The sequence below is a fragment of the Enhydra lutris genome, unplaced genomic scaffold, assembly GCF_002288905.1.
Source record: "Enhydra lutris kenyoni isolate GAN:26980312 unplaced genomic scaffold, ASM228890v2 scaffoldscaffold94, whole genome shotgun sequence".
NCBI classification, from domain to species: domain Eukaryota; kingdom Metazoa; phylum Chordata; class Mammalia; order Carnivora; family Mustelidae; genus Enhydra; species Enhydra lutris.
This window is the reverse complement of record NW_019154178.1, coordinates 2,397,719-2,500,280: the sequence shown is the minus strand read 5'-3', so window position 1 is coordinate 2,500,280 and position 102,562 is coordinate 2,397,719. Positions and strand designations below refer to the sequence as shown.

At 61.0% G+C, this 102,562-nt stretch overlaps 4 protein-coding genes across 7 annotated transcripts; 2 read left to right on the top strand and 2 right to left on the bottom strand.

Moving 5' to 3' along the window:
• Nucleotides 1-13,314: 13,314 nt before the first annotated feature.
• Nucleotides 13,315-30,593, bottom strand: LOC111138872 (neurotrophic receptor tyrosine kinase 1). Of its 2 annotated transcripts, XM_022490805.1 has the most exons (17): nt 30,382-30,593; nt 27,247-27,321; nt 26,930-27,001; nt 25,497-25,565; nt 24,789-24,934; nt 24,406-24,548; nt 22,174-22,306; nt 19,911-20,237; nt 19,484-19,501; nt 19,259-19,314; nt 18,914-19,016; nt 18,278-18,424; nt 17,894-18,024; nt 17,560-17,732; nt 15,141-15,381; nt 14,656-14,814; nt 13,315-13,500 (listed from the first exon to the last, which is right to left on the bottom strand). In XM_022490805.1, exons 1-17 carry the CDS (start codon nt 30,591-30,593, stop codon nt 13,315-13,317), a joined length of 2,391 nt encoding a protein of 796 aa, XP_022346513.1. The 2 variants fall into 2 exon arrangements, with proteins under 2 accessions (XP_022346513.1, XP_022346514.1); XM_022490806.1 differs by lacking the exon at nt 19,484-19,501.
• Nucleotides 30,594-32,709: 2,116 nt separating this feature from the next.
• Nucleotides 32,710-47,579, top strand: LOC111138871 (insulin receptor related receptor). Its single transcript, XM_022490804.1, has 22 exons — nt 32,710-32,833; nt 35,932-36,483; nt 37,862-38,165; nt 38,256-38,398; nt 38,604-38,748; nt 40,015-40,229; nt 40,472-40,598; nt 41,920-42,158; nt 42,543-42,710; nt 42,799-42,994; nt 43,091-43,132; nt 43,216-43,436; nt 43,617-43,753; nt 43,838-44,000; nt 44,210-44,315; nt 44,969-45,021; nt 45,205-45,434; nt 45,920-46,030; nt 46,163-46,322; nt 46,604-46,733; nt 46,852-46,986; nt 47,207-47,579. The coding sequence occupies exons 1-22, from the start codon at nt 32,749-32,751 to the stop codon at nt 47,445-47,447; spliced, it is 3,903 nt and encodes a 1,300-aa protein (XP_022346512.1). The 5' UTR covers nt 32,710-32,748; the 3' UTR covers nt 47,448-47,579.
• A 9,805-nt stretch (nt 47,580-57,384) lies between these two features.
• LOC111138963 (SH2 domain containing 2A) lies at nt 57,385-64,991 on the top strand. 3 transcript variants are annotated; one of them, XM_022491003.1, is made up of 9 exons: nt 57,385-57,418; nt 57,974-58,062; nt 58,840-59,024; nt 59,184-59,197; nt 59,565-59,670; nt 59,789-59,957; nt 62,024-62,167; nt 62,381-62,677; nt 64,008-64,991. In XM_022491003.1, exons 1-9 carry the CDS (start codon nt 57,385-57,387, stop codon nt 64,173-64,175), a joined length of 1,206 nt encoding a protein of 401 aa, XP_022346711.1. In that variant the 3' UTR covers nt 64,176-64,991. The 3 variants fall into 3 exon arrangements, with proteins under 3 accessions (XP_022346711.1, XP_022346710.1, XP_022346709.1); XM_022491002.1 differs by lacking the exon at nt 59,184-59,197 and having other exon boundaries at nt 59,581-59,670; XM_022491001.1 differs by lacking the exon at nt 59,184-59,197 and having other exon boundaries at nt 57,974-58,173; nt 59,581-59,670.
• Nucleotides 64,992-69,642: 4,651 nt separating this feature from the next.
• Nucleotides 69,643-91,332, bottom strand: LOC111138928 (papillary renal cell carcinoma (translocation-associated)). The gene is made up of 7 exons (XM_022490928.1): nt 90,647-91,332; nt 81,835-81,882; nt 78,744-79,310; nt 76,257-76,352; nt 74,128-74,271; nt 72,248-72,313; nt 69,643-70,019 (listed from the first exon to the last, which is right to left on the bottom strand). Exons 1-7 carry the CDS (start codon nt 91,112-91,114, stop codon nt 69,933-69,935), a joined length of 1,476 nt encoding a protein of 491 aa, XP_022346636.1. The 5' UTR covers nt 91,115-91,332; the 3' UTR covers nt 69,643-69,932.
• Nucleotides 91,333-102,562: the final 11,230 nt, after the last annotated feature.

Below are 102,562 nucleotides of genomic sequence, written 5' to 3'. Positions count from 1 at the left end.
GACGGCTGGGCTAGGATGGCAGGGATAGGACAGCGGGGCTAGTACGACAGGGCTAGGACGGTGGGGCTAGGACAGCGCGGATAGGACAGGGGGGCTAGGACAGCGAGGCTAGGACAGCTGGGCTAGGACGGCGGGGCTAGGGCAGTGGGGCTCAGACAGCCAGGCCCTCCAGCGTCCAGGGAGTCTCTTTCTCAAGAGTTTTCCAGGCCACTCTAAGGAGATGCTCCGGAGCACAGTGGCGGAGGCCCTGCCTGACTCCCCAGCAGCTGGTGGGGGACAGGCAGACAGCAGCCCAGTGACCTCTATCTCTGCCTAGAGAGCCAGTTTCCTCTTCTGGGAAAGCCTGATAGGAATGGGGTAGGGGAGGGAAGGAACAGAGGCCAACCCTGGGCTTCAGCTCCTGGTGGAGAGAGGGGGCCAGAGAGGCGAGCCTGGCCTCCCCCTGAGCTTCTCCGCGAAGGGAAGGTAGCCCCAACCCCCCAGCCACAGCGGCAAGTAGGCCGGTACCCTTCGGGGTGCTCTGGGAGCGGGAGAGGAGCTGCAAGGGACCAGCCAGGAGAGCCGCCCCTGCGCTGCCTCACACACGCACACACGGGCACTAGAGTGTGGACTGGGTGGGCGGGGGTCAGGGAAGAGCCCCTACCACGCCATGCCCCTGCCCGGCCCAGCTGAGGCCAGGCTGAGAGCTGACCCCTTGCCCAATCCCTCCCGGAGCAGTGGTCTGGCTGAGCCTGGGAACCTCGGGCCGGCACAAGCTGTTCCCATCCCTAGGGACCTGGGTCATAGCCCTGCCCGGGAGAGACGGCTGATAAGAGGTCCGGACAGGAGAGTGAGGCTCCCGCCTTGAAGGCAGGAGACCGGGTGGGGCTGCGGGGTGGTCTTCTGGCCCCCTCCCCGGGGCAGGCCTCCCCCACTCCACCCTTGCCACCTCCTATGACCTCCGCCAGCCCAAGTCTTTCTGCCCATCCGGATGCGGGAGACCTGTGGCCAAATTCTTGTGTCCCCAACTGGCGAAGCCGTGGGTGCCAGGGAGCAGCGTCCCGGCAGTGCTCACCCTCCTGAGGGGTCAAGTCTCCTGCTGGCCACCCCCACCCCAGCAGTGACAGGAGCCCTGATCAGGCCTGTGCTCGGAGGAGACAAGCTGTCCTTCAGCTGATCCTCTGGCGACCCCAGGGGCAGGCACGGTGCTGTGGGCGTCCCCTCTCAGAAAGACCCGCGGGGCACAGAGGACCTACAGCCCGGGAAGGGGCGGAGTGGAGATTCCAACTCCTGTGTGGCCACTCACGCCTCCCCGCAGCCTAGCAGAGGACCTGGAGCCCCGCTCTCCGGCTGCACACCCCCCCCGCCGTTCCCCCGCCCCCACAAGTCGCTCCGGGGGCTCGGGAAGAGGCCTCTTCTGCATGCCACTAACATGGTGTCCCCCCAGAGGGCCACCCCAGTGCCCTTGGCCCCTCCGCTGCCCGCACCCTCACGCAGGAGAACTCGAGGTCCTCAGCCCTTCCCAGGGGCAGGGGGGACGCGGGGCGCGCGGGGGCTCACAGTCACTCACCTGCCTTGGACCCGAGCTGTCGCCGGCCTGGGGTGGGGACCGCCCGGGGCCGGGAGGGGACGGCGGGGCTGCTGGACGGCGGGGAGGCGGGGCGCGCGGCCCGCGGGGCGGGGCGGGGCAGGAAGGGGGCGGGCCCCGCGGGGCAGGAAGTGTGGAGCGGGCGCCGGGGCGGACGCCGGAGCCGGGGGAGCGAGGGAGGGGGGCTGTGGGCTCCCCGGGAGGGAGATGCGGGGGAGGAAGGCGCTGGAGGCTCTAGGGGTCCCGGGGCTGGGGGCGCGGGGGGAGCCCGGGGCTGGGGCGCCGGGGAGGGGGCTAGGGACGGCTGGAGGGAAGGAGGCGTTGGGACGGTGGGGGCGCCGCGAGCCGGAGGGAGCCTGGAGTGGAGCGGGGGGCCCCGGACCGGGACCCTCGTGGTTCCCCAGCAGCCGCAGGGCCCCGGCTTGCTCCGCCTCCCGCGCCTCAGCCTTCCGGGCCGCAAAGTGGGCCCGCGCCGGGAGCCAGAGAGCCCGTCCGCGGCGGGCACCTCCCCCGGCGGCCCGGCGACCGCGGGACCTGAGGCGGGCCGCGGCCCAGGGTCGCCTCCTCCGCTCCCGCCGGAGGAGCCCGGGGGAAGCGCCGCGACCTGGGCCCGACCTCCGCCGGCGCCACCTGGCGGCCACAGCGCGCTCCCGCGCCGCACTCTTCGAAGGCCGGGGACACCTTGGTGACCGGCCGGCTCGCTAGCCCTCTGCGTGGACCGCGTCAGCGAATCCTTAGCGGGAGCTCGGTGCGTCCCAGGAAGAGGCGGCTGTGCCCGCGACCGCGCAGCGTTCGGGCCGTGGTCTGCGCTCCCGCCCCGGGTTGCACCGCCCACCCCCAAAAGCCACCATGGTTCGGAAAGAGCAAGGCCGGACACCCTCCTCGGAGATTTCTCGGATCAGCTTTACTGAGGCATGACTGACAATAAAAAACGTATCCACTTAAAAATGTACTGATCGGGGCGCCTGGGGGGCTCAGTGGGTTAAAGCTTCTACCTTCGGCTCAGGTCATGATCCCAGGGTCCTGGGATCGAGCCCTGCATTGGGCTCTCTGCTCCGCGAGGAGCCTGCTTCCTCCTCTCTCTCTCTGCCTGCCTCTCTGCCTGCTTGTGATCTCTGTCTGTCGAATAAATAAATAAAATCTTTTTTTTTTAATGTACTGTTCGATGACGCTTTTTAATATTTTTAACAATTGGGGCGCCTGGGTGGCTCAGTCGTTAAGCATCTGCCTTCCACTCAGGTCATGGTCTCAGGGTCCTGGGACCGAGCCCCGCTTCCGGCTCCCTGCTCAGCCAAGAGTCTGCTTCTCCCTCTCCCGCTCCCCCTGCTTGTGCTCCCTCTTTCGCTGTGTCTCTCTCTGTCAAATATAATCTTTTTTAAAAATTTTAATTATGCCAAAATCTATGTAACAAAATTTACCACTTTAACCATTTTAACAAGTTATTTTTTTAAAAGATTTCATTTATTTATTTGACAGACAGAGATCACAAGCAGGCAGAGAAGCAGGCAGCGAGAGAGAGGACCAAGCAGGCTCCCCGCGGAGCAGAGAGCCCCATGCGGGACTTGATCCCAGGACCCTGAGATCATGACCTGAGCTGAAGGCAGAGGCTTAACCCACTGAGCCACCCAGGCGCCCCCACTTTAACCATTTTAAAGTGTCCAGTTCCGTCGCGTAAATACCTCCACACTGTGCAACCACCATCCATCTCCATAACGTTTCCATCACCCCAAACTCGAACTCTGTCTCCATGAAACAGCAGCGCCCCACTCCTCCTCCTCCTCCCCGTCCACGTCCCCCCTCCCCCACACTCCTGTCTGTCCTTCTTTCTGTGTCTATGGATTCCACTACTCCCAGTGGCAGAAGTGGAATCCCAGTGTTTGTCTTTTTGGCTGGCGTGTTCACTTGGTTTGACGTCTTAGTTTGAAGAACTTTGACAAATAGGTCACCCTGTGTATCCACCACTTCAAAGTAGCTTTCCGGTTTTTTCAAAGTAGCTTTTCAAAAGGAAGCTCCGCGCGCAAAGCGGGGCTCCAAGTCACCACCCCGAGACCAGGTGTTGCGCGCTCCACGGACCGAGCCGGCTGGATGCCCCAATCAACATAATTTCTACAAAATCTCCCGGTCCCGCCAGGCGCCTGGGCGGCTCAGTCCGGCCTCTGACTCCTGATTTCCACGCAGGCCGGGCCGGCGTGGGGGGCTGGAGCCCGCGTCAGCCGTGAGTCTGCTCCAGATTCTCTCTCCCTCCACCCCCCGCCCCGCGTTCTCGCTCTAAAATAAATATATTTTTAAGATTTTATGTATTCATTTGACAGAGAGAGTGAGAGAGGGAATGAGAGGGGAAAAGGTCAGCGGGAGAAGCAGACTCTGCACGGAGCCGGGAGCCCGACGTGGGGCTCCATCCGGAGACTCCAGGATCATGACCTGAGCCAAAGGCAGTCGCCCAACCAACCGCGCCACGCAAGCGGCCCAAGAAATAAATTTTTTAATAAGATTTTATTTATTTATTTGACAGAGAGAGCTCACAAGTAGGCAGAGAGGCAGGAGAGAGAGAGAGGAGGAAGCAGGCTCTGCGCCGAGCAGAGAGCCCGATGTGGGGCTCGATCCCAGGACCCCGGGATCATGACCTGAGCCGAAGGCAGAGGCTTTAACCCACTGAGCCACCCAGGCGCCCCAGAAATAAATAATTTTTTAAAAAATATTTATTCATTTGACAGACACAGCGAGAGGCAGCACAAGCAGGGGAGAGGCAGAGAGGGAAGCAGGGGAGAGGCAGAGAGGGAAGCAGGGGAGAGGCAGAGGGGGAAGCAGGCTCCCCGCCGAGCAGGGAGCCGGACGCGGGGCTCGATCCCCGGACCCCGGGATCATGGCCCGAGGCGGAGGCAGACGCCCAACGACGGAGCCCCCGGCGCCCCCACAATAAATAAATCTAGTAAGTTTTCTGCGCCTTCGAACTCGCGGTGACCTTCGCACGTCGAGCCGCAGCCCCGCCCCCGGCGCGCGACCGCAGGGACCCGCCCTGCCGCCGCGGAAGAGGGAGCCCCGACGTCCGCGCTGCCGGCCCGTGCGCTGCTCGCTCGCGGCGGGCTTCGCTCCCCGCAGACGCCTGGGGCTGTCGCGCGCCGGGTCACCGAGGTCGGCCGCACCGCCTCCCGCCGGGCCGCGCCTCCGCACGCAGCGCCGGGCCCGCCGGCCGCGCGGGAAGCCGCTCGGAACGTCTGCGCGCGAGTCCGCCCGGACGTGCTTCCTTCGTCCCCAGCGAGCGCCCCGCGTGCGGCTCGAACCCGGGACCCCGCGACGGGCAGTCACGCGCTCCGAGCCCGCCAGACGCCCCTGCCCCGCGGCTCCTTGGGGCGGGGGGTGGGGGAGGCTGTGGGCTTTCCCGGGACGAACCCGAGCGGCGTCCCGGCTTCCGGTCCGGGGTCAAAACCGTGTCTGGCGCACGGACTCTGCCCGAGAGGCTCCTGCCCGCGGGAGACGGGCGAGCGCGGAGCGCGGGGCCGCCGGGAGGGCTCGCGGGCAGGGGCGGCTCCCGAGCGCGAGGAGCGGCGCGGGACGCGTCTGCGGCGGGCGGACCGGAGGCCTCCAGCAGGGGGCAGCAGAGACCGACGCACGGCTCCGTCCGGAGGCCCACGACCATAGAGGAGGAGCACCCCTGAGGCCAGAGGGGCCTTGAAAGGCTTCCGATGCAACGCCTCCTAGGGGCCAAGGGGGGAACCTGCGCTCCGCCCCGACCTGAGCCCGCGTTCTCCTCCCTCCAGGTTTGGTTGGGCGCCCTGGCGCTCTCTCTGGGACCCTGTCCGGCCTCTCCCTCCTTCCCACCCTTGCATATGAACCTTAAACTTGCCTCATCTAGCCTGAGTGTTCCCTTTTTTTTTTCCCCAAAAATTTTAAAAAATTTATTCATTTGGGGGAGACTGAGCGAGAGCATGAGCAGGGGCAGCCGCGGAGGGAGAGGGAGAGGCGGGCTCCCCGCGGAGCAGGGGGCCCAGCGGGCGACTGGCCGCGGGGATTCTGGGATCACGGCCTGAGCTGCAGGCAGACGCTGAACCGAGCCACGCAGGCGGCCCTGGCCCGAAGGTTTCCGGGACGGGGACAGGCCGAGACCGCCTGCGGGATCCGGAGCCCGGCGCAGGGTCGGAGCTCGTGAACGTCCAAGCCCCGGGCCACCTGCGCCTCAGCTTCTGGGCCCAGCCCTGCGGCTGGGATGATGGAGGTCCTTCTCCTGCCTCCCGAGAGGGGACAAGGGGTCCAAGGCCCTCATTCTTTTTTTTTTTTTTTTTTTTTTCTTTTCTTCTTCTTCTTCTTTTTTTTTTTTAGTTAGTCGCTGACCCAACATGGGGCGTGAACTCACAACCGGGAGATCGGGGTGGCCGGCTAGAGCCAGCCCAGCGCCCGCCTCCTTCATTCTTTTGTTCAACAAGCAATGAATGCGCTTGTGCTTGGGCCCAGGATGCAGAGGAAATGACCGTGACGATGATGGCGGCAGCTTTTATTGGACAGGCCCTACTGACATCCCGGCACTGGTCTGAGAACCTTGCATTAGCCAAGAAATGAAGTCCCCCGGTTCTCAAGAGCTCACACGCTAGTTGGCGACGCGATTATTCATTCCTTCGTGGAACAGAGGTTGTGTAGAGCGGCTGCTGTCGCCCGGCATGGGGACCACAGCTGTGAACAAGCAAAACCTCTGTCTGAACGTGGAGGGAAGATGGAGCTTGAGCCTGATTGTGGGGCTGCTGGGGAGGAGACACATCCGTAAAATCGTGATGCATCCCATGACCTCCGTGCTGTCACAAACAGGCAGACGACACAGGAGAGGGGGGTGGGAATGCTGGGGGTCCTGGTTTTAGAAAGGGGGTCAGGGAAGCCCTCACTGAAAAGGGAACCTCCAGGTGAGGACCTAGAGGAGAGGAAGAGGGACCACACAGCTCTCCGTAGGGAGGGCATTCCAGGCCACAAAGGCCCTGAGGCCAGAGCATGTGCCATGTACAGAGACCAGCGAGGAGACTGGGACCGAGTGGTGTCAGGGGAGTGGATGGGTCAAATCCCACGGGGCCCTGTCAGCTGTGCTATGGCCGCTGGAGTTTCTAGGAAATGGGGAGCATCGAGGGGATTTTGAACAGAAGTGGGTCACGATCCTGTTCAAGCCTGAAAAGAGTAACCATGCATTGTAGGGAGCACAGTGGAAGCAGGGAGAGCGGGAGGAGGCCACCGCACCGATGGGGGACACAGAGTGTGGGTGCCTCATCCCTCTGGGAGGGGAAGGGGTTGCAGAGGAGCCCTAGAGGCAGCTGTGTCGAGGGAGTCGGAGAGGGCTGGAGAGAGGGTCCTAATGTGGCGGCCAGCGGTGTAGCAGGTTGGACTCTGGGCCCCCTCAGCACACAGCTCATCTCAGCAGGCTGGGTGCCCCACACGGCCCAGATGCACAGACAGACGGAGGGAGGGGCCCCTGGCCCCAAGCAGCCCACGTGGTGGCCAGCACAGGTAGGACGGGGCAGGCAGGGAGAGCCTCAAGGGAAAACCCAGGGGCATCTGGGTGGTTCAGTGGGTTAAGCCTCTGCCTTTGGCTCAGGTCATGGTCTCAGGGTCCTGGGATCGAGCCCCACATCAGACTCTGCTCAGCGGGGAGCCTGCTTCCCCCCTCTCTCTCTCTGCCTGCCTCTCTGCCTACTTGTGATCACTCTCTCTGTGTTGAATAAAAAAATAAGATCTTAAAAAAAAAGAAGGAGAAGAAAAGGAAAGTCCAGGAGGACAGAGCCTCCTTGCTGCTCCTCAAGCCTGTCTCGGTGCTGGGCCGCCATGCTGACGACACTGGCCAGCGCGGCCCACCCACAGGGTTGTGCCCACCGGGCCCTCCCTTACCCTCCTGGGTCTTCGGGTGTGGGCAAGGGACCCAGGAAAAGGAGCTACAAGCCTGGTTGCCCACCTTCTCACCTGGCGTCCCTGTCCCTGCCTCAGGCTCCCAGGTCCCTGCCCCTGGTGGTCCCTGCCCGTCCCCACCACCTCACCCCTCCCAGCCCTGCCCACTCCAGTTCCCGTCTCTCACTGCCCCCCCACTGGAGCTGTAATCACAGCTCAGCCCAGACCCCCTCCTGTGAATAATTGGGGCTGATTTAGGGGCTATCAGGGGAGAGAGGGGGGGCTAATGGAGTTGGTGGGGGGCCGCCCTGGTGATGAGAGAGGTATGAGAGGCAATTAGCGGGGCCGGCAGCCTCAGGATTCACCTAATGCACCGGCCAGCAGTAAGGGTGCGGGAGGGCTTAGGGGGTGGACTTGGACTTGGGGAGGGATCCTGGCCCTCCATCAGGATGCCCACAGGAGGTTGGAGGACAGATAGCAGGAGGAACTTCCACCAAACAAGGACAAGGGAGGGGCACTATGGAGAGGGAGAGAGGCTGACGGCATGAGTCAGGGGCTCCTGGTCCCCCACAGACCCTCACTCTCAGTGCATGTGTGGACACACACACACACACACACACACACACACACACACACACACACACTGCCCCAGCTGAACGCTATCCCTCGCTGGGGACCAGCTCCTGATTAATACCAACATTAGCCCTGAATGCTCGCCCCCCCAACCCCGGCCTTGCTGTCATTAATTACCTCCTCTCCCAGCCCAGCGCAGGGGAAGCCAGTTCCTCTGGGGCAGAAGGAATGAGTCTGACCCCGGCCCAACCAGCCACTCCCACTCCCTCCTCAAGGCTTCCGAGGGTAAAGGGAAGGGGAAGAGAGGCAGGAAGGAGTCCTGAGGAAGGAAGGGAGGGAGGGAGAGTGTCCTGTCCCCAGCACACTGCACCTGCACCGCCTCTCTGAGGCCCTCACCCCTGCGCCAGCCCCCACCCCCAGGTGGTCGGCCCAGGGCTGCAAAACCTGGGCGAGGTGGGCAGCCAGACCCCGGAGCCGCTTCCCCTGCTTCCATCCTTTCTGATTCCAGCTGGAGAACAGGAGCGAGCACAGCTGTGTGCAGAGAACGAAATTCACACACACCTCCTCCCAGAGACTGTCCCACGCGAACCCCAAACCAGACACACTGGGGGTGAGAAGGGGATGACAGGCTCCCCCATGGGGCACCGCCCAGCACCACACCGGCAGCACCCGGTTCCCAGGAGCAGGGGAGGCTGCCCAGATCCAGGCAGCAAGGTGTCCCGGAGCATGCCAGTGTTTGTGGAGGGGGCCTGGCCTCCACCATGGGACCCCGACTGGCCTGTCCTTGAGCTTCAGAGGGGGCCCTGTCTCCTGCTCTCTGGGCGGCCCCCTTAAATCTCTCCAGGTCAACTTCGCCACCCCCCCCATCGCTCTTTCTCTCTCCGCGTCACACGCACATGCAGGAGCACACATTAAAGCAAAGGCAGCGTCCCCCAGTCTGTTCCTTGCCCTCAGTCCTCCCCTCCGCACAGTCCTACACTGTGTCTCTACGAGTCTCCCTCAGGGAAGATGGAGGCACCTCAGCTCCTGCTCAGGATATGGCTGGGGGCTCCATGAGATTTTTCTGAATCCCCCCAACACCCCCGTGAGCCCCGTTATAAGGCCAAGTGAGCCTAGAGACCTGGCAATCGATATCCCGCAAAGTCGAAGATGCTAATAACTTTATCCCCTCTTGTCCTCCGACTCTTGCCTGCATTAGCTCTGACCACAGGCCCGGGCAGCTGGGACCTGCAGTGGGCACGCCTGGAGCCAAGTAACCCCTTCAGATCCAGGTGGGAAGCAAGAGGGTAGACAGCAAGGAGGACTTCCTGACACTCGGGAGCGGGAGGCCACGGGGATGAGACACAGGAAGCCCCTGCAGTATGTTCCTGCCACCCGGATGGATACGTTGGAGGCCTGGCTTGAGTGTGTGAGGATTCGTGACCTCAGAAGCACCCTACTGGGGTACCCAGGTCCCTGTCTAATCCCGGAGGGCTGCCGGAGGAGATGAGCAGGGAAGCGAGGTTTCCCTGGGGAAAATCAGGAACGGGAGCTGACCGGGTGGGTCAGTGGGGGCTGCTCAGGCCTTGACCTCCCTAGCCCTGCAGGCTGCAGGCGGCTCAGAGGGAGGATGAAGCCCCTTCCTTGCCTCCCACCCCCACAACCGGCCAAGTCTGCTCTGCAGCTGGAGGGCTGGTCGGGACCAGGCAAGAGCACCTCTTCTGTGAGCACTGTCCCCACACACGGCTCCTGCCAGCCTGTCCTGCCCCATCCCCAAAGACCAGGGCCAGGCCGGGACAGAGGGCATGCAAAGGAGGAAGACAGAGGAGGAGACAGAGGAACGAGGCCGCCTTGTGCCTGGAACGTCCAGTCCCCGCTGGAAGGGACGCACACACAGGACTTGCTGAAGCCTCCGAATGGCCCTGTGAGGTGGCTGCCACTGCTCCCCAACCCCCAACCCCCCCCCCCCCCATTCTGGAGCCAAGGACAAGGCGCGACAGAGAGGCTGAGTGCCTTGTCCACCATGGAACCTGCCGCTCTGGCTCCAGAGTCTGGAAGCCTCATCTCCAGGGAGCCTGGTCCTGGAGGAAGAGGAAGGGCCCCCGTGTCGCAGGGGACGGGCTTGACTGGCGACAGGGCTCCAGCACAACCCTGCCTGGGCTCTGCTCCCAGCTGACAGGCCCCGTCCCTTTTCCTCCCTGCGATGCAGATGGGGCACAGCATTTCTCTTTGTGACTCTGGGCCCCTCATCCCTCTCTCCCTCTCAGCCTCTCCATGGGCTCCTCCTGCCTCTGTCCCTCCTGGCTCCAGGTCCGTCTCTCCCCACCGCCCCGGGGCCAGAGCGGTCAAACACTCCACTGGGTCAGAGCTGAGGCTCGATGCCACTGGGGGCAGGGGCTGTACGGCTGGGGGTGCTCAGCTGAGAGGTAGGGATTCCTGGGTCCTGCCTCCTCCAGGGACCGCCGTCCCCTCCCTCGCTGGGCAGCCTGTCCACGGCCCCTTCAGGACTTGGACAAGACAGGATCTCTCCAGCTGAGACTCGGACAGCCCAGGGCCTCCGGAGTCTGGGATACTCTCTGGGGTCTCCCTTAACTTGGGGGTTCACAGCGATGCAGGTCAGGACATCCCCCCCCCAAGGCTGCCCAGCCCTCTGCCCACACTGTTCCTGGAAACCGGAACAGAGTCCTGGCTCCTTTGTCTCCTGTCAGGAACCCAGCCCCTGCGGGACACGGCAGGAAGGAGGCAGAGGTTGCTTTCGAAGGCTGAGGGGGTCCAGCGGGCTCAGGCCCCTGGGTTCTTCAGTGAGCCCATCTCCGCACTGGGGTGGCCCTGGGGGAGCCCCACTGGCTTCTCTCTCCAGAGCTGGGAGAAGCTGGCAACAACCACCTTAAGAAGAGAGTTCTGGGCGCTCCCCTCAACGCTGAGCATGTCTGCGGAGTCTGCCACCAGCTCTGAACCCGTCTTCAGCCCACACAGATTTTTCTCAGGGTGGGGCTTACACTGGGTCTAGGGGACCCAGATGTCCACTCCCCACAGCCTCAGGTTGCTGTCCCTGTCCCAGCTCCCTGTGGGGTCCTCAGGGTCCCCTCTCAGCTGGGGCTGAGCCCTGGTGTGCGTGGGGCGGGGGGCAGCTAATGGACTTGGCACAGCCAGGAGGTAATTAGCAGGGAGAGTGGGGTGGAGCGGGGCGCCACTAACCGCAGAGGAACCCGACAGCTACAGCGAGGGGACGGGGGCCGTGTCACGTGAGCGCATGTGCCTGCCCGTGAGACCTGGTCGTCTGCACGCGAGTGAAGGGGGGGCTCTTATGCCATGAAACTGGCCATGTGGGGGCAAGCCAGCCCCCTCCTCACCAAGCAGGACAAGGCCCTGGGCTCAGGTCACCTGAAGGGTCCGAGTGACCGGCTTCAGCTCCTGTTCCCGTCCCCTCCCCCACGCTGTCGCAGACCATTCCCCTCCCCGGCTCGACCTTGTTCCCAGAAGCCCTCACCTTACCTGCCCGGCTTCTCCAACAACACCTCCGGCTGTAGGCTTGAGGTCTTCTAACGCCCTGACGCTCTCCACCTTGGACAGGGTCCACTTGCCCTGGCGGGTGCCTTCTACTGCCTGACCTCCGTCCCCTCTGCTTCAGGGATGGCCCAAATCCTGCTCAGGGAGGGGCCCCCCAGCCTCCACCCAAGGAGCCTCCCAGTCCGCCGCCCCCTCCTCAGCCCTGAGGAGCGGCTCAAGGACGGAGCCCACAGACGGAGCACAGGTGAGAGACTCCGGCGCGGCTCTCCGGGACGCCCTCGGACTCAGCTGCCCGGCAGGCCCGTGTCTGTGTCCACCACTCATCCACCCCGCCTGTCCATCGGTGTCCGTCGTTCTCTCTCCTCTGTCCCCACAGGCCCCCGCACAGTCTGTCTGCGTGTCTCCCAGTCTGTGGGTCCGGCCCGTGTCTGCGTCGTCTCTCTCCTTGCAGCTTTGCCGTCCTACCTGTCAGATCTGGTCGCTGACCCTGTCTCTCCCGCCGCTTTGTCCCCCTCCCCCTTCCTCCACCTGCAGCAAGCCCCCCTCACTGGGAGGGGCCGCACCCGCCTCACCCCTCCCAGGTCAGAAGAGGACGGAGGGCCTCAGGGACCAGACCCCCCACCCCATCAATCAGCCTGCAGCCCTGGGTCAGACCTCCATTAGCACTAACCAGGCTGGACAAGAGGCAGACACCATCGGGCTAGGCCTCGGGGTGATAAGACCCAGATTGAATCACTGGGGCGGGAAGCTGGGCGCCCAGGGACATGAGACAGCCGCGACATCAGCCCCGAGGAGCCATGGGGAGCGCGGGTTATTGCGGGAGCTGAGCGGATGATTGGAAGTGATGGGCCCGGAGTTGGGGGGGCCGCTCCTCCGGGGCTCCTGGTGAAGAAGACGGGGGCGGGGCGGGGAGGACCTCAGCCAGCCTCGGAGCCTGCAGAAGCCTGGGGCCACTCGGTAAGGCCAGTGGTGTTCCAATGGGCAGAGAGGAAGGGAGAGCCCTCCTCCTCCTTGGGCAAAATGGGACAGGGAGAGGCCTGTGTCCTCAGGAAACAGCCGCTTTGCCCAGGCGCCGGCCCCCAGGTGCTGGTCTCAGAGCCCTCAGAGCCAGGAAGAGGGATGAGGGGAAGCAACACGGGTCTTGCCTCCCTCAGTGTTCCTTCACCCTGCTCCTTTCCCGCCCCACCACACTCCTGCACACACACCCGCACACGTGTCACACGCGCGCACGTGCACACATGTGCACTCTCCCTCTCTCCCATCCGTGTTCTACACGCGCCTGCTCTGCTCCGTGGGGACGAACATGAGGCAGACCCTCCCCAGCGATGCCTCCCTCCTGTCCACACGACGGCGAGCTTCTGTCCCTCCCGCTACAGCAAGAGCCTTCCTGAGCACGAAGCGGTGAGACAGCCGATTCGGGCCGGGGGCTCTGGGAGTCGCCCCGAGGCCACCCCACCACCTCCTGGACACAGTGGCCCCGGGCCCAGGAGGGTTTGCCACCGCTGGCGGCGACAGCTATCGGGAGTAGGACCACCGCAGCGGGGAACGAGCGACAGGAGGAACGTCCCCCACCTGAGGCTCAATCCCCCCCAGAGTGACGTCATCACAAGAACTGGGAAGAGACACGGGGCCAAGGGATAATAAATATAATTGCTATGACGGGACCCTGCCCAGAGGAGCAGGAGCAGCCGCCCCAGACCCCACTTGTCCCCTCTGGCATGCTGAGGGCGAATTAGAAGCTTCGAGGTCACCCTGGGGCTGCTGGGAGTAGCAGGGGTCACGGGGGGCAGACCCCAGGCTTTGGGCTGCACAGGCCCCGGGCTGGCCGCCTAGCCCAGGACGTCCAAGTAGACGGGAGGCTCCTGGGCCAAGGCTTGGAGCCGGGCGTGCACGTCCTTGATGCTGTGGCGCTGCTGGGGCTCCCGCTGCCAGCAGCCCCGCATAATGGCGTAGACCTCTGGGGGGCAGGCCCGGGGCCGCTCCAGCTCCCTCCCCTGCGTGATGCATTCAATCGCCTGCGGCCGCCAGAGGGAGAGAGAAAAGGGCGCCGCCGGGCGCTGGAGCAGGGGCCAGAGGCCAGCCACAGCTCCCCCCGCCCCGCCTCTCCCAGAGGCTCTCCAGGAGGGTCCCACAGATGGCTGGGCCTCTTGGCTACAAATAATCTAAAAGGAGGCAGGGAGCCCCAAGATTCCTTTCCACTCGGATGCTGGGCAGGGTTAAGGCTACGTAGGCTGGGAAGGTTGGGCTGGAATCAGACCCTCAGGAGACTTGCCAGCTGATGTGAGGAAGGGGCAGGGCCTCCAGCTCCCAGCTCCGAGAGCCAGAGGTAAGGAGAGCGGGACTGCAGCCAAAGGCCCTGGGGACTGGCTGGATGGCCATTTAAGGTAGAGGGCAACCCCAGTTCCTTTTGGCTTCTGTAGGTACCATTCGGGGGGGACCTAGCACTTCTGAACAGAAACTGCAGCAGGAAAGACCTGAGTCAGACTCCAGGAAGGACTGTTAGAGCAGCTAAGGGAGCCAAAGAAGGAGAGATGGTGGCTGGGTGGTGGGTGACGGGGCCTGGAGTCTCTCCCCGCCTTCTTCCCTCCCTCCCCATTAAAGGACTTGGGTTATGGGCAGCACTAATTCCATTCCCTCTCTCCGTGCTTGAGAAAATTAAAATCTATAACCCTCTCCCCCGCCCCAGCAGCCTCCAGGGAGCGGACTGCATTAGGAGAAATGGAGACTGACAGCTGCGAGCCAAGGAGGGGGTGAGGGGAGCTGCTCTGGGAGACAGAACACCTGGGGCCTGCTCTGGCCAAACCCAGCCAGGAGGGCGGGGGGGGGGCTGTTCTTCCTGCGGTCTGACCTCCAGCCTTCCTGCTGCAGTGTCAGGCCCTCGCGCACCTGCCCCTCGTCCAGGCCTCTCCCTTCCTCCCTGATAATGCCTGCTGCATCTATAAAACGCAGCTGAGGACGGGGGTCTGGGCTCCATCTGTAAAGTGCTCTGAGGCTCCCCCAGGAGCCCGCTGGGCCCGGGGCTAGGAGGCAGGAATCTGAGGGAGCGGGAGCTGGAAGAGGGCAAGGAGAGGAGGGGCGGGGGTGGAGGAGGCCCCGGGCCTGCGGGCGGCAGCGGGATGGGGGCACCGGGACCGGGCAGGCAGGGCCGGGGGGGTGGCGGCGGCGCTGACCTCGGTGTTGGAGAGCTGGTACCAGGGCTGCTTGCCGTAGGTGAAGATCTCCCAGAGCACCACGCCGAAGCTCCACACGTCGCTCTCGGTGGTGAACTTGCGGTAGAGCAGGCTCTCCGGCGGCATCCAGCGGATGGGCAGCATGGTGCGGCCCCCCACCTGCGGAGGACGCTGCGTCACCGCGAGGGCTGCGGTGAGCCCTGCCCCTGCGCCCCTGCCCCGCGCCGCCGCGCCCCCATAGTTACCCACCCACCCCCTCCCGTGGGTCGTTAAAGATGAATGGAAGGGGCTCTGGGGGTCGGGGGCTAAGCGGGACAAAGCGAGGGAGTCCTCTCTGTGCGTCCCCGGAGCGCGGAGACACCCTCCTGTGTGGCCCAGGAGGTAAGACGGGGTTAGAATCCGGAGACAGGCAGCCTGGGCCCCCACGCGCCCAGGAAGAGAAGGGTGAGCCTGCGCCCAAGGCGGGGGACACCAGAGACCCTTACTCGGTAATAGTCCGTGCTGTAGATGTCCCTGCTCATGCCGAAGTCCCCGATCTTGACCACGAGGCCTTGGCCCACCAGACAGTTGCGCGTGGCCAGGTCCCGATGCACGAAGTGCAGACTGGCCAGGTACACCATCCCCGCGGCGACCTGGCTCGCCACAGCCAGCAGCTGCCCCAGGCCCAGGGGCCCTGGAACCACGTCCTCCCCGCCAGCCAGCAACTTGGCATCCGGCCCGTGGGACCTGCCGAAGAGTGAGGGTGGCAGGGGGTGGGCTGGGTGGCGGGGAGAGCCCTCAGGAAGCTGAGGACCCGGAACCGGGGAGCTGGGGTGAGGGGGGGTGCGGAGGACTCCGGAGAATGGAAGAAGGAACAGAGAGGCAGGTGTCCGGAGGGCTTGGGAGGGGGGCCGCCAGGTGCGCCCACCTCCGGAGCCTCCACCGCGGCCCACACTTTCCACATTCACGTCGCCCCCCACCCCCACAAGGCAGCCCTTGTGAACTCGGGAGCCCAGCAGCCAGCCACCCACGGGTCTTCGTCTGTTGCCCACGGACACCTCCCATAGGGCCCTACAGATGCTCACCTTCTACCCCCAGGTCTGCCCCTGCCTCTGTGAAGGGAAGCTTCCCCCCTCAGACTCCGAGCCTGAAACCTGGGGGTCCTCCCGTCTCTCTCAACTTTGCTCTCAATATTCAGCCTCCCGTGGGGTTCTTCTTCCTGCCAAAGGTCTCCAGGACGCCCTCCACCTCCCACAGCCACCACTCAGGATCAATCCCTGGTCACTCAGCTCCATTCCCCAGATAGTCCTTCTTCTGACCCCAGCCCGAGCCAATGGCTTTGTCGGGACTGCCCCTTCCCACAGGCCAACTTACTCCTCATCTGTTTCTTCCTTCTGTCTGGCAGGGGCTTACTAAACACCCCAGTGTGCCCGTCACCACAGCTACCGTGGAGAGTAGGATAGAGATCAACAGGGGCACCTGATCACTCAGGCCAGGGATGGAAGAAATCAGGGGAGACTTGGAGGAGCAGACATTTAAACAGACTCAAACCCTGAAGAAAAGAGGTGAGTAAGCCATTGAAAAGGGTCAGAGACACAGGAGGATGAAGTGGTGGGGGGAGACCTGGCATACCATGCAGTGGGAACTGTAAGAGCAAAGGTCCAGAGGCCGAACAGACAGGCTTCCTAGGGAATGTCTTCCAGACTCATCTAGGAGTCTTCACGGTTCTCTCCTTTGGTTCCCTGTGCTCCCCCAGCATTGAGAGTCACTATTCCCACAGCCTGGGCTCCAGATGGTGGCCCGCCCCTGACCTGCATCCCCAGCACTCAGCACGGAGCCCACACGGTGTCTGGTGAGCCAGGTCTCCTGTCTGGCCCACCGTTGACTCCAGTCTCCTGAGCCCATCCACCTCCACACTCATCACCTTCCTCCTGCTCCCACCCTCCACGGGCCCCTCCTCGCCCACAGGGTAAGCTTCGGCTCTGGGGTCTCTCCCAAGCCTGATGGAGTGGATGACCCTTCACTCCCAAGGGGGTGTTTGGAAACCAAATCACGACCAACAGCTGAACAGACACACAGTGCTTTCTCATCCAGAACCACAGCCCTCCACTGTCCCTCTGACTGGCAGGGAAACTGAGGCCAGAGAGGAAAGCTCTTGGCTCAGCTAGGACATCACAGCTGAGTGCAAGCCCGGCCCTCCCCCTCCCCGCCTCACAGGTCACCGGACGCCATCCTGGGGAAGGGAGCGTGTTCATCCAAGGACTCAACAGAGGACACATGTGACCATCACAGTCAGGGACTGAGAGCAGGGCTCCACCTGGGGACATACTCCCCACTGGGTGCCCCTAGGCAAGCCGCTTACGCCTCATCTGTGAAATGGGCACATTTCTTGAAGCTATTAAAATCATGGCACACATGAGTAAACATATCAGAATAGTTCTGTCCAAAGCCAAAGAAATGAACTTTTAGTGACTTCCTGCAGGTATAAATTCCCACGTACGCTTGGAGACTCTGAAGAGCGCCTCTATCTACACTCTCGCCCAGATACACTTGTGTGCGCGCAGCCACGGCTCGGGGTGGGAGCAGAGCACCTGGAAGGTGGCAGGAGCCCCGGGACCGGCTGTTACTGTTGCTGTAGCTCTCTATGCCGTCAGCCCCACAGGCCTGGCTTCCGCGCCCCCCACCCTGCCCCCGTGCCTGCAAACACACCCATGCAAGCCGCAGGCCTGCCCTGCCGTGTCCTGACTTCTGCCCGTGCCCCCCCCACCGCCCCATCCCGTGCGCCGACGGCCCGCATTCCCATGTCGGCCTCGGAGCTCCTCAGGGACAGGAGCGGGCCTTCCTGCTCTGTTGAGGGTCGCCCCTTGGCTGGACAGACAACTGGGGTGCGCTTGTAGGGAAGGGGCTCGGGACGGGCGCTCCTACCGGAGGAAGCGGTTGAGGTCGCCGTGGCGCATGTACTCAAAGACCATGAGCAGCGGGCGGCCCTCGGTGCAGACCCCGAAGAAGCGCACGATGTGCCGGTGCTGCAGCACGGTCAGCAGCTGCGCCTCCCGCTGGAAGTCCTGCTTCGCGCTCTCCGACACCTCCTTCAGCGCCTGGACGCCGGGGTGCGGGGCTGAGTGCGGGGGGGGGGGCCCTCCCTGCGTACACCCGAGGGGGCCGCAGCCCACGCCCCAGCCTGAGCTCCTGGCCCTGGAACGATGATGCTCCGGGATGTGGGACCCAGGCCCGCGGGAGCTCGGGGACAGGGTCTTACCTTGACGGCCACCAGCATCTTGTCCTGCTCCGGCAACAGGTTGTGGCACTCAGCAAGGAAGACCTTCCCAAAGGCGCCCTCGCCCAGCTCCCACTTGAGCACGATGTCCTGGCGTTTGATGTGATGAACACCTGCGGGGGGCGTGCGGGGTCAGACCGGAGCCCCCCAGGTCCGGAAGGACAGACCAGCAGGGGCTGACGGTGAGGCTTCTTGTATTCCCCAAAGTCCCGTACTGTGGTGTGCACGGGGATGGGGGATGGGAGGGATGCTGGTTCGGCCCAGGGCAGCCAAAGGAGAGGGTACGGGGCTTCTACACACGCGCACGCGCGCACACGCACACGCACACCTAGGCCCCCCTGCCCTTGACCCAGGAGAGCTCCTCACAGGCATCACTGAAGTACTGTGGGTTCTCGATGATGTGTCCTTGGAGCCCTGAACCTTTGCCCTCAGTGGGGGACAAGGAGCTGCCCCCTAAGGTCATAAAGTGCAGAGACATGGCCAGTCCGTCCTCTGGAGCCAGCACGGCGGCGCCTGGGGAAGCGACACAGCCTTATGGAGGGGTCACACTCCAGGTGCACACGCTGGCCCCTGTCGGGGTGCAGGGCACGAGGCAACCCCAGCCCAGACCCTGCAGGGGAAGGGCACGGGGAGAGAGGGAGCCAGCAGGGGAAGGGGAGGCACTCTCTCTGTTTGGCTCCTGTCCAACCCCAGGCCCTGTGGGGCCACCAAAGAACTACCCCCCCCACCCCCGCCGAGCTCAGACCTCCCAGACCCACTTAGTGTTTGACTACAATCCAGCCGCCAATTAGCAGCTGCCTCCTGACACTCCCAGCCGCGGCCCGACAGGCACACGCACCCCCACACATCCCACAGCCCGGCCCTCGTCCACCCTGACACACACCCCCTAGCTCTCCACTGTGTGCAAGCCCCCCACACGGAGGCCAGGGTCAGGGAGAGCCAGTGGCAAACAAAGCCAGCAGGACAGATGCGCACACAGCCCGCTGCCGCACCCCCACTCACGGCCAACCCCGAACTTGTTCCTCTGTCCACATCTGTTGAGCACCAGGAAGAGCGTGGAAAGGAAGAGGCAGGCAAAGACAGCCAGGCCCACGGCCACTGAGACCTGCGGGCAGGGCAGTTAGAGCCGAGCTTCTCCCACTCCCTGGGAGAGCCCCCAGAGCAAACAGCTCCCCATCCTGTGTCGGAGCCCAGAGCCAGGCCCCCAGAACAGCCTCTTCCTCCCCTGGGGCCCCAGGCCTTGGGGCCAGGCCTCCAGACTCCGACAGAAACAGAAACGACTGTCAACAAGCCGCGAGCCCAGCCCCCGACCCCCGGGCTGAGACAGGCCCCCCATCTCATGCTTACCCCGAAAGGGGTTTCATCCTTCTTCTCCACCGGGTCTCCGGAAGTGCTGTTAGTGTCTGTGGGGACACAGGGCATGGAGAGTGCGGCTCAGTACACATGGTGTCTCCTGCAGCAGCTCCCACCCCCACCCCTGCTGAGCCCTCGGGGATCAGGTCCGCTGTGCCCCTGCCCCCGCCTCGGCTTCAGGGACCAGACAGAACCTGCCCTCTTGCCTGGGCTACTCACCCACTGGCGAGAAGGAGACTGCAGTAGGGGAAGGAGAGAAAACGGTCAGATGGCAGCCGGAGAGCAGTGAGGCTTCCCTCTCCCATTCCCCCCACCCCGGACTCATCCCTTCCTGGGGCAGGGGGTGGGGTGGGGGGCTGGGCATCTGGGCCTCAAGGAGAAGAGGCCCAGGGCCCTTCTCCAGCCAGGCACCTATGCGCTGGTGCACGACCCTGTCCTCGGCCAGCCCGGGGAGGGCGGCAGCCCGGGGCTTTGGGGCTCCCGGGGCTCGGCGGAGGCAAGGCAGGGAGGCCAGTGCAGAGCTGGACTCCAGAACCCCAGGCTCTTTTCCGCCCAGGACAAGGCACTCCAGCTGTGGTCAGGACCACAACAGTGAGGGGGCCCCGGGGAGGGTGGTCGTGCGCCGGGCTTGGGATGGCCCTTGCACCGGGAATGGGGTCCTCGGGGTTGAACTCGAAAGGGTTGTCCATGAAGGCGGCCAGGACGGAGGCGGACGCCTGGCCGGACGGGTTGGCGGCCAGCAGCGTGTAGTTGCCGTTGTTGACGTGGGTGGGCTGGTTGAGGCGCAGGCACCCGTGCCGCACGGTCTCGTTGGCCGCGGGCTCCAGGAACTCGGTGAAGATGAAGCTGGTCTCGTTGAGCACGGAGCCGTTGAAGAGCCAGCGCAGGGCGGGCGCCGGCTGCCCGTCCACCGAGAAGGGGATGCACCAGTGGTGTAGCTCCACCGGCCTGTGCAGCTGCACGCTGGCGGGGACTACGGGCCAGAGAGAGGGACAGCCGGAGGTCAGGGAGCCGCCGGAGGGGACCCGGCACCGACCTGACGAGTCAGGGGGCTGGGCGGGCTGGGCACAGCCAGAAATCAGGCGGCGGGCCGAAGAGAAACTGGCCACCGGCCCGAAGAAATGCACAGGGAGGGAGCTCTTGAGGAAAGCCGCCAGGAAGTCTCAAGTAAACGGAGCAGCGGGCGCACACAGCTCGCGGGCTTGGAGAGCTTCTAGGTGGCCGTGAGTGACAGCCCCTAGGAAACGGGGTCCAGGCCCCGGAAACGAAACACGCGGTCTTTTGGATAAGGGTCCAGAAAAATGAAGGGCAGCTAAGCTTAAGTAGATCGGGAGAGGGCCGACACATCAAAGAAGCAAAAACATGTAGTTAAAATGCTTTCAGAAAGGGGCGCCTGGGTGGCTCTGTCCGTTAAGCACCTGCCTTCGGCTCAGGTCACGGTCCCGGGGTCTTGGGATCGAGCCCCACATCAAGCATCAGGCTCCCCGCTCAGTGGGAAACCTGCTTCTCCTTCTCCCTCTGCCTCTCCCCTCTGCTCATTCTCTTTCGCTCTCTGACAAATAAATAAAATCTTAAAAAAAAAAAAAAAACGCTTTTGGGGGAAAAAAAAATATGGGTTTGAAATAGACCCAACCTGGGGAAAGTAAAATCTTCTTTTTTTTTTTTTTTAAAGATTTTATCTATTTGTTTGACAGACAGAAATCACAAACAGGCAGAGAGGCAGGCAGAGAGAGAGGGGGAAACAGGCTCCCCGCTGAGCAGAGAGCCCGATGCGGGGCTCGATCCCAGGACCCTGAGATCGTGACCTGAGCCGAAGGCAGAGGCTTAACCCACTGAGCCACCCAGGCGCCCCAGCAAAAGCTTCTTGATAATAGACACACAGATGTTGCGCAGGGGGCCCTACTCAGCAGGGAAGGACCCAACGAACAAGAGATGCTCCCAGCGCTGGGGTGGCAGGGGGAGCAGGGGGTGACTCTTAGAAATACAATGTTCCACAGAAGAAACTAAGCCCAGAACAGAACTTGCGGGAGGGTCCATTTTTGAACAGGGAAAACTAAGCCATACTGACAGGGAAGCACACGTGTGTACAATTATTTTTTAAAAGCAAGGAAAACAGTTATCCCAAAAGTCAGGATGGTGCAGAGAAAAAGGATGGGAAGAGAAAGGGAGTGTGTATGTTTGAAAGAGCCAAAGAATAATGATTGTTTAAAGTGTCAGTGTTCACATGTCTATGCTAGATTTTACAACTAAAGAAGAAAAGTTGTGTAACGTACATGATTTAAAGTAATTTGTTGAGGCGCATCTGGGTGGCTCCGTGGGTTAAGCCTCTGCCTTCGGCTCAGGTCATGATCCCAGGGTCCCGGGACCAAGCCCCGCATCGGGCTCTCTGCTCAGTGGGGAGCCTGCCTCCCCGCCCCTCCCCAGCCTGCCTCTGCCTACTTGTGATCTCAGTCTGTCAAATAAATAAATAAACTCTTCAAAAAAATAAATAAATAAAGTAATTTGTTGGCAGACTAGGGAAATTAGGCAGCGAGCCTAGAGGAGAGCTCAGGAGGGGAATTTGCTCTTGTAAAGCTCGGAGGGACAGCAAAAGGGCTCCGACGGGTCGGGCAGGGAGTAACGCAGTGAGAACAGCTGGGCAGCCAGAGCTGAGGGCCTCAGGTAGCAGGACTTGGGCAGCGGGCCAGAAAGAAATCCATTCCCATCCCTCTGGCCTTGACGAGTCCCCAGGACTTCCCCCACAGGATTGGGTTTTCATGGGAATCTGGAAACAACTGGGCGGGAGCCGCTCGGGAGATAGATACCTATCCCAGCCCTGTCCTCCAGCCCAGACCCTCAGAGCCTCTTTCCAGGGAAGACGGGGGTGGGGTGGAGGGTTGTGGGGGGTGGAGGCGGTCACTGGGACTCACAAGAGACGTTGACCTGCACGGAGACTTCGGCCCGGCCCATGTCGTTCTCTGCCCAGCACGTCACATTCTTCCTATTGAGGTCGCTGGTGACATTGGCCAGGGTCAGCCCCAGGGACGGCGGGCCCCCAGATTGCTGGGTCAGGAAAGAGAAGGGTAAATGAGGAAGGGTGTCGCAGGCTTAGGTATGGAGGCAGGGGCTAGAGCCGCTGTCCTGGGGGCATCCCTGTGGCTCCAGATGGAAAGAGAGGAGGGGTGGGGGGAACAGGGGAAGGGAAGAGGGAGAGGAGAGAACACAGCAGAGAAAGGTCCCCTCCTTTAGAACGCGTGCGCAGATATCTCCTGGAACATTGATTTAATGATCCGAAAACATCAAGAACATGACCAGTAGCCTCAAAACAGGAGCGGACTACCCTGAACGGGGACCACCCTCCGAGCAGCTGGGCGGATGTCCAGAAGGCCAAGGACCCAGCAGGCACGAGTCATTCTTGCTCTGCACGCGGCGACGGCAATTTCAGCCCCAGGGAGACCAGGGCAGCAGGCAGAAGTGGCCACAGCGCCCCGACCCCCTCTGGCAGATAAACGCAGAGCCTGAAGCTAGAGGCAGTGACTGGGCAGTGACGGGACTCTGAGTCACCGTCGGAACACTGGATCAGGTTCAGGTTCTCTTCCTAGGAAACAGGGGACGCGTGCCAGTTACGTGACCTCGGGACAATTCCTAATCTTGCTGAACCACGGCTTTCTTGCCTTGTAAGCCACGGAGGTAGACAAAATGATCCTTTCAAGTGTTAGAAAGCTACTTCCATTAAAATGATGGAAGGCCATGGAGCGGTGGACCAGCCTCATTTGTCTGGAAATTTCAGAAATGCAGAATCCCTTCGACTAAGTGCCGGGGCAGGTGAAGTTTCCCGGGACCTCCACTGGGGTGGAAGTTTGAAGATCGCGAAGAGCTCCCTCACCCTGACGCAGGCTCTCTGTTCCAGCCTCCTCGGGGGGAAGCCTGGCCCTGCTCCAAGCTTCTGTCTGAGGGCCCCCCTCCCCCAAATCCCTGTGGGTGCTGGGCAGCCCATTGACTCAGCCCTATGAGCTGCTCTGCCACCCTCCGGCCTCCTGAGGGTGCCCACCCCCCCCACCGACTCAACCCAGTTGGGTGTGACTTTTCTATAGGAAGTTGCTAGAAAACAGAAGTGATAGCAAACATGGAAACCTCCCAAAGAGAAAAGCAAAACCCTGGAATTTCCCAAAACAGCTGAGCAAAGGTCTCCCCACTGGTGGTCATGGCCAACCTCTTGCCTCTACCTTGTCACCTTTCCATCACTCACTCTCGTGGCTCTGCTCGGTGGCTCTGCTCAGTGGCTCTGCCCCCCACCCCACCGTGCCTGCATCCCTGGCCCCCAGTGGCTCCTCTTCCTTCAGTACTGTCCCGAGGGCCTCCAGCCATCCTGGGGGTGCAGCCCCTCCCAAAGTGAACCCCTGGCCTGGCTCCTCCAAGGGGCCGGACCCTGTGTACCCACCCACGTGGGACCAGGTCGTTGGGTGGGCACCACCTACTGTCGGCCTCTGGTGACCTTGTCAACGAGGCCGGAGATAGCTGGGGCTACTCGGGGCTGCCCATCGCCCGCTTGAGCACAGAAAGCCTAAGACACGTCTGCAAGACCAACATAGCAGCCGTGGCCAGAGGCAGCGGAGACATCAAAGGTCATCACGTCCACCTCCTCAGCTGACAGGTAAGAAAACCAATGTGTAGACAGATTTTCCGAAAGTCAGTCCAAAAACTCATTAGTGAGAAAGCTGGACCTGGACCGGGACTTTCTTTACTAACAAGCTCATCACACACCCAAGAGGATCTGCTTCCAGCATCTCCAGATGAAGATGGGAAAGACCCTGGGGACGCCTTGGATGCAGGACCACAAGCGCCGTACAGACCCCCGGTCCTGTTCCCTTGTCTAGAAAGCCAGTGATTGGGAGGGATGGTCTGGGGGTCCAGGGACCGTCTCTCCGGCAGCAGGCACCGTGTCCCCTGGGTCCCCACCGGGCCAGTGCCTACCGTGAGGGCAGGTGTTTGCCAGCCCCACAGAACGAGCCTGAGCCCCATGGGTCGAAGCCGCATCTGTCCCTCCCTTACATGCTTCTTCCTCACAGTCTCTCTTTCCCCGTCTTTGTCCCCTGTGTCCTGTCCAAGCGTCTCCCAGGGAGAGGGGGAGTGGAGGGACAGGGTGGTGAAGGGCTTCTCACCGTCACTGTGACCAGCTCCTCCAGCTCGGTCAGGATCCAGCCGGCCCCCTCCAGGTCCCGCCCCTCCACCAGGCACTGCAGCGACACATCGTCCCCCACGTCCACGGAGGTGTTGGGCATCTGGACCTTCAGCACGGGCACGCCTGGCAGCCCGGGATGGCCAAGAGACATTAGATCAGGGAGTGGCCTCTGAGCCCTCCCCCAGGGTGGTGCCTCCTCCTCCACCCGCCTCAGTGGCCCTGAGCCCCTCCTGGTGACGCCCAACGCCCTCCAACCTTCAGCACCCCCAGCTCTCGCCCATGTCTGTTCCCCAGGCTCCTGCTCAGGGCTCCCTCCGCAGGCCTGCGGCTCCTCCCCACCCCTTATGCAGCCCCGGCACCTACCGCAGCTGGCATTGGACAAGAGGGCCAGTGGCCCCTGCCCGGGACACTGCAGCTTCTGTCCACGCACGCCACCCAGCCCCTCCTCCTCCCAGCGCAGCAGCCAGTACACGGCACACGTGCAGTGCAGAGGGTTCCCCAACAGGACCCTGTGGGTACGGGGGACACCAAGAGAGTCAGGGACCGGGCCAGGGTCGGGCCTGAGGAGCCCCAGAGAACGAAGTAGCAGGTAGGAGGGAGTGCGAGCAGACCGCAGGCAGGCAGATCAGGAAGTGAAGGAAGGGGGACAGGGGCGAGGGTCCTCTCGGGCACCCCAGGAACAAGGCGTTATTACAAGAAATAGGATCCAGAAAGCCCAGGAGCCGGCTGGGGGCTACATGGATTCCTTTACCCCAGCAGGCTCCTCAGGAAGACAGGTGTGTGCGTGGGGTGCGGGCGACATGGGCAGCTGCGCGCCCTGGCGTAGGGAATGGTGCCGGCCCCCCACTGCCAGAGCGCATTCAGCCTTAGCCACCCAGCTCTCCCCCCACATCCTGGCCGCCCCCAGGGTGGGAGGCCCCTCCAGTGGGCCTGCAGTCTCAGATGGGGTCACGGGTATGGACAGAGTCCCCAAAGCAACCCCCACCCACCGCCACCACTACAAGCAGAGATCCACATGCCCGCGCGCGCACGCGCACACAGCTCTGGCCCCCCAAGAAGGCCCACACTCACAGCTCCTGCAGGGGGAGGCCCTGGACGGCTTTCCAGGAGAGAGACTCCAAAGCGTTGAAGGAGAGATTCCTGTGGGAGTTGAGATAGAGACGGCTGCCTTGAGCCACCGACCTTGCTCTGACCCAGGGAGAGGGAGGGAGGGAGGAGCCACGGGAAGCTGACATCTCACTACCCCCCACCCAGTCCCCCCAACCCTGGCAACTAGGACCAGGCAAGGAGGCACTGGGGTTGGGACAGGTTAGGCTCTTGGAGTCCCTTTCCTCTCACTGGGACAGCGAGAGTTAACTCCACTTAACCCCCTCCCCAGACCCCAGGGAGGGGGTCTCAGGGAACAGCCTGCTCTCCTCTCCCCCCTACCTTGGCCCCAGCTGGCAAAGTGCTGAGACCCCAGCTGGGGGAAGGGCCTCCATCTGTGCTCCCCTCCCCGCAGAGCCCAGACGGGCCAGAGGAAAAGGGGGATGGTGGCGCAGATCTCAGAGGACTTCCTCAGCTGGCCCAACCTCAGAGACCCCGGGGCCCCCAGGGATCGGAAAGAATGGCCCAGGCCAGCACCAGACGCAGCTGGGTGTGGTAGTACAGCTGTGCGGCCTCGGCCCAGAAACACCCCCTCCAGGAGTCTCAGAGCCCTCATCTGTAAAATGGGCTGCCACTCCCCAGCCGCGTTGGCTGCGAAGACTCAGGGACGTGAGTATGTGACATCTCACGGGTTTGCATTCTTAACCGAAGCCCCACTTTGTCATGAGGGAGGCGCCGAACGTCACCTTTTCTGCTGTGCAACATCACCAGACACAGCCGAGACTTTAGAGGACCCCAGCACCCTGCTGTCTGTCTGTCTGTTTGTCCACCATGGTGAGAAGAAGGAGGAACTGAACTGCTGGCCCCAGAGGCCAGAGAGGGGGCTGCGAGGGACTCCAAGAGTCTCCCTCCCCTGCCCACCGCCGCCCCTGCCCACCATCCACAGAGGAGCAGCTGTGACTCCCGGGGTGGGCAGGGTGACTGCGGCGGATCTGATGGCCCAGCTCCCAGGCTATCCCCGGGGGCCAGGAGGGGGTGGGAGGTGGCATCCCCAGCCAGAAGCTGCAGCACGCTCCTGCCCCGACTCCCTGTGGACAGGTGTGTCTGAACTCTGGGAAGAAAAACGGGGCAGACGCCCATGAGACGCATCCCTGTAGCGTGAAGTGTGGGAGCGAGAGACACCATATGCTGCGGCTGACGGGGCTGGGGCGTGCGGTTTGGGGGTTTAGGGGGGTGGGAGGGTGGGGGGGTGGGGTCCCAGGTCACCAGCATCCCTGAAGATGCGGAGAAGCCCCAGGGGAATGGGTGAGGCCAGGTCCCTGACCAGGTCGGGGCCTTCTTTACAGCAGCTGGGGGGTGGGGCCCAATCCCAGCAGACACCCATCTGGGTTCGCCCCCCCGCAGCGCTGGCCACTCACAGGCGACTGAGCCGAGGAGTGAAACGGAAGGCGTCAGGCGCCACGGAGCGGAGTCCACTCTTCACGATGGTGCTGGGAGGGCGCAGCAGGGTCAGCCCACAGGCCCTCCGCTCCTCGGGGCCCCACCTCTCCGCCCACACCAGCCCCCAGGCCCCAGTGCGAGCTCTGGACCTCCCATCCCCCTACAGGCTCCCCAGCTGCCTTGGGCCCCCGAGACCCCTGAGCTTTCTGGTCTCCTCCAGTCCCTCCGTTGTCAGCCTCCGAGTCACTGGTCCCCCGGCCCTGCGCTGACCCCACCCCGACAGCCAGCCCCTCACAGGTCTCGCAGCTCCCCCAGGCCCCGCAGGTGAACAGCCTCCAGACGCTGCAGATGCACTTGGTTCTCGATGTGGCTGTGGGGAGAGGGGATGGGGGGTCACAGTGGCGCAGGTCCACCCTGAAATTCCCGTGCCCACCTGCCTGCCTCCCTCAGCATCGCAAACGCAGGTGCATGCACTCACACACACACCGGTCACACACGACCCGTGCACATACAGATACATGGACACACGTGTGTATGCGTCCTCACCAGCACGCAGACACACTCCCACCCCTCATGTGTGCACACACGGGCACACACACACACACCACCTCGCGCGTGTCCACAGGAACCCTGGTACATGCATGGACACAGAGGCAGGCCGGTCGGCACGCTCCCACTGTCATGCCCGACACACGTATGCATCGGTCTCTCGTGTACAGCAGTGGTCCCACGTTCACAAACACACAAAACCCCATTCTCAGCTTAGGGTTCTGCTCTCCTGCCCAAGGCTTCTCCTGTTCGTGCTCAGAAATGGGGGTCACGCTGGGACTCCTGCCTCCACAGAGGACCGAGGCTCACTACGGCCCCGCAGCACAGAAATGGGGGTCACACTGGGACTCCTGCCTCCACAGAGGACCGAGTCTCACTACGGCCCCGCAGCACAGAAATGGGGGTCATGCTGGGACTCCTGCCTCCACAGAGGACCGAGGCTCATGAAGGCCCCACAGCACAGAGGGAACCCCGTGGTCATGAGAATCTGTGTGTTCCCAAACGCACACTCCCCATCTGGGCTGACCACACCGCTGCACACTTGCTCCCTCGTTCACCCACGTGCCCGTGCGCGCACGCACACCCCACCCTCAAAAACACAGTCCCTCCCTACGCTCAGGCAGCAGCCACGACTGCCCCCACCCTTCAACAGAGCAAACAAGAGGCTGTCAGTCGGGGACCCCTTGAGCCCCTCCCTGCCCCAAGAGGGACCTGAGAAGGGGGACAAGGGCACTGGGAGGCTGGAGAAGGGACGAGGGTGGTGAAGAGGCACAGACAGGCGGTTCACAGGGCAAGACAATGATGGGAAGGCTTGAGGGGGGCATAAAAACACAGGTGGTGAGCCAGAGACACAGAGAAAGAGACAATGAGCAGGAAGAGACTAGCAGAGAGAGAGAGAGAGACAGGCAAGGGGACAGACAGGTAAGGACAGGGAGACAGAGACACAAAGAGATAAGGACAGAGCACCACAGAAAGCCAGACCGGGGCTGGGACAGAAGGACAGGTGCGCAGGGATGGAGGCTGCTGCCACCCTGGGGCCTGCCCAGCTTCGGATCTGGCACGCCACGGAGTTCCTGAGAACTTGGGTGCCCTGCTGTGGCACGTCAGTGAACCCCCCCCACCCCTTGCACACACAGACATGTACACACACACACTTGCCAGGGGCCTTTGACTCACTGAATCTTCTCAGAACTCTCCCCTCACCCCTCTCCCCTTCCCTGGCTGGACCAGGGGAAGGGGGGGAGCCAAGCTGCGTGACCTCTCCCCCTCCGCCTACTTCCCAGCGGGGGGGGGGGACCCCAGCTGCACCGGCCAGGCAGCCTTCCCCCAGTCCTAGGGAGCCCTCTCCTGTAACTCCGCTCACAGAGTCTAGAGCTGGAGGGACCGGGGAGGGGTGGCGGCAGCCGCCGTGACCAAGCTGTCCAGCAGCACACTCAAAGCTGCCTCATTCGCTTGGATTCATCATCAATCTGTCTTTTCGAGTCCATTATCTCCTCGTTAGCTCTGCGGGTGAGGGAGGAGGAGGGGACGGACGGGCGGAGGCTGGGGGTCAGGCCGCTGCCTCACCCAGCAGGTCCTCTCAGCACCCCACCCTGCATGGCTCCTGGTCCCCAGCCTAGCCTGCCCATGCCCCCACCTCCCGGGGGGCTGGGCCCACTGGGTAAGGGAACAGGGACAAGAGCTATGACGGGGAACATTGTGGAGCCAGGGCCCTGGTGTGAAGGTGCAGGGGACTGAGGGGACAGGGCTGGGGACGGCAGCCCCTCCCACCCTGCAGAGCCCTAGCCCAGACCCAGACAAGGCCATCTCCTCTCCTTCTGGTCTCCCTAGGGCCATTAAAGAGAGAGATGGAGGACCTTCCCGTTAATTACCACGAGATACGGGAGGACCTCACTGCTAATGATCACAGTCCGCTCGAGTAACTTCCAGACAGTGACGGTTCCACCTCGGACGCCTTCCAACCCATCACCGTCACCGCATGAGGCCAGCTCCTTGCCCACCCTCTAAGCCCCAGGCCGCAGAAAAAGGATTTTTCTAGCAGTCCCTCCCCTCTTCTAGAAGTCTTGCTGGTCCCATCAACTACACAGAATACTCAAGCATTTTCCAGGCATCGCCCTGTGATGCTCGAGTACCTCTAGGCCAATTATCACGGAATACTCCCATAGGTTTCCCCAGCTGCTAACAAGTACTCCAGTATTTTGTAACCAATTACTGCAGGTTGTCAGAGTACTACAAAATGCTGGAGATTTCTCCCAGGTTGCGGCCCCGAAAAGAGGAGAGCCTGTCAACATGAGTCCTGGCTCTCTGCCCCAAGTAGGGGGATAAGGGTGGAAAGGGAGACGGGGTGGGGACAGAGAAGCCAGGAGTCTCGTTTTCAATCCCCAAATCAAGGGATAGCGGGGACAAGAGATGGTGGAAACGGGGAGAGGGGAGCTCAGCCACCCCGCTGTGCCTCCTCACCACCTCCTCCCTATTCCAGTTCAATCCCCAGTTCCAGAGGCAAGAGCTGGTGTTGCCTGGTCATGGCCAGGAGCAGGGTAGGGGCTGGCTTCCGCCTGGAAAGGGGCTACGGCGGTAGGGGTGCCAAACGGAGGGGTTCCCCCCAGCTCGGGCTCCTCCTGTCTGCTCTCCAGAGGCTGCTTCAGGACGGCGGGGCTGGCTCAAACCGGGTCCACGGGCAGCTCCCTTGCCTGGCTGTGCCAGGCACCGTCCAGACGGTCACCGCCGTGGCGGTCAGGGAGCCGCGGGGGCAGAGGCAGGCCCAGGTGCAGTCTCCCGCCCCGCCCCGGACCCCGCTGGCCGGAGGAGAGCGCGCGCCCTCGGGGCCCGGCTACGCCCGCCAGCCCCCGCGCCCGCTCCCCCGCGCCCGCCGGACACTCACAGCTCCGTCAGGTTCTCTGGTGCCGGCAGGCGGCGGAGGCTCTGCAGGGCCCCAGGCCGGGAGCAGCGCAGCCCCGAGGGGCCGTGAGGGCAGCAGACATCGGGGCAGGGCGCGGCGCCCGCGGACGCCAGCATCAGCCAGGCCAGCAGGCTGCCCGGCCCCGCCGCCCGGCCGTGTCCGCCCCGCCGCCCTCGCGGTTCGCCCCGCAGCATCGCGCCGGCCCCGCAGCGGTCCGTGCGCTCCCAGCCGCGGCCGCCGGGCCTCCCCCGACACGTGCGCCCGCCGCGCTAAAGACCCGAGCGCCGGGAAGGGGCGGGGCCCGCAGCCCGCCACGCCCCGCCCTGCCCCCTCTGGCTCCACCCCCACCCCGCCGGTCCTCAGCCCCAAGGCGGCCCCCACCCCTTTCGGGGGACCCCGCGCCCCTTCTCCCCCAAGCCCCCTCCCTCGCTCCAGAGGAGACGCCTTAGAGGTGTCTGCTGGGGTGGGCGCGGGGGCGGGAAGGGGATGCGTTATTTCCCGCAGCGAAAAGCAGCTGCCTTTAGGAGGCGCGGAGATGACAGGGCGGGGGCAAGGTCACCATCGGGGTCATCCCCGCCCGCCCCCAGCCCCAGTCTCCCTCCTCGCGGCGCGCGCCCCTCAGGGAGTGTACGAGGTCCCTTGGGGTAATGGGGTGAAACAGTCTCCAAACCCTAGGAGGAGAGGGGAAGGGACCCCAAAAGGACCCAACGCGGACCTGGGGCAAGAAAACACAGCGGGAGAAAGGAGTCGCCCCAAAACAGCGGGAGAAGGGCCAGGCGAGCCGAGGCGCCGGCTCGCCGGAGGGACCACAGGGCGGCGCTAGAGGCCCGCGCGCAGGGGTGTGCGCTCGGCGGGGTGGGGGCGCGCTCTGCGGCCGGCTCCGAGCGGCGCCCCGGGGCCCCGCGACCGCCCCGACCCCGGCCGCTGGGGCCCCGCCGGGCTGGGCTGGCATCGACGGCCGCCCTGGAGAGAGCATCGATTTCTGCGCGGAGAAATGAATAGATGGGTTCTTAGCTCCTCGGACCCCGAGCCGCCGCGGTGGGGCTGGGCACCCGTCGGACCTCGCAGGCCGCGCCCCGGGAAGCCCCGGGATCCCCAGCGCCTCCCACGCCGCGTGCCTCGGCGGCTGCAGGAGCCCGACCGTCTCAGGCCGGGGAGGGGGCGGTAAGGGCGAGCAAAGGGTCCCCGAGCAGGGACCCTCGGGCAGAGAGGGCAGGCGAGGGCCGCCCGGAGCGCCCTCCGAGAGGACGAGAGAGAGAGAGAGAGAGAGAGAGAGAGAGAGGCGCGGGGGTCCCTCCGCCGGGCCCGCTGCCCCGACGCGGACAAACAGACAGACCGGCAGCCTGGTTTGGGAAGGCGACCGGACAGAGGCAGGCCCAGGATCTTGGCTGTGGCCGAGGGACTTGGCTGGGACCGAGCCTCGCGCGAAAGCGGGCGTGGCGGCCCCCGGGTGGCCGCGAGAGGCCCGGAGAGGGGAACCGCCTGCGCGTTCGGGACCGGGTTCGCGGTCCCGCCGGGGTTCAGCAAGCTCGCCCCCCCCGGCGCCTGCCAGGAGCCACCCAGCAGGTGTCAGGGCTCCCGCCACAGAACGTCCCCCCAGCCCAGCCCAGCGCAGCCCCGGCCACGGCCCCCCTCCTCCGCCGGCAGCGCGGCCTCACGTGAGCGAGTCCGCAGGGGCGATAGGGGAGCTCGGTCCCCGGACAACCACCCCCTGTATTTTGGCCTTATTTCCCCCAACAGACCTGTCCCCCCTCAGTTGTCAGGCTAAATATTTTGGCTTGGCGGGAAGGGTGGAGAGAGGAGAGGTCTCCGCAAGCCAATCCGTTTGGCCTTGGGGCGGGGAGGGCGGGGCTGGGCGCGGCCCCGGTGCGCCCGGAGATAGCGCGCGTCTCCGCGGCCACCTGCCGCTCCTGCCGCCCGGGTGCCCCGCGGCCGCGAGGATCCGGGCCGCTCTCCCGGGCGGGTCCGCGCCGCTCTCCGGGGCGAGCTCCCCAGGCTTCGGTTCGACTCTTGCTCCGGGTTGGCAGGCCTCCTGGGCTGCCGTTTGCTCGCACCCTGCGAGCCCTTCTTCCTCTGGAGGCCTCTCCGCATCTGCTCTGTTGCGGTCCTCATCTCTCCGTCTCTTGGTTCAGACTGAGTCTGTCTGTGGCTGGCTGTGGCTGTCTTTGTGTCTCCGTGGCTCTCATTCCGTCTCCTGCTATCTCTGTGTGGGATTCCCCCTCGGTGGGTCCCTACCCTTCCCTCCCCCTTGAAGCCTGCCTGTCTGTGTCCCTTAGGGCCTGCCAGACCCTTTTTCTCCCCAGAGCCATCTGCAGAAGCCGGGACTGGGCACGAGGCAGGGCTGGGACAATGGCAGTACCCAGGCTGGGCCCGTGGGTAGCACACCTGCTCCTGATCCTCCTCTCCTTGGGATCTGGCCTGGACACACTAGAGGGTGAGTCGCCCGACACTGTCTCCTGGACCCCCATCTCCACCCCTCCCACACCCTCGGCAAGCCCGGAGGCCAGACAACTGAGTGTCCAGCTGGAACACAGGTGTTTACCTCCTGCAACATGAAGACTGTGGTTAGCTCTCAGAAGGACTTCCCACCAGCAAGGACAGTTAACTCTCCCACATAAGCATTTCCTCTCAGTTCCCTGGGATGTGAGAAGGACCTTGAAACAGAGAGATGAAGAGATGCCCTCCATTCCCACTTATGAAACCCTGATCCCACTAAGCCTGAATGAGAATGACATGATGGGGGGAGGGTCTTAGGGCTCATTTCCAAGGCCACTGAACTCGACAGGCACCGGGATGGGATGGGTAGCTCAGAACCGGGCACCATGAACTAACTGAACCCATTGTGCAGACAGGGAACTGAGGCTCAGAGGACTGGGAGGGAAAGCTGGCCAGTGCCCAGGGCCTGGTCCCATGGCCCCCACACTCAGGGCCCCCACACTGGGATGGAGGGTGCCTTTCACTAGCCCTTCTGGTCAGAGGCTTCCCATGTGCAGAGTTTGGGAGGGGAAGAAGATATAGACCAGGGGGCCCACAGGGGGGTGCGGGGAGCCTGGTGGGGGCAGCAGGGGGGAACAGAAGCTGAACTGGCAAGATTCCAAAGGGGAAGGATTAAGAGCGCGGCCTTCCCCAACCCCACCATCCCCTTCCAGACTGAGACGGTTCAGGGGTCCAGCTCTGTGTGCCCACCTGGCAGGTCCCGTGACGCCCTCAGACCAAGGGCTTCCAGGAGCAGGTCAGAGACAGGAAAGCTGCAAATGGGTTGGGGTCAGGGGTCCCCCGAACAGTGTTAGTTGGGAAGGCCTTGCAGGCAAGGAAGAGAGAGCCCTTTCCCCTCCCCTCCTCCACTCTGCACCAGGACAGGTTACCACGGATGCCAGCCAGGAGCATGGTTGTCAGGAGGGGAGCACGTCTCTGGGAGGGGGCCCGGAGGGTGGCGTTTGGTTGTTTGGTCACAGGGGACCCAGATGTCCTATTCCCAGTGCAGCTCCGCACAGGGCCATGTCCTGAGCAGAGGCAGGCAGGGGTTAATCTGTGAAGGTCGAGGATTTGTTTTTCCAAATGACTCCCATCAGGGGAGCCCTAGAGAGGCAGGGGCACGAGGGAAAGTGGCATGTGGGCGCCTTGTAGGCCCTGATTGGCCTTTGCCTGGAGGGCTAGAAGTGTTTTCTCATTCTGTCTTTCTGTGGGGGGGTGGGGCGCGTGTGCGTGCGCCCGTGTGTACCTGTGTGTGCTCAGACACACACACAGTGACTGGGCAGAGCCAAGCATGGGGACCCTTAAGGATGACAGGGAGAAGGTGTGATATAAGCCCCAGGGGGCTGCCTCCTCAGTAGGGGCTGGGCAGGGGTGGGGGAATGGGGGTGGGGGTGGTCTGTGGCAGAGTGCCCGAGCCAGGCAGGGAGCGAGGGAGCGAGGGAGCGGAGGCTAGCCGGCAAGCAGGCTTGAGTAGATAAAGGCCGAGCAGATCAAGAATTCAGACTTGCATCTCCTGCTGCGGAAGGAGCCAAGTGAGAGCACACTTTGGGCCCAGGTACCCAGCCCGCCCGCTCTGGGGACTGGTCCTTGGTGCCTCGGGGAGAGAGAGGCAAGTGGGCCTGGGTCAGAAGAAGGCGGACACACCCCCGTCCCCAGGAGAGGAGTGGACTTAGGAACCAAATGTGCATGGATTCAAACTATGGTCCTGGGCGTCTCCAGCCCTGAACTGAGCGCCGTGGAGGGACATGGTGCTGACCAGCAGCGCCCCACCCTCGGGAGATCCCCTCCCTAGAGAGTGACAGAAACATGGATGGCACCTGTGGGTGCCAGGGCCAGTGCTGCCCAGCCTTGGGGGGAAGTGATTGACTCAGGCCAGGATCGGGGGAGGTGGGCTGGACCTGCGGTTCGTGGGACGAGCTCTGAGTGTGTGGCCAGGCCAAGGAACCCCGCCCAGGCTGGCGTAATTCGTGTGGGCCCGTGTGTGTCAATGCCCCGCCATGTCAGCCTGAGGGATTTTAAGTTTGAACTCCCGGCGATGGAGAGTTGGAACGTCCTTTCCAGAGTAAAGCAATGCAGGGACCAGACATGGAGATCCCTCAGGCCAGGGTGTGAAGGGGATGTATGAGGCTCTGGTCTCAGCCTTGGAATTTGCTCGTTGGTCAGACATTGAGCGCCGGTTTCGTGCCAGGCACTATACCAAGCACCACGGAGACAGCAATGAATCATTCCGAGATCCCTGCCCTTCCGGAGCTTACCGTAAACAAAATAAGGAAATTGTATATTAGCCAGTGTAAAGATTTAAGGAGAAAAATAAAGTAGGAAGCAGGGGGGGTATTTAAAAGGAGGGTCAGAGACGGCCTCATTGAGGAGGGGACATTTGAGCAGAGACTTGAAGGAGGTGAGGGACCATCTAGAGGGAACAGTGTTCTAGTCAGGGGGAACAGAAGGTGCAAAGGCCTCAGGGCAGAAGCTTGGCTGACCTGTTTGAGGAACAGTGAAAATGTCAGTGTGGCTGAAGAAGAGAGAGCAGGAGATGGGGTCAGAGAGGCCGCAGAGGCCTTGCCAGCTGGGGTAAAGACTTGAACTTGAAAGAGGTGGAGGAATGGGAGCCAACTTTTTTTTTTTTTTAAGATTTTATTTATTTATTTGACAGAGAGACACAGCGAGAGAGGGAACACAAGCAGGGGGAGTGGGAGGAGAAGCAGGGTTCCCGCAGAGCAGGGAGCCTGATGTGGGACTCGATCCCAAGACCCTGGGATTATGACCTGAGCCGAAGGCAGACTCCTAATGACTGAGCCACCCAGGCGCCCCGGAGCCAACCTTTTTTGAGAAGACCCTTTGGCTCTCCAGGGCAGAACAGACCAGGAGGGCACCCGGGCGGCCGTGGGCCCTTCAAGCTGCCAGGAGCCTCGGAAGCCAGGGAGGAGGCCACAGCAGAGCCCTACTCCCGGGCGATGTCCTGCTCCCGGAGAGGCACCCCTCCCCCAAAGCTTCCCCAGGCAGGATGGGGTGCGGGGCCCGAGCTGCACTGACAGCCTCTGCTGCCTGTGCCCACAGTGTGTCCCAGCCTGGACATCCGCTCGGAGGTGGCCGAGCTGCGCCGGCTGGAAAACTGCAGCGTGGTGGAGGGCCACCTGCAGATCCTGCTCATGTTCACGGCCACCGGCGAGGACTTCCGCGGCCTCAGCTTCCCGCGCCTCACTCAGGTCACGGACTACCTGCTCCTCTTCCGTGTCTATGGCCTGGAGAGCCTGCGGGACCTCTTCCCCAACCTGGCGGTGGTGCGCGGCGCCCGCCTCTTCCTGGGCTACGCACTGGTCATCTACGAGATGCCGCACCTGCGGGACGTGGGGCTGCCGGCGCTGGGGGCCGTGCTGCGCGGGGCCGTGCGGGTGGAGAAGAACCAGGAGCTCTGCCACCTCTCCACCATCGACTGGGGCCTGCTGCAGCCCTCACCAGGCGCCAACCACATTGTGGGCAACAAGCCGCGTGAGGAGTGTGCGGACGTGTGCCCTGGCGTGCTGGGCGCCACCGGCCAGCCCTGCGCCCGGACCGCCTTCGGCGGGCACACCGACTACAGGTGCTGGACCTCCAGCCACTGCCAGAGAGGTGGGCCCCAGCCCAGAACACCGGCGGGGGTGGGCGCACAGGGAGGGCGGGGGTGGGGGGCAGGGGTGGGCGGCCACGGGACGGGTTAGAACAATTCAAGAACTGAGCCGGCACAGGACTGCCGAGGGACCGCTCAGGACGGCAGCCAGGAGTCCGGGAGAGGGGCAGGACAGGTGCGAGGTGGGCATGGGGGAGGGAAGCCACATGGGGCGGCGGCTAAGTACAAGGCCAGACGGCCTGGGCTCCGTCCGATCTCAGCTGTGCAACCTACTGGCCTCGCTCAGGGAGCATGTCTGAGCCTGTCCCTTCATCTATAAGGTAAGCGCGGAGTCGTCAGGGGCAATGAGCTATTCTCTCAGCATTAGACCAGTGCCTGGGCCCTGGTGGGGGTTCTAGGTTCCTGATAAAAGTGGTCCTAGCACAGGTGATCCAGGGCAGGCTGGCAGTATTTGGGGGGAGGGGAGCTGGGTAGGCAGGGAAAGGAGGAGCTCACTGAGGAAGGACAGAACAGTGGGGTCTTCCTTTGCAAGTAAGGGGCCTGGAGAGAAAACAGAAGGAAGGAAACAGAGCAAAGGGGGGGAAGTGATACAAGGAGGGCTGATGGGAGGAGGAAGAAGAAGTTACAGGGGAGAAAAGGAAAAGCTTCCAGAGGCTAGGACAAGACCTGGCATCCCCAACCCTCACCCAAAGCCTCAGCGTCACAGCAGAAGTGTAACCAGATCCCTTCTGTGTCGGCTGGGCCCCACGTCCCCATGCCCCTGTGTTGGCTGTAAACACCGTGGCTGCTTGTCCTCTCTCATGTACAGTATCAACACGCCTTCGCTGTCCCCACCACACACCCGCTCCCAGACAGCAGGCTGCCACCCGCAGACTTTGCCTACCTCGGGCTCCCAGCCCCAACCCCCAACGGCGGCCACTTTGGGCGGCCCCCACCTAGGGCACAGAGCCAGGGAGGGAGGAGGTATGGACAGGTGAGATGATGAGGGGTGCCCCCTCCTCGCACACACTCGCAGGCCCACCGGCCCCAGGCCTCACTGCCCAGGAGAGGGGGCAGGTTCCCCCTGGCACCATGCCCAGTGGCGATCTGAGCACCGGGCCCAGACAGGACAGCAGGCTGGGGAGAAGCAGTTTAGGTAGACAAGGTCATTGCTCTGTCCTGAGCTCTGAACCCCCACCAGGTGCTGTGGGAGATGGGAAGCCGCAGAGAGGGGCCATGGTCCTGGTCCTCAAGAGCCCGATCTGGGGAAAAGCAAGCCAGCAACCGCTGTCATCTGCACTGGAGGAATTTGGATGCTGCCTAAGAGTGTCACCCCAGGGGAGGGGGTGGCACCGGAACGGGGGTGTCGGGGGGAAGCCTAACTCAGCACTCTGTCCACAGTGTGTCCCTGTCCCCATGGGCTGGCCTGCACAGCTGGGGGGGAGTGCTGCCACTCTGAATGCCTGGGGGGCTGCAGCCAGCCAGAGGACCCCCGGGCCTGCCTGGCCTGTCGTCACCTCTACTTCCAGGGTGCCTGTCACCAGGCCTGCCCTCCAGGCACCTACCAGCATGAGTCCTGGCGCTGTGTCACGGCAGAGCGCTGTGCCAGCCTGCGCTCTGTGCCCGGCCGCGCCTCCACCTTCGGCATCCACGAGGGCAGCTGCCTGGCCCAGTGCCCCCCGGGCTTCACCCGCAACAGCAGCAGGTGAGTGTAGGGGATGGGGGCACTCTTGGATCAGTAAGGGGGTCCCCACTGGTCCGGGGCTCACTCCACACCTCCGCTTGCCCCTGCTAGCATATTCTGCCACAAGTGTGAGGGGCTGTGCCCCAAAGAGTGCAAGGTGGGCACCAAGACCATCGACTCCATCCAGGTGGCACAGGACCTGGCGGGCTGCACCCATGTGGAGGGGAGCCTCATCGTCAACCTTCGCCAAGGCTGTCAGTACCTTCCTGGGGGCGCACCTCTGCTCCTGGCCATGCCCCTGACAGTGACCCAGCTAAAGCCCTGCTTTCTATCATCCTGGGTCCCAGTCCTCAGGGCCCCCGCCTTGCTACCCCTGCCATCAGCACCTTCCCCCGCCCCCCCCCCTGCCAGCCATACACCTCCCCCACCCGGCTCCAGCCCTGTCTTCCCCGGTTCCAGATAACCTAGAGCCGGAGCTACAGCAAAGCCTGGGGCTCATCGAGACCATCACTGGCTTCCTCAAAATCAAGCACTCCTTTGCCCTCGTGTCCCTGGGCTTTTTCAGGAACCTCAAACTAATCCGGGGGGACGCCATGGTGGACGGGTAAGGGGTCAGAAACAGCCTCTGACCAGCTCCCTCTATCACATGTCCTCCCTAACACTCTCCAAATGGGGGGAAAGAGCATGGGCTCTGGAGTCAGCTCTGTGGCGTATGTGTGACACTGGGTAGGTCACTTAACTTCTGTGGTCCTCAATTTTCTCATCTGTAAAATGGGTTTAATATAACACTGCTTATTCTTTCTTTTTTTTTTAAGATTATTTATTTATTTATTTGACAGACAGAGACCACAAGTAGGCAGAGAGGCAGGCAGAGAGAGAGGAGGAAGCAGGCTCCCCACTGAGCAGAGAGCCTGACGTGGGGCTCAATCCCAGGACCCTGGGATCATGACCTGAGCCGAAGGCAGAGGCTTAACCCACTGAGCCACGCAGGCGCCCCTGACACTACTTCTTTCTTAGGGTTGTTGTGAATGTTACTTACGTTGTTGTGTGCAAAGCACTTAAAACAGTGCAGGGAACACATATATTCTATATCATTTATGGTGACATCAGACTCCACATAGGTCACCACTGCTTTCTGACGCTCTCAACAGCAGAGCAAGACCACCTGTGTTTGAAACCCATCCCCGCCACCTACCAGTCAAGACCTACCTATAACATAGCTAGGATTTTTCAAAACACAGAGAATGTTTTGTTTTATTTTTATTTATTTATTTGTTTGTTTGTTTATTCACGAGAGACAGAGAGAGAAGCAGAGGGAGAAGCAGGCTTCCTGCCTGGGATGACGACCTGAGCCAGAGGCAGATGCTTAACCAACTGAGTCACCCAGGCGTCCCTGTTTTATTTTATTTTGTTTTGTTTTATTTTATTTATTTACAAGAGAGACAGAGAGAGAGAGAATGTTCACGGGCCGGGAGTGGGGGGCCAGCAGAGGAAGAGAGAGGCTTCACACTCAGAGTAGAGCTCTAGAGGGGTTTTGAAATCACCAGCCTGAGATATGACCTTGAGATCACCACCTGGAGCCAAAATCAAGAGGGCGCTCAACCCACTGAGCCCCCCAGGCGCCCCCAGAGAATTTCTAAATTATCATCCAGCTGAGTGGTTTCTCATGTCTCTCCTAAACTGCCGTGGACCCCCCAGGGGTACCCACACTCCAGCTGGAGAGGCATAGCCCCAGGCTGAGGGCCCCTCCTCCCCTGTGCCCCCAGCTCAGCCCCTCCAGGAGGGGCCCATAAGGCGCTCGGGTTCCCCACCCCTTGCCTCCACCTCCCCTGCAGCGCAAGGTCTCTCCCCAACCCCCACCCCCGCCCAGGAACTACACTCTGTATGTGCTGGACAACCAGAACCTACAACAGCTGGGGTCCTGGGTGGCTGCGGGGCTCACCATTCCCGTGGGCAAGATCTACTTCGCCTTCAACCCTCGCCTCTGCTTGGAGCACATTTACCGCCTGGAGGAGGTGACCGGCACTCGGGGACGGCAAAACAAGGCCGAGATCAACCCCCGCACCAACGGAGACCGCGCCGCCTGTGAGGCCCGACACCGCAACCCCAGAGCGAAGGACCCCCAGAAACCCCCGACGCGCGCACGCGCACTGAAACGCACCAGTGGCCCCGGGGGGACATGGCCCCGGGGGAAGGGGCGTTTGCCCCGGACGACGCGATAGGTTCTCTTCGGGGGCCGCGCTGCGGGTGGCCTCTGCCTGGTCGGGGTGGGAGCTCGGGTGGAGACAGACGCGGCTGACCGCAGGTGTTGGCCCCTCGCCCCCCAGGCCAGACTCGCACCCTGCGCTTCGTGTCCAACGTGACGCAGGCCGACAGCATCTTGCTGCGCTGGGAGCGCTACGAGCCGCTGGAGGCTCGGGACCTGCTCAGCTTCATCGTGTACTACAAGGAGTCGTGAGTGCCGGGGGTGGGGCTAGAGGGGCGGGGCCAGAGGCCCCCCCACCGTGGGCAGGGTCAGACCCGGTCCCGCCCATCTGTTCCCAAACGCAGCCGGGTAAGGGGTGAGGACAGAGCGCCGGGGTGCAGAGAGGCAAGGAGCCAGAACCCCTAAGACTCACTCCCTTGTAGGGCCCACGCCTGGCTCTCCCTTCACCTTATTCACCCCTCCGTGCCTCAGTTTCACCTCAGCAGTGAAATGGAGAGGACAGTCAGGACTTCTGAGAGACCAGGAGAGGCGCCCCGCTGGGAAGGCTCGGATAATTAAACTTCAATTCACTATGTTAATGTTCTGTGCTGACCACAGGCTCCTGCCCCAGCAGCGGTTTGGGGAGCACCCACTAATTTGGCCGGTTTTATGTGGAGCTCTGCCAGCATTTCATTAAAACCTAAGGAAGGAAGGGAGGCGGGACAGCCAAGGACAGGCTGGTTTTGCTTTGGAGAGAGCATACTGACCATAGTAGGAGGGACAGTGGTTAGACCACAGGAAGGATCTCTCCAAAAGCATGGCTAGGAATCAAAACGAGAATTCTTAGAGGAGAGAAGTGGGTTCGGGATGGCAGGCCGGGAGGGCAGCGTGGGGAGTGTTTCCACGTCTACAGTCGACAGAAGATGGGAGCCACCTGGCTTGGAAGCCTTCCTGTGGATTCAGATGGGGAGGTCTTAGTTTCCCACTAGCACATGGCCTGGTGTGGGAGGAAGGAGGACGTGTCAGTGGCGCCAGGCCGGCTCAGATGGCCAAGGCTCTCCTGGGCCTCATTGGGAGGTGAAGGTCTCCAGCATGGGGAGCTGGAGGGTTTGCTAAATACAGACTCCTGGGCCCCATCCCCACAGATTCCAAGTCAGTTAGTCGTGGGGAGAGCCCGAGAATCCGCATTTCTAACAATCTCCCAGGTAATCCTGGTCCAGGACCACACTTCGAGGAATACTAAAGTGGGCTGGCCGTGTGCACGGCACCCCCTGCCTGGCTTGTGTGGCTCACAGTCCACACAGCTGTACCCAGCCGCCTCTGGGCTCAGAAGGTAGAGAACCCTAAGTGTCCTTCAGGAAGCTCCCCTAGCATCATGGCCTCACAGCCTGGCTGTGGCTTTGCTGGCTCAGACTTGCTGTGGGTCCTGGCCCAGTCCCAGCTCTCAGCAGACCCACCCACTGGGTGCTCCCAAGGAGCGCACACTGGAAGAATGACAGTGACCTTCTTATAGTGGTTCAGAGAGGACGGGAGTGCTAGAAACTGGGCTGGGGCTGAGCCGCCCCTCAGCTCTAGGGATGCGGTGTTCAGCCCCTTCCAGAACGCCACAGAGCACATAGGTCCAGACGCCTGCGGGACCCAGAGCTGGAACCTGCTGGATGTGGAGCTGCCCTTAAGCCGCACCCAGGAACCCGGGGTGACTCTCGCACCCCTCAAGCCTTGGACACAGTATGCAGTGTTTGTACGGGCCATCACACTGACCACCGCTGACGACAGCCCCCACCAAGGAGCCCAGAGCCCCATCGTCTACCTCCGAACCCTGCCGGCAGGTATGCGGAAGACTTTGAAGAGGGTGGGAGCTGGATACCTGAGCCCTGTTGGGAACGCGGGAACCCAGGCACTAGAAATAGGGAAGCTGGGTCTTTCAACACCAGGCCCCTAGAGACCTGGAAGCCAGATGTTTGAGTCCTGGAGAGAATGGAGGGCATCGGCCTAAGGTCCTAGGGACACTGTAGGTGGGAGAGGGCAGGGGGAATACTTGAGCCAATTCAAGGGCCTTCGAGGGCCGTGGGAAGGCCAGGATTCTGCGTTCCAGGAAGGGGAGGTTCCTTGGGAGAATGCGAAGGGCTTGGACCCCAGAGAGGGACCATTACCAGACAGTACCAGAAAGGGGGATCCGCAGCGCCTCAGTCGCACCCTACCTGCGTCCCCAGCGCCTACGGTGCCCCAGGACGTCATCTCCACGTCCAACTCCTCGTCCCACCTGCTGGTGCGCTGGAAGCCACCGACTAAGCGCAACGGGAACATCACCTACTACCTGGTGCTGTGGCAGCGTCTGGCGGAGGACGGCGACCTCTACCTCAACGACTACTGCCACCGCGGTGCGCAGGGCAGCGCGGGCCGGAGGGTCGGGGCGGCGGCGCCGCGGTGCTGTCCGTCTGACCGCGCCTCTTCCCCGCGCCGCGCCAGGCTTGCGGCTGCCCAGCAGCCACAACGACCCCCGCTTCGACCGCGAAGACGAGGAGCCGGAAGCCGAGACGGAGCCCGGCTGCTGCCCCTGCCAGCACCCCGCTCCCGGGCAGGTCCTGCCGCCGCTGGAGGCGCAGGAGGCCTCCTTCCAGAAGAAGTTCGAAAACTTTCTGCACAACGCCATCACCATCCCCAAGTGCTTGCCGTGCCGGGGGCGGGGCGGGGCGGGCCTGGAGGGCGGGGCCGGGCGGGGCGGGGCGGGGCCTAACGCGGCCCTCCCGGGTCTCCCCAGATCCCCGTGGAAGGTGACGTCCATCCATAAGAACCCTCACAGGTGAGCCGGGCGGGACTGAAGGGTGGCGGTCCCGGGGCGCGGCCGCGGCTCTGACTCGCGCGCCCCCCCCCCCCCCCGCCCAGGGACTCGGGGAGGCAGCGCCGGGCCGCCGGGGCCCTCCGGCTTGGGGGAAACACCTCGGATTTCGAGATCCAGGAGGACAAAGTGCCCCGGGAGCGCGCAGTGTTGAGTGGCCTGCGCCACTTCACGGAATATCGCATCGACATCCACGCCTGCAACCACGCGGCGCACACCGTGGGCTGCAGCGCCGCCACCTTCGTCTTCGCGCGCACCATGCCCCACAGTAGGTTCTCCCCCCGCCCGCCCCCGCCCCGCAGGACTCTACCCAGGTGGTGCTCCAACGTTCGGCCTCCCCACGACTCCAGTCCCCATAAGCCCTGAGCTTCCTGGACCCTCGAGATTAGCTCCCAGGCACTTGGACGTGAAGCTGAGGGGCGGGGCTGCCTGCTGCCCTCTCCCGCAGGAGAAGCCGATGGCATCCCAGGGAAGGTGGCCTGGGAGGCGGCCAGCAAAAGCAGTGTCCTCCTGCGCTGGCTGGAGCCACCGGACCCCAACGGACTCATCCTCAAATACGAAATCAAGTACCGCCGATTGGGAGAGGTAGGTACCCGCAGGAACCCCCAAACCCGGACCCAGACGGCATGTCCGCCCTCTTCCCAGCCAGCCGCTCTGCCCTGCCCTCAGGAGGCCACCGTGCTGTGTGTGTCCCGCCTGCGGTTCGCCAAGTTCGGGGGCGCCCGACTGGCCCTGCTGCCTCCTGGAAACTACTCCGCCAGAGTTCGGGCAACCTCGCTGGCAGGCAATGGCTCCTGGACAGAAAGCATCTCTTTCTACGTCCCCGGCCCAGGTACAGGTGGCCTCGGTCCCAGACGTGCACCTCCACAGCCCCAGCTGGGTCCCCAGCCACGTCTCCTGTGGTAGAAACCACAGGAACATGGTGGCCACTCCACCGGGTTCCTTCCCCTGTTCTCACTTCCCATGGTGAAAAGAGAAGTGTCCTCTACCCTCTGACTTCTCCATCTTTGACCCTACCATCTGCTGCCCTCTGACCACCAGAGGAGGAAGACTCCGGGGGGCTGCACGTCCTTCTCACTGTCACCCCCGTGGGGCTCATGCTGCTCATCATTCTTGCTGCCCTTGGTTTCTTCTACGGCAGGAAGAGGTGACGATGCCCAGTCCTACCGGTTCCCATCCCCCCTCTCCCAACCCTCCACCCCCCCCACCGCCAGCCCTCATCGCAAGGTCGGTCCCTGAAGGGTGGTATATGAGACAGGAAGAGAACATTCCTTAGAAGCAGTAACTCATCCCCTGAGGGCAGCATGGAGGAGACCACCTTTCAGTCTGAGGGACCAACTTTCCCTGATGTTACCAGTGCAGGTCTTCCCTCCGGGGACTCCCCAGTCTGGGCGCACTGGGAGTGTTGGTTTGGTCACTGTGTTCTCAGCCAAGAAAGCAGGGGAAGAGACAGGAGACCTCACCAAGCGCCCTGGTTGGTTGGTGCCAGATGCCCTGGGCTGAACACAAGAGGGAAATGGAGGCAGAATTTTGATTAGCTGGCTTTTAAGGCTTACCGGAGGAGGCAGGAGCCGCCCGCCTCCTGTCCTCCCTGTCCGCAGTCTGTCAGATCCCAGATCCCAGGCCTAGGACAAAGACCCGCTTGGAAAGGGTCTAGGGCTCCCCAGGGACAGTCTGGCCAGGGACGGGAGGAAGGGACTTCGCTCCTCCTTGCAGTATCCCTCCTTCTTGTTCTCTGACATTGCTCCTTCCTTCCTGAGGACCCTTCCAGCCTGACCCCCCCCCCACTTCCCCTTGCAGAAGCAGCACCCTGTATGCCTCTGTGAATCCGGAGTACTTCAGCGCCTCTGATAGTAGGTCCGGGAGTGGCGGGACAGGTGTGTGGGAAAGGGAGGCAGGAGGAGAGGAGAGGCACGCTCCAGGAAACTTTCTTAGACAAGGCCGCCTTGGGACCCAAGCCTTTCTGAAGAGGAGAGAGGTGGGTGGGGGCGTGGCAGAGGCCGTGTTCCTGCCCCATGACTCCCACCTCCTCTCAGTGTACGTCCCTGATGAGTGGGAGGTGCCTCGGGAGCAGATCTCCATAATCCGGGAACTGGGCCAGGGCTCCTTTGGGATGGTATACGAGGGGCTGGCACAAGGGCTAGAGGCCGGAGAGGAGTCCACACCTGTGGCCCTGAAGACCGTCAATGAGCTGGCCAGTCCACGAGAACGCATCGAGTTCCTCAAGGAAGCCTCTGTCATGAAGGCATTCAAGTGTCACCATGTGGTAAGGAAGGATCGGGGACTCTGCCAGGGTAGGGTCCATAATTACGGTGAAAGTCACATGATAAGAAGGATAGGGTCAAGGATGAGGTCACGGTACCATCAAGGTCAGGGTTGGGACTGAGGTAAAAGTCACGGCTAGGGTTAGAGTCAAACCATGTCATGGTGGGGCCATGGCAGAATCTCGGCTAGAGCTGTGATCCGTCATCGATGGGGGTCAGTATTCAGCATCTAGATCATTATTAGGGTCATGATTGGGATCCAGGTCAGAATGGGGTGAATCATGAAGATTGGAATGACAGGTACGATCAAGGTCATGGGTTAGGGTCAGTGTCACTGGTAGATTAGAATTAGGGTCATGGTCACGGTTGGGTTTAGAGTCAAGGTGTCAAGGTCAGGTGGTGGTCACGGCAGGGCAACATTTTGGCCAGGTGGGTAAAGGGTCAGGGTGGTGGGTGGACCTGCAACCAGGCTCTTTGTCCATCCCAGGTACGTCTCCTGGGTGTGGTGTCCCAGGGCCAGCCAACTCTGGTCATCATGGAGTTAATGACCCGGGGGGACCTCAAGAGCCATCTTCGATCTCTGCGGCCCGAGTCAGAGGTGGAGACCAGGAAGACCCTGGGCCACAGGGCTGGGGAGTTAGAGAAGACTTGGGCACAGTTGTGGGGGGATGGTTGGGCAGGAGTCCAACCTCTAGGTTCCTTCTTCATCAGCCCCCTGTCTTGGCCCTAGAACAACCCGGGGCTCCCACGGCCAGCGCTGGGAGATATGATCCAGATGGCTGGTGAGATTGCAGATGGCATGGCCTACCTCGCTGCCAACAAGTTTGTGCACCGCGATCTGGCGGCCCGGAACTGCATGGTGTCCCAGGACTTCACCGTCAAGATCGGGGGTACAGACGGTGCCGCGTGGGCATGAGGCAGCCTGAGGAATAGAGGGACTCTCCCTAAACTGGGCTGGGAGACTCAGGCCCACCCGACAGCCCTGTCCCTCACAGCAGCCCCGTCCAAGGCCAGAGGTCCTGGGGCGGGATGATCTCTGAGGTTCTTTGAGCCCTCACATTCCAGAATTCTTGGAAGCTATGGAGGGGGAGAAGGCCAGGAGAGGTATCCCTGGGCCAGGGGCTGGCATGTGCTTCTGCTGCCCGCATACCTGTCCACCCTCACTTTCCAGACTTTGGGATGACTCGAGACGTGTACGAAACTGACTATTACCGCAAGGGCGGGAAGGGGCTGCTGCCTGTGCGCTGGATGGCCCCCGAGTCCCTCAAAGATGGAATCTTCACCACGCACTCGGATGTCTGGTGGGGGCTGGCTGGAGCAGAGGGTTTGGGGGATGTGGAGGTGGGGTCCGGGATGAGGCCCGGATGCGCTCAGCAGCGTGCAAGGTGCTGGGCTCAAGCCCTTCTGCGTGTCCTCCAGGTCCTTCGGTGTGGTGCTCTGGGAGATCGTGACCTTGGCCGAACAGCCCTACCAGGGCTTATCCAACGAGCAGGTGCTCAAGTTTGTCATGGATGGTGGGGTCCTGGAGGAGCTGGAGAGCTGTCCCCTTCAGCTGTAAGTCACCCGCCACCCCGCCCCTTCCTCATCCCTGCTCTGTCTACCCACCCTGCCCCCATGACTCTGGCCCGCCTCCTCTGATGCGCTCTTGTCCGCTGGTCCCCAGCTGAGTCTTCCCCACCGCAGCCCTGCTTACTCTCCCGGGTCCTCCCAGAGGCAGCCTCCCACGGCTTCCTTGCAGCAGCCGGTCCCTCTCATGCTGTCCCCGCCCCACCAGGCAGGAGCTGATGCGCCGCTGTTGGCAGCAGAACCCGCGTCTGCGACCCGCCTTCACCCACATCCTGGACAGCATCCGGAGCGAGCTGCGGCCCTCCTTCCGTCTCTTTTCCTTCTACTACAGTCCAGAGTGCCGGGCGGCCCGCGGGGCGCTGCTGCCTGATGTCAAACCTGACTCTCTGCCCACCCCAGAAGGGGCTTCCTCAGGCTGCCGCCCCCAAAATGGGGGTCCGGGGCACTGAGGGGCGCCGTATTCCCCGGATGACTGGCGGAGAGGTAGGGTCCTGACCTTTGTGGCCATGAAGTGTGCAGACATTCACACCCCATCCCATGCTCAGAAAGGCCAGGGGGTGCCCAGGCTGCACCAGGGAGCGGGAGAGGAAAGATGGGGTGGGGGGCTCAGAGCGGACTCGCCCTTAAGGAGTCCAGAGACATCCGAGATTTCTTCGGGAGTCTGAGTTCTCCACGAGAAAGTGAGCAAGGTCCCAGCCCGAGTGGAGGAGAGGCCCCCGCCCTCAGAGAGGGGGCCCTACTCAGACGGGGAAGGGGGGCTCACCCACCCGGAAGGCAGCATCCAGAGAACCCCAGCCTCAGCTTTGGGTCTCCTGTGGACATGTGGCGCAGTCCGCACACTGGAAACCAGCAGAGCAGCCCGCATCAGGCCTCCCTGTCCTTGTCTGGAATGCTGGGGTTGGGGTGTCTCACCGCCCCCCTCTGTCCCACGCATCAGGTGGTGTGGGGAGAACCCAGAGACCTGAGTGAGCAGAGGTCCCAGCCCAGCCGGGTAGCCTACCCGCCCCCTTCCTCTCCTTCCCCGAACCCAGGAACCCCCAAGACTGGTGCTCCTCCTCCCTCCTGCCAAGGCGCATGCCTCGGTGCAGCTTCCCCCCTTCTCACAGGCCCTTCCCCTCCACCTCCCTCCTACCCTTGGGTGATTGGGGCTTCAAGAGCCTTGCTTCCTCGCTGCCCTCGCTCCTGCACCGCACCCCTGCCTCTCACCGGAAGGCTGGAGAAAACACAATAAATGCTGGGGTCTCTTTGTGCCCTGGCCCCAGGCAGCCCATTACCTCTCCGTCTATCTGGTGCTAACACGGGCTGAACTTCCTCCCTCCTCCTTGGGGACTTGACCCTGAGGTGGGGATACAGGATAAGCACGCGGCTGTCCGCAGCTCCGCGAGGACCTGACTTGCCAGCGTCCCCGTGGCGGTGGCGCAGGACGACCTCGCTGTTATCTGCCACTCAGGCAGCCCCCCCCCGCGGCCAAGCCGCCCCCCGCCCTCATCTCTGGGGGGCCCCTCGCGGTTCCGGGGGCGGACAGAGCCAGGGAGGGGCCCTGATGCCCGGTGGGCGCTGGACGCCCCCAGCTGCAGCCGGGCAGGGAGGCGCGTCCGCTGGGAGCCTGCGTGTCCGCTCCCCCCGCGCCGGAACAGAGATGCCCCCAGGCACGCGGCAGGAGCCCAGCGGAGTCCCTTTCCGGGCTCCGATGCCAAGGCCGGCGGGGCATTTGCGGGGAGGAGCGCAGATAAAGGACTGAAGTCTCGGGGAGGAGGCCGGCGGCAGAAGGGCTGGCCGGGCTCCGGTTCTGTACCGGCTTCTCCGCGTCCGGCCTCGGGGCTGCGCTCCCAGGCGGTCACGCGCGGCCGCACACGCGGAGCCTGGGGAGAGTCTGCGGAGACCGTGTCTGGCGGAGCGTTTACAGCTCCTGTGCCCTGCCCTGCCGGGGTCAAGATGGGCGGCAAGGACCCCGGGTCCCCTGGACCCCTGCCCTGACCCTGCCGGTCACTGGTCGCTGAAGCAACAGTGACCCCCAATGGTTGCTCGTGGAACCACAGCGTAGCGAGCCGGGAGGGCGGGAGGGGGGGCTGGCCTCTGACGGCCTCCCGGGGACTAGGAGGGAGGGACGCTCCACACAGGAGCCCCGGGGGGAGACCCACAGCCTCCCACGGAGCACACAGGCCCCGACAGCAGCAGTGGGCTCAAGCCCTCTCCCCGCCACCCATACCCCTAACCCAGAGTCCTGCACACCGCCTGTCCACATGCACGGGTCGTCTGGGTGAGGACGGACTGAAGGAAGGGACGGAAAGGAAGAAGGGAGGGCTGAGTAGGTGGCGGCTCTCGATGAGCCTGCAGGAGCACGGTCAGAGGGAAGCTCTCCATGAGCCCGCGGGAGCACAGTCAGGAGCTTGAGAACAAGCTTTCAGCTACCCCTGATGACTGACAGAGTAGGGGTCTCAAAGGGGCTGCATGGCAGAGTTCCAAGGTCCCTGCTGTGGCTGTGGGTCGGGGGTTCCGAGTGGGTGTGGTGAGGAGCGAGGGGAGCACCCCACCCTAACTCAGGGGTATCTGCCCTTCTCCAAAGCCAGGACACTAGCCCCTGGCCCAGAATCGTGGGCAACAGTATTGTAGGAATCTTGGCCCCCAATATTGGGTATCAGATGTCCCCTCATTCAGTTTCTGGGAAGGCAGGACATCGGAACAGTTTGGCTTCCAGGACTGAGCAGGGCAGGAGCCACTCCCCTCCACCTGCATGGCTCCCACCGCAGCAGGGGAGAGAAGGGAGGGGGGCCTGGGAAGAAGGAAGTGCTTCTTCACCAGCAGCACAAAGATGGTGACTGAAATCCTAGGAGAAAGGGGGGGGACCCGTTAGAGGGCACAAGATACTCCTTCCTGCCTCTCTCCCCAGCAATGACCCCCTGTGGCTGTGGCTCTGAACCACAGACTCCTTCTCAGGTGTCAGCATGGGGACAGGACGGGACAGGCTGGGTGCTGGGAGGTGGGGAGGGGAGACACACAGACCAGCAGGGGGATGGGAGCCTAGAACCTGTTTCTGCCCGCAGTTTCTGGACTCTCAACCCCCCCCCCCCCACCGACGTCTTACCTCCCCCTCCACTTGTGAGCACAACAGGGACACTTTCCGCTTGGTCACTTCCAGATATGAAGGGGCAGAGGATGAAGGGACCTCTTGGGTCCCCAGCCTTCTGGGGGGGCTAGTCAGGCTGGTCCTGCCGAGCTGCAGGAGGGGGAAGTAGGCAGAGGTGCAGGGAGATGAGGGGATGGAGGGTCCCCAGAAGACGAGGGAAGAAATCCTGATATTAGGAGGAAGGACTCTCAAGAAAACGAGACCAGGCCCTTCCGCTCTGGCAGGCGGAGGAAAGAGAGAGTGTGCCCGACAGAGACGGGCAGCTGGAGTTCAGGGGTGCGGCCAACAGCGCCCCTGACACAGGAGGAAAGAAGGTGGGGCCGTGTGAAAGACTGGGGGCGCGGGAAGCAGGGGGACCCCTTGGAAGCAGCCTTACCTAAGGGAGAGTCCCCAGTGAAGGAAGGTCAAGGGCTGAAATCGTGTCATGAATGCCGAGCGCTCCATGAGCGGGACAGCCCAGCACCAATGACCCTTGCGGCCGCACTGCGGTGTCGCTTGGAAGCTGCAACAGAAGCACACGGAAGGGTGGCCGCAGTGAGTGCAGAGGGAAAAGCCCAGGTGACAAACGATACGGGTGCCCCGTCTTGCGTTTCCCTGGGCAAACTCAGAAAGATGCCTGGAAGTGTAGCTGGGTGGACGTACAGCTGGGAGGCGGGGCTGCGGGGGGGACTCCGTTTGCTTCCCTCCATCTTCTCCATGTGTTTGTTGAAGAACGTACATTATAGGGATGCCTGGGGGGCTCAGTGGGTTAAGCCTGTGCCTTCGGCTCAGGTCATGATCCCAGGGTCCTGGGATCGAGCCCCGCATCGGGCTCTCTGCTCAGCGGGGAGCCTGCTTCCCCCTCTCTCTGCTGCCTCTCTGCCTGCTTGTGATCTGTCAAATAAATAAATAAAATCTTTTTAAAAATTAAAAAATAAATAAATAAAAACAGTGATCTGAGCGGCCAGATCACCAGCTCGACATCACACAGCCAGTTCCTGGAGGTCCAGCCTCTTCAACCCCCACCTTGCCAGGGGCCGAGAGCAACCGTCTTCTCCATCCCTGGTCGCCATCTTCTCTCTCCGTTCTCTCTTCCCTGGCGTGGAGGCCTTCCAGTTCTCACTGCGACCCACCTTCCCACCATCCCGACCCTCCGAGCTCCTTTCAATCCGTCTGGACTCTTCCTTTCCTTCCAGCACGCCGCCGGTGGCCTGGGACTTCCCTGGGACTCGCCTCCACGTGGGACCCATCCCCCACCCCCACATCTGGGCCGTGGCCCTTCTTCATGCCCTTTCTGGTCCTGCACCTGCTGCCCGCCAGCCGCGGCGCTGGGGCCAGGAGTGGCCTCGGGAAAACGGAAACCACGCTGGGTATTTCCACACGCGGGGCTGAAGATAAGGGGTTGACCTCAGTGGTACGGGGGGCCGGAAGCCAACAAGGAACACACCAAGTAACCCTGGTCGCCGCAGGTGGATGCTCCCACGTGCAGGCTGTGAGAGCGAGCAGGCCAGAAACTCAGAGTGGGGTCCAGCTCCCAGGGCGGCGGCTGGAGCTGGAGCACCGCGAAGAGGAAGCCAACAGGAAGAAGCCTGGTCGTGCCCTGTCGCCCCCCTCCCGCCCGGCGGCCCCAAACATCCCTCTGCAGAACCTAACAGAGACCCGCCAGCAGGGGCGTGTGTGACTGCGGTTTGCAGTCCAAGCCGGGCTGCAGCCACTGAGTAGACCACGCAGGGTGGGGGCTGGGAGGCAAGAGGCGAGTGACCGGCGCTGGTGGTGGTTATCGTCCACTGGGATCATCCGTTCCGAAAATGCACGGAGCACGGACGACATGTGTGCACGCGGCCCGCGCTCTCCACTCAGGGAACAAGGTGTCATGTGTCCTACTGAGGCTGACGTTTGGCAGATCAGGACACGGGAGCCTGAGAAAGTCCCACAACTAAATAAACGGCAGAGCTGGGATTCGACGTCCGAGCTGTCCTGGCGTTTCCCCACCGCGACCCGCTGCCGAATGACTGATGGCTGCCCCTAGCGGTGCTGGGGGACCCTGGGGGGGGGGCTGCGAGAAAGCCCCAAAGGGCAGGAAAGCACTGGGTACAATCGCCCGGCCCCAGCACCAAACCACCTTGAGCACACAGTGACACGTGGAATTCACACCCCAGAGTCGGCCATGGGGGACAGAGTCACAGCAAGGAGCAGAAGCCACGCCCTGAGGAGCACACCGTGGGGGGGCCAGCGCCCCAGGACAGCGGCCAAGGTGAGGAGCAAGGGCCTAGTCCCACCTCACCGCTTCCCTGCTGGAATTCCCCCGGGGCTCCCAGGACCCAGGAGCCAAGACAAATCAGCCCGGCGGGTGCCCTCGGCGCTGTGTCTGGGGCTCCCAGCCCTTCATGCTCACTCCTGCCCGGAGGACCCCTGAGCCCCGCACCCTCCCCCACCCATCTGTGCTCCTTCATGCTGAGCACCACCAGACTCCCCCAAACCCGCTCTCTCGGGGACCACCTCCCCTCCAAAGGCTTTCTTGGCCTTGTACAACCTGGCTCCAGGCACAGTGTCCCGCTCCCCACCCCCACCCAGGCTTCTAGTTAATTCCCATCAATCGGAATTACCTGGGTTGGTTTCCCTGTGGGTCTCCACCTCCTTGGGTCTTCCTTAACACTGTAGCCCTTAAAACACAGGGGCTCCAGCACCGAACATGTTTTCAACACACACCCCAGACGACCTCAGGACAGCAGCTAAGGGCAGAGCGTTGGAGATGGAACGCAGCCTTGGGAGCCAGACCCGAACTGAATGTCAACTGAACACGCTAATGTGCTCCGGAAAGTTTCCGAGAGCCGACTTTGAGCCTCCGCTCAACTCATCAGTCAAGTGGGAAGTCCAAGGCCAAGTCCACGGCCGCGCAGGAGGCCTGAGGCCAGACATCCACGGAGCCAGCCGCCCCCTCCTTGCCAGCCGGCCAGCGGTTTCGAGCGGCACTTCCCCGATGCTCCGGGAGCTGGAGGCCCTGCCGGGCACCGGCCAACACTGTCTTCTTCGGGAAGTTGTCCATCCAGATCCTCTGCACATCTGTGAACCACGTTGTTTGTGCGGTTTTTGCTGTGGCGTTTTATGAGTTCTTTACATATTTTGGAGCTTAATCCTTTCCCGGAGATAGGATTTGCAACTATTTTCTCCCATGCGGTAGGTTTCCTTTTCATGTTGTTGGTGGTTTCCGGCTGTACAGAAGCTTTTTAGCGTGATGGAGTCGCACTTGTTCATTCTTGCTGTTGTCATCTCTGTTTTGGGTGTGAAACCCGTGAAGTCATCACCACGACTGATGTCGAGGAGCTTCCCACCTTCGTTTTCTTCTGGGAGCTCGATGCTTTCGGGTCCTGTTCTGTTAATCTTAGGTCTTTCATCCATTTTTTTTAAAGATTGTATTTATTTGAGAGAGAGAGAGAGAGCACACACAAGCAGGGGGAGCAGCAGAGGGAGAGGGAGAAGCGGGCTCCCCACTGAGCGGGGAGCCCGACACAGGGATCCCTCCCAGGACCCCAAGGTCATGACCTGAGTCGAAAGCAGACCTTAGCCGCTTCACCGACTAGCAGCTGAGGCGCCCCTCTTTAACCTATTTTCAGTTAATTTTTGTTCCTGGTGTGAGATCGGAGTCGGGTCTCATTCCCCTGCATGGGGCCGTCCAGTTTCCCCGACATCATCTACCGAAGGGACCACCTGTCCCCCCTGTGTATTCTCGGCCCCTCGGTCATGAAGTAACTGACCGTGCGTGGTGGGTCGTTTCGGGCTCTCTCTTCCGTCCCGTCAGTCTGTGGGTCTGTCTCATACCTAAGCCATCCTGCCTCGATAACTACTGGTTTGTGATACGGTTTGAGCCCGGGAAGCCCGATGCCTGCGGCTTTGTTCTTTCTTGAGACTGTTCCGGCCCTTCTGCGTCTCCATGATTCCACACACATTCAGCTTTGTTCTGCTTCTGTGACAAGGGCCGTTGGAATTTTGGCAGGGACCGCACTGAACCTAGAGATGGCCTTGGGGAGGACAGACATTCACCCCTGACTTCTTATCACGGCCCAACCCAGACGCCCCTCGACCTGCACTCCGGCCCTCGCCTCCACCCAGCCACCCCATCACAGGACAGCTCTCTCCGCGGCTTCGCAGAGGATGCACGTGGCTCTGGGCACGACAGCTTTGAATCACCAAGCGGACTCCGCCTGCCTTAGGATTCGAGCTCTTTGAGTGGAGAGGATGGGCTTTGACATTTGGTGTGTGAGCTGTAGCGTGTCTCCTTAAAACTCAGATGTTAAAGCCCTGACCCCCAGTGTGACTGTCTGGAGAGAGAGGGCCTTTAAAGAAGGAATTACGGTGGGACGCTTGGGTGGCTCAGTGGCTGGGCGTCTGCTTTCGGCTCTGGTCATGATCTCAGGGTCCTGGGATCTAGCCCTGCATCAGGCTCCCTACTCAGTGGGGAGCCTGCTTCCCCCTCTGCCGCTCCCCCTGCTTGTGCTCTCTCTTTCTCTCTGACAAATAAAATTAAAAAAAAAAAAAAAAGTAATGAAGGCTCAATGAGGTCACAAGGGTGGGGTCCTATTGGCTAGGACGGGTGTCCTTGTAGGAAGAGGAAGAGACCTCCGGCATGTCCCCCAACCTGCCCTGCAGTAGCACAGAGGAGGGGCCATGTGAGGACACAGCAAGAAGGCGACCATCTGTGAGCCAAGAAGAGAGTTCTAAGCAGAAACCAGTCCTGCTGGCACCTTGACCTTGGAATCCCAGACTCCAGAACAGTGAAAAAATAAATTCCTGTAGTGGGTATCCACCCCGCCCCCACCCAGTCTGCGGTGTTTCATTACGGCCGTTCACACTAATACGTGTGGGGCCTCAAGGAAAGCATCTCGGGGCCGGGGTAGGGGACAGTGCACAGGTGGTCTAACACACATGCTCTTTTTTTTTTTTTTTTTAAAGATTTTGTTTATTTATTTGACAGACAGAGATCACAAGCAGGGGGAGAAGCAGGCAGAGGGAGAGGGAGAAGCAGGCTCCCTCCTGAGCAGAGAGCCCGATGTGGGGCTCGATCCCAGGAGCCTGAGATCATGACCTGAGCCGAAAGCAGACGCTTAACAACTAAGCCCCCCAGGTGCCATAGCACGCGTGTTCTCGAGCCCTTCCTGGTCCCTGCCCAGCCGTGTGTAGGGCTGAGGGGCTCCCAGACCCCGGCCTCCACAAGCCCAGCCAGGGGGAGACGTGTGGTCCGGACTTCACCGCAGCCATGAGGAGACAGAGGTCACCAGTGCCCCTCACGGTGCCGGGAGCTGGCAGGTAAGAAGGGATCCACGCCGACCCACTCCTCCGGTCAGACCGACCTTCGGCTGCTTGGCGCCCACTTCCTGGTGGAACCCCCACAGCCACCCTTCTGGAGGACTGTTCTCGCCCCATTTTCCAGATGGGGCACCAGAAGCTTGGAGGGATGGAGCGATTGCCCAGGCTGGCCCCGGCAGGAGGGTAGAGGGGGACGAAGACACAGGTAAAGGAACAGTTGCGGCCTCAGAGAGACTAAGCCTGTCCCAGCGACCTCCATCGGACGAGAGGCCTGTCTTAATCTGCACAGAGCTGTGGTGCGAGGGCGAGCTGTGCCTGGTCTCCGAGTTCCCTCCACGCGCCGGGCTGCGGGCCTGGGCCCAGGCCTCCCGACAAAGAGCCGTGGGAGTGAGTCCATGTGAAAGGCGAGAAATGCATCCGTTGCAATCATTGTGACGTGCATCAATGTGGCGGGAGGTGGGGGAGTGGTTTCCAGAACATACAGTGAGGGGCTTGGGGAGGGCATGGAGGGCACCTCTTCATCTCATGGCCAACCCCTGGGGGCTGGGACCAGGGGAAGGCGACAGTGTTTCAGGAAGAGGGAGCAGGCAGCTGGGGAGGTAAGGTCTTGGGGTGTGGACGGGGTGGCCGGCCGTGACCCTGGGCGAAGTGCTCCCCTGCCCCGAGCTCTTCGGGCTGCAAGCCCGGTGTCCGCCTCCCTCCGGGGTGCAGGGCAGCTGATAGCCCAGGTTCGGGGACTTTCACTGCAGCCCCCAAGCCAGCCCGGCCCCAGCCAGCATTCCCCTGCCGGTGCCCACACGCCACGCCCATTCCTTCTTACACACGTTTGCAACGCTGGTGCCTCTTCTAGAACCTCCTTTGCCCACCTCCTTCCACCCTGCTCGCCCTCCCTGACTCCACTCAACTGCCTCCTCTGGGGGCCCAGTGCTCCCCGCATGCAGGCGCGACCCGCCAGCCCAGCCCCACGGCACCAGCCCCCCACCGCCCCGCCTCGCTGCCCACTGCGCCCTCACAAGAAGGATCTGCTGGGGGCGCCCGGGCAGCTCAGTGGGTTAAAGCCTCTGCCTTCGACTCAGGTCACGATCTCAGGGTCCTGGGATCGAGCCCCGCAACCCAACCGGCTCCCTGCTAGGCGGGGAGCCTGCTTCCCCCTCTCTCTCTGCCTGCCTCTCTGCCTGCTTGTGATCTCTGTCTGTCAAATGAATAAAAAAATCTTTAAAGAAGTCAGCATCGATGTTACAGTAACTGCTAATAATGTCGCTTCTGATCACGACCTGCTTCCCCCAGGACTGTCCCTCCTTCCCCCAGGATTGCTGGGTTTTGCCCTAACCCAGCTTCATTATCTGCTGAAGGTGAAGCCACCCCCTTATCTCACAGATTTCATATGACCTCAGAAAGTCCTTCCAGAGTCTGCCCCACACCCTCCCTGCTGCAGCCCTGCCCCCTTCACTCCTCCTGTGTCCTAAGAGCATAATTCTGTGTTGGAATCTCCCAGGATCCCCAAACCCAGGCACCTTGTTGGGGCTTAATCCTTTTGAGGCTGACATCCCCCTATGGCCCCTGCTTAGAGCAGAAGCTAAAGGAGAGACAGGGAGGGAGGCAGAGAGAGAAAAGGGAGTCCCGGTCCAGAGCGAGGGAGCAGAGGGAGAAACAGCACGGATCGAGGTCAGATGGCAGTCCGGACTTCCCAAAACCCAAAGACAGACAGACACAAATACCCACCACCCCACCACCACCACCTTCAGCTGTCTGGCTTCCGGGGGAGGGACAAGTGTCTTACGGCTTTCCATGACGTGGGTCCTCTGCCAGGGCTGGGGCTGTGGGTAAGGTGACATTTCCTGCCCTTGGGGGCCGGGGTGAGAGAGAGGAGTTGCTGAGTGTGCACATTGCGTGCGCGCGCGTGCGCGCGCACGCGGGCACACACACACAAGCAAACGCGCGCTCAGCCCCAGGGGCTCTGTTTTCAGCCCGGCCCCATGGAGTTCCCCCTGGCCCAGCTATGCCCCCAAGGTAAGTGTGAGGTTGGAGACTGTGGGTGGCGGGACGTCCAGACCCCCATCACCCCTGCTGGCTCCAGGCCTGAGCTCCCACTTCGTGGGTGGGAAGGGCCCCATCCCAGCCAGAGCTGGCCTGGCTGACTGGCAGGGTGCCCGCAGCTCCGTCTCCTTCTCTGGGGCACAGGCTGCTCAGCCCTGGGGACATAGGTGGCTGGGTCTGCTGAGTGCTTCCTGAGAGGAGGAAACAGGAGAGCGAGGCCCGGGAGGCAGAGGATCTTGACCATAAAGAGAGGTCATGCCACCCTCCCCCACCCCTGCAGCAGGGACCCTGCACGGTGGGACTCTCTGCTCCCCCACACCTGTCTCCCTGGCCACCCAGGGCCTCCCTGGCTCCTTACTCCTCCCCCTTGAGAGACCCCCTGGGCTCCCCCCTGCCTTTCTCCTCTCCTGACTGTCCCTGTCCTCCAGATCCCTGGTCAGAGGCCTGCGGGGGGCGGGGGGGCCCGGGAGCCTGGGGGAGAGGCAGTCCCTCCCCGAGAGACTCCAGCTGTCCTCTTTGCCCTAACAGGGACCAGCAGAGCCCCTCCCCCAACCTTCAGCACCTTCCAGCCCATGGAATTGCCCCGCAGGGGTTGCCGGGAAGTGGCCTTGCTCCAGGCCCCAAAGGCTGAGGAGGACCAGCCCAACCCCAGGGTCACGGCTGTCCACACTGCGGTGAGCGAGATCCTAGCCGGCACAGCATCCTCCTCGGCTCCCATCCCCCCACCGGTGAGGATCGGCAAATGGACCAAGGCCAACAGGGAGAAACCAGAGATGAGCTGGGGCTGCCCACAGGGCTGGGGCAAGGAGGGAGAGAGGGAGAGGATGTGGGGAGCATCTCCTTCCCTCGCCATCATGTCCCCTCACTGTCCCTGCAGCACTGGGGCTGAGTCCGCAGGCGACTAGGTACAGGGTAGCGGGTCCCAGAAGCAGGTGTCTGCACCTCTGTCCGTGGCCTTCCCTGCCCAGTGCATCTGGGCCTCAGTCCCTGTCACCCAGCCGGCCACTAGGAAGTCCTCCCTCGGATCCAGCCCAGCCCCTCCTATGGGAGGGTGAGTCCTCCCTCGCTCTGTCCTCTGGGGTGACAGGGAGCATCACGTCTCTCATCCTGAAGGCCAGGAATGAGTTCCTGTCCTTCTGGAAGGCTCAGGCTAAGAGCTCACAGCTACTGGGTTACAGGCCCTCAGGCCCAGAAGGAAGTGGACAGAAATTCTCTGGAAACCAAAGCAGTTGGAGCTGAAGAAGGGGTTTTAAGCTGGACCCTGAGAAGCACTTTCTGGGCAGTTATAGCCTAAAATGGGCAACTGGGATGGGGAGCAGGGGTAAGGCTGAGGAGGCGGCAGCTGGCTGGCATCAGGAGGAAGCCCCCGAATCATGGCTATTTTCCCGTTCCAGGCACCTCCTCAACCCCCGGGGGCTGCCTCCAGCCCAGAGGATGCTGGGAAGGCCGAGGAGGGGCCGGAGGAAGGAGGCCAGTCCCTGCAGGCCGAGACCCGGGTGTGGTTCCAGAAGACCCAGGCCCACTGGCTTCTGCAGCACGGGGCAGCCCCTGCCTGGTTCCACGGCTTCATCACCCGGAGGTGAGTCACAGCAGCGGAAAGGGGCCCAGAGAGGGGCAGGGCCAGCCCTGGGTCCCCGGGCCCAGCAACAGGGCATGGAGGCTGCAAGTCCAGCCCTGAATCCTGGAGGCTCCCAGGCCAGTCTTGGAGCCATCTGTCCTGGGGGAGGTCCCTGCGGAGGCTGCGGCCCGCTCGCTCTGGGGCTTCTGCTTCCGTTCCTGTCTCTTGGCCTCCGGTCCTAATGGCTTCCCAGGCCTCCCAGCCTCCCTCCCTCTCCGGCCTCTGCTCTTCCTCGTCTCCCTGGCAGGCTGTCCCTCCTGTATTTCTCAGCCCAGCTCAGCCTGTGACTTCAGAAACCTACAAGTCTATCACCACCCCAGGGCACCTCCACCAGGCTGCCCTCCAGGATGGGGCTGCAGGCTGGGAGCGCTCCTGGGTGGGACCCCTGCCCCCCGCCCCCCACCGCGCTCTCCAGTCCCCGCCCCGGACAGCAGACCCGGTCCTCTCTTGGCTGGGGCTTGGGGTCCTCCTCAGAGCCGCAGACAGACCCAAGGCTGGAAGTCTTCCTCACCCACAGGGAGGCAGAGAGGCTGCTGGAGCCCAAGCCTGAGGGATGCTACTTGGTGCGGTTCAGTGAGAGCGCTGTGACCTTCGTGCTGACCTACAGGTGAGGGGCGGGAGCAAGGGCCGTGCCCCTCCCTGTGGAGGGCCCGGGGTCAGAGCTTCGGCTTGGAGGGAGGGCCTGGCTCCACTCCAGGGTCTCTGATCCCACGGGCGCCCTCCAGGAGCCGGACTTGCTGCCGCCACTTCCTGCTGGCCCAGCTCCAGGACGGGCGCCACGTGGTGCTGGGCGAGGACAGCGCCCACGCGCGGCTCCAGGACCTGCTGCGACACTACACGGCATGCCCGCTCAGCCCCTACGGGGAGACGCTCACCGAGCCCCTCATCCGACAGGTACGCCCGGCCCCCGGCCCCAGGGAGCCCGGCTGCAACAGCGGCCTTCTCATCCTGGCCTGCGACCCAGCCATAGGCCCCTTGTCCACCCTGTGCCCTCAGGAATCCCTTCGACAGGGATACGTGCTGGGGGAGGGGTCCTCCAGGGACCAGGGCAGGCACATGTGGTCATTTGTGTTTTCAAGTGAGGGCTATCTACTGAGCACCCCGCAGGCTCTGGAACTAGACCGTGGACAAGACCGCGGGGCCGCAAACACACATAGCTCGCTTACCAGCAGCAAAGGCAGATAAGAGCAATCAAGGGGCATGAGAGAGGAAACGCAGAGTGAGTGCCACTGGGCCCGCGGGCCAGGGACCGTGTCAGGGCGTGCCTCCCTGAGGCTGGTCAGGCAGTGCCAAGACCATGCATGAGCCGGTGGTCTGGGCACAGGGACGCAGAAACAGCTGACCAGAACAGCCTTGCCTTCTGGAGCTTACATTCTAGTGCGGAGACCGCGATAAGACAGAGAAACAGATTATCCATAATATGTCCAGTGCTAAGAAGACAGGGAGTGACCAGGTTGAAACACGTGGGTCTGGAGTCTGGGACAGAGGTCTGGGCCAGAGATCATCTGCATATAGAAGGACTGACTATAAAGCCTTCAGGAGGGCTGGGAGGGAGCGTCGATGGAAAAGAAAGGAATACCAAGTCTCCAGCACTTAGAGTGTCCAGAAACGAGGGCAAACCTACAAAGAAAATTGAGAAGGATCAGCCAGAGGGAAAGAAGAAAAACCAGGAGTATGTGGTGTTCTTTCTGGAAGCCCAGCAAAGACAGTGCGGGGGTGGGTGGGGGGTTTCCTGCACTGATGGCTGACCTCCGCGGTGGGGGAGGGGATCCTGCCTCAGTTCAAGGAAGTGTGCCTGTGGGGGGACTGTGCCTGTGGACAAGTCTCGCATGGACCTTCACGAGGAACTGTGGACACGGAGATCCCCAGCGGTGGGAACAGGGGGCAGGGACGTCTGGAGGCAGAGCAGTCAGGTGCCAGCTGTCGGATCAGGTGCTGAGGGGTCTTGTCACGACACTCCTCTGGAGTTCGGACATCCCCCTGGAGGACAGGCAGCCACCAAAGGGCCACCGGGGGCATTTCTTTAGCGCACTCTGGGCGCAGAGTGAAGGCTGGGTTGCAGGGCAAGATGCGGCAGGGGAGGACTTGGGAGCCCTGGGCTGGAGTGGCGGCAGTGACCCCCAGAGAAGCGTGCGGATGTCAGGTTGCTGAGGCAGCGGAAGGAGCAGGGCCTGCGGGCCATGAGACCTCACCGGGGGGCGGGGGACCGGAGGGTTCCTAAGGGGCTGCCTCTGCAGCAGGGTGGGGGTGCCGCTTTTTAGTCATTAAGGGACTGCGGTGACAGGAGGGGGAGGCGCAGGGAAGGAGAATTCTGACGTGGTTCTGTGAAGCCTGCAGTGCTCACACACCTCAAGGTGTGGACGTGCACCAGGTGGGTCGCTGAAGCACGAGGAAAGCCCCGTGGCATAAGCAGACCGGATGCCGGGGCCTGTGGACAGCCAAACCCTCGGCTCCAGTCCAGCTCCCGTGGGAAGGGACCCTCCCACTGTAAGGTTCATCTTCCTGGAGGCAGTCTCTCAGCCCCGAAAATATATAGCTTAAGCCCCCACAAAGTACTCCTCTGGCTCCTGCAGAACGAAACACAGGCATGGCAGTCGGGACATCTGTCCCCATGCGGAACATAGTTTGGCTAAAGGCTTGTCAAGCCTTGTTGCATTTTTACAACCACAGGCACAAATGGAGACTGGCCTGGCCTGTGTTCCTGGTGCAATTTAAGGTCAATGCTAGACACAGCCTGTGAGCAGAGCTACTTGAACCGCCCTACCCCACCCACCTTGGTCCCCTTGTTCTCCTCTCCATCCCCTGTTCCTCACCCAGGAGCCCCACCAGTCCACATTTCCGTGCCTCTCCCCAGCACATCCTCCACCAGCACCAGCTTGCTCTGTCCTCCTGGATCCCCCAGCCGCCTCCCCCCCACCCCTCCTGCACCAAGTCCCTGAGGCCTCGTTCTTTGCCATCAGACGCCTGAGCCAGCAGGACTTTCCCTGAGCACGGAAGGGTCAGACCCTGGAAGCAAGGACCCACCCCCTCAGTACAGCCCGATCGTCAAGAAGTTGCAGAACGTGACCCCCACGCAGAAAGAGGGGACCGGGGAGCAGAAGGAGGTACTGGGCGGGAGGGGCTGAGGGAGGGGCAGGGGGTGCGCGGCAAAGGAAGGGTCCCGCGCAGGGGCGGGGCCTGCGGGAGGGGAGGGGCCCGGGGATGTGGGCGGGGCCCGGGCGCCTCAGCCGCAGCCGCAGCCTCCGCCGCGCCTGGGTGGCTCTGACGCCCCCTCCCCACCCCGCCCCCTGCCTGGCCTTCTCTCCGCGTCTGCGCAGCCGCCAAGGCCCAAGCCTCCCGTGCCCGCCAAGCCTCAGCTGCCCCCCGAAGTCTACACGACCCCGGCCCCGAGGCCACGCCCGGCCCCGCCCCCCAAGCCCTCCAACCCCATCTACCAGGAGCCCGACGAAGCCATCGCCTTCTACGCCATGGGGCGCGGCAGCCCCGGCGAAGCCCCCGGCAACGTCTACGCGGAGGTGGAGGCGGAGGCGCCGCCGGGCGCTGGGGGCCCGCCCTGCGTCCTCGGGCACCTGGCCCTGCGCAAGTGCAGGTCCAGGCCCGTCCCCGGAGGCCAGGTAACCGGGTGCAGGGAGGAGGCGAACCGCCGCCTCCAGGGCAGCCTGCATTTTGGTCCCTGTCCCTCACCTTGTCCCAGCCACCCGTACCCCACTCTGTGCCGCGAATCTTGGGTCCAACCGTCACCCTTGGTTGGAACTTGGGGCCTCCCCCGGGCAGGCTCCCTCCCCTCCACCTTCACAGCCCCACCATCCTGAAGAACAGGAGAACTTGGAGTCCCTCTTGTCATCTCAGAGGAGCTCAGGGAGGGGCACTGGCCCACGCTCCCCGCTCCCACTTCCACTCCGCACCATCCCCTCCGTCTTCCCTCTGAACAGTGCTAGTCCGTGTCCTGTCCAGGGCTACGTTAGACCTCCGGGCCACTCCCACCCTCTTCCCGCCTCTGCCCCCTCCGCAGGCCCTTCCTCACCCTCCCTGGAATGCCCCAGGCCTGCCTCAGCCTCGGAGCCTGTTCCCCCACTCCCGCCCCTGCTGCGGTGCTAGCGATCAGAGCCCGCAGCCCAGCCAGGTCCCTGCCCACTGCTCTCCAGGCTCCTGCTCAGCCGCCAGTGCCCCACAGCCTCCTGAACTCAACACAGCAACCAGCTCTCACCCTTCTCCCCAGACTGCCCCACCTCTACCTCCCAGCCGGACTGAAGACCCTGCAGTCACCTGACTCTCCAAGCCAGAACACCCAGGGCTCCCGTGACATCCCCGCCCCGCCCTGACAACTCATAGGCCCCAGTTCCTGCTGGGTCCCTTTCCCAGCCTCAGCCTCATCATCCCTCCTCAGGATTTCCCAAGAGCTTCCTAACCGGTCTGACCACCACTGTCGCCACTTCTGCTCCACCCTGCCCCAGGGAAGCCAGAAGGGTCTTTCTAAAACTGCTCCCTGGCCCACGCGGCCATCCACACTGGGGGAGGCAGGGGACCCCCCTCTTCCGTGGCGCCTTCCTCCCAGAGCAGTTCACATCTCTCTGAGCACACCCTCCCACTGCCCGGTGACCTTCTGGCTGTCCTTCAGGACCAGCTAGCCCTTCTCCTCCCGGCAGGCTTCCCAGACAGGGCCGCAGCGGCTGTGCCTCCCGTGACGCGGGACGCCTGTCTCCACTCTCCCCCAGCAAAGTGCAAGCCGCCTGGGAGCGGGGCTGGGGCTTACTCATCTGTTTCCAGAGCACCCAGCACAGTGCCCAGCACGGAGCGGGTGCTCCGGAAATGGTGGCTGAATGAGAGCGGCTTAGACCTCTGCAGGCCAACATTGTTAAGACCAGAGGCCGGCCTCGAGGCTGCTCCTAGGCCTGAGAGGCTGAGGGTAGAGGGTATGACCTCGGATCGTCCTTCTCTCCGCAGAACCTAGGCTGCCGGCCACCGTACTTGGAGAATGCTGTGCCCGGACAAGGCCCTCCTGTGCCCCACCAGCCCCTGCCCAGCTGGGGGCACACCCTCCCCCACAAGCTTTCTAGACAGAGGGCAGAGGACGGAGGACAGGCGTGGCTTCCCCTGGGGCCTCCTCAGTAGCCCGGTGAGTCTGAGCTGGGGGAGGATAAGCCAGGACGCCAGGTCCACAGACCTTTGCACACCAGCCACCGAACAAACTGTAGGCGATCAGAGCTAGCAAGGACCTCAGCCGTCATCTGTTGCGAGGATGGCACAAAGGTGTCATCTTGCGTGCCAACTGCCATCCATTGGTCATGGCTGCCTGGAGCACTGCCCTGGGAAGGATGTTCCGGTCATCTCCATACTCAGCAGAAAAGAGCATCGTGATTGATTAGTGATGTCTGCTGCGGGCAGGGAGGCAGAAGGAGCAGTGTATCCTTATGCCCTTACTGATCCAGGCCAAGTCCTGGTGCCACAGATAAGGAGACAAAGCCAGAGAGGGACAGTGACTCGGCCAAAGCCAAGGACTAGGGCCCAGGCTTCCTCGTCGCCCTGTCCAGCACTCTATCTCTTACCCCACACCCTCCTCTCTGTGGGAAATGTCAGAGATTTCCTCCAATACGAAATCTGGCTACTTTCCGGAGTTCCACTGCACAGAGGCCTGGGTGCCGGTTCCCTCCTCCAGATCCCAGCTTAGCCCTGCTCCCCGGACAGATCTGGGCCCCCCCACCCAAAGAAGTCTGGAGTTCAGGGGAGCAGAGGTGGACTCGGCTCCCTTTTAGGGACACACACACTGGCTCCATCCCGAGAGTCCCCGAGAAGTTGGTGGCTCGGTGACCCGAGGGCCTCTGAGGAGGTGTGCCAGGATGGCCATGCTGCCTCCCAATGCCCAGCTTCTCCTCCTGGAGTCTGATTTCCTTGGCCTTCTGAGCCTTTGGGTCTGGGCCCTGGTCCAATGCTGCTGTTTTCTGAGGAATGGTTTGGCGAGAACAGATGTTAGACCTTGTTTGTTGATTCTTGTCTGGCTAATAAATCATCGCCAGCCACCTCTCCCCACTGGGATCCAAGTGCTCCAGCCTCCTTCTGTCTGTCTCCCTCTCTCTCTCCTATCGTGGAAGGCAAGGGGTTGAGCCACCACTGCAGTGGGGGGAGTGGGTCTGGGGGTTCTGAGATACCTGGGAAGGGTCACGAATCTGGGGGCTGGGGGGCTGCAAGGTAGGGAACTGAAAAGTCTTTCTAGGCTGTGCTGGGCAGGTAGCCAGGGGAGAGGGGCAGCTGCATCACGGGGGAGGGGGTTGTGCCAGGAAAGGAGGGACAGGGAAGAGGGTGGTTGAGGGGTGAGCCCTGGACCTCCTTCCCCCACCCCTCATGCCAGCACAGGACTGGGAGGCCCCTGCGGTGGCTGAGTCTGTGTCTTCCCAGCCTCTCAGGCTGTGGCCTTGCCCCCGTCAGGACCCCAACCCTCCCCCGTCCCTCTTGTGAGGCTTCTTCCCCTCTCCACCCAGACCCACTTCAGGAGATTCCCCCTGCCCTGGGCTGCAACACCCCTGGAGGACTCTGCCTTGGGCCTTGTTTTCCCCTCAGACTGGGGGCTCTCGGGGGCCGGGCACGCCTGCCTTCCAGAAGCCGCTGGAGGCTCTGGGTGCTCCTATGGTCCCATCAGCACAGCCAGCCCTTAGACTCTCTCACGAAAGCTTAGTTAAGCCAGTCTGTGCCCATTAGGGTTCCCCGCTCCTGCCAAGGGGGCCTGGAACCTACTGAGGCACAGAAATCCTGCAGACCCTTCCCGGAGGCAGAGCTCCCAGGGCCACCCCCAGCCTAGCACCCCCAGCCCGGCACTGGAACCAGCCCCCATGACTAGTGCGCTCCCCGCCTTCCCAGCCAGCTCTCATGAGCTGAAGGAGAGCTTCGGCTGCTGAGTCAACAGAGTCGGGGTTCCACTCCCTTCTGTCTGCAGGTCTCCCGAGCCAGAGAGATGGGGAGGGAGGCGGACAGGACGGGAGGGGAGGGGAGCAGATGGCTCTGCCAGAGCCTGGCTGATTGCTGGGGCGGCTGAGGGGCGGAACAAGTAAGGGTTTACTGTCAGCGAGAGCTGCAAGTCAGGGTCTGAAAAGGCATTACGTACACCCAGGAGCAGAATGGGACGGCCCGGTGCAGGGAGGGGGCAGAAATGCCTAGTGACCCCCTTGGTGCTCCTGAAGGAGCAAAGCCTGGGGGTGGTGGGCAGCAAAGCTCTCCCCCACCGGCAGCTGCACACGGCCCGGACGGGCTCGCAGAAGGGGCGCTGGGAGCAGCGGGCGGTGGCATCGGCGAGAAGCCTGGGTGCTCTTGTGGCGCTGTGCTAGCTGGTGGCATGGCAACCCTTCCTCGGCACCACTGTCCCCGCGGAGCGCCTCCTCGCTGGCACAGGAAGCTGCTGCCCAGGCCAGAGACCGTGCACGTGAGGGGCTCATGGAAGCGGGACTGCTGGGGCTCCGGGGCACACCAGACCCTTCGTGACTGCTTTTCTTTTTGGTTCCCCCAAGTAGGAAACTGGTCCAGAGAGGGGAGGGGACAGGGAGCTGGGGGCAGTCAGGCCCACATCTGGCCAACCCAATCCTGTGCACCAGGGGTCCCTCCCATATCAAAGGATAAGGCTCCCCAGTCCTCGCACGGGCTCCAGCTGCAGGCCCAGCACCCCCAGACCCCCAGTGGGGGACGTCTCCCGGCTCACCACCCCGCCCCTTCCCCGAGCCGAGGTGGGGTGCCAATCCGGGGTGCTGTCCTGCCGGCCCCAGGACGAAGCTAAGAACTCCTAGAAGTAGCTAGTGGCGGGGGGGGGGGTCCTCCCCAGCCGGGGACCCTGCTGCCACGGGGAAGGGCATTTACCAGCCGGCGCTCCATCCTCCACGGTCCTTCCAGCCCCCCCTCCCTGCCCTCCACACAGGGCTTCCTTGGGCTTGGGGCACTCAGTGCTGGGAGAGGACATCCCAGTCCAGCCTGAGCCTGAGGAAGGCTCTTCCCTCCAGCACCGAGGCTGACCCTGACAGCTGTCTGCACTTTTCCAGAGTGGTCCCCCTCATCCTGAGTGCTCCCGCCGCTTCTCTGCACCTCTCGCGGCTCCCGCAGCGCACGTTCAGGGAGGAGCCCTAGAAGTCCGGCTGCGGGTGAACACCATGACCCTTCTGTCCTGGTGCACCCCACCCTCAACTACCGCGACCTAGGACGTCTGTCCCCACCTGAAGCAAAGCTGGGTGGGGGAAGCGGAGGCCAACGCAGCTGCGGGCAGCCTGCACCACACACTCTCACGTCCTCACGGCCTCCCCGGGTTCCCCAGAACTTCATCTGTCCCCACAAGGGACTGAGGGTTCTCCAACAGCAGGCACAGCACCCAGCCAGGGGCAGGACCTGAGCAGGCCCTTCTCCAGGGTCCAGAGCCTTGAGGGAGGCACCCCGTGACAGCCTTGCCATCTCTGTGCAGTTTCTGACTTTTAGGGACCTCAGCTTCCCGGCTCTGCTGTCCTAGTCAATGCCACACCGTGCCCTCGGGACACAGGCCAGCCCTTCCTGGGGGCCCCTGGGGAGACCTGGATCCATTCCTCCCTCTGCCTCCTAGGCTGGCACTGCCGGACCAGCTTTAGCCACGTATCATTTCCATTCCTCCTCCTCTCCGCCGTCCTGGGGTCTTCTCTGTTTATCAGAACTTGAGGACGCTACTTCTGAGAAACCTTCCCAAATGAGGGCTGTCCATTGCTAATCTGCATTTCTCTTGGTGACCAGGAAATTACATCTGCCAAATAAAATGTCACATTTGGGAGGACTAAAAGTGGCTTTAAAAAAGGTGGTGTAGGGACGCCTGGGTGGCTCAGTTGGTTAAGCAGCTGCCTTCGGCTCAGCTCATGATCCCAGCGTCCTGGGATCGAGTCCCGCATCGGGCTCCTTGCTCGGCAGGGAGCCTGCTTCTCCCTCTGCCTCTGCCTGCCATTCTGTCTGCCTGTGCTCACTCTCTCTCCCTCTCTCGCTCTGACAAATAAATAAAATCTTTAAAAAAAATTTTAAAAAAATTTAAAAAAAGTGGTGTAAAAAAAAAAAAGTGGTGTAAGGCTTCTGTAGAACAGAGGTGAGAGACCAGAGGCTTACAGAAACTGGCCTAAGTCCACACACTTCCAGAAGACGCTGGGACCCTCGGTGCCCAGAGCCCCTGCAGCTCCATCACGCTGGGCCTCGAGGCCCAGGGGCGTGGCGAGCCAGGGGGCGGGGCTACATCAGCAGCGTCCAGGGCAGCCGACAAAGCCTTTGGCTCCTCGGGATCTCACACCTGGGGCGGTGGAGCCTACCCCACCACCTACGACAGCCCAGGAGGTGACCCCGGCCACCGCCCCCCGCCCCCCGCCCCCGTGCCTCCGTGCGCCCGCCGTAGAAGCGCTGGTGGGTGGCTGCTCCTTCCTGAAGACGGGCTGGATGCACGGATTTGGACCACTACAGCCCCAGTGTCCCTGCGGGATGCAGGAGCCCTGTCTGGCTCCAACCCGAAGTGGGTCAGATTTCAGATAAGTGGGTGGTTTTCCTGTAAGTGACGATGGCCTCCCGTGTACTTAATGAGAAACAGACTCCAAGACTTACCCGGCCCGCACAACCGGCCGGCAAGAACCTCCCTCCTGCAACCGCCCTCCCAGCCCAGGTCCTGGCACCACTGGCTTCCAGCTGCCCCCGTGGCTGGAACCTTCCGTCTGTCACCAGGGCTGCCAGGCCTTCCTCCTGGCGCTTCCCCGTGGAGAAGCGGGCAGCAGCTAGACGCGAGTCCCGGGCCGGGTACCAGGCCCTTAGCAGGCCTCCGCCAACGCCCTCGTGCAGGGAACAGGAAGTCGCCGGGGCACAGCCCTGCCGGAGCCCCGGTGCCTCGACAACACGCTCCACGGTGGTGTGTACGAGGACCGGCGCGGTTCCTGGCGGGGGCCTGCATGTCCTGCACCACTCCCCCGCGCTGGGACCGCGTGCTGCTGGCGGGCACCCCGGTGCAGAAGCACGAACTGAGGCCGTGACCCTGCTGCCCCCTCCCTCTCTAGCACAACGTTCGGGATGCAGAAGTCTCCAAGGAGATCTGTCTGGCCCCGAGGCCCTCTGCAAGGCTTCCAAACCGGTCAAGGCCAAGGGCAGCCAGTGTGAATGGACATCCTCTTCAGGGACAGACACTGACCGCTTCTGCTGCTGCACTGAATTTGCTAACAACTCTCGTGTCTCAGGAAGAACCTCCCTGACCTCCTCTCGTCTTCAGAGACACCTGAGACCAGCAACACTTTCCAGATCTGGAACCACAGGCCTGTGCCCCACACAAACTTGTACATGTAATTCCCAGGGTCTTCACTTGCCGTGAACGCAGCTTAGAAGGTGGGCACAGAGGAAAAGGCGGAGCGATCGCTGAGGCAGCTCGTGACGGTGCAGACGGTGCGCTGCAAGGGTAACGTCAGATCCGGAACGGGCAAACAAGTGAGAAAGATCCAGAATGGAAAAAACGAAACCACACGAAAAAGTAGGAAAGGGCTGAGGGCAAGCCAAGTCTGTCAGACTGAATGTTTTATTTCAACAGACATCCCTGGTTTTTAAAAAAAAAAAAAAAAAAAAAAAAAAAGGAGAAAGAAAGTGGAGGGAGGAGGGGCTCCCCGTTTCATCACCCCCACCAGGGAGCCGCGCGCCCGTGCAGGAGCTCAGAGCCCCATCCGCAGCGTCGCTCCAGTCTCTGCTAGCTCCGAGGCAGAGGAGCTGAATTTTCTAACTTGTATTAAGAAAAATCTATCAAATGTGTTCATTCTCGCAGAGGCGAGGGCCGGGGTCTCAGGGACAGAGAGCCTGGGCTTGGAGCAGCAGGGTCCCCGAGGTGAGGCCGGGCGGCAGGAGCGCGGGGGCGGCGGGTCCGGAGCCCTAGAACCCGTACTTGGCCTGGGTCTGCCGGCGGCTGAGCTTGTTCTCCGACCACGTGTTCTTCAGCTCCAGCTCCCGCTCCTTAGCCTGTGGCGAGGGACACGGGTGCACTGAGCCGACTGGGGTGCCGAGGGGCCTCCCTCTCGCCTCTGCGGGCTTCCCACCTAACATCTTCCTCCCCCGGACCAGGTATGGGGAAAGAGCAAAGCCCCTGAGAGACTTCACTGTCTCTCAGTTTAGCAGAAAGGGAAGACCCTGGGAAGGCAGAGAAGAAGCGGCTCTTCAGGGAGCAGACAGCATCTCTCTGGGGCCTGACGGGCTAAAGCAGAGAAGAACTCAAGAATCCTGGTCCGAGGGCACCTGGCCGGCTCCATCAGAGGAGCAGGCCGCTCCTGATCTCTGGGTCACGAGTTCAAGCCTCATGTGGGGTATACAGATGACTTAAAAATAAAATAGCGCCCGGCGGGGCTCAGTCGGTGAAGCGTCTGCCTTCAGCTCAGGTCATGATCCCGGGATCCTGGGATCAAGTCCCACATCGGGCTCTCTGCTCAGCAGGGAGCCTGCTTCTCCCTCTGCTGTTGCTTCCCCTGCTTGTGCTCAAACACACTCACTCTCTCTTTCTCTCTCAAATAAATAAAATCTTTAAAAGTAAATAAATAAATAAATATAAAATAATTTTTTAAAAGATTTTATTTATTTATTAGACAGAGAACACAAGTAGGCAGAGAGGCAGGCGGGGGCGGGGGGGGGGGGCGGGGGGGAAGCAGGCATCCTGCTGAGCAGAGCGCCTGATGCAGGACTCGATCCCAGGACCCTGAGATCATGACCTGAGCCAAAGGCAGAGGCTTAACCCCCTGAGCCACCCAGGTGCCCCAATATAAAATAATTTTTAAAGAAATAATCCTGGTCCCCCACCTGCTGGAATTAAACTGAAACCCTAAGGAATGTGGGCAAAGGCGAGTTGGAGGGCACATCTGAAAGGAAGACAGATCTGGCGCCTGGGACGCCCGACCAGCCAGTCAAAGAGGACAGGGAGGAGGGGAGCGCAGGGGAGGACCGTGGATAGTAGGGGAGGAATGGGGAGGTCGGCCTCCTAGGTGTGGACAGGGCCACACTGGATGCCAGCCCCGCCACAGCTACGCTAGGGGATGATGCGGTTTTGCTGCTGTGCTGAGTGGATGTGGGACCTGAGAAAGTCACACCACTTTCCAGCACAACCGAGAGCTGTGGCAAACGGCCTGGAAGGTACAGAACGGAGCCTTTCCTCCGCTGACCTCAGCATGACACTCGGGGAGTGAACAAGCAGCGCCCTAAAGAAGGGCTCGTCGATCCCACCGCACAAGAGTAACGGGCGCCGGCTCCCTCCCCTGGAAAAGGGTGGGGATTGAGAGCTTGGGTCGGAAAGAAGTTCCTCGCCTCAAATCCTTTCCCTACCCAAAACAAGACGGGGTAAGGACACAGGGGGTCCCTGAAAAGGAAGCTGAAGCCATGAGGGGAACAATGGAAACAGGTTCCCCACTGAAACCTGCGGGCAGCACGTGGGCCCCCAGGAAAGGGCCGGGACAGCACACTGCCGGCGGGGCCCAGAAACGCGTCTAATGACTAAATGAGGACTTCAGAGGTGCTGGGTCCTATCTGGTAAGTAACATTCTAATTCTAAAATACATTTTTGGATTATCTGTGTTAATTACTTGTGTTGGTATTTCTTGCCACATTAGTGGGAGAATACAAAGCCAGCCTCCTGGGGCGCCTGGGGGGCTCAGTCGGTGAAGCGTCCCACTCTTGGTTTCGGGTCAGATCATGATCTCAGGGTCGTGGGATCACACCCGGGTCAGGCTCCGCGCTGAGCACGCGTCGGCCTGAGATTCTCCCCGTCTGCCTCTCCCCTCGCCGGTGTGCCTGCTCAGGCTCTCTCTCTCTCTCAAATAAGTAAATAAAATCTTAAAACCAACCTCCTTATCAGGTATTTTGCTAAAAGCAGGTAAACCAACCTTTTCTTTTAAAATAGTTTCTTAAATCCCTAGATAAGCTTGCTATTTACTTATTTATTTTTTAGAAACTCTCTTTAAAAGAACCATATGAGAAACCACTTCGCTGCCCTCTGGGTTCCTGTTCCCGAGTCTCAATCACTCCAGGCCCTTGCCTCTGAGCCTTGTCGGAAGGGAGGCAGGAGCACAGTGGGTGATTCTGAAGGACTCATCGCCCCCTGGTGGCCACGTGGAGAACCCGCCCTGGGCCAGGCGGCAGGAGGCTGGCCCCAGCAGGGGCCCAGGTCACAGAGCCCGCCAGGCCTCGGGCCGGCCCCGCCCTCTCACCTGATGGATCAGGTACGTTATCTGGTGCTTCCGCCGCTGCTGGCCTGTCGGCTGCTCGCCTTTCTTCTGCGAGGGAAGAAAACACCATCATTAAGCCACAGGGAAAGAAGCAGAAGTATCTCCTGTGCCCAGGTGGGCCAGAAGGCTGAGGGCTAGAAACCAACCACAAAGCCCAAATCCTGGGGGACAAAAGTCAGCTTGTGGCTCTTTTTACATCTGTATACTTACAAACAGTTATTTTTATTAAAGTCGTTACGCAAAAAACCCAGACTTAGACGACCCGCCTGAAACCGCCTGATACTCCCGCTGGACTGGAAATCCTGGGGTGGGGACCGTGTGTTCCCAGCCCAGCACGCAACACGGGGCTCTGCGCACGGTGGACACTCCATGCCAGTTACAGCGCCTGCAGGGGTCTAAACCCGTGTCAGCCTAAGGCCACAGGCGACCTCCGTCCCTTCAGGCCCTCTCGCAACCCTGCCGGTCTCCCCCGCAGCCCCCACTCATCTCTTCCCTCCTCCCGGCAGTGCGCACGCCAGTCCTGCAGTTCGAATCCCCACCGTCACCCCACCTGTCTCCAGGCTTCCAGCCTCCACCCAGAACGGCACTGAAGCCCTCACCGAGCCCTGATGCAAAGACTTTACTGTCAAAGTCTGTACTGGTCCTGCAGTCTTCCTGCCCTCCACCAGAGCTGTCTCAGACCAGAAGCTTCCTAATCAGCTGCACCAGCTCCCAGCACCCTGTCATCCCTCATCAACACTCGAGCATCCTGATGTCTCTCTCCCAGCTCCACTGTAAACGCCTCAAGGACAGGAACCGTATCTTTTCCTTCTTACAAAATCTAGCTCTAATACAATGAGATGGTGCAAAGAGAACCTGAACCTGGGGTAATGGCGAACTCCGATTCCTTGCTGCTACACAACATCCCTTAAACACGACCGTCAAAGACGGCCAAGGAGGACCAGCCCCGGCCCGCGGTGAGCGCCGTTACCACGCATGATGCTTCTCGACCCACAGTCAGGAGATTGTGCTCTCCTAAGTGGTTTTTCCAGGAAACAGTCATAGATCTGTGCTGCTCTAACCACAATCCTTTGCTCTGTCCTGTATGACCGCCAGCATTCAGTTAAAACAAACGGCTGGGGCTTGGATGGCCATCTGGGGCCACAGAACAAAGCAGAGAAAGTCAGGGGGATGAGATGGCCATGGGAGTAAGATGCCCGACCTTGGCCTTGCTGGTGCTGGGCTCAAATCCAGGGCTTCCCCACATTTCCCCCTGCTGTGGCAGCCTCATTAATGTCCACACTTGCTGTACTCAGCTACTAGGTGGAGAGGAGTTCATCACACGGAAGAAAATGAGCACAGAAGGCAGGAGCACGGCGTGGGACGCGTGAGGAATAAAGCATCTGAAAGCCACAGCTGGCTACGATAAACAGAGCAGAGAGGGGTTGCGTACGCAGAAGCTGAGCCCCCGGGACTCTGCTGTTATGCCCACACCTCCAAGATGTGCTGAGCCAGGCCCCAGCTCAACAGCACGGAGGAAGGATCCGACTGTCGGCAGAGGGCAGAGCCGCCGCCAGCTCCGGCCAGCCAGGGAAGCAGCATAACACGTCAAGGCTCTTCCCAAGGGCAGGATGGGAAATGGCGCCCCCCCCCCCCCGCCTCCCTCCTCACTCTCAGCAACCAGGCTCCACCGTCCAGATGGGAAACAGAGGGCTGCAAAGCTCTGGAAGGCAGAGGCAGCTTCCGCGAGGCGCGAGCACACCCCACAACACGGGCAGCAGGCGCGTGTGACAGGTGCTGGGCGGTAACGGTCAGGTGTGGGGTCAGGACAGGGCTAGGCCCAGATTTTGCTTTGGGGCCACACAACAGACCTTCCCACTTACTTTGCTGAATGACTTCATGGTCTTCTCTTCTGTCAGTGACTTGGTCATCCACTGCTGGGCCCCACTGAGCTGGTCGTCACCTTTGATCTCCACAAAGTTGACCTCCTCCCTCCCTCGGTTCCTCTTGCCCTGTAGCCGCTTAAACTGCAAAGGACAAAGAAAGCAGAAGTAGGGGCTCTGGGTGAGAAATCGGGATGTCACTGGTGATCCAGAATTTACGGAATGGTCTTGTGACTCCCCACTCCTCTGCGCCAACTCCCTGACCCCTCCCAGGACAATGTCCCCTTTCACCCCACCACCCACCAAGCTCCCCTGATGCCAGATAAAGGCTGCTTCTCAGCAGTTCTCCTGCCCTCAGGGAAAGGGAGCCCCAGGCAGCGGTTCCCAAACACAAGCGAGCGCAGGGTTCACTGTTGAGAATTTGTGCTCAAAATGCAGATACAGTGTATCTACTGAAAAGGACTGCGCACGATTTTCAAATTAAGAATTCAGGCTAAGGGTGCCTGGGTGGCTCAGTGGGTTAATCCTCTGCCTTCTGCTCAGGTCGTGATCTCAGGGTCCTGGGATCGAGCCCACATCAGGCTCTCTGCTCAGCGGGGAGCCTGCCTCCCCCGTCTCTCTGCCTGCTGCTCTGCCTACTTGTGATCTCTGTCTCTCTGTCAAATAAAATCTTTAAAAAGAAAAACAAAACAAAATAAAACCAAAGAATTCAAGCTAAAAAAAACCAAAATCCTAGGATTTCTCCTCTAAAACCTGGTTTTCACATGTCTGCTCCTTCTCATTCGTTTGGTCTCACAAAAGGCAGTAGATACCACACCAGAGCAGACCCAGAGAGGGAGACGGGGAGAGGGAGCCGCACAAGAAAAGCCTGGCAAATTTTCTGGGAGACTGCTACTCGAGCTCTTCTCCCTCACCAAAAAGGCAAATCACGCCAAAACCACCCAAAGATGCGCCTGGAAGGCAGAGTGGGTGAGGACTCCAGGGAAAAGCACTCGAGGTGCCTCGGGGATCCCATCTGTTGAGTGTCTGCCTTCGGCTTGGGTCATGATCTTGGGGTCCTGGGACTGAGTCCCAGGCCGGGCTCTCTGCTCAGTGGGCAGTCTGCTTCTCCCTCTCCCTCTGCCCCTCCCCACCACTGTTCTCTCTCCCTCTTAAAATGAATAAAAAAAAATTTTTAAGGAAAAACAAAACAGAACACTCAGAGACTAGAGTGGAACTCAGATCCCAGTCTGAGATTACCAGCGAGGCTCTGAGGGGCATCCCGCCCACAAAAACTAACTTTTGCCAGAGGATGAGCCCTCTGCGGCCTCCTAGGTGGAGGACAGAGAGGCCAACTCTAGGACTCGCTGGGGACACACCCGCTGGAGACTGGTGGATGAACACATCAACCGCAGGAAGAAAACTGCAGAGGGACAGACACCCTCTGTGAAAAGGTGAGCAGACGACTGTTTTGCCCAAGAACCTGTATGTAAAGACATAGCACCTGGATTCCTCCAGCCCCTCCTAACTGGCCACGACCTCCCTCCAGAGAGAACAATCCTTTACCTGTCAACACAGCCTGATGGTGCGGGACATGGGGTTTTCGTCTCTCCTGGTGAGGAGGTTAGGGAGTTCGGCAGCAGGGCACGGGCCTTATTCATGGGGGTGGGGGCTGTTCCCGCCCCAAATCCACTCCCCACTTATTCTTTCAGGCGAGTGAGCACCACATTCCGGCTAAGCACCCGACCACGCCCACCCAAATTCAGCCCACCCGGCCCCCGCAACCACGTGTGGCCACGGGACGAGATTCTTGGGGAGGAACCTTGGGGAGGTTTCCTAAACCAGAGGGAGAGAGCCCTTCCTCCGGCGCTCTCCCCGGTCCGCCTCAGCGGCCATCGCTGGCTGGAAGGCTGGAGGCCATAAGCGGGCCCGGCAAACTGACCGTCAGGAGGGCCAGACCGCCTCGCGCCTTCTTCGAGGAGCAAAAAAGCGAGCTGCCCTGACTTAAGCCACCACGCTGGAGTTTCCCGGTTACGAGCTGCCGCAGTGAAGCCCGATTCGACACAGCTAAAAACCCTGTTTTTTCTTTAGTTTCAGATTTGAAACCTGGTGTCCACGGGTCAGAGCCGGTCACTGGTGCGTTAACTTACTGCCTCGTCATCGATGAAGGAGGCGTCTGGGGCAATTTCCTGGGGGGGGACCAGGGCCGGGTCCTGTGCAGGATAGTAGCCACCACTGTAATAATCCTGCAGCCGAGAGGGGACAAAACACGCCAACTGAGCGGGGGGGGGGACACGGAGCAGACCCCACCCGGGAGCCCTCAAACCCATCAGTTCAAGCCGCCGAGCCCAAGGATCCCGAAGACACACCCTGGACTCAAGAGCAATCCGCACTACCCAGACAGGGGACACAGTTCCGGGAAGGGCGACAGGAAATAAAGACCCTCCCTCCCGCTCCAGCTCACACCCTGCTCCCTCAGCCGCTTCCGCTTCCGGAGGTGATTCCCAACCCTTAAGCCACACTGCCCTCGGCCCCGCCCCCCGCCCCCCCCCCCAGCATCGGCCCCGCCCCCTTCAGCCCCTCCTTCCTCGGCCCCGCCCCCGGCTCCCCGTCAGCCTCGCACTCCTGATGCGGAGACAAGCTCCCCGTGAGCGGGGGGAGTGCTGTGAGGGCACAGCATTCCCGCTTCTAGTCTTACTTGGGGACTCAGGACGCAAGGACACCGCCGGCAACAGGCGGGGAGGGTGCAGATCTAGCACAGAACATGAATTACCTAACCATAGCCCTGAGACTAACACTGTGTCTGACACAATGTTTCCTTGCATGAAAACAGGAAACAAAATCTGTGATTACAGGGCGGTGCAGAATTTACAACAAGGCAGGGAACAAGCCAGGTGTGTGTTACCACACACTTAGCTCTGGAATCTGAGGACCAGCCTGAGACCCACAGGTGCTGTGGGTCCCAGAGAAAAAGGGGTGCAGGCAGGGCGAGCCCCCAGAGGGACACCGGGAGAGGCGCCCTTCCTGTCATACTTTCTCCCAATTCTTCCCCTTTTGCCCCTAGCTCCAAAAATGACGCTCTAAGAACATTCACTTTCTGGTGAGCTAAATGGAACCTAAGGTTTAATACGGACCAAGAAAATACATGAAAATACAGAGCGACTGGAGCACAATTTAAAGTACTCACAGAAAGAGACATGCAACCGCAGGGCGCTGAGCACACGTAACATGCTCTCGTGTGCACAGACTGCCTCGTGCAGCTTATAAATGGATTCTGAATGCCCGTTATTCATTTTAAATGGCTTTTTTTTTTTTTTTTTTTTTTTTGGCTAAAGAGGTCAAAACACTCTTATCTTCCTCCTCCTTCCTTCTAACAATGTTGAAGGGAGATACACGGTCCCTGATCCACCTACAGGACACATGGAGGCTCAACAGCAAACACTTAGGAAATATTTAGAAATTGTTGGGGCGCCTGGTTGTCTCAGTCCGTTAAGTGTCTGCCTCTGGCTCAGATCATGATCCTGGGGTCCTGGGAACAAGCCCCCGTGTTAGGCTCCCTGCTCAGCGGGAAGCCTGCTTCTCCCTTTCCCTCTGCTGCACTATCTGCTTGTGCTATCAGATGAATAAAATCTTAAAAAAGAGAAGAAGAACAGGGTCCCCCCAAAGCCCACCCACGATGGGTCCCTGCCCATGCCCAGGCTGAAGACTAACAATCGCGGTTCAGAATCACAGCGGTCCCAGGGGACTTCAGTCTTGGAAAACTGCCGCCAGCTGCCCCTGCTCCGCCAGCAGCCCCACGGCCGGCCCCCAAGTGCCGGGAGCCTCCTCCCGCCAGGGCACCCAGTGGCCAGGAGTCCCCTAAACCCACTCGCGAGCGAGCGGCCCGCTACACCCACTCCCACGCCACCCACGGCAAAGCCGAGCAGCTCCGCCGAAGGGCACTTTGACCGAAAGTCATTACCAGGCATTTGCTGTCCCAGGCACCGCGCTAAGTTGATGGGACAGCCTGGTGAGACCAAGAGGCCACCGCTCTTAAGCCCCTGGCACGAGGGAGCTGCTCGGACTCACACAGCATGTGAGTCAAAGCCCAAACTGCCCCCGGGCCCCCCGCTCTCTCACAACACAAATCCCGGCACCCCGGCTCCCCAGGGCAGGCGCCTCCACCCTTCCGACCCTCCAGGGCTCGGTCTTCCGCATCCTCCCTTCTCCCTCTTCCCTGCTGTGTCGACTCTCCAGATCCCCCGGCCCTCAGCCCGTCCTCTCCCGTCCTGCTCTCGGTCACCCCACCTCCAGCTCACGCATCCCCGCCACCCCACCCGCGAGGCCACCTTGGATCTCCCAGACCGGAGGCCGCTCGTCTTCCGCCTCCTCCCTGCCCGCTCACCGGCTCCTACGATGAGGGCTGGTGTTCGGAAGCGAGGTGTCAGTCCTGTCGGACTTCGCGACTCAGGCAGTTTTAGACCCATACGGCTCAGGACAAAGGTAGCACGTGTTGAGGCCCCACACGTACAGGAAAACCGAGACGCCAGAAGACAGTAATTCAGCCACAGTGACAGCACGGAGGCTGCGTCGCCGGCCCACAGCTCTCCCTGGCTGCCCTGCGCCAGCGCGCTCCGGCCGGCCGGGCCTCTACCCACCTGATAATAAGCACCAGCGGCATTGGCGTCGCCGTATGTGGAAAACTGACTGTAGCCGTAATCCTCCCCAGGCTTGGGCATCCACGGGGCCCCACTGGCGCCCGCGGCCATCTTGAACTCAAGGGGCGCATTGGCCGCATCGTCCTGGAAGGCCGGCTCTAGTTCTGTGCCTGGAGGCAGCTCTTCAGGGATGGTGGGGACGGGGTAAGGGTATGGCTCAACTCCAGGCGGCTCAGCCTTGTCAGGGAGGGAGAAGAAGTTCTCAGGGGCCACCTCCTCGTCACTGTCGTCCTCCTCCTGCGTGATCTGCTTCGTCACCTGCAGGGCGGCACTCTTGGCGGCGGCCTTGATGGCAGAGGGCGACGGCGTGGTGGTCGTGGTGCCCACGACAGAGGCGAGGGGAGAGGGCTTGGTCTTAGAAGCCTGTCGGGAGGGCTTAGCGTCGCAGGAGCCGTCCGCGGGTCTCCGGGAGAAGGCGTGGGGGAGGAGCAACCTGTTAGTCTCTTTCACGGTCAGGTTTTTAGGTTGGGGAAGCAGGGCAGACAGACCAGTCCCCTCGCCGGATCCCTGGTGAGCGCAGGTTTGGGGAAGGAGGAAAGACACGGGACAAGTGAGATCTTGGGATCTGTATTACCAGCATCAAGAACGAGAACTACGGACGGGCACCCCAGCCTACGACCCTGCCAGCCCTTGTTGCCTCCTTACCTCTGCCCACTCAGCCCACCCAACTGGGCTGGACTCTCCCACCCCAGGCCCTTCCACCGGCTGCTTCTCCCAAGGTAAGATGCCGTCCCTGGTCTCCGTGGCTCCGTACCGCTGCCCTCTGCCACAGAGTCTTCCCTGATTCTGTGTTTTGGGCAAATGTGATGCTCTTTTTCTTTCTTTTTATTTAAATTCAAATTTAATTAACATATACTGTTTTATTGGCTTTAGAAGTAGAATTTAGTGATTCACCCATTGCATACAACACCCTGTGCTCATTACTTCAAATGTCCCACCCAGTTACCCCATCCCTGCACGCCCCCGACCCCCACCCCCACAGCCCTCTGTTTGTTTCCCAGAGTTCAGTGGCTCGGAGGCAATGCTCTTATCCCACATCATTCTTCTTCCCCAACAGCCCAGGGCTCTCTCCAGCCGACTGCTCTGCCTCTCTCCATGCCTTGAAGACTCATTTTAACATAGGAACCCTCTGCTTCCTTTGGACTGCTACTCAAAATCAAAAACAAGGCTCTGTCCAAAAGATACCCATTCCCGTTGCCCAAAGTCCTCCCGCTGCCCAAGGACAGCCCTACAGACAAGGCATATTCAGCTAGGCCCCCGGCCAAGCACTGAACTTCTCAATCTGAAAGCTGATCGGCTCCGCCCATCCGGAGCTCCTACCACCCATAAAAATCTCTCTGATTTTGCCTTCTGTATGCTACAGGGCCCGCCTAGCCTACGTGTAGGGCTGAGGGAAGTGTCCGTTTGAAAAAGGAGAATGGAGGGGCGCCTGGGGGGCTCAGTCAGTTAAGCGGTCATGATCTCAGGGTCCTGGGATCGAGTCCCGCATCAGATTCCCTGCTCAGCAGGGAGTCTGCTTCTCCCTATCCCCCTGCCCCTCTCCTCTGCTCGTGCTCACTCTCTCTCAAATAAATAAATAATATCTAAGAAAGGAAGGAAGGGGGCAAGGAAGGAACACAGGGAGGGCGGGAGGGGAGAGTGGATAAGGTCATCAGGCCCCTATCCTGGAAGGCCAGGATTTGTCAGCCCCTTGGCCAACCAGCGCCGGGGGCAAGTGAAATGGGGCTTGGGAGTCAGGCAGGCAGCAGGCTCATCCCGCCAGCGGGGCCCCCCCCCTGCTGTGGGTCCTGGAAGACCGCAGACTAGAGTGTGTAGGCACCGGGCCGACATGCCACATGGAGTGCCTGCTCAGGCGACCCTCAGGCGTCCGACTCAGACAACATCTGGGGTCGCAGCCACGGCCCCCAGCCGAGCTCTCTACCCACCCACCCCCGCTGCGCGCTGGCAAGGCTGCTCTTGACTCCCGAGGCCTTATGAGCCCGTGTCCTCCCGTGGCTAGAGCTGCCCACCCACCTCGTCCAGGAAGCCATTCTGGTAACGGAGAGCTGGCCTCCAGCGGCCTCAGCTGCCGGCGTGTGAGGTGACTCCTCCCCCCTCACCCCTGTAAGCAGAGCCACAAGCTCACGCCCCCAGTGCCCTCTCTCCCTCCCACGTGACTGGGCCATCAGCCGTCCCGGAGGTGGACCAACACCTCGGCGGCCTCAGGGAAGGGGGCAGCCTCAGCATCATGCACCTGAGTCCGGAGACGACAGCCTGAGAGCCAACACCAGTTCAGCTTTTGTTTTTCTGCAGACATATGGTCCATGAGCTCAGAGAGCACTCGAGGCCCCGAGTACGGGGAAGAATGGGAAGAAACTCCCAGGGGCCAGAATCGAGGCGCTGGGACAAGGGGGAGCAGAGAGGTCATCTCCCGGCATGGTCTGGTTGAGGACTTTGGGTCATAGTTCCGGAGCAGGAGCCCAGTGCGGCAGGGACGGGCTCGGGTTCCAGGGTGAGACTGCGAGTGGGACCCTGGCCCGGCCCCACTCGCCAGCTGAGCCCGGGCAGGCTCCTTCCCTCCCGGGTGCCCCAGGTAGGATGTGACGACCCTGGGCCTTGGGGGATTCGATCAAGCAAATGCTGGTTTGGCGCTCAGAACAGCGCCTCGTACGCAGGAGATGCTATTTACGTGTTTGTTCTCCAGGTTAAAAGTGAGATGGGGAGAAGATGGAGAATTTTAAAACACTGATGTTCCCTCCCATGGTTCTGGCCCTTCTGTTTCCTACTCTGCCTCCCGACATGATCCCTGGAGCGGAAACACACGGCAACTCCTGGTTTCCACGTCCCCCACCCCACCTGCGCCTGCCGGGCAGCCGTGAGAGGGCAGAGAGCACAAGGGCGGGAGTCGCCCAGAAAAACCACCCAGAAACGGCCAGTCCTCCCGTCCTCGCATCTGCCCTAAGCGCGCTGGGGAAGCGCCGGGAGCCACAGCTCCCGCTCTCGGCAAGCAGCGCGGGCAGGGAAGAGGCGGCCTCCGCACGCCGGAGCTTACCTGAAGAACAGTTTTCTTCTTGGAGGGCTCGTCTTCCTCGGAATCTGACTAAGAGAAAAAGAAACGGAGTAAGGCCTTCCTGCGAGAGGGCGGCGGAGGAAGCAGCCGCGTCAGGTGAGGGCCGTGGGAGGAGGGCCGCGCGAGGGTCCCCCCCATCTTGTCCCTGCCCCACTGAGCGCCCCCCGAGGGCAGAGCTCCTCTCCTGCCCCCGACGTCAGACGTAGGGGATGTGCCCAGCTCCCCAGGCCACTTGTTCTCCTGCCCCAGACCTGTGGCACGACCTTCGCGCCATCAGTTTCTATCCCGTCAAAGTAGAACTCCTTCCTCCCATGTAGACTTGGAGGGAAGAAAAAGCTCTGCCCGTTCTCCTTGTAAATCTGTCCCTGAGAAGATGAATGGGATTCGGCCTGCAGTCGCCCCCAGCTCAGCCTCACGTCCGGAACCGCTCATCCAGACTCCATAACCACACGGCCAGCGGTCTCCGGCGGGAGTCAGTGGTGTGTTAACTACTCTTCTGCGCGCCATTAAAGGTCAAAGCCGTTGGAGAAATCCATTCTCTCCCCAACTATGATCTACTGTCGGCCAGACAGAGTTGTTCATGTCCAGGAAGAAGGCAGGCCAGTGGGGACGGTGAGCGCCTGGGGCGAGACAGGTGGCCACTCGTGCCAGCCCTGACTCACGGGACCGTTCCCAGCACGAGCTCTCGCACGGACCTGCACGCGCCGCCCAGCGCCGGCTCCCGCGCACCCCCAACCATCAGAAGGGGGTGAGGCATACGAACAGTGAGCTCTACCACTCGGGTTTTTAAAACGTTAATCCTAATCCCCAAGCCAGGAACCCTGACAGCCTTCCGTCTGTGCCCAGGGCCCTTGGTTTGGGCATCTGCGCGTAACGGGCCTCTGAGACCTGCTCATCAAGCTTCTGCAAGAACTCAAACCCTCCGCCTTCCTCAGCTGAGCCTCCTAGCCCACAAGTTCCTTCTTGGGCTCACGGGCGACAAGGACCTCACAGTAGCTGAGAACCTACTCCAGGCGAGACACGGTGCTCCGTAGAGAACTTCCCGACGGCTGCCCCGGGCTGCGTTACAGGCAACGCTGCGCCGGCACGAGGCAGGGCCTGGAGTGGGGAGAGCTGAAGACCGCTCACCCCCAGGGGGCCTCCAGGACTTTGTGTGTGTGCGGTGACACAGAAGTCCCTGCCCTCAAGGAACTTTCGGTCCAGTAAGAAGAACAAGCACCCAGTAACTGCAAAGGTGGCGGTAAGACACAGGACATCAAGGGGCACCGGAGAGCACAGTCAGTGATGCTTCCCGCCCTTGATTTCAGCTCCGGTCGTATCTCAGGGTCAACATCCCCCCCACCCCTGTCGAGCTCATCACTGAGCGCAGAGCCTGCGCGAGGTTCTCTCAGTAAACTAACAAACAGGAGGACGTCAAGCGCAGCTCAAACATCCCCTCAAAAGACCTGCTGGTCCTACATTCCCTTCTTTCCCGCGGGGGCCTCCCCTCAGCACCCGCCCTGCGCCTCGACCTCAGCCCCGGGCCCTCTGCTGTGTCTGCGCCTTGGACTTCCTGACACCGAACTCCCGAGAATCTTCCCGGCTCTGTGAACATGACATTTTTCTTTTTTTTAATTTTTAAAAAGATTTACTTGGGAGAGAGCACACATGCGATGGGGGCTGGGAGGGGCTGAGTTAGAGAGAGTCTCAAGCCGACTCCGCGCTCACCACGAAGCCCGACCCAGGCCTTGATCTTACGACCCTGAGATCATGACCTGAGCCGAAGCCAAGAGCCAAGGGTTGGATGCTCAACCAACTGAGCCACCCGGGTGGCCCTGAACGTCACATCTTTCTCACTCATATATCCTTGCCTTTCCCACCATCTAGCTCAAGACTGCCTCACAGGAGTCTGTGTGCAGTGATTTCCGCCACTCACTGCTGCCACAGGCACACGCATGACGAAACCTGGAAGGGGAGCCCGCCCTGGCACTTACGTGTGGGGTCTGAGGGAAGGACGGTCACCCAGGGGCAGGCAACGGCTGACACTTCCCTTAGTCCTCCGAGCAACACTTCCCAGCAGACGCCATCGCCTCAGTTCCGACGGCACGGAGGGGAGGCCTGGCGAGGTTCCACGGCAGCTAGAACTCGGCGGGACCAGGCCCTGCACCTCTACAGAGACACCACGCCCGGGTGCCAGCCCAGCCCGAGCACCCCCGGAGCAGGCCCCGCGAGACCCCATGGGACGCACCAGGAGCACAGGCACGAACCAGAAACACAGTCTGAGTCTCGGCTCTGCTGCTTCTCTGCCACCCCCGAGCCTGCTGGAAAGGACACACACGTCACAGCCAAGACTGCACGCGCTACTGGCCACGAAGAGGGACGTCATTAAAATTCTAGGCAGAGTTCAGGGACTCTCAGTCTCTCCGGCCTGCAAGATGTTAAACTCAAAGGAATAGCCCGAAGCCCCCAACCCCTCACATTTTGACCTGTTCTCTCTGTTTCCAGCTCCCAGGCCTCGGAGACCCCGGAGCACGCCCCACCTTCTGCCCACGAAGCCTCGTCCCCACCCGCAGACCCCGGGACACAATTGATCTCCCACATCTTACACAACAGCTCCTACATCAATGATCTAAAAACAAATTTTAGGAGCGCCTGGGTGGCTCAGTGGGTTAAGCCTCTGCCTTCGGCTCAGGTCATGATCTCAGGGTCCTGGGATCGAGCCCCGCGTCGGGCTCTCTGCTCAGCAGGGAGCCTGCTTCCTCCTCTCTCTCTGCCTGCTTCTGTGCCTACTTGTGATCTCTGTCAAATAAATGAATAAAATCTTAAAAAAAAAAAAATCTTTAGCCAAGTTTAAGACGATGACGTCCATAAAACCAAAAAACAAGCACATTCTCATTTCTCAAATGTGTGACAACAGAATGAGGCCCCATGAGGCTGACTGTCCCACGACCGACAGAGCCGGTGGCTAGGGCCACGCCGAGGAAGTGCCGTTTCTCCCTCAAACAGCTCATACTGCTTCCACGGCGCTGTCGGCCCCGGTCTCCAGGTCTCCTGTACGCCTGCACGGACTGCAGGAGCGGCCTGCTGCTCCTGGATTCGGGGAGCTGCAACGGGCTCTCGTGATCCCCCCCCTCGGAACACCGGGTCCTAACCCACTGAACTGCCTTAAAAGTCATCTCGCAACGCGCACAAGCTATGGCAGAGCCCCCGAAACATGGCACCCGAGTTGGAATCCGCCAAGAGCACTGAGCCCCGAACCCCGTAAACCCCTGACTATCCATCTCTGGGGAGGGACAGAGCAGAGTCTCTGCATCTGAGGGTTGACAAACAGGCCTCGGGGACATCCAGGACCACATCGGGGCCATGGGGCAAGTCCAGGGGGCCTGGGGGCACGCACGGAGGGAAACTGCCCCTGCCCCTCACATGAACTCGCACCACCTCTGCCCTAGAGGCCGTGGCCACACGGAGCTCCTGGACCCACTGTGGAGGCTCAGAGGCCACGTGAAGCCCTCGAGGCTGTGGGGGACACTAAGCTCTGGCAGGGAACAGAAGGAGAGCTACGAAGAAAACCCACGTCTGGCGCGCAGTGCGCCAAAGCGTGGAGGGGGCGAGGCACATGGGCGCCCAGTGGCCTGGGGCCTCCCTCGGAGCCCTGCAGAGGAACGTCTGCTCGGCTTCCTGGAGACCCTGCTGGAGGTGACGGGCTCAGCCCCAGCACACGTCTCATTTAGACGCAAGGAGAACTTCCTGGACGGGGACAGGGACAGCAGCACACTGGACCTTTCTCCTTTATCACAGCAAAACACACACAACATAGAACATGCAACTGCGAAGGATTCATGCACTCAGAGTGCACCACCATCACCACTGTCCACTGCTGGAACTTTCCATCATCCCAAACACAGTCTGTACCTCCCAAACCACAGCCACTGTGGCCCCTCCCAGCCCCCCAGCCCCCGGGCACCGCTCCTCCCCGCTCCGTGTCTGTGAACGCACACACCGTGGGGGGCCTCGCACAAGGGGGGGCCCGCAGCATGTGCCCGTCTGCGGCCGGCGGGCTTCCCTGAGCGCCCCGCTGTACACGGGCCGGCGTCTCCTCCCTTGCTCGGGCTGCACAGCGGCCCACAGCACGCTGCTCATCCGCTCACGTGTGCTCGGACACCGGGGCTGCTGCCGCCTTTGGGGCAGCTCTTCTCACCTGGGACGCAAACTGCCGGACTAGAGGGGCGCCCGGCCGGCTCAGTCGGTAGAGGACGTGACTCTGGATCTCAGGGTTGTGAGTTCGAGCCCCACATGGAGTATGGAACTCATTTAAAGAAAGTTTTTTTAAAGAAAATTTTAAAAAAAGAAACCGCTGGATTACAGAGAAATTCTAAGTAACTCTGAGGGACTGCCCAACTGTCCCCACAGAAGGCTGTCCAGCGAGGGCCCCGGCGACCCCCGGAGTGCTGACGGCAGCCACGGATGGGCCAAGCGGCGCTGTGCGGTCAGACCCGGAGACAGGGCGATGTCCGAGACCCCAGAGCACCGGGGCCCAGCCAGAGCGGACCCTCCTGAGCTTCAGAGGCACAGACTGGTCGTGCCTTGGCTATAAGTCATCGGTTTCTTCTTGGCCTCCTAAGAGCCCGGGGCCTCCATGGCCACCACTGTCCTCCCCGCCCCAGCTGCCAAGAGTGACAAGACACACACCGGAGACTGCTGAGCAAGAACGGAAACAGACGTTTTCCATTAAGCCGGCCCGCTGGGATCTGCTCATCTATGGAAGCCTCCCTCCCCGTGGCCGCCTCCCTCTTATCTCCCCGGGCTCTGGCACTGACAGACGCCCTCTCCGGAGCGGCCATCTCTAGCTGCCAGGGCCCGGAGCCAAGGAGGAAATGAAGGCCCGGGCAGAGACCCCCCCGGGCTCCAAACTCGAATCACTGGCCCGCTCCTCGCTGCTATTATCCCAATCAGTCAGACTCATCGACTCGTTTCCCTCTTCGGTCTCCGGGATCCAGTGCGGACCCGCGCCCTCCGGGTAGAGCGGCGCCTTGTCTGCCCGCGGCCGCGCCCCACGCCCGCGGCTGCTCGGGGCTCTCTCCGCCACAGACACGGCGACAGAGGCAAACAGGCCTGCGGTATTTCAGACCCATCTCTGTTCTCTCGACTCGCCGGTCCTCCGTAAACGAGGGGCGATGCTGGGCTGACAGAGTCCCGGCCCCTGGGCAGGTGCTCCCACGGATGTCTGTGCTCCTTCCCTCCCGACCAAGGGCTGAGGCTGTGCTCTCTCCGCTGTGGTGGACGCTTACTCCCTTGCATAACAGAAATGACCAAAACAAACAAAACCTCCCATCTCACAGCTGCCGATGTCCCACAATCCTGGTGAACAATCTGAAAATACGGGTAAGACTGAGCCAGATGACCCTGAAATGTGTTCGCTCCGGAACGCATATCCTGAGACCGAGACAGCAAACTCACTTCTCTAACGCTGACCTTCCGTACCCTGACTTGAGAAGTCCCCATCCCCTAAGTCCGCAAAATCAACAACCGACCTGAGCCCGGAGCAAGGCCGGACCACAGAGATAAGAAGGGCAGAGGCCGCAGCGACACCCCGTTCCGCGGTCACTCCTACCTCCTCACGCAACTGCACAGCTGACCCAGACAAAGAACTGGGCGCTGCCTGTCCCCACTGCGGCCCAGCTGCCCGGGGAGCTGTCCCTGAGTGGACCGAGCGTGCACGCTCGTGGAAAGCCAGACTCGGGACCGAGCGCAAGGCCCCACCTGGGCTGCCTGCTAAAAGGAATTACACAACGAGAAGGTGGCGGTGTGGGTGGCCATCGTTCCCCGCAGGAAGGTTGAGGAGCAGAGAACACCCGCTCTGCAGACAAAGAAAAAAGATCAGACACGTCGAGAGCTGTGTGGGTCCCCGACAGACCTGCGATTCCTGCCTCCAGCCCCTTCGCGAGGCCCCTCAGCGTGTGTACGACGCGTTACTGGTCAAGCTAGCTCGAGGTGCCTTCTGACACTTGCGGCCAATTAAATGCACCCGACCCCCAATCTGTCCCGTTCCTGTCTTCCCTCAGTACATGGCACCACCACCCTCCCAGCTGCCTGGGCTACAAGTCAGGGGCCAGCCTTAGCCCTGGCCTTCACCCAGGCCATCCCGTGGACGGCCTACACCGACCGGCCACTTCCGCCACCCGGACAGACCTGTGCCCCTGCGCCCAGGCCAGCACCCTCTCTCACGCTGTGCCCACCAGCCTCCCTGCAGGTCTTGGCCACTCTGTGACCAGGAAACCCTTGCTGGGCCTTTAAGGGTGCTTCCCCACCCCAGGGTCACATACAAAGGCCTTTGCGTGGCGCGCACAGCCCGCATCCCTGGCCTCCGCGCCCTTCCCGGGCTCCAGCTCCCGCGCTGTACTGACAGCGGGTGCGCCCCCAGCACCGTCGCTCTCTCCGCAGGGCCCCTGCAACAGTGCCCCACAACCTGATGGCTCTGGGCGCTGCACCTCCCTCCCTCTGGCTTCCTCCTACTCAATTATCTCCTCTCTGTCCTGACATCTCCTCGCTCCGGAAGCCTCCCGACCTCTAGACTGTGTCCTGCGGGCCCCCATCCGGCCTAGAGGTGGGCGCCCGCCAGGTGTGCTCCCGCGGCGCCGGCTCTCGCGCAGCTCTCCCCACCTGACCTCAGGTCTACCTCCTCGTCAGTCTCGTCCAGCACACCGCGAGGTCCTCGGGGACAGAGCCGATCACGGTCACCCCTGTCCTCTTGGCTCCCCGCACAGACAAGCGGCTTCGCGCTGAAGGAGTGAAGGAGTGAGAGCTCGGAGTCGGTAACTTCTGCCGCAACGCTAAGCCCTGAGCGCAAGTCACTTAAGGAAACCTCATTAGTTCCCTCAAACGTGTACTCGGAGCCGGCTGGGTGCAGGACACAGAGCCTAGACGCAGAAACGCTCAGAACCGGAGGGGCAACGGCCGCCCTCACGTGGCCATCCCCAACTCTCCGAGGCCACCTCCTGCAGGAACCACGCGTTCGGAGACCGCCACCAGCTCAGGCAGGGCGACGAGGGAACGGGGAAGCTGAGGGCCAGCATCTGGCTTTCTCTAACGACCGCGTCGCTTCGCGCTCAGGAATTTTCGTGAGCTCCACTGACAGAGGAGGGGCGGACCCGGGAGCCCTAGGAGCGACCGCCCTGAGCCCACCTGGACGGAAGGTTCTAGGACCTCTCCCAGCCACGCTTTCTAAGGCTGCCCTCGCAGACCTGGACACGAGCTCCCTCACGGTACAAAGGGCCGCGCAGCCCACAGCATCGCCTCCCCCAGACCTCACACTTACTCCGCCACAAACGAGGTGCAGAGAAACGTGAAGAAGGGAAAGGAGAAGCCCGAGGACACGAACCCATTTTTTTCTATCTTACTCAGGGACTTTTGTCTGCTCGAGGTTAAGTCAAGGCCCAAGTACACTTTGGCGGAGCGACAGGCGATCCTAGAGACAGAGACGACAAGCTCGGGTGAGAACGCGGGGGCGATACGAAAGCCTGTGGAAGAAAGTCTGCAACGAGACAGCGAGGGAGATTCCGGAACCTCCTCCCACGTCCGCGCAAGCTCATCCACTCAGAAGACACGCAGGGGCGAGGCCCCGAGCAGTCTCAAGTGCAGGAGACCGAGCGGGGCTAGAACGCGGCGAGCCCTGCCCTCGTGAGGCTGGCACACCCGTGGACGGAGCGGCGGAAGGAGCCACAGGAGGCCGCGGGGCTTGTGGGCAGCCCGGGCGTCCCCGGAGCAGCTGGCTTGCACAGGAGGCGAGGCGGGGGACGGCAGGCTGTGTGGGGAAGGTGCAGAGCGACCCGGGAGACCGAGCAAGGACACGGCCCGAGACAGAGCTGCGCGCCTGCAGGAAAGCAAGAGCGGGATGAGCTTCTCTCCGAGGGTCACCACGGGGCGAGAAGACCTGACCAATTCACTCTGCAGAACAGAGAAGCGGAGGAACTCGCCAAGACCCTAAGCCGCCGGCCGCAGGCCTCGTGTCTCCCTCACTCCCAAGCGCTCACCCCAGAAGGGACCTTGTTTCCCATTCCCACACGCAGAAAACAACGTAAGCTCCGCCGCCTCTTCTGCAAACAGGACCCAAGCGCCCCAGCTCATGGGGCGTGGCCACACCTAAATGGGGAAACCGAGGCAGGGGCCTGGAGGCGAGCGGCCCATCCCTTCACCCGCACTGTGTCCTTCCCTGGGGAAGGTCGCACACCGTGGACCCCTGCCTGCCCCGCAGACACCAGAGTGTCATCTCCCCGAGTCCTGCCATGAGGGGAGGGCCGGTGCCTGCCCGCGCTCTGCACTCAGCACACGCCCGAGTCGGCCCGCAGCGCGGTGCCCGCCACGCCTCTCTTCCTCCGGGCCCTGCGGTTCCTCAGCTGGGTGCCCCGGGCAGGTGCGCCCGAACGTCCAGCCGGGGCGCAGGAACCCTGCCTCCTCCGTCACTTCTTCCCGCTCCAGGCTTCGCGCTGCGCCAGGACGAGGAAGCGAAGAGCGGCCCGAGGCGCAGACGCAGCAGGGGAGCCGCACGCAGGGTGGCGGCCGGGGCTGTGGGCGCCCGGGGCCGGAGGAGGCCCTTCCGCAGGCGGGTGTAGCCTGCAGAAACCGCACGAGCAGGTCCCCGAGTCGACAAACGCGCTGCCCGGCTCGCGCGGCCGCAGGAGCCCCGCGGACCGCAAGCAGCGGCCGCAGGTACGGGAGGCGGTCCGGGGACCTCCAGGCCCTGCGCACAGCCCGGCCCCGGCCCCGGCCCGACCCGACCCCGAGGGGCCGTGCGGGGCTGCCCTCCCCGGACACTCACATCCCCCTGATGCAGCTCCGGCGCCGCGATCTTCACGGGCTCCGTCCTCTTCTTTGGCTTGGGAAGGCCCAGGGGGGACCCGGCACCGCCCATGGAGGGGGGCAAGCCGAGACCCGGGCCCCGGGGCGAGGGCAGCCCCAGCCCCAGCCCCTCCCCAGCTCCCGCCGCCTCAGCCGGGCTCACGCCCGGAGGCGGGGGGAAGCCTCCGAGGCCGAAGGGCAAGGGCGGCGGAGGCTGGAGCCGGGGGTCCCCGGCGGGCGGGGGCAGCAACAGCGGCGGGGGGAAGGCTGGGGCCAGCATCTGGGGGGGCGGAGGCAGCAAGGCCGGGCCCTTGGGTGCGGGGAGAGACGCGAACAAGCCCCCCAAAGTGGGCCCGGACGTAGGGGCCGCCGCCTCCTCCTCCTCCGGCTCCGGCTCGGCCTCATCCGGCTCACTCTCATCGCTGCTGGCGTAAGCAACCAGCGACATGGCGCCTCCCGCCTTTGGGGCGCCCTTGCCGGCAGAAGAGGCCTACTTGAGACCGGGGATCCCCGAAGGCCTAGTGGGCCCCGCCACTGGGCGGGGCACCGAAAAGCCCGCCTTCTCCGTACTCTGGGGCTAGACGCGGCAGGAGCCCATGGCCACGGTAGATTTCCACCGAGTAAGGCTTCCCTCTTCACTTAAGCGCCCAGTCCCGGGCAACTACACACAGCTAATGGCCGCCGAGTCACTCCGCCTCCTCCTCGCCTCACCAACACGGAAACTACAACTCCCAGAGGACACTTTGGCCACAACTCCATTCTCGCCGCCGGGAGATCAGCGCAAGGCACGGCGGGAGTTAGAGTCCAAAGAAGGACTAAGGGTCGCGCAGAGAGCCCGGAGGGAAACCCGCCTCTGACGCGAGGACTCCTGGGATGAGTAGTTTCTCTGGGCCTCTGGAGATCCCGAGGGAACTACAAGCCCCATCAGTCACTGCGGTAGTCGCGGAGCTGGGTGGGAGAGCACTTCGGTACTTGAAGTTCCCTAGGGTAGCCTCTTGGGCGCTAAGGTTGATGGGAGTTGTAGTGCTCGTAGAAACTGCAAGCGCTGTCGGGAAGGAGAGGGAGTCTGCGAAGGTGGCGGACGGGGATAATCGCTTAAAGGGGAAGCGATCTGTGAACGAACAGATGCAGCCCCGAGTCGCCTGAAACCGGGAGTTGGAACAAAACACCCCAGTAAGAGCCGGGCCCGAGAAACGAGTCGAGAGTGGGGGATGAGTGAGAGAGAATCGAGACTTCAGACCTAAGGATACGCGTCTGCGAGCTGGACAAGGGGACCCCAGAGTGGGGGTGACTCCCTCGCCCTGGCCAAGGCGCACATCCGGGAGGACACCCGGCTTTTCAGCTGGCGCCGGGCCCCTCTGCAGCGGCCAGGAGGAAGGAAGTCGGGCAGGACCCGGAGGGCAGAGCCGGTGCTTGAGCCCCGTTCCTTCTGCCGCGCGCTTGGGGGCGGTCCGGAGCATCCCTGAGCCCGTCCCCGTGGGCCTCCCACCCGGCCCCGGCGCGCGCCCTCTGCGTCCGGCTGATCCGCCGGTGGCCTGTTGTTTGTGGTCGTGCGACCTTCGCGTCCGTCCCGTCGCGGCTCGTGGATGCGCCCGCCGTCGCGTACCTGTGCGCCTGCGTCGCGTACCTTGTTCCCCTTCTTCGTCTCTCTGCGCCCCTTCCCGGCTGCCGGTGACTGCATGTCCTCTGTCGCCAGCTCCGTGCGAGCCCTTCACAGGCTGACCCGTCTCGGTGCGGGCCACCCCCGGGCTCCCCGAGAGCAGAGGCCCCGGAGCTCGGCCCCTGAAGACCGTCGAGGTTTGGGGAGGAGGCCAAAGAGGAAAATGGAAAGGTTTCTGCCGGGGGACCGCGATGATGGCCGCAACCAAGGGGGACCGAATCTTCCATCAGACAAGATGCACGATCCCCTCCTCCCACCCTGTCCATGTGTCTAAAATCTCACTCTGCCTGCATAGACAACCTCGGATGCCACCTCCTCCAGGAAGCCTCCCGACGCCTGTCTGCTCCCGGCTCTGGATGCAGGGAGCAGTTTTCCTGCCTACCAGTTCTTAAACTTTACTGTGCCTAAGATCCTGGGAAAGCCTCTTAAAAATGCAGATCTCTGAATCCCAGCCTAAGAGATCCCTTTTCAGCAGGTGTGCGGAGGAGCCCCGAGGCTGGATTTTTAAGAAAGTGCTCACAGGCGCACGGAGGACCTCCCAGTCCTCCCTCGCAGCTGCCATGCTTCGCACAATGCCGACTTCCAACACCCGCTCTTCACATCTAAGTTCCCGAGCCTGCTTTCCGGTGACTTTGGGCAGTCACACCTCTGAGTCTCAAATTTCTTCTTTGAAAAAATGGCTAGAGTATTAGGGGTCTTGTCTTACTTCTGTAAGACGCACCTGACGTCAACCCGCAGTGAAATGATTTAGAACCTAAAACACAGAGGAAGACGACGGTCACTCTCGTCAGTACGTCTTGCTGCACCGCAGAGGAGAGAAGCCTTGCACCCTGTCTGAGCTGAGGCCTCTCACTGGGCCCTCTTAATGATTTGCCTTAGTACGTATATACCTACCCCAGAAGTTGTTTTCGTGCAACAAGTTGATAATAAAACTTCATAGCAGGGATGGGAAGGAGATTTATTTCTCACAGGGTCTTTTTATACCTTCAGAAATGTGTAGCCTGTCCCTCTATTACGTATCCTGAAGTACTGATTACAGCAATAAAGTCTTCAGTCACAGTGAATTGAACAGACAGTTAATTTGGTTCCCTCCTGAAATCCCGCTAAACCGTCAATCAGGGCCCGTTTATGGACAAGGCAGTGAAGATCATTTTGAAAAGATTTCAGCCCCCAAAGATGGGAGAGGGGAGGACCCCCGCGGCCAGACTTGGGCAGGAGGAAGGCGGTGGCTGGTGGGGCATGCCCTGGGAAACTGAGAGCCACGCCAGCCCTGGGGAGCAGTGAGAATCCGTCTGATCTGCTGTGGAAGCCTCCAGAGGCTCAGGAGTGCTGCAGCAAGGACCTCTGGAAGTGAAAAGGGAAGGGAACAAAAGTGAAGACTGGTTAAAAAGAAGAAACAGATCCAGGGGCGCCTGGATGTCTCAGTCCTTAGGCGTCTGCCTTCGGCTTGGGTCGTGATCCCAGAGTCCTGGGCTCGATCACCACATCGGACTCCCTGCCCGGCGGGAGGCCTGCTTCTCCCTCTCCCACTCCCCCAGCTTGTGTTCCCTCTCTCCCTGTGTCTCTCTGTCACATAAGTAAATAAAATCTTTTTTAAAAAAGGAAGAAAAAAGAGAAAGAAAAAAGAAACAGATCCAGGGGTGCCTGGCTGCTCCATCTGTGGGGCGTGGGACTCTGGATCTGGGGGTTGAGTTCGAGCCCCGTGCCCAGTGCAGAGCTCCCGTACAATAAAATCTTAGAAAAAAGAAACAGCTCCCTATATCCCCTCCCCCACTCCATGCTGGTGGGAGACTGCCTCTCCCCAACCCCCCCAAAAAATCAAAGTTTTTTTTTTTCCCCTTTCCCTTTCCTTCAGGGACTGAAACAGAGGGTTTGTGTTGGGGGGAAACCAGGCACAGGGACAGAGGCACTGCATGGAAAAGAGGAGAATTAGAGCAGTAAGCACAGGGAATATGAAGACCACACCCTATTTCTTCCAGAAGACTGGCCACCAGGCCTTTGTCCTCCAGGCTAGACACAGGGGAAATCTGTTCAGCCCGAGAGCAGAGATCCATGGAGTGTGGCATCAGGGATCCCCCCACCAGCTCTCCAGCCACGCAAGCCCACCTGTGAGGCTCCCAGTTAAGCTGCAAGCTCTTGCCCACAGGGAGAAGATGGCCTTTTGGTCCCTCTCTCTTAAACAGGAGCAGCACCAAGGATTACATGCTGAGGAAAGTCTCCAACAGGAGGGACGGAGACAGAGCCAACAACCGGAAATAGAGAAAGTGCAGGGAGAAGAAAACTTTAAAAATCCTATCAATCATTTCCCCAGATAGACAAGAGAAAATACTGGATCCATGAAACAAAACAAAATACCATAAAAAGTAATATGCGGGAGCTCCTGGGTGGCTCAGTCCGTTAAGCATCCGACTCGTGATTTTGGCTCAGGTCATGACCTCAGGGTGGTGAGATGGAGCCCTGCGTCGGGCTCTACACTGGGTGTGGAGTCTGCTTCAGATTCTCTCTCCCCCCTAAAAAAGGTAACATGCAGAAAATATAATAGAACTCCTGAGACATAAAAATGTAAAAGCATAAAGTTCTCACTAGGAGCGTTGGATGACACAGGAAAACCAGAGAACATCCCAGAAAGTCCAACATCTGCGTAATATGAGCTCCAGAAACAGAGAACAGAAAGGAAAACAAAAAAACAAACAGACGGGAGGAACTAATAAAAAGGAATTTTCTTTTTAGGTAACCTCTGTGCCTAATGGGGGACTTGAACTCACAACCCTGAGATCTGGAGTCACACGCTCCACCCACTAAACCAGCCCTGTGTTTACAGAAAACTCCCCAGACCTGAAGGACAGGAGTTTTCAGACTGAAAGGTCTACCAGCCGCTCTGCATAATGGATAGAAACTGACCGGCACCGTCACGAAATTTCAGAACGCTGGAGACCAAAAGAAGATCCTACGTGCTTCTGAAGCCAAGACACGGCCGGGTCCGGAAAGAACGCCGCAGACTTCCTAACAGGACACCCTGGAAGCCAACGGCGGGAGCCAGACCTTCAAGACTGCGCAGGAACAGCCCTTCCAGCCTGGAATGCGAAGCCGGACCATCAGTCAAGGGGGCGGGGAGAATGGAGACATTTTCACACAAGGGGGGTCTCGAACCATCTCCCTTGTGAGCACCTTTTCTCAGGAAGCTATTAGAGGATCAAAAACCTGGGTTGGGGGGACATAGTAAATCATGAAAGAGAAACACCTAGAATTTAAAATACGGACCGTGGGGTGCCTGGGTGGCTCAGTGGGTTAAAGCCTCTGCCTTCGGCTCAGGTCATGATCTCAGGGTCCTGGGATCGAGCCCCACATCGTGCTCTCTGCTCAGCGGGGAGCCTGCCCCCCCCCCCGTCTGCCTCTGCCTACTTGTGATCTCTCTATGTCAAATAAATAAATAAAAATCTTTAAAAAAAATAAATACCAACTGTGCCACACAGAGGGGGCGGGGCCCAGGGAGCAGGGAAGGGAGGTGGGGTTGTGTGTGGCTGGTGTCCCCCTCCTCCCCGCGGCCAACAGTCTGGTCCGGGACGGAAGGCCATAGGAGTCATGTCAGCAAGAATTTCAAATTGATGGTGTATCGGGGGCATCCAAATATTTTGAGAAGAGATGGAAATAGTAGATTTGTGGCTGATTTGATGAATGAGAACCTAGAAAAACAGACAAACAAAAACAAAAATAGTTAACAACTTAGGGAAAACAGAGTGTTAAGCATAAGAGAAGACATAGTCACGGCTCAGATGTTGGCAATATGTGAACACTGACTGTGAAGACAACAGAAATTATCCTGTGACTCTACCGGGATGATGGAAATTTGGGGGACAGGACGAGTCCATGTAGCCGAGATGGACGGAGGGAAGAGCAAAACGTACTCCAGAAGGTTCTGTCAGCAGATAATGCCACAACTGGAGAAATCAAGACGCAGCCATAACAGCATGTTGCTTAGAAATATGGAATTAAATCACCAAAAATTAGTTAAAGTACTTTGCATGTTGAATGTTGTCGTCTCTGGAGAGGGAGTAGAGAAAAGTGGGGGCTGGGACCACTATTTTGGATGAAAACTTCGAGAACCCTGTTTCTCTGAACCCTGTGCATCCGGGACTCGACATCAGGGACAAAACTCAGTGCACAGAAGTGGAGTGACCGTAACCCCTGGTTGGCTCTTTATGTCCTTTCATTGTGGGTCTGCACGGGCCCCTGTTCGATTTCTCTATTGGAAAAATGTGGGGTCACCGGGGTGGCTCAGTTGTTAAGCGTCTGCCTTTGGCTCAGGTCATGTTCCCAGGGTCCTGGGATCGAGCCCCACGTTGGGCTCCCTGTTCAGCAGGAAGCCTGCTTCTCCCTCTCCCACTCCCCCTGCTTATGTTCTCTCTCTCACTGTCTCTCTCTGTCAAATAAATAAATACAATAAAATACAAAATTTGAAAAAAAAAAAGGAAAGACAGAAAAATGTGTACATATGTAATCAGCCCGCACATACCCACCCGCCAACCGTTCCCGCTGACCCGTGCTATCCCGGGCTCCCTGTTCCCGTCACGCTCCCCGCTTCCCCCAACACTAGTATCCACTGTCCTGAAAACTTTCCTGTGTCTATACATTTTTTCCATATCCATATGTACTCCTGAAAATATACTGGTCATTTTCAGCTGTTTCTAACTTTAGCAAAAGGGTTTCAAGCTGTAATGACTTCTTTCTCACTCAACAGTGTATACCCCTCAGGTTTTTCCACGTCGAACGTTGCCTATTATTTTTTCTGTTTTGAAATTCCTTCCTGTGAATATACAATTTATCTATCCTTTCTCCTGCTGATGAGTGCTTTAATTGCTCCTCGTTTCTGCGGCTAGGAATGAGGCTATGATGTCCTTTCTCCCCGTCCCCGAGCACACACACACACAATGGCTTCTCTTGTGTGCCCACTTGGGAGTGGAAATAATGGGTCACAGAATGTGGGAAAGTCAGACCTTACAACCGCAGCCAACCAATTTCCAAAGCAACACAGAAGTGACCCCAACCTCCCAGCAACTGGTGCTGCTGTCGGGCTTGTGAATTTTTGCTGGTGGGACAAGCACACGCGGTCTCCGAGCGTGGTCTTGATTAGAGTTTTGTGCATCACTAATGAGACCATCTTCTCACGTGTGTGGGCATTATATATATTTCTTTTCTCTTATGTGAAAGTCTTGTCCCCGTGTTTGCCCGTCTTTCAACTGGGTCGCTGCTCCTTTACTGATTTTACGTGTTGTCTGTATAGATAGGCTTGACATTATTGGGTTGGTGGGTTTGCATGAATATTTTGAAAAAGCAAATCAACATACCAAAACCTAAAGGAGGGAAGGTGAATTTGGAGTGAGACCACTAGAAGCTTCCAAACTGGAACACGAAGTCGGGGCAGGGCTGGGGTGCGATAGTGACCCAAGGCTGGAGCCACCTGTCGTGTTCGTCTCCAGACCCACCCCTTTCCCCCTGGAACAGACTCGCACAGCACCTAACAACGTCCGAGGAAATGTGTGAGGGCGAAGGAATGAGTCAGTAGGCGAATGAATGAAGCCCCAAGCCACCAACTATGTGGTGGCGGGAGTGGCTTTGCAGCACCTCACTGACATCTGTCCCCACAGAGGCCACCATCAGCCACACTGCCGTAGGGCCAGTCCTGCCTCCATACTTGGAAGGATGCGGTCTCTCTCCGGAGGGAAGAACAGGGAGTGAACCCAGCAGGGTTCAACCTCCTCAGGCCGGGAAATGACCGTGACTCCTCCTTGCCCATCACCAGCTGGGCTCCTCTCCAACTCCCCAGGTTTCTGTTCCTGGTGTCAGTGAGAGGGGAGTCTGCCCACACAGGATTACAGCTCCAGTGATTCTGTCACCCCGACCCTGGCCCCAGACCTCCTTCCTTTAAGCCCCAGGGACTCAGGGGAAAGCAGACAGACCTGCGGTTCATGGCTGTACAGAGCGGAGGGTTTCACATCGGACCCTGGGCACCCCTGTCCATAAGCAGCCAGGTCACTGCCTGCGCTACCGGTCAGCAAGCTCCAGCAAAGACCGTGGCCGTGACGGGCCTTGTACCTCTTTCATTCTGCAAATTGAAGAGAAAAATGGGGAGAGACCCTTCCTGCAGAATGAGTTGAAATGTGGGCATTCGTGTTTGCTACAGCAGGTGTTACGGAGAGAGAGGACACCTAACAGCCCAAGGGCGGGGGCTGGTTAAGGAACCTGCAGCCCAGCAGCAGGTGGGCACGGGACAGATCCTCCTGGCGAAGCCCGGGGGCCCCGAGCTACACCCAGGCAGCAAGAGAAAGTGCAGGGCCCCGCGCCAGGGAGGCTGTGATTTCTGGGCACCAAATAGCTCTGCGTTTGCTTGAAAGTGGTATAGAGAGGATACGACTGGAAGACGCGTAGAGGTTGGTCCTATATTTGGTCTCTAAGAAGAAAAGTGGGGCAACTAGGAGAGACAGGTGCCATGGAGACCGCTTTTCTCAAAATCACCTTCTTTATCCCCGAAATCTTATGTATCATATGCCCCGTACTAATAACTTACCAAGGAAATTAAACTGAGTTTTTAAAATGGCGATGCGGGCCTCCCGGGGATCTCGAGGTGCTCTGCCCCTTCTCGCTCTGGAAGGTGCAGGGTCTCTCCCCTGAGAGCTACGGAGCTGTCACCACCGCCACACTTGGGGAGAGTGGAGCACCCCAGGGCCTCGGCGGCCACCCTACAGGGGACACACCAGCAGCAGGGGCCGGGCTGTGTGCTCTCCCCTGACCTGCCGATCCCAGGCCCCCTCCGCTTCCATGCCATTGCCTGGTGAAGCTTCCAGAAGTTCACATTTCTCTCCTGTCCCAACCCTTTAATGGCTCCCACTGTCAACTAATTAAATATAAATTCTGGGCACTCAGGCCCATGCATTAGGTTTTGTTTTGTTTTTAAGTAAGTGCTACACCCAACATGGGGCTTGAACTCTCGACCTTACGATCCAGAGTTACATGCTCTACCCACTGGGCCAACCAGGTGCCCCCCCATTAGTAATATTTTAATTCTTCAACTGACTTTAATGTAGACCTCAAGGGGAAAGCCATTGCCTTGGAGCTGTGGAGTCCAAGAAACCTTCTGCAAGAACAGAAATGTTCTGTGTCTGCGGCGTGTGGCACACTGGCCACCAGCCACGCGAGGTCCCCCCGAGCACCTAAGTGTGGCCTGAGCGACTGAGGAACTGAACATTGAATTATGCTTAATGTTAACCCATTTAAGTTAACATTAATCACAGTCTTAGAACGTGAATCCAATGATTGTCACGTTTTGTAAAACAGAGCCCTCTTTTTTAAAAAAATATTTCTTTAGGGGCGCCTGGGTGGCTCAGTTGGTTAAGCGTCTGCCTTCAGGTCAGATCAGGATCCCAGGGATCGAGCCCTGAGTCAGGGCACCTGTTCAACGGGGAGCCTGCTTCCCCCTCTCCCTCTGCCATCCCCCCACCACGCTCTCTGGCTCCATCTATCAAATACATAAATAAAGTCCTTAAAAACATATTTCTTTATTATGAAGGCTATTAGATGTATGGAAGACTTATAACACATGGGCGTTTTCAAGAAAAACAGCTACTGGGGCGCCTGGGTGGCTCAGTGGGTTAAAGCCTCTGCCTTCGGCTCAGGTCATGATCTCAGAGTCCTGGGATCGAGCCCCACATCGGGCTCTCTGCTCAGCGGGGAGCCTGCTTCCTCCTCTCTCTCTGCCTGCCTCTCTGCCTACTTGTAATCTCTGTCTGTCAAATAAATAAATAAAATCTTTAAAAAAAAAAAGAAAAAAGAAAAACAGCTACTATTACACCAGCAGCGAACAGCTAACGCCCCGTAGCCACCGACCCGCGGCCCCCGCGTTCTAAGGCTCCCACGGAGCGCACACATGCACGGATTCCTGGACGTCCCCTCCCCACAGGAAGGTTGCTAACTTGAGGCAGGTCATGGTCGGTCAGTGGTGGGGCTGGGAGTCAAACATGAGCTGAGCCAGCCGCCTCCCCCCATGCCCGCCACGGCAGCAGTACCCACCAGAACGGGCCCAAGGCCAGTGCCCGCGCAACCGGGTGCAGAGGAGCCCACTTTCTCAAAGTACACATCACGGAAAGTGTAGAAGGAGCGTAAATACAGCTGCTGCAAACCCAGCAGGCACTGACTATGCTCCAGCCTCTGCTCAGAACAGTCTAGATACATGTATTCATTTATTTAACAATTTTATTTATGTATTTGAGAGAGAGATAGAGCACAGGAGCAGGGCAGAGGAAGAGGCAGGAGAAGCAGACCCCCGCGGAGCGGGGAGCCCAACCCCAGGACTCTGGGATCACCCCCCGACCCCGTGGAAGGCCGATGCCCAACCAATTGAGCCACCCAGGAGCCCCCAGATACATTTATCCGTGCCTGTCTCTTCACAAGCCCTCTTTACAGACATGCAGACTGAGACTCGGGGGTTAGGTAGCTCTGCTAGGATCCTGTGGCCGGGAGGGGCTTGGGCGAGGCCACTGGACCGCTTGGATGCCCTAGTGAAATGCATAAATACACATATCCCCTCTTTTACATTCAAGGGGAGGGGTCAATGCAGACCCATTTTGCAAACCGCTGGTCTGAACCACCCATTCTAACTCCCTGTTCCAGAGGGTAACGGGGGTGGGGGGGCTTCACACAGAGCCGGGCACGGGATCTGAACCCCTAACTTGGGAGCCCAGGAGAAGGCAACTGAACTTTCTCTTGAACCTACAGAGCACCTGAGGTTTTCAGAGGGCCGGGCTCCTCTGCCCTTCACGACACCACACAAGGTAGTAATCTGTATCACAGTTTTACAGTGGAAGAGAATTTGGTTTAGAAATTCTATCCAAGTCGTTTGCCAAAAGCGAGATTCAAACCAGTTTCCATGACATGCTAACCTGGGTGGTTTCCACCAGGCCACACTGCCCCTTCCCCTAGCTCCCTGAGCACCAGCGCTCGGGCTTCGTTGTTACTCCCCCTTCCCCACAGGGACACTAAGGACCCCACCATGCCCCTGACCTTGGCCCTCCAGAGAGAGGCTTCAAAACCCTAGAGCGGGGTCTGTGCTCACAATCTCCTCTCGGCAGGGCCCTGAGTCCCCTGACTTCTGTCCTGACCCCCTCCCACACACAAGTTGAACCAAACACCAGCATCCACGGAAGGATTTCACGGACACATCTGTGAATTGGTTCCAAGCTGGGCTGGGACTCTGGGGGCCTGTGACCTGTGTGTTTTCCATCCCACCGCTCAAACGGGGGTCCAAAGCAGAAGCCCCACCTTGGGGCTTGTTGGAACAGCAGCCACCCCCAACCATACTGAGTTAGATTCTGCCTTTCAAGAGGATTCCCAGATGATTTGTGGGCCCATTCAAGCGTGCAGTGCACTAAGTTCCACCGGACTCCCAGGGGAGGTCGGCTCAGCACCCCCCACCCCCGCCACCGTAATTGAGCTTGGCTGGGCTGTTAGGGCCAGCTGTGAGGTGGTTGAGGATGTTATTGTAGGGAAAACTTGGATATTAAATTGCAACCAAGGGCCGGGGTGAGGGGGTGGGGGGGATTACTGCAACAAAGGGAATCCTGATAGTTTCCCCACAGCCAGCATCTGCAGGTGGACTGGATGGCGGCCTGAGAGACTTGTAGAAGGGTTCGGAGGCCTTGCAGCTACCTGTTGGGACGCAGCGGCACGGAGAGAAGGGGCTCTTGGGGGCTGCACTAGATTGGAGAACAGTTTAGAACATGTTTGTTGCGCTGAATGTCGCCTGTCTCTAACACCGGCCTGGACACTTAAAGGAAATATACTGGGGGACAGGATTTCCTGAGACAGCCTTAGGAACCTGTGACAAGACTCTGCTAACAACAAGAACAGAGAAAAGGGCAGGATCAGAACCACCGCACTGACAACAGCTCACGCCGGAACGCCCTGCCGCGCAACAACTGGAACCTGGGAGCTGTGTTGGAACAAGCTCTGAAGCACATCGGCAAGTCTATGGCTGAGGCCATGTCTGGCTCTTTCATTGCACCGGGAGTGTCCCTTTGCTACAGGAGCGCCTGTGGACAGGGCCAGAGGGACTCCTCTTACAAGGGGGAACTATGCCGAGAGGCCACACTGTTATGAAAGCAAAACCCGTGAAATGCATTGCTGTAAGGACGGAATGCATACCAGCGGCAGACTGGTACGACTGTGCCAAGCAGTGTCAGTTAA

What these genes read in the sequence shown, in the direction of transcription:
- LOC111138871 (XM_022490804.1), top strand. Translation starts at nt 32,749, where the DNA reads ATGGCAGTACCCAGGCTGGGCCCGTGGGTAGCACACCTGCTCCTGATC. An exon ending in CAACGACTACTGCCACCGCG is followed by an intron (nt 42,711 to 42,798) that starts GTGCGCAGGGCA and finishes GCGCCGCGCCAG; the next exon opens with GCTTGCGGCTGCCCAGCAGC. An exon ending in CTTCACCGTCAAGATCGGGG is followed by an intron (nt 46,323 to 46,603) that starts GTACAGACGGTG and finishes CTCACTTTCCAG; the next exon opens with ACTTTGGGATGACTCGAGAC.
- LOC111138963 (XM_022491001.1), top strand. Translation starts at nt 57,385, where the DNA reads ATGGAGTTCCCCCTGGCCCAGCTATGCCCCCAAG. An exon ending in CACGGCTTCATCACCCGGAG is followed by an intron (nt 59,025 to 59,580) that starts GTGAGTCACAGC and finishes CCTCACCCACAG; the next exon opens with GGAGGCAGAGAGGCTGCTGG. An exon ending in ACCTTCGTGCTGACCTACAG is followed by an intron (nt 59,671 to 59,788) that starts GTGAGGGGCGGG and finishes GGCGCCCTCCAG; the next exon opens with GAGCCGGACTTGCTGCCGCC.
- LOC111138928 (XM_022490928.1), bottom strand. Translation starts at nt 91,114, where the DNA reads ATGTCGCTGGTTGCTTACGCCAGCAGCGATGAGAGTGAGCCGGATGAG. An exon ending in CGGAGCTGCATCAGGGGGAT is followed by an intron (nt 81,883 to 90,646) that starts GTGAGTGTCCGG and finishes TTTTTCTCTTAG; the next exon opens with TCAGATTCCGAGGAAGACGA. An exon ending in TAACGTACCTGATCCATCAG is followed by an intron (nt 70,020 to 72,247) that starts GTGAGAGGGCGG and finishes CCCTCGCCACAG; the next exon opens with GCTAAGGAGCGGGAGCTGGA.
- LOC111138872 (XM_022490805.1), bottom strand. Translation starts at nt 30,593, where the DNA reads ATGCTGCGGGGCGAACCGCGAGGGCGGCGGGGCGGACACGGCCGGGCG. An exon ending in GGCCTCCCCCTGCAGGAGCT is followed by an intron (nt 24,935 to 25,496) that starts GTGAGTGTGGGC and finishes CCGTACCCACAG; the next exon opens with GGTCCTGTTGGGGAACCCTC. An exon ending in ACAGTACTTCAGTGATGCCT is followed by an intron (nt 18,025 to 18,277) that starts GTGAGGAGCTCT and finishes CGCCCCCCGCAG; the next exon opens with GTGTTCATCACATCAAACGC.